At 37.3% G+C, this 139,034-nt stretch overlaps 4 protein-coding genes across 4 annotated transcripts in view; 3 read left to right on the forward strand and 1 right to left on the reverse strand.

Moving 5' to 3' along the window:
• LOC140153705 (uncharacterized) overlaps positions 1–4,586 on the reverse strand; it is an 8,332-nt gene extending 3,746 nt beyond the window's left edge. The window contains exons 1-3 of the mRNA XM_072176531.1: positions 4,389–4,586; positions 4,099–4,244; positions 2,509–2,573 (exon numbers count right to left, since the gene is read on the reverse strand). Of these exons, the coding sequence (XP_072032632.1) occupies positions 2,509–2,573; positions 4,099–4,127 (94 nt within the window). The 5' untranslated portion in view covers positions 4,128–4,244; positions 4,389–4,586. The remainder of the gene's footprint in view (positions 1–2,508; positions 2,574–4,098; positions 4,245–4,388) is intronic.
• Positions 4,587–7,962: 3,376 nt separating this feature from the next.
• Positions 7,963–54,335, forward strand: LOC140163062 (xanthine dehydrogenase/oxidase-like). The gene is made up of 33 exons (XM_072186431.1): positions 7,963–8,064; positions 10,173–10,346; positions 11,540–11,627; positions 14,230–14,287; positions 15,401–15,497; positions 16,372–16,480; positions 17,275–17,463; positions 17,866–17,925; positions 18,256–18,333; positions 18,609–18,753; positions 19,976–20,131; positions 22,693–22,757; positions 36,202–36,298; positions 36,858–36,964; positions 37,279–37,466; positions 38,171–38,336; positions 38,657–38,740; positions 41,446–41,563; positions 42,049–42,100; positions 42,722–42,842; positions 43,798–43,917; positions 44,196–44,417; positions 44,744–44,874; positions 45,396–45,573; positions 46,274–46,465; positions 47,064–47,215; positions 47,881–47,962; positions 48,876–49,100; positions 49,891–49,965; positions 50,609–50,661; positions 51,362–51,542; positions 52,609–52,797; positions 53,154–54,335. Exons 3-33 carry the CDS (start codon positions 11,571–11,573, stop codon positions 53,325–53,327), a joined length of 3,921 nt encoding a protein of 1,306 aa, XP_072042532.1. The 5' UTR covers positions 7,963–8,064; positions 10,173–10,346; positions 11,540–11,570; the 3' UTR covers positions 53,328–54,335.
• A 6,144-nt stretch (positions 54,336–60,479) lies between these two features.
• On the forward strand, positions 60,480–97,515 carry LOC140163068 (xanthine dehydrogenase/oxidase-like). The gene is made up of 31 exons (XM_072186442.1): positions 60,480–60,536; positions 61,569–61,626; positions 67,140–67,236; positions 67,723–67,831; positions 68,483–68,671; positions 69,010–69,069; positions 69,399–69,476; positions 70,463–70,607; positions 71,122–71,277; positions 71,903–71,979; positions 73,199–73,295; positions 75,935–76,041; positions 76,700–76,887; positions 77,162–77,327; positions 78,218–78,301; positions 78,960–79,077; positions 80,638–80,689; positions 81,612–81,732; positions 82,767–82,886; positions 84,475–84,696; positions 85,197–85,327; positions 85,758–85,935; positions 86,991–87,182; positions 91,121–91,272; positions 91,945–92,026; positions 92,324–92,548; positions 93,409–93,483; positions 94,127–94,179; positions 94,656–94,836; positions 96,500–96,688; positions 97,227–97,515. The coding sequence occupies exons 1-31, from the start codon at positions 60,480–60,482 to the stop codon at positions 97,398–97,400; spliced, it is 3,933 nt and encodes a 1,310-aa protein (XP_072042543.1). The 3' UTR covers positions 97,401–97,515.
• Positions 97,516–101,363: 3,848 nt separating this feature from the next.
• LOC140166981 (melanoregulin-like) lies at positions 101,364–107,169 on the forward strand. Its single transcript, XM_072190465.1, has 5 exons — positions 101,364–101,667; positions 103,022–103,163; positions 104,180–104,270; positions 105,263–105,438; positions 106,876–107,169. The coding sequence occupies exons 1-5, from the start codon at positions 101,582–101,584 to the stop codon at positions 107,161–107,163; spliced, it is 783 nt and encodes a 260-aa protein (XP_072046566.1). The 5' UTR covers positions 101,364–101,581; the 3' UTR covers positions 107,164–107,169.
• Positions 107,170–139,034: the final 31,865 nt, after the last annotated feature.

Below are 139,034 nucleotides of genomic sequence, written 5' to 3' on the forward strand. Positions count from 1 at the left end.
GAAAGAGATTTTGTGATGCATTTCACGTGGCTGTTGAATTGCACGTTAATGTTTGGAACGGCAAACGAAATACAAATATTTGACATGGGATGATTTACTCCATTCAGTTTCAGACAGAATAACGGTACCTCATGACAACCTTCACAAAGGTACCCCATGTGTATATTGTAGTCATTCGTTGAATAGCTTTGAATGACAATCATGCATTTAAGAAAGCTTAAGAAGACCCAAGGTGCAGTTGGTTATAAGATGGAAAGCAAGCATTTACTATTCTGAGTTATACGCTATCAGTTCAGGTGGACACGTCATCATTTATTGTTAGTGCTGGGTACATGCATAATTGCGTTAGCAAAGCGATGTAAAGAGGATTAATTATAGCTACACACCGAGACACATAAGCGGGATTTGCGTCTAGATTGGAAAGGTTAAGAAGCGAGCTGGTATTGGAAAAGTTAGGAAGTGATACAAAGTTAGGCGGCAAAGTAATACAGTTTTTACAAGATGAAGATACATATTCAAGGTCCATCAGCGGTGTCCGACTGCTCTTCTAGAATTAGAGAATAAAGGCATTGTTTGTAGCCGCTGGAGTGCATCTATCGTCTCATTTGACACGGGCGACATCATTATTTTAAAAGATGCACGACAGCGACTAAAAACAATACCTTTATTCTCATTCTTAAACACTTTAATTCAAATAAGTAAGTATTACATATTTTAATCAAATTAAATCCTACATTTTACAAGGAATTACCGAGGGCTTAAAATCGATCAGTCCCGTTGTTTCTATGCGCCTCCGATTGGTTCAAATAGCGAGTACGCGTATCGCGTCAATGCATACGCACTGACCCGTGTGATATCGTGTCATATCACACGGGTAAGAACCAATAAGATTGCACGAACGTTATCAAGTGTTTAAGACAATCAGATCCACACTTCCGTTCTGACGCGGTAACAGCGCCAAATCGGCAGACCGCTGAAGAACCTTGCTGAAAACTATAAAAGAACAAACTCGTCTCATCTCCAGTGGCATAGTTCATTAATCTTCATTTAACAACCAGTGCTCAAATATGACCTCAAGTAAGTCATCGTGTATGAGTTTTTATAACATACGCACTAAGCTGATAAGTAAAGGTCATTTTGTGGAGTTAAAAAACTATGCCGTGATATAAAAGTATAAGAAGAGATATTAGTTCTCTAGTTATAGAGATATTATATTCATTACAATCGTGCAAATCATGTTATAGTTGCCGTATTTTGCAAAGTAATAGTACATAATAGAGCTGATTAACCTAGGCTATGGGGCATTTTGAACAGCACCCCCTTCATTAGTGGGAAAAAAGGTAATTGAACTTTGCACGGGGTCAAGTTCAAAGTTATTCAAACTTGCTCAAAACTTATGACGATGGCCATAAGCTATAAAAGAATATTATTTGATCTATAAGTCTATGGCGTACAGTTATTTATTTAATGGGCAAAAGCGTAGCAATTTTAGCTCTGCTGAGGGCGAAAATGAAATTTGCTCTGATTTTATTGAAAATTGTATCAAATTATTCATCTTGTTGCAAAAAAATATTTAAAAAATAAATAAAAAGAATAGTTGTGCGAGTGCTTTCTTATCCAGATAACATAACAATTGTCTAAGTCAAAGTGACAAAATTAGCCCTACATGACGTTAGACCTTATTTGCCCATTACTCCATAACTGTATGAGGTAGATAGGTCAAACTAACAAATGTAACAAACTCCGAACAATCTTAAACTTGACCACTGTGTAAAAATCAATGACCTTTTCCTACCAAATAGGGTGCTGTTGAAATGGCTCCATAGCATATAATAATTTATAGCTCTCTATACTGTATCCCTGCCAAATATGGCACATTTATCACGAGTTGCAAGATGGTTACGGAAATCTATTGGACTATGTTTGAGATTAACAGTCTACGATTTTAGTGTGAGTAACTTTGACTGAGTTGACTGAGTGGTTATAACAAAAAGTAAAGTAACTGAGTTACATTTATGGTCGAATAAAGGATGTTACATAATTATATAGAAGTTTCTGAAAATCAGCGTCTCTATCATACCAAAGTTCTTTGATCAAACTGTCCGTATGCAATATAAAAATTGGAATACGTAGGCTATTAAAATGACATTAATCATTATCGGCAGTGGTGGCACCAGAAATTGTTTCGGGTGGAGAAGGGGTGGGGTGGAATTGAAGGGGGGGTGAATTTCAGGGGAGTCAAAAATCGTGAAATTTTTGCACAAATTGTAAAGTTTCCATTTTGTTTTGTTTTTATTTGGGGAAACAGGGAAAGTTGTCTGGCTGGGGGCATTTGTCCTCCATGCCCCCCCCCCCTGGCGCCGCCACTGATCACTATGATCAATTTATCAGAGAAATGGTAGGTCTAATACTTGGTATGTTATTTCAGTATCTTATTTAACGTTTTCTCATGTTTCAGTTGCACTTCAAACTATGATGATAATAAAACAAATAAAAATATGAACTTACAAATGAAGCAGTAGCCAAAGAGACCAACCAAAATCAGTAGCAATATACTCTTCTTCAAGCAGCGTCTGAAAGGAGAAATGATCATAATTATTATAATTATTATCGCTTAACGTCCCCTCCGAAGGACGGAGTACTGTCATGATTCGTTTATCCAATTCTAAATGAACCATGGGGAGAGCGGAAGTCTGAATTAATCTACAGAGGTTGCCAATTAATTGCAGACATTTTTTCCGCAAGTTAATATCCCAACAAATCTCCACAACCGGGAATTGAACCCGGTACCTCATTATATAGGTCATAATAATAATAATAATAATAATAATAATAATAATAATAATAATAATAATAATAAGTAATAATAAGTAATAATAATAATAACACTAATAATAACACTAATACTAATACTAATAATAATGATAATATATGATAATAAACACATCTTAAGTTTTGTTATCTTCAGTAGATAGCACCAACAATTGCAAATTCCAAGTGACATTGCGATTATGTGTAAATAATAATAAATTAATTAAAAATGAGCAATAATAGTATACATTATGAGTGAACCTTGTACGTGGTAAACGAACTTGCCCTTTTACTATGTCGCCTTTTAGGGGATTGTCATTTTCTTCTAAAGGGGGTCCCAATTAGGCTATGTTAGTGACTAAAGTTGAGGCAAATGTGCAAATTAGAGGGCGGCTACACTATAAATATATACATTAGAACGTATAGGCTATTAGAAACACTTTGACCACGTGTCAAGGCAAAGTCTGCAAAATAAAAGTACCCTGAACATTTAAGTATTGATTTTTAGCAAAACATTGGCAAAAAATTACATATTTAATGAGCCTTTTCAATCATTAATTTTTTAGCTCATTAACTATATTGAATATTGATAAAAACAATAATTAGATACAAAGAAAATATCAATTGGCGTAAAGAGAAAACCATTTGTCCGATTTGCTTCCGACAACAGGCATATTGATCAGTGAACTTTCCCTTACTCAACATGCCCTATCTATTTTAACATGCTCAGAGCATATTCTTCTTAACAAATTATGGTCAAGCAATGTACCAGTGAGCATATAGACATGGAACGCAATTTGCAATTTTAAAATATCTCAAAGCTGAACTTGTTTAAATGTCTATAAATATAGCCTATCTGGTTATTGTTTTTTATGATTGTACATGTATGTATCCATGACCTTGCTGTAAATCAAGTTCGCCTGTGCAATTAATCTTGGTCAAATATGGTGAATATATAAATAGATAAATATAATAAATAAATATAGCAAAACCATCAGGTTTGAAAGAAATTAACCAAATCATATTATAAGATCGTACATTATGGCATTAAGGTTAACTTACCTGCTCCTGCAGTGATACATTCTATAATCATATTCTGACAAATTTGTATGATAATTAATATATAATATATATATAATAAGGCCTACATATATTGCTGTAATTCAGCTGTGATGCATCAGTTTGCACATATATACATGAACTTAACCTGTACTTGACCACTTCCCTGACCTACTGATATATTGCTTGCATTTCATTGTATTGCCTGTGTATTAAGTTCACTCTTACCGCTTAATAAGCATACTGTTGTCAACCATTGAATATATCGTACACAGCTAGCACGATGCTATAATGCCTATGTTGATGTCAGAAATGTGATGATAGTCTCTTATCGGTTTCCTGTTTTGCTCGCTGTCAGCGTATATTTTGAATTCCTGCAACGACGAAAAAACAAAACACATACAATTAGGTATTTAATTTGCTAGGGGTTCCTTGAACACTGTGCCAATACCAAATATACCATGTTTCATACCAGAAAAACAATCACAACAACGACTAAATGATTTTTAAAAGCTTACGCAATATTATAGTAGGCAACATCTAGAAAACTCTGCAAATCTAAACCACAAATATACTGGTAAAAGTAAAATGCGTTCTTTCTTCAAATCCAGAAACACGCAGTTCTAGCTCTCAAGCATAACATTTGATATAACGTCGATCAGGTTCACGTATCAACAATAATAAAATTGTCACTACCCAGGTCAGCAGAGACCTCGATCTGCTATACACGATACATGTACATCTCTATAATAATAGTGTAGCAAATTTATGCAACCTTTTCAATTACCAGTTCCTGAAGCGGGTACGGGTCACCAGAATATGCTGAAATTAAATTCCATAAGTGGCGCGCGATACAAACGGAAGTTTATATATTTTTATATACCGTTGAATGTTCCGCCTCTTCGTGTTATGTTTCCTTATATCTGAGACACAAATTATAATCTCAGAATAAAGTTGTTCTCTTCTGCTTCGATCACATATACCACATCACCTCGCACTGCTCCGATAATCCACATACCTGCGTTCAAAAATCAAAATTCTAAAATAATCAAACCACGGTTTCTATAGGTCCATAACATTGAATAAGATTTGCAAAAGGTATTATACACCTACTATACTAACATGAATATCAGACGATGTGTGTTTTACTATGTTTGCTCACCAATTCAACATTTCAATGCTAAAACCACCAGTACTCAATATATAATACAGAACAATAATTTGTTCACAGAAATATTAAAATATTTATTTAGTCATGTAAATTATCATGCCCGGTTATCATGATTATAGAGCTCACCTGCCTGTCGTCTCAAGAAGGTGAATTATTACGTCATTTCTGAAAAGAAGAGTGTAAGCTAAGTAAATTGCGCAAGTTGACACTCGAAAACATGACCCAATGACTGACTTAAGGTTATAGCAACTATTTTCAACTGTTGCGATTTGGTAGTTCACTGCATCTTGCGAATGGTAGTGCTTTGGCAAAAATATTGCATTAGTCATTTCATAGCGAGTATGTAGAAGAATTCAAATATCACAGATATACTTTTGTAGGTCCTATATGATATGGTATATGAGTTATGTTGTAAAGAGGGCTGAAACAACAATACTTTAGTAAAACGTACATAACTAATTAACAACAATAAATCAAGCAAGTTTTCGAGTTTTTTGGCTGCTTCGACCAACAATACCGAGTCTATACCCTTAATGTATTCATGTATTTTATGCATATGGATATATTCAGGCACGTGATTTATTAAACATGGAAGATGCGGAGAAAATAATATACATATTTAGAATAGCAAACATTTGACGAGTCCATCTGTGACGTCAAATTTTGGTAACACTACTCAGTTTCCAAAAAGAATGGTTTAGGGTATTTTTCTCCCAAACTGAGTATTGTTACCAAAATTTGGAATAATTCTGGTATACCCTGCGCACAAGTATAACCCTAACCCGAATCATGACCCTAACACATACCTTAAAAAATAGGGTGCGCAGGGTAAACCAGAATTGTGACTTATTTTTACCCATTTTTTTTTGGGGGGGGGGGGGGGGGACATAACAAAAAAGGTAAGGTAAGGTAAGGTAAGGTATAGGTAAGGCAAGGCAAGGCAAGGTAAGGTATAAAGGTAAGGTAAGGTAAGGTAAGGTAAGGCAAGGCAAGGCAAGGTAAGGTATAAAGGTAAGGTAAGGTAAGGTAAGGTAGGGTAAGGTAAGGTAGGGTAAGGTAAGGTAAGGTAAGGTAAGGTAAGGTAAGGTAAGGTAAGGTAAGGTAAGGTAAGGTAAGGTAAGGTAAGGTAATGGTAAGGTAAGGTAAGGTAAGGTAAGGTAAGGTAAGGTAAGGTAAGGTAAGGTAAGGTAAGGTAAGGTAAGGTAAGGTAATGTAATGTAAGGTAAGGTAAGGTAAGGTAAGGATAGGTAAGGTAAGGTAATGTAAGGTAAGGTAAGGAAAGGTAAGGTAAGGTAAGGTAAGGTAAGGTAAGGTAAGGTAAGGTAAGGTAAGGTAAGGTAAGGTAAGGTAGGGTAAGGTAAGGTAAGGTAAGGTAAGGTAAGGTAATGTAATGTAAGGTAAGGTAAGGTAAGGTAAGGTAAGGATAGGTAAGGTAAGGTAATGTAAGGTAAGGTAAGGTAAGATAAAGTAAGATAAGGTAAGGTAGATCTGGTAAGGTAGATATGGTAAGGTAAGGTAGGGTAAGGTATGGTAAGGTAAGGTAAGGTAAGGTAAGGTAAGGTAAGGTAAGGTAAGGAAAGGTAAGGTAAGGTAAGTAATGTAAGGTAAGGTAAGGTAAGGTAAGGTAAGGTAAGGAAAGGAAAGGTAAGGTAGGGTAAGATAAGGTAAGGAAAGGTAAGGTAATGTAATGTAAGGTAAGGTAAGGTAAGGTATAAGGTAAGGTAAGGTAAGGTGAGGTAAGGTATGGTAAGGTAAGGTAAGGTAAGGTAAGGTAAGTAAGGTAAGGTAAGGTAAGGTAAGGTAAGGAAAGGTAAGGTAAGGTAAGGTACGGTAAGGTAAGTAAGGTAAGGTAAGGTAAGGTAAGGTAAGGTAAGGTAAGGTAAGGTAAGGTAAGGAAAGGTAAGGAAAGGTAAGGTAAGGTAAGGTAAGGTAAGGTAAGGTAAGGTAAGGTAAGGTAAGGTAAGGTAAGGTAAGGTAAGGTAAGGTAAGGTAAGGTAAGGTAAGGTAAGGTAAGGTAAGGTAAGGTAAGGTCATGTAAGATAAAGTAAGATAAGGAAAGGTAAGGTACGGTAAGGTAGGGTAAGGTAAGGTAAGGTAAGGTAAGGTAATGTAAGGTAAGGTAGGGTAAGGTAGGGTAAGGTAAGGTAATGTAGGGTAAGGTAGGGTAAGGTAGATATGGTAAGGTAGATATGGTAAGATAAGGTAGGGTAAGGTAAGGTAAGGTAAGGTAAGGTAAGGTAAGGTAAGGTAAGGTAAGGTAAGGTAATGTAATGTAAGGTAAGGTAATGTAATGTAAGGTAAGGTAAGGTAAGGTAAGGTGTACAAGGTAAGGTAGGGTAAGGTAAGGTAAGGTAAGGTATAGGTAGGGTAAGGTAGATATGGTAAGGTAGATATGGTAAGGTAAGGTAAGGTAGGGTAAGGTAAGGTAAGGTAAGGTAAGGTAATGTAAGGTAGGGTAAGGCAAGGTAAGGTAAGGTAAGGTAAGGTAAGGTAAAGGTAAGGTAAGGTAAGGTATGGTAAGGTAGAATTAAAAAGACTAGAGTGTGTCTGACGTCACTGTCAATCAAACTCCCTCGGATCGTTAATTGATTAATAGTGCGTAACAGGAAGGTCGATTCCCCGGGGTCAATTCACGGAGAAAGGGAATCGCAGAAAATGGGGAAAATTACGTACAAGGCAAAAAGCAACTTCTCTAGGCATTGTGAGAACTTTTGAGACTGTTTGTATATTTGAAGGTGCAAAATGAACCATAAGGCGCTCTGTTTTATCGCCGCGTTCAGCAAGAAATGTTACAGATCAACAGTTTCATTTTCAACTTTGCCCTGAACTTAACGAAATGACTATCTTTTGTATTTGGTTTCATGGTAGTGTGGTATTCTTTGGAGTGGAAAATCCAATCAATCACATTGTACTATACCATGTATACATAGGGGTGCGTATAGTCAGTGTATATGACATTGACAGTCAAACGGGGAAAAGGAACATTAATTTCTACAAGTTTTTGTGTATCGTATTAAAAGCAGGTAAAAGTTTCATTAATTTATCTTCGATCTACAAAATGAGTGATATTTTAGCCTTTAGAACTGTATAATGAGGCTAATTTGAGGAATATATATTTGGTACATCAATATGTAATTTTTGTTAATATTTTGCTAAAAATCAATGCATTGTGTTCATTGTACCTTTATTTTGCAGACGTTTGCCTTGAAACTTGGTCAAAGTGTTTCTAGTATAATACAGGTTGCAACGAGACAATTAGCAGTAAGTTCACTGTCCAGGGTAATTTCATGCTAACTTAATTTTCCTCGAGAACGTATTAGGCACAGCCAGTGTTCGAACACGCAATCTCTCGCACCATAGTCGAACGCCTTATCGATTGAGCTAACTTGACTGCTTAAAGTGAAGTCCAGTTATAAGTAGGGTCCAATAATTGAACCCTACTAATGATTGTGCCCTACTATACTGGGTCCAAGGACGTACTCCAATTGGCACAATCTATATGAAGAACCTAGTGGGGTTCAATTTTACAGTTTTTACCCTGTCTATCTCTCCCATATTGTTGCGATTGCCAGACGGTGACGTAGCACCACCGTATTAGTACCACACGTTTACAAAATTAATAGAAAGGTTTAAACATTATATTGTTTTTAAATGGGGGCTGGCGATCGGCTAGCGGTTCCCAATTAGACATTTTCAAGGAAAGGGTTGACGAAGTGTTGACCTTTTTTTCAGAAATGGACCATTCGTCCCTATTGAGTTTGTTAAAGTCATAATGTACGATCTTATAATATGAATTTGGTTAATTTTTTTCAAACCTATTTTTTTGGCATATTTGTAATGTTTACACATGTCACAACTTGCACCTAAATGGAATCAGCCAAATTTCTTGTGTTTGTAGGTAAACAGAGCAAAGTTCGACATAGAGTCATAATTCAAAGAATTATGACTTTATGTCCTCCCATAGACCTGCGTGTTAAACGGCCAAAATAACAAGCAGTGTTTCTTTCACTTTACCTCGTTATTTCAGCTCAAAATTAACAGAAACCATTCCCGATAATTATTACAAGTATTATTTCAGCATTTTGAGTATATAATGACAAATTTAAAATTTGAAGGAAATCGTACTTTAAGCCTTTAAATGGCATGGTAATAAAGTTTTAAACATTTTAAACACGAAATTTTAATTCTAACTGCACGGATTTTAAATATCACTGCACAAACGTGACAGGAGTTAAAATAGCCCCTGCTGTGATCTGCTCCTCTGTTGGAGCTCCCTTCATTATGTAGCAACTAACACCTTTCGATGAACAGTGATAAATTAATACTATAGTATTTCAAGTCGGGTTGTGTTTCCTTCTTCATATACTTGTTATGGTTCAATATTTTATCATCACACTGTATAAGATTCAAGTTTTTTTGTAATAAAAATACGTATAATTTATGGTATTCAGTTCCAATCTTCAACTTCATTAACATGATGATAATAGCATGATAGCTATCATGAACAACCTGGTGGATTCTCTGCACCAATGCATATGAACTGATGAAAAGACCCTGATATTTACTTTTTCATCCATTTCACCATAATCCCTTGATCAACATTATCAATCATTATAACAAACAAATTATGTCCGTAATCTAGCTTATGAATTATGCAGCGAGTAAGCAAATAATAATGTGTGGGAACAAATGTGGACGACAAACTGGCAACTCGTTGCAACTTCCGCTAATGATCAAATATGATTACACTAGAGGTCATGAAAATGTCAAAAGTGAAACTAAGCCCGTACGCTGTGTGTTTGTTTTAACAGTCGCTCCGGGCGGAGATAGCCTACGTTTACGTCCTGATGGGATGAGCCCCGCTAAAGATAATTTATGTGTAGGCCTCTAACATGATTTAACAAATAAAATGACTTTTCGTCGCTATGCAAAGTTCACAACTATTTATTGGACTTGACGGACTCTGATTGATATATCAATGTTTGTATTAGTTTAGTTCGTCTCTTTGATTCTGCCTATTTACATACAGACATCAGGCCAGACTTGGTTGTCGCCAGTTTGTTTTGCTTTCATGACATCTGTATCATTATGGTACTCGATTATAATTGTTTCATTTTACGGAATATTTCAGCCGTTTCATCGTTCGTTTGCCGGAACCTCCTGAGAGTAAACGAATATATCACAGATAGTTAAGAAACCAAACATTTATTCTTGGCCTTTTCCTTGGATATGGGGAATGCTTAAGATTTCTTGTTGAAATATTCTCCAAACCGGTTGTCAATCGGTACTGTTCCTCAACTAAAAGGTGAGCTAGGTGTAATAATAATAAATTTTGAATCACATTTAAAGCATTGTGATCTCTATTTTGCGCGCTGATTATTGTACATAGTTGCACACCACAGTTCCGGGATCTATGTGCATGCGAACCGCGGGTGGCGACCTGTTTACCACCTACTCTCTGATTGCACAAGAAACGTGAACCGCCCTCCCGAGAGTCTTATAGGAGTTGTAGTTCATTCATATGAGTTCATATAAAATGAGGCAATACATGGATTGGGTAAACACATGCAATAACAAACTATGACGGATACGTGAGGTTTGGGCCGCAGTGCACAGCGACAACGTCTGGTAAATAATTATATTGTACAGGCAGGGAAACTAAATCAATACCGGTGTATCTGCTATGCACGATTTGATATTTAGACGATACCGGGTAGAAAATGATGAATATCTCCCGTAAATTTTGCTTTCTAAAGACGCCAATTGTAAGGCTTGCACTTGAATATATGTGTTGAAAGAACATGATAGTCGTTAGCGTGCGTATTGACAAACAGCCGTGCGTTTTAAAATCAAAGACTGACAAAAATTCAGATTATATATGTGCAGAACAAATAAAATGACAGCTGCCCTCATTCGTAAACACTCTGGTTATGGAACATAACACCTAGCGCAGCGTAGACCACTGGTGGAGACAGTCTAATGCAGATGACGTACTCTGACATCTACAGAGGTCAGTCACCAGGCTATTGTTAATAGCCTTAGTCGGATATCACTCGGCCCATTATGCGGTCAAAATTATTAAACAGATCGGAACAAAATGGCTCTGCGTGGCTGTTGAAGAACAAGTTGATTCGATCATATTGAACAATAATAATACAATTATGATTAGGGTTCATAGTAGTTTGTATTGCCACATTATACTCTAATAATTCAAACTTGGTGTATATTACATGGTGGACGAACCCAGACATGGTACAGAAGGGTTTCTTTGGTGTTCTTGAGTCATATCCATCTTTTTGACATGACACAGCCACTGAGTCTCTGTTTACAATGGGTGACCCAGACATCTGGTTGAAAGACGGGGAGGGAGGGGAGAGAAGAGTGGAGTAAATGTAATTAGTTTATCATGTCTATTGTTTTTAAGTTCATCATTTGAAGGATATTATTACTGTAACTGACTACTGTTCTTGCTTCTATTCAATTCTCACACGTTTAAAGAAACTTGAGGGCAACTACATGTACAGAGAAGATGGACCTGAATGCACCAGTTTCAGACACGTTGGTATTCTTCTGTAACGGGCAGAAGGTAAGAGTATACGAATGTGGATACATTTCCCCCGATGTGTTGGTTATGTACAGACCTACCAGCCCAAAACCGAAGGGTGAGGAGAAGTATCCTGTAGCCAGTACCGCCGGAGGGTCTACTAGTGACTCTATATCCCTGGAAATACCACGTAGTGTTTCTATATCATTAAACGAAACACACGAGAGTTTATTTACGTGTGGTACATACTCGCAGATTGTCCATTGAGTCCATTATCTCCCCGTATAATAAAAGAGGTTGCGATTTGCATCTTTGACTTCACGCCTAAATGTCCGTTGAATTACTTTGCGGTGCGGTGCATTGCCAAGCTCCATTGAACTGCAAAATACTGCATTGCGGTATCGCAATAAAGTTAAATACATTTTAACTTGGAAATAAGACGAGTTGCGTTGAGTTGGCTTCCCTGGCGGTTTATGCAACGTGACTATTAATTGTTTCCCTCAAACAAAAAAGTATAGTTTGATTTATCTTTAATTATGTTATGATGAATTGGTGTCATTCTCTCATTAATGTATATGAGGTATAATGATATAAAAATCCAAAGAACAGACCTTCCAGAATAGGTAGTCGTTACTCTGAGTTTCATGCCTAAAAGGCAGACGAGTATAATGATATATCCAGGGGTGCAAATTGTGATTTCTTCCTCAGGAGCAAGGGATTTAGGCTCAAGATTTCCTCAATCATACCAGACATAAAATAGCTTTAATTATGCACTTCGAAAGATGAGAATGGTAACATAGCATGTATTTTTAGAGAGACTCTACATGTAACGTCTTTGAGCTCTCAAAAAGGCTCTTTTGAAACAATGTGCGCGGATAGCACACAAAAATCTGGTATTTTACACTAGTTTGGGTGAATTTTGTTGTGACACAGGCTTCTTTCCCCTTTCCTTCCCCCCCCCCCCTTCGTTTTTTGTCAGACGGAGCACATTTATATATCTTTTTTTTCACGTTAAGAAATAAAGGTTCTAGGTAGAACCTTTTTTGTCCTCAGGAGAACCCTCCCTCTTGAACCTCTAAAAAGGTTCATTAATTTTGGAGAACCCTTAAAGGTTCTCTAAAGAATGAAAACGGTTCTGTATCACATTTTTGAGGCTATTTTTCGGTTTTGGAAACTTTTTTTGGTTCTTTTTAAATTAGAGGAACTCTAAGGGTTCTCCTGAGAGAACAACTTTAGAACCTTTTTAGAACCTTTATTTCTAAGAGTGTCGTATCTCAATTTCTGTTACCATGGTTACCTTTGTTATGGTTAAAATGTTGGTCCATTTCCTCAAAATATCCTTATATGTTCAGTGCTTATGGTTCTTTTTAAATTTTGTCAAGATATTCTAGGTCGTCATGCAGACTTTCCTCACTGGCATTAGTACTGAATCAATACACTGAATGTATGTATGACTTTCCCCCATAAAATCCTCATTGCTGCCTCAGTATAAATTTCCTCAGATATGTGCCATGTTTCCACATGCCTTCCCCACTTCTTTTTTTCTTGTTAAAATTACACCTCCTCTGGTGATAAATTGTAAATTTCCTCAAATATGCATTTTTTCCTCTTTTAAGGATTTCTTGAACAATCATGAATTCCTCAACATTTTGGATAACCATTGTCTTGAGATTTCCTCCATTCAGTAGCTTCACTGCCTCACATCCCCAACTATTAACTTGTTGTCTTTTGCTGAGAACCTACGTCATCTTACCTCACTCCAACTCCTCTTCTTTTTCTTTCCTCTTTTTCCTTTTCCCCTCTTCCTCTCCTCTTTTCTTTTTCTTTTCCCTCTCTCTTTTTTTCTCTTTTTTTTTTTTCTTCTCAAGGCATCATTTCCTCAATTTTAACTGTAATTTCCTAGGAGCGGTGCTCCCCGCTCCCACACAATTTGCATCCCTGGATATATCTTAAAGGTCCGTTCATACTACGCCGCAATTACTTTGCGATGCGGTGCGTTGCCGCACTGCATCGTACTGCAAAATACTGCATTGCGGTATTGCAATAAAGTTTAATACAGTTTAACTTGGAAATTAATGCAACGAGTTTCGTTGAGTTACGGCAAAAATTAATCGATATATCGGCACCGCACTGCACCGCAAAGCAGTTGCGGCGTAGTATGAATGGACCTTAAAAGGAATATTGGAATGACCAGTGACATAGCAAGGGGAGGTGAATTTCAGTTGCAATCCTTTTAGTCAAAACAAAGAAATCATTGAATGATCCACTATTTTGTACAAACATTTTCAGAAAGCCCTCCCCGGAGAAATATTTGTGGTATTGATGGTATCTGTCTGGTGTATTTCTGAAAGGGAGAGCTGTTCTACGTGAAAAACCGCCAGATGAAAATAACCAACATTTTGCGATTACTAGCATTTTCAAGTTCGGTTTCATACAAATAGAAAATTCTTATGATAACGTAATTTTGAGGAATTTTGTTTCAATAGGATCGCACACATTTGTTTTGGTATTTAAAGTATTTCTTAGAGTTTGTCAGCAGGATACCTAATACCTTTACAGATCTTGATGGCCATTTGAAAAAAAATATTGCTAGTGTCCTGATGAGAGAGTTAAAATTCTGATACAATTCTTTTTCTTTACCCAGATATCAGAGAAGCATCCAGATCCTTCCTGGAGTCTTGCACGCTACATCCGCTCTAAATGTATCCTTTATGTAGATGCATGATCGATGATTGATGATTGATTCTGTTGTTGAGGACGATGGCGACGACGAGAGCAGCGATGGCAACAATGATTTTGATGATGACTATCATCACATCATTCATATGTTGGGTTGCCTTTGTTTTTGTTGACGATGGTGGTAATAATGCATTAAAAAATCAAATGACTTGATGGCATACATCTGCATACCGTATACAAGGAATTAGAAACAATTGCTGCGAAAGCACAGGGTGCATAATTTTGTACAATGATGGCCCATGACCCCTAAATATTTCCTGTGGTAGGCTAACCCCAGAGGTCAAAGGTTATGAGCTACATGGAGCAATATGTGAAAAACTTAATCAAATCTAGTTCGCGAACTTCAGCGCCCTCAGAATTCGTATTTGGTACAATGATAGCCCATGACCCCAAAATATATGCTATGGTAGCCGCGACTCGAGGTAACGACATATCAACACAGTGTGGACAACGTCTCACTATTTTGGTAGCTACATGTATTTTGTGTAATAATATAGACTTCAAACGTACAATGTTATTGATAAAATGTCCTTAAGAGGGACCGGTCTGGCAAAATCATGACATTCACCTTCAATACACTGAAAAAGGGGTGTTAAGAAAGGATAAGGGCTGTCAGTGTGGGTTAAGAGCGTTTGATTGAGCAATGGGTGTTGGGGTTAAGGGATGTCAGGGTGTGGTGTCCGATTGAATTAAAGGGTGTTATGTGAGTCAAGGATATTACGATTAGTTAAGGTGTGTTATGGTGTGTTAAGAAGTGTCAAGTTGGTTTAAAGGGTGTCCTAGTAGGTTGCAGGGTGTCACGATGGATTAATATAATGGGTGTCATGGTGGGTTACATAAGTGTTAGAGTGGTGAGCGGGCAAACGGATGAATAAGGGTGTGATTCGGGTAGTCAAGAGTGGGCCATATAGTGATTCCATTTTTGTGGAAGAATAGTGAAATCAAAATTTAACAGTTCATTCGTTCATTATGGCTTTAATGGTCAATTTTTGTGTGTGCATCCCATGATGATGCATGCACACCACATCCAAAACCATGAACCAATTTGTTTTAAATTCTTTAACACGTTCTGATAGTACAACTTACAGGATGTAAGATTGGTTGCGGAGTTGGTGCCTGTGGTGCCTGTACAATCATGGTATCTTCAGTGGATCATTCTTCCAGGAATATCAGGTTGGTAATAGTTCAGTGATGTGCCTAGGGTGTGGCTCTGGCATGTCTGGAGCGCTTCAGCCCAGGCTTTTATGCAAACACCCAGCCCCCTTCCCTTTGATTTAGGACATCACATTTCGATACAGTGGCAAAACTGAACAACATGTGGGAATTTCAAAGAGTTATGTACACAATGTGCCAGTGGCGGCACCAGGATATTTCCGGGGGTTGGGGAAAAGTAAAATATGGGGGTCTAAAATTTTGTCATTGTTTTGCCCAAAAGAGTGGGTGAAATGTCCCCGTCGCCAGCACCACTGCAATTCTTTTTTATGTCAAAACAAATCAAAGCATTAATAGCTATTATCATTATGATAAAGCTGACGAGTTGGCGCCTAGATAGATATTAACCTCCTTTTTGAAGCTGGTCCATTTTCACAATTCATGGAATGTGAGGCGGGAGTGCATTCCACGTGCGGGCCGCAGATGGAATGAAGGACCGCTCATGACTAACAAGGTTAGATCTTGGGATATGATTTGGACTGCAAGGTCGTGCGATCTAACTGAGCGGTGAAGACGAGGGTCAGTCTTAAGTTGGTCAGGAAGTAGTTAGCATAGTAACTCAGGAGCATTCCCGTAGAACATTCGATGGAACAGAGTAGTGGCACCAACTGCTCTACGGTGTACACAAAAATCTGCAACTCTCACTATACAAATGCTCTATCGGCCCATAATTAAACTAGTTGCATGATCTTTAATACCCCGTAAGTAAGACGCAGAACTTGACAGAAATTGTTGGTCAATTGTGCAATAGTTTGAGTCTGGGGACGCGTTGACGGCACCAGAAAATGAAAATGATTCCTATCTAATCTGTGTTAAAATTTATTTTATCCACCAGTCACATTGCTGTGAATGCTTGTTTATATCCACTCTGTGCCATCCATGGCAAGGCTGTTACAACGATAGAAGGGATTGGTAGCACAAAGACCAAACTACATGCAGTTCAGGTATAGGCCTGTTACTTTTGTTCAGATTCTTCTATTTGAATATGTAAATAGTGTGTACCATGTACTTGATGAATGCACCTTTGATATATTCATGTCTTATGGTTGCAAGTAAAAAATATCCTTTGTTTTCATTTTAAAAATGGGCCCAATTATAGTTTTAAAAAAAAGTAAGGGCTTTGGGTGACAGTGACACGGTGGACTTGTTTGATGTGATCATTTATTAATGTTTCTAAGAAAACATAACATAATTTTCAATTTTAGAACTTAACAATACCAACAGCTATCATACTAATATACACATTTAAAAAAAGTCTTATTGTCGTAGTTTTTATTCTATAAATTGTATATTTGTGTTCAAATTGAGGGCGCTATTTATTTACATATATTTTTAATTTAATTTAACCCAATACTTTTATTTCGTGATAAAAAGTAGTGAAATTTGTATGATGCTTTAATGCCATTATACAAGAGTCTACCACTTGTAAAGAAGCAAAGAAGAATTTATATAAATACCCAGTGGGCACACGGGTCAGTTTCTGACGTTGTATCAACGTTGATACAACGTCGAAATCCTAACCTGTGCCCACTGGGTAGCGCCATCAGTGTTCAACTTTTCTTAAAAATGGATAAAGTTCTACATGTCATCAAACAACCGTGGGTGTGCACCATACATTTTATAGTCTCTTGATCAAATGAAACTTAATTATAAAACAAATAAAATATTATGACATGCTGTCTGTTCATTCACCATCTTCTTCAATCACTATCTGCATCTGCATTATATTCTGTTATAGGAACGATTAGCAAAAACTCATGGTACCCAGTGTGGTTTCTGTAGTCCAGGTATGGTAATGTCCATGTACACATTACTAAGAAACAACCCGAAACCATCTAGTGAGGAGGTGATGCATGCTATGGAGGGAAACCTGTGCAGATGTACTGGTTATAGACCAATCCTAGATGCTTTCAAGACTTTCACTGAGGTAACCATGGTAACACATCGGGTAAATGTGATAAATCCACAGAGGTCGGTATACACACGAGCCGAACTACTGTACATGTTCACGTAACCGCCTGAACTCATTTGCATAAGTTTGGAGGTGGGCTGATCGTATTCTGATTCGTCGAACACCTAATTTGCATTATTAGGTTTGGAGGTATTATCGCAATTTGATTTTTTCCTACAAAGTCCATACATCCTTTTGAAAAAGTAATAATGGAATATGGGATTCAAAAACGTTCTTCGCCACCCATCAGACTCGTACAAAGGCCCTACTGGCATCTCTGCCAGATGTGTATTGGAATACACAACAAGAATGTCCATGTCATGACCAAATTTCGCATTTAAATTTTGCCATGTCATTTAATTTCTTTATGTATTTCAGGGAGGTTGCTGTAAAGGGAGTACTGGAGAGAAATGCTGCCAAAATGGTGACGCTGAAATGGTAAGATCATACACAAACATTAACAAGAAGGAACATTACCAATCAAACATTTGAAAACCATAATAAGAATCTTGAACCAATTCATAGAGCTCATCAAAAAATCTATGGAGGTTTTGATGTCAGCAGACACGATTATTCTGACCAAATTGTTTTGATGAACTTGCACTTTATATCTAAGAGTGCAATTTGACCAAAACGACTACTATAATCAAAATGAGGTAAAACAAGTGATTCGCCAAGTATGTCAAGAATATGATGAAGGAAATATTGGACTCGACGAGCCCTGTAATTCGAGTTTTTCATTGAAACATTGTTATTCTTTCTTTTCAGAGTGATGAGCTCTATGATATAACTAAATTCACAGAATATGACCCCACACAGGATGTAATATTTCCTCCAGAATTATTGGTAAGTGTTTGTTATTGGTGAGTTACAGAGGTCTTTATATAGTTTTTTTGAACTATAAAGGTGGTTTCATTTAATGAACATTGAAAGATCGATATGTCAAAAGAATATGTGCGCAAAGTGAAACGATTACAAGTATAATTTAACATATCCAAACTTGATTCACGTCAACAGAAGAAAAGTGAATTGTGTGTAATATTTCTAGTGTACATATATTTCTGTTAATGAAAGTAATGGTCTATTATTGAGTCAACTACTGATAATGTTTATCATTTCAGACAAACGATGCGAGTTTCAATCAATCCTCTACCCGATTTACTGGAGACCAACTTACATGGATTAATGCTGGTAATCTTGAAGATGTCCTGAGGGTGAAAGCCAACATCCCAAAGGCAGTAATCATTGCAGGAAACACAGCTTCAGGTATACACTCTTAATATGTTGAAATCTGTTTTTTGTACTTTCCTCACTTAGGTCACAATTAGAAATTAATATAGTAATTTCATTTGTCCCATCTGTCCATGTATTTTACACAGCTAAGACCATGAAGACTGGGTTGACTTTACATTCAAGAAATCGGGCCTAAGAAAAGACTCCAGCATTGAGAGCGGGCTCACGTCTCTTTGACCTCGCAATGAAACCTCATTTGAACCCATATTTATATTAGCCAGTATTATAGATGCCCTATTATAAGCAGTGAAAGGCGTGGCGAACCAAGAATCGACCTCCCAGTCGGCCGCACCAAATGTCCTTGGGTTTAAAAAATGTTACGTTTAGCCAACGGAGGAGCTGGTGCAATTTTATAGCGGCTTTTTGTTTTATTTCTTCTTTAACCTGGGACACTCATTTTTCACTCAATCAGTTGACAACACAATTAATCATCTGTTCTTCCTTGAGGCCCAGGCTTAACCGCGACGTCGCGTTGGTAATATTGTATCTTATTATATAGCTTTTGTTCTTCATCGATCAAGATCCCAGTTGTAAAATTAAATGACAATCCATGTTCATCCATGACATCCACACCAAGCATTCAACACGTGAATGGTATATTTGATAATGGATAGAAAGTTGTACAGAGATCGCATACAGCTTCACAAGGATTTGTTAAATGAAAGGATTTAATAAATAGAAAGGCATTGAAGTTTAAACCGGAGCTTGGCCCGAATTAGAATTAAATAGCAAGTCCTGTTAGGTGAAAAATGAACCATTTTCGAAACTGTCACCATGATTGTCAGCTCTCCACCTTTAAAATCTTTGGTAAAAAGTGACTTGATTTGTTAAAGCAAAAATCAGCCTTAGCTGTAAAGCGCATCCTTTTATTGGCCACCAATAAAACAATTATATCTTATTCTATGTATTTGCAACATTGACCAACCGATGTATTTCATGGGAGACCGATTGATGCATATTATAGGCTGAAGCCAGGGTTAAGAGGCCCTATTGTCTTCTAACAGACGTGGGCTAGTATGCCTCAAGGTCGCTGTAAGCCAAACTTACTAGGCCGCCTGTCGAGAAACCCGTCCTTAAAGACTCTAGAATGGACTCAAGATTTCGGGGCTCCCGCATCAACATCTCAGCGTGCATGAAATATTTTGTCCAATTCATTACAAGCCATATATCATAATATTGTTATTTTCTACCGCAGGTACAGTTCAGAGTCATGAGGGAGTCGTCATATACACAGGCCACGTCTCACAACTCAACAGCATTGAGTTAACAGAGACGGGTTTGAAGGTTGGAGCCACTGCTACAATGTCAATGTTACAGGATGCAGTCAAACTGCATTGCAATACTTTATCAAGTAAGTTGATTTTTAGTATGTGTTTTTAGATTTTATTTTATATGTTACCTCATTGTAGCATGGGAATCCCTGATGAAATCAAGCATTTTACAGCAAGATCTCTATACTTGCTACACATAGGCCTAGGCATACTAGTAAGCTTGCCTGGGCATACATGTACTTCGTCATTCTTTTTGTTTGGAAACGTCAATTTTGTCTAGATTTCTGAAAAGAAAAAATGTGCTAAATTTTCTCAAAAACGACGGGAAACAAACTTTCCGCCTTTTCAACCGTATATGCTTAGTGCATATCTGCATAAAGCTAATATAATGATTTTGTCTGACAGGTGATCAAGCACATTTGAATTTGGATTTGGAAGATACCTTCTCTTAAATAACAGTATTGCGAACCACCAGCATACATAACTCGATGTAGAGAGTCTTTCCTATTCAGAGGAAATATTGCAATTACACACCTTATTGCCTTTTAACAATAACCATTGATACTAGCACATATCAGAGAAGATGTAAGAAAAGGATGGAGAACAGAATTATATCCTTGAGATAATCCCGTAGGTAATCCTGTTGCACCTATCATAGTCCTTTATTCTCAAGTGGTGGGTTAACCAACAGTTAACAATGAGAGGAAATTCCTGAACCTAGTTCAGTTGGGGATGATTTGAAGTGACCGCCAATTATGACCATTTGATATTTAATACCAGCAAATGTGAAAAAAAGAAAGAAATAATGTAGTGCCAAAATAATTTACCCTTTTACGGAAGGAGCAAAGTTTAACAGGTTATAACTCCGCTACTGAAGTACGAATGTCAGCGGCGAATGTCAGGTTATTATTTCCCAGTCTTTAAAAAAAATTGCAGGCAGAGGTGGGAATCGATCTCGGTACCTCCCGGTTAAACAGCACTGTGAAAGACCACTAGACCAACTAAATATCTGTTGTGAGATGTGTGACATTAATCTTTGATATTGCTTAATGGAACAAATGGCGGAATTAAATCAGTAATAAAAGAAATAGATTCTTATATAGCGGTCAAATTAGATAAGAGGGGAAATATTTGTCCCTGCTCGAAAGAAAATATAGGTTAGAAAATTATCAAATAAATTTAAATTACAAATTGAGATTTTATATTTCTTTCTTTCACGAGGCGACATTATCACAGACAAACACTGTATAAGCTAAAAACTCGACGCTCATCACTAGATGCTGTCATTTAGCTCAATGGTAGAGCATCAGACTGCTGATATCAATATCGTTGGTTCGAGTCCTCTTGCCAGCAATGGTTATATTTATGATTTTAATGCTACGCTAAAATTTGTTCATTTTTTTTCGTTTATTTATTTATTTATTTATTTATTTATTTATTTATTTATTTATTTATTTATTTATTTATTTATTTATTTATTTATTTGTTTTTGTTTATTTATGTAAATAATTTGATATATTTGAAAGAGGTATTTGAGCAATTTTATAATCCTATGGGGTCATTTTGAACCCCACCCTCCCAACTTGCCAAACGCACAACACCTATGAGTTTGCATCATACATGTCATCATTATGTCATCATCATAAAATTTGAAATTCAGGTCCCACAAAAATACAGTAATTGTGCAAAAGAGGACATAAATAATTTCTTTCTGCAACCATAATGGGCCGCAATATATCACTAACCGCATAGTCCGAGGCAAGGTTCATTATTGTCAGGGTTAGGGTCTTAGGGTTAGGGTCTTATGGCTAGGGTTAGGGGTTAGGGGTTAGGGTTAGGGGTTAGGGGTAGGGTTAAGGTTAGGGTTAGGGTTAGGGGTTAGGGTTAGGGTTAGGGTAAGGGTTAGGGTTAGGGTTAGGGATTAGGGTTGGGTTAGGATTATATTCGTATTTATTATACTAGTAATAGTATATTGTGTGTATGCAGTTTATTCCGTAATCAATAAGTATCATAAACAAACACCTTTCTGGCACAACGAATCATAGCACAGTCGTGTAGGCATTAGACTATGGATACAAAGGTTGTGGGTTCGAACCCCAGGTAAACCGTTATAGAATTTTAATTCTATCGATTTCTTTTTATTTTATTAAGTAAGAGGAAATAATAATGGTAATAAACTCGTGTTATATCTAGCCTCATAGGCCTATTAATTACATGTATGTACTATGTGTTGTCGCATTGTGGCCCATTATGGTTGCAGAAAGAAATAACGCACGCCGGCAACTAGACTACTATACAAAAAAATAGTATCAAATCTTTCCTGCTCAATCAATATAATACTTGCAAATAGATCATAGTTTACTAATCTAATCCTGTAATATAGACCTGTTATATCACCTGTATTTGCATGTAGAGTCTATACATGGTTTGTTATGGTAGGGATTAGTGTCCGATCTCTGTAATGTAATGTAATGTAAATGAAGCATATTGATATGCAGGAAGAATCGATCAGGGCGCTATCTATTAGAAAGATAAACACTATTCAAAATATCAATAGACAAGAAGAAAGGGATGTAGAGATTTGTAATTGAGTCATGCATGATTTATCAGAAGGTTCTTTCCAATTCCCAAACGTAATGAGTATCTCTTCACATCATTCAGCAGGCTTTGAAGCAGTATTGTTCATGCCAAATACGAAATGTTGCTGTAAGTAGGAATATGCAAAATAGATTATTATACGGTGAGGAAAAGTAAAAGATATGAAAATAATGAGTTCAGCATTACCTTTTACAAATAAAATGTGTTGTTGAGATGCCTAGTTATATGTTTAAAAACATTTTATCACTGATTATTTCCGACCCCGGACGATACAAAATATGAAAACTTGAGCGGTCATTTTGTGACAATTAGAAGTCTCTTCAACAGAGCATTAAATAGAGCTCTATGGTCTCTTCTCATTACACGACACGTAGTAAGACCTGGTTAGCGACGTTTGCCGAGCGGCCATTTTATGACTCCTGCAAATCGATGTCACTCCACAGAGTGTTGTGGGCCTGGTCCCGGGCCTGGTTCTACCCAGCAAACACAGAACGTTTTCTAAAACATTCAAAAAGGTTACCAAACATGCCAAAGGTTGCCATGAAACATTTAAATGCAGGGTTGTCTGAGGCTGTTTCTGTGTGCTTGAAAGGTCCCCTAAGTTACTCTTTAGCCTCTCTTTACAGTCATGTTCTAGACCATGAGACATGAGAAAAAGTGAGGGCAAACTTTCGGTACCCTGGCAGTAACTCCTCTAGAGGTAATTGAACTTTGTACAGGGGTGGGTTAAACTGCAAACTTACTCAAATTGTGTTTAATGATACCAACCCAGTGGGCACAGGTTAGGATTTCGACGTTGTATCAACGTTGATACAACGTCGAAATATAACCTAACCTGATTTCAACCCGATTTCAACCTAGAGATTGGTTGAAATCAGGTTGAAATTTCAACGTCGATACAACGTTGAAATTTCAACCTGATTTCAACCATGTTTCAACAAACTTTCAATGCAAAATTAAGGAGGTTGAAATCAGGTTGAAACTTCAACGTTGATACAACGTTGAAATTTCAACCTGATTTCAACCAATGTTTCAATGCACAACTTAATGACGTTACATAAAATATTATTAGGACGAAATATGCATATGCCTAGTATAATACATGTTTAAAGGTCGATAGCATTGAAATTTTAGCCAAGTTTTTCAATCCGCATGATCTAACGATTTAAACCGAACTTCCGTTCCCTTCTTCAAGTGGCGCGCGCGGTGTGCACTACCTCAAATACTTACGCGAAAACACCGGGTGGTACGGGGTATGCTATACGGCCCCGTCGCCGCTCAATTGGCGGGCTGATGTTGATATGGGAATTCCTACAACATGGTGAAGTTGGTGCAAGAGACGTTCACAAACACTTGTTAGGGGGGCTGATGCAAAAGGGTGGGGAGGGGCTTTAGTTTTGACCCTCCTAGGGGTAGAAGAGGGCCTTGAAAAATGACCAAAAATTTTCCCAGGAAAATTGAGTTTATATGATTTTCTATGGGATTGACCCATAATTTTCATGTCAAAGGGGAGGCTGAATTTTTAGAGATCTGAAAGGGGCGGAAAACTTTCGCGATGATTTTTTTTTTGCATCAGCCCCCCTAACAAGTGTTTGTGAGCGGTCCATAATATGCCTATTCGCATATCTTCAAACTATTTTACTTACCCGATCATATCGCCCCGGGGAATTGCCCGGGTATCGCCACGGCGGCATAGCCGGTGTAGTAGCTACAAGGTCGGCATATCGAGGTCGGCACCCATACGCGGGAGGCAACCGGGTGTGGGGAGTGGGTGGGCCGGCCGATCATAGTCGGAGAAAGCAGGGGAGTGTTAAAGGGGGGGACGCCCTCTCTAATTTTTTTTTCATGGGGGACGGCAAGTGTTTATAGGTAGGCCTATACCGCACGTTTGCAAGATATTGTGGGTGGGTATGTACACGCGTGCACAATTGTGTTAACAAGCGTTCGCAAATGTTTGCGAGTACGCACTCCATGTTTACAAGTGTTCATGGGTACGCTTGCGTACATTGCCGGTACGCACGCACGTTCGCAAGTGTTTGCGAATACGCATGCGCGTGCGCAATTGTTTATGGGTACGCATGCACATGTTCAAGTCTTTATAGGTACGCACATGCGTTTGCAAGTTATTGCGGGTACGCACGCGCGTTCGCAAGTGTTTGCAAGTATACACATAATGCATACACAAGTGTTTGCAAGTAGGGGAAGGTGGGGCATAACGGAACACTTAACTTCGAGGATGCTCTGTGACGTCACCATAAGTAATATGACTGTAAAAAGTATATGTTCAGTTGAAGTTTGTATTTACCTTTAATATACCATTAACCAATATAACTTGAGTTGAATCTTACAATTTTTTATAAAAATGAAGAAATATTTTCAAAAAAATAAATCCGTTTTGCCCCACTATCGGGGCAAAACGGAACCCCCCTATGGGGCAAAACGGCACCCTGGGTGTAAACTTATATCAGTAGTTCCATCGGTAGGCCCTAGGTCTAGTTATATGTAGGCCTATATTCAGTTACAATATTAAGTGGGCCTACCATCTCTGTGGAGTGAGTGGTTAACTTCTTATAGACCTAGTAGGCCTATAATATGTATGACCAATATTTGATTAGAAAGAAATATTAAGTAGGCCTACCCATCTCTGTGGAGTAAGTTAACTTTTAATCATAAATTCTATCTGTAGGCCTAGTTTAATATGCCTATGTTTCAGCGAAGTGTTTACCATGCTCGAGTAGGCCCCTAGATAACGCCTACATTTCCTTGAGTGAATACGTATTATGTCCAATTGGGGCAAAACGGAACCCATCTGTGGGGCAAAACGCCCGGGGCAAAACGGAATCCTGTTCCGTTATGCCCCACACTAGGGGTTCCGTTTTGCCCCATACCTAATTTTTTAGGAATAGGTTGCATGCATAATACATTGTAGCATATAGGCCATGCAGTTCATACAGCTCAAAGCTAGTACCTTAGTGTTTACAATATACACAATTATTTGGGAATCCGATATTAATGAAGTAAAATTTCCGCGCATTAAACATCTACATATCTTACGTCAGACAGGTTTTAATTTTTTGACTCGATCTTGCTCGGATGTCAGTAGATTGTTTCAGATCAAATTTTTGTTGTAAATCTGTGTGGCCATACTTGTGTTCCTCAATATAATTTGCATAGACGGCAGTATTGCCAAGGCCTATTTTTCCGTTGGGTCCGTTTTGCCCCGGGGGTCCGTTATGCCCCACCTTCCCCTACAAACGCACGTTCTCAAGTGTTTGGGAGTATACGCATGCACGTTCGCAAGTGTTTGCGTGAATACACTCGTTCTCAAGTGTTTATGCGTACGCATGCACGTTCGCAAGTGATTGCAAGTACGCAAGCGTATGCGCAAGTGTTTACGGGTACGCACACGCATGCGCAAGTGTTGATGGGTACGCACTTGTGTTCGAAAGTTATTGCGGGTACGCACGCGCGTACGTTACGCAATCGAGTTTGCAAGTGTTTTCGAGTACGCATGCCCGTTCGCAAGTGTTTATGGGTACGCGAAAGTTATTACGGGTACGCATGCGAGTTCGCAAGTGTTTGCAAGTGCACACTCGCGTTCACAAGTGTTTATAGGTACGCACGCACATTTGCAAATTATTGAAGGTATACGTACGCGCGTGCACAAGTGTTTGTGAGTACGCACACAAGTGTTTATGGGTAGGCCTACGCACACACGAGTGCAAAACTGATGCCACTGCCACGAGCGGGACGGCGCATCAATCAATGACATAATGCCTTGAATGTGTCCGTTTGTTTGCTTGATGTAGGATCTGGATTTGGATCTGGATAGGCAAGCAGTGAATTCTGCATCACGCTAGAGTTGTAGGCTAGTCGGCCTAGGCCTATGAAACATGTTGAAAAACAATTTCAAATTTTTGGATATTCGTTAGTTCTGGTCGCATTTTTACCTATAAACATGTTTCTAATCCTAGATCACCATGTTTGGACATTCAAAAGTTTAAAAAATTTTGGATTAAAATTGTAGTAGTATCGCTTTCGCCCAACACTTTTCCAGAACGGATATTGCCCAATGTACATCAGTAAGCAAAAGGAGTTGTACGCGTACGTGTGACGAACATAAACTTGAGGCCTAAATTTGCAAATAAAACAGGTTAGTAAACATTTAAATTTTCTTTAAAGGTCTACTTGACTTTTGGACACATTGCTGGATTTATATTTTAACTTGGTTTTACGTTTTGTATCATCAGGATATGTTAAAATAGTTAAGCTTACTGAGCAGTTAAATTACATGCCTGCTGCACATGCCATGCATGCTGTACAATCATGAATGCACCATTCGAGACACAAAACAGTGCCTTGAAGTTGACATGCTTAATGACTTGTACTTGTACAAGACCCAGTCATGCCAGTTTGGAATATTTGCGGGGGGCAATCAGGCCCGTAGTCTGGATTGATTGGGGGGTATTGATTTTGAAAAAGTGGACTTTTTTCAAAATTTGGAACTTTTTGGACTGGGCGGATTTGGACATTTTTGGACGGACCAAGATTACAGAAGGCATAAAAAACCTCTATTTTTCGCTCGCTGCGCTCGCAAATGGGACTTTTTGGGTTAAAAAAAGGGGAACTTTTTGGGCCTTTGGCATTTGGGGGGGGGTGCTGGCTACGGGCCTGGGGGAAATGCAAATGTTTATTGTATAATTAAGAAACTAGGCCCCTAGAGCCTAGCCCTAGTCATATCATGCAGCAATGCTCATGTGCTAGAAGTCATTACAATCGCAAATTTTCAATTTGCGATTGTACTGTTTTTAGTCAGTTCTTCTTTCTTTCTTTCTTCTGTCAAACCTATAACGAGTCATCGTAGCCATATGCTCTAGGCCAGTGTCCAACTCGGTGGGTCAAAGGTCATAGACATATGTCATTTATGGCAAAAATGTGATTTTCACTAAAAATGCTTCATCTTCCACAAATTACATAATACAATGACGTCACTTGCATACCTGCATCGCCTAATAGCCAATGTCTAAAAGTTGTACAAAGAATTGGGGTCAAAGGTCATTAAGAGGGGGGGATCTCACAATTGCATTATCTCGACATCCGTAATGGGTATGGGGCTCAAACTCGGTGACAACAAATCTCATGACCAGGGCCGGGGGACATTTTACAGGGGTCAGGTCAAAGGTCAAATTTTAGAAATGCATTTTCTGTAAGGGGTAGGCCTACGGGACTCAAACTCTGTGACAACAAACTGACCAGGGGAATATATTGAACACTTTGCAGCGGTCAGGTCAAAGGTTATCTTGGGTCAAATCTTATAATTTCTTCTTCTGGACTCAAACTCAGTGACAGCAAATCTCATGACCAGGGAAACATTTTGCAGGAGTCAGTGAGTTCAAAGGTCATGCAGGGGTCGAATTTTTTGGACATCTGTAAGGGGTACGAGGATCAAACTCGGTGACAACAAAATTAATGACCAGGGGGGATATGTTGGAACACTTTGCAGGGGTCAGGTCAAAGGTTAACTGGGGTCAAATCTTATACCGTAATTTCATTTTCTGTAATGGATATGGGGGCTCAATTTCGGTGACAACAAACTTCGTGGCCCGGGAAACATTAAGGTCAAAGGTCAGGTCAAATGGTCATTAAAGAGTTACATGCCTTGCGATTGTCTGCGCTCTGTAAGGCTAATGGAACTCGATTGTTAGTTTCCTATTGACCTCCCGCATCACCTTTTCAATTTGACCAAAACTTTCATTATTTTTTATAAAAAGTCAATTATTTGAAAATTGAGATGGAACTAATGAAAATTGAAACTCTCAAAATGTCTGATAGTCCAGTCAATCTAAACAAATAAGTGGTGTCAGTCACCACTAATTGCAACAGAATTTTTTTCACTTTTATACATTTTAGTGATGTCCCCTGAACATCATACCAAAAATATACTAAAATATACTTGGTGGAAAGGTAGTTTTTGGCGGGAAAAGGTCATACAGGGGTCAAATTTCAAAATTGCTCTAATCTTTTTAAAAACTATACCAAAGCATTCCTCTAGTCCTAAGGATTCAGAAAAAGTATAGTTTGTCATATCTGTGATGTACCATTCTCAAGTTATAAGCAAAAAGGTCAAAGGTCAAAGTTTGGGCTCCACGTGGGTCAACTTCGAAAAAATGCTCCGATTTCCTTAAAATTGGTCTCAATGTGTTCGTCCTTTAAAAACACTCCAAAATAAGAATAGTTTGCCATATCTCATACCAAAAATATACTAAAATATACTTGGTGGAAAGGTAGTTTTTGGCGGGAAAAGGTCATACAGGGGTCAAATTTCAAAATTGCTCTAATCTTTTTAAAAACTATACCAAAGCATTCCTCTACTAGTCCTAAGGATTCAGAAAAAGTATAGTTTGTCATATCTGTGATGTACCATTCTCAAGTTATAAGCAAAAAGGTCAAAGGTCAAAGTTTGGGCTCCACGTGGGTCAACTTCGAAAAAATGCTCCGATTTCCTTAAAATTGGTCTCAATGTGTTCGTCCTTTAAAAACACTCCAAAATAAGAATAGTTTGCCATATCTTGGATGTTTCGTTACCTAGGTAGCAGGGTAAAAGAGGTCATTGACCATTGAACTCTATTGACCCCGACCTAGTTTTCGATGTTACGCATGTAATAAACAACCTAAACAGTGCAAATATTCTTTTAATGAATTATGTTTGCAAGCCGAACAATTTGACACCATTTTGGTTAAAATAGGACAATTTTTAGTTTTTTGACCTCTGTTGAACCCAACATTTGACCTTTGACCTTTTCGGTTATAACTCAAGAACCGTACATCACAGATATGGCAAACTATATTTTTTCTGAATCCTTATGACTAGAGGAATAATTTGGTATAGTTTTTAAAATGATTGGATCGATTTTGAAATTTGACCCCTGTATGATCTTTTCCCGCCAAAAACTACCTTTCCACCAAGTATATTTTAGTATACTTTTTGTATGCTGTTCAGGGACATCTCTGACATTCATAGCAGTGAAAAAAATTCTGTTGCAATTAGTGGTGAGTCAAAACCCACTTTGACTGGACTATGACATACCCTGCTGATCATAATCAGCAGTTTTTCTTAGTTGTAGGGGTAGAGGATGTGGTAAATAATGGAAATTTACGGATTACCTCATCATGTTTCTGGTGATTACAAAAATTGCAAATTTCTTTTCATGTTAATTTAAAAAAATAAAATCTTTTCTCAATCTGTTGCAAAATGTCTGTAATGATGATCTAAGCATTAATACCTGTTTTGAAATGGTCTTTCATCAACAATATATACTTTGGTACTGGTGGGGTACCTAAATTTGGAGAAAGCTGTTCATAAAATCATTGATTTTGTTGACATAATGGATAATGAAAAGAGACCGAATAATGAATAATGAAATAGCGACCTCGTCCTTTTTTTCAAACATCCAATCGGAAACTAATAATCGAGTTCCATTGGCCTAAGCGCAAATCATTATCTCTAGTGTATTTTTTTTTTTAGACATTAAGTTACTGGTAGGGCAGACTAGATGTGTCTTTGATGATTTGACATGAATTTCAATGTCAAAATGACAATTATTTTTAAAATAATAAACTGAGTGATAGTGATACCAAGTTCGTGGAAGTCCACATCCCACTGACAAAATGATATTTTAATAAGCGCAGAATTATGAAGCATACATGGCCCAGGCCTATAAATATGGCTAGGCGTAAATAGTAGTACCAGTAAATATTTAGTTAGACTAGGCTAGTGGAATTTGTGGAATAAAGTTCTTTTCAAATAGATAGAGCTTAAGAGCTCGGATAGCAACGTTTTCACGTATTTTGTGTGGGACCTGAGAGCATATCAGACATATCTAATTGCATTTTGATTTGAATACGAGGAATGTCCTTCTAGTACGGTATCAAATAATTTTTTGAAATTCGAGATTAAAAATTGATATTTTTGAAACAGTCCTCGAAGTAAATTCTATAAATCTAATGATATACCGGTACTTAAAGTGTATGTAGCTGGGACGAGCGGCCGTCAATCATATGAACATTTTGACCTTTCCTATTGAAGATATAGATTGTTCCCCAACAAAATTTAGGTCTTTTGGGGAAAAATCTATATATATGAAAGGTCAAATTTGTCAATTGATAGTTGGCTTTTCATCCCAGCTACATACACTTCAAGTAGATATCATTCGATTTATTAAGTTTACTTTGAGAACTGTTAAATGTCAAAATTGCCATTTTTAATAATTTGCCCCAAAATTTTTATTGCATCGCGAATTTCAAAAAATTTAAATTATTAAATATATCAGAAGGACATCCCTATTCAAAATTAATCATGTTAATGTTCGTTTGTGCTTCCTTGGTAGGCCTAGTTGCAACCGTTTAGTAAACATAACGGGTAGGCCTATATCTAATCTTTTCTGAGAGACTTAAGGTTAAATTACAAATATACATCATATGACCCTAATATTAATAATCTACTTATCTTCGTTTTAATAGGCTAAATGAATTATGAACTTTATTCAGTATTTGTATTCACGAGATTTAGACCCTTAAAGCTATAGGCCTATACCTTCCAAGTTATTAAAGGTCGTAAAGATCTTCCTCAAATAGATTCAACATTAAGGTGCAATCTGCAGTTCTCTAGAAAGAAAGTGAGGCTATTTTTAATTTTTCATTAAACTTATCACTGCTCTATGTCAAAAATATCATGTTCTCTGAGTATGCCTACTTTAAACATGTGCAAGCATGAGCCAATTAGTGTTGAACACTCTTTAGGCAGATTTTTTAGGCAGAAGATTTCACATCCCCAAATAATTTCTCTAGTCTAAAGCATGTGTCTAAAGGAGCAAAGATAAGTTATACTTTCCCTCTTTTTGGTCCCAAGAATGGCCCTAAGAATTGTTCAGCAGAATTACCCTAAACAGTCAGGAGTAACAGGTCTACCTTCAGTAGGCCTATGCCTATTTTACATTAAGCATATTAATCGTACTGTAAGTCTATGTCAAATATAATGTTTTTGTATGTGTAAATTATGGAAATAATTGTATTTTTAAATCCCTAAATTGTTATTTTTGTCGTTACAGCTGACCTGTTGTTGTGCCACGTGACAATGGAATCAAGACAAGATTGGCCATGCAATAGACAGACTATAGTCCATGACAATGTACAATGTATAAAGCATCAAGAAAATTGACTTAACTTAGAAAGTTTAGATGCAGCCAAAGATTTCGGATGAACTGACAACTTGAGAGAGCCATAATTTTAATACATAAGAGCACGGTCAAATCAAAGATGGAGTAAACTGGCACGGCATGGCATGGACCAACTCCTACACTGAATAAAGTCCATTGTTGAGCAGTTGCTGCCACATACTACTCATCCGTTCCAGATCTAACTTAAGTTGTTAGTCATCATTCATTCCATATAGCCCGCAGATGGAATGAACTCACGCCTCACATTCCAGGAACTGTGAAATGGACCAGCTTCAAAAAGTGTTTTGGTCAAAAATGTGATTTTTGGTCAAAAATGTGCAAACCCATCAGCTTAATGATAACAGCTGTTATTGCCTTGATATGTGTCTTGACATATAGAACTAAGCAAGCAAATACAGATTCTGGTCTAGATTTTCTTAATATTGGTATTGATGACATCATCAATGCGATATAAGCCTACTGATAGGGTTGACGTTTTCGATGCTTATCTCCTTCAGCTTAAACTGAGCACGACAAGGATCCTTTGAATACGTTGAAGGGTGGATTGCAAACGCAGAACACTTCCAAAGCTATTGATCACACTATCTGTATATGATCTGATCATCAGTCTAAGAAAGTTCTGTGAAGTTCTTCGATGAGAAAAATAGAAGTATTCAGTTGTATAATCTGTCAACAATTTCAAGTTTAGTTATACGTGTAAAAGTCAGGACTTAGAAACCTTAATTATGTTAAAGATATCTTACGTGGTATCAGAAGTTTTAAGTAAGTTGTAACGTGAAAAGAAGAAAAACTTGAGATTTTTACTCAAGATTTTTACGCAAGCCAGGGGAAACCCTATATTAACATTAAGTATAATGGGCACATTGCATCCAGTACATTCTTAAAAGGTTCCAAAAGGGTCAAGTTCTAAAGTGTCCTCCTAGTACATATATAGGCCTATGGATAACCCTCGCACTTTAACACAAACAGCTTTCTGAAAATTCACGAGTTCTTTTGAGAACCATAGCTAAATGATCTAAATCTAATGTATTTAGGCTCTAAATGTCCAGCTCTAACACTTTTTAAACAAATACACACGTTTTAAAGGAAGGCTCCGCCTATCACAACATTATGCCCTATTATATGTAAGAAAATAATTATCAAGCACGAATCACGTGGTTTTATCTAAAACAAACTCATGGCGACCATGTGATTCGTGCTTGATTATTATTTTCTAACATAAATTTATAAGGCATGATGTTATGATTGCCGGAGACGAAGTGCTTAGGAATAAAAGAAAATATTGTTTTCCACATTTTCACGAAACGATAGGTATTTTTGGCAACTCCAACTCCTAAACATCACAAATCACAAATAAAAAGCTTACATATCTAATTTCTAAAAGTTTAAAATGACTTTCAGCCCAAAATTCCAAGCAACCTTGAATTTTCGATGTGTGACACACATCTTCATGGTAGGAAGTCCTATGATGTTGTTACTTGTTACATACATGTATCTAAACATGCATGTCACTTAGCCAAACGTTAACAGTGTTGAAGACGGGATATAAGTGTTCAGGATGCGTTTAGATACAAATTGTATCAAAGTATGATACATGTAACCATGGTAACGTAACTTGAAAATCATAAGGACGGAGCTGATTTTATTTTGGATTTGCGATGTGTAGGAGAATATGTTTCAAAATATGAAACCATAACTTACCCTGAATTCAAACTCTATTAAGGGATGGAGTATGCACGTTTGGACAGTATTTATTGTGGGACATTAGAGCACATCAGACATATCGAATTGCATTCTGAATACGAAGAATGTCCTTCTGATATTAACAAATTTTGATTTTTTTAAATTCGCAATGTAATACACATTTGAGCAAATCATTAAAAACTGATATTTTTAATATTTAACAGTACTCGAAGTAAACTTCATAAATCTGATGATTTTTTCCCCAAAACACCAAACAAATTAGGTCTTTTGGGGAAAAAATCTATATCTTCAATATGAAAGGTCAAATTTTTCAATTGATCGTCGGCTTTTCCTCCCAGCTACATACACTTTAAGAATATATCATTAGATTTATAAAATTTACTTCGAGGACTGTTATATATCAAAATGTGAAAATATCAAATTTTAATAATTTGTCATAAAATTTGTATTATATCGTGAATTTAAAAAATGAAAATTATTTGATATCAGAAAGACATTCTCCGTATTCAGAATGCAATTCGATATGTCTGATGTGCTCTCATGTCCCACAAAAAATATTCATTCCAGATCCCATAAAATTGCATATTATGTTCTAAAGACACAAAATAAAATTAGAAACAATTTAACAATTTTCTCAATTTCTTGAATAAGAACCTTAAAATATCCTAAATTTTGGTCAAAATATTTTGACCCATATTTTTGATTAATAAAAAATTATTGAGAGAACTGTTTCTAGTTTTGTGTCTTTAGAACATGCAGGTTTTTTTAAGACACACAAAACTATTTAAGTGTTTTTGGTGTTTTCCAGCTAAGGCGGCAGCCACTATGAACGTGGCTATACCATCTTGAAAAAAATAATGGATTACCTTGTTCTGCAGCTAGAGCACTATAATATTCCTGGTTGATTTTATACCAATAATAGGTGAAAGAAGTGTCCTGTATGTACATGTGTTTGTTGTTGTTTTCAGCTAAGGCAGTTGCCATTTATTACTATTACTTGCATTATAAAGGTACAAAAAATGCTTTGTCAACTCTATAATAACATGTTAATATATCGTGCATCTATTTTTCAAAAGTGTTTTTAGAACGTTATTAAAACGTTTTTATACCCTTTATATAAACCAACAATAAAACGTTATCTGTAAAATGTTTTGTGTTTGCTGGGCAACTCAACTTGCAGGTTCTACGACGACGTTGAAAAATTTATGATGATGATATCAAAATAAATTTCAAAGTTCAAGGTAACTCGACTTATGGCCTAAAACGCGACGCTTACTTTGCACGTAAAATCTTTGGAAAGCTATTTAGGATTAAAAATAGGTCAAATCATCAAATTGAGGCTTTTACGATAAAAAGGTGAGAAATTAGCAAAATCGAATACTAAGAAGATTGCCCAAGTTGCATGTTTACTCAGTGGTGGCCATCTTGAAAAAAAAATGTGATATTTGGTCAAAAATAGGATTTTTGGTCAAAAATAGGATTTTCGGTCAAAAATGTGTTATTTGTTCAAAAATGTTTTTTGGTCAAAATGTGATATTTGTTCAAAAATGTGATTTTCGGTCAAAAATGTGATTTTTGGTCAAAAATAGGATTTTCGGTCAAAAATGTGATATTTGTTCAAAAATGTGATTTTTGGTCAAAAATGCGATTTTTGGTAAAATTGTGATTTTTGGTCAAAAATGTGATTTTTTGGTCAAAAATGTGATTTTTGGTGTGTGTTTTTTGGTCAAAATGTGTTTTTTGGTCAAAAATGTGATTTTTTCAAAAATGTAATTTTGGTCAAAAATGTGATTTTTGGTCAAAATGTGATTTTTGGTCAAAATGTGTTTTTGGTCAAAATGTGTTTTTGGTCAAAATGTGATTTTTGGTCAAAAACATGACCGCCGCGCACGGGCCTGGGCACGGGCCCGCGCACCCGATTGCCTCCCGCGTTGCGGTGCCGACTGCACCGGCCCTCCGACTCCGACGCATGCTCCACTGCACGAGGCCAACCGACACCACACCCGGTAGACTCCCGCGTATGGATGCCGACTGCACCGTCCCTCTGCACCGACCACTGCGCGCGGCTCACCACGACTCCACACCCGGTTGCATCCCGCGTATGGGTGCCGACTGCACCGGCCCTCTGCACCGACAACGACGGCGATACTAGTTACCCAGGGGCGATACCAATCCTAGCCTATAATCATGAATTCATGATAATATTCTCCCAGACGGACCACAGCGGTGAGGTTGGGTAGGGCCCTACGTATAAATTTATTACTATATAATAATTATATTTAAATAAATATCAGGTTAAAATCGGATTAAATTCAGGTTGAAATTTCGGCGTTTAATACAACATGAAATTCAGGTTGAAATTAGGTTGAAATTTCGACGTTGAATCAACGTTGAAATCGGGTTGAAATCAGGTTAGAGTCGATTTGCAAATACAACGTGATTTCAACGTCGACACGTCAACCTGATTTCAACGTGATTTCAACGTCGGGTGTGCCCACTGGGAATGTATTTTTCTTGTCACAAGGATTCAGAAAACATATAGTTTCACCTGAGCTCACCTGTACGGGGATGAAGTAAATGTAGGCTAATATGTTACATTTCATTTATTACAGACAATAGGGGGACACTTAGTGACACCTATGTCAGACTATGACCTCGTTCCTTTACTTATAGCTGTTGGCGCTAAAGTCTCCATAGTTGACACAGATGGTAAGTTATGTGGATGGTTGGTATACACAAAGATATTATACCATTTTCACCCTGATGTGGCATTTCCTTCTGAAATGTGAGGAAGGCACATACTTTTGTAAAAGTGGAGTTAAAGAATTAAAGCCTCGATTGAAGTCATTTGGTGCAGTTTACCCCGTTATTGGTTAATGATTTATTGGTGAGCGCCGCATGTCGCGCTTGTAAACCCCAATTTAGGCACATTTTTACCCCATACTTATTGGATAACCACATACTAGTACCTCATGTGGGTCTGACTATTCTGTCCTCCATCTTTTACACCCGTCATTCTGGGTACTCATTGCGCTCTACTGCTGCCAGTTGCCTTTCCATTCCGAGATCCCACAAGTTGGCTGGTGACAGAGCATTTTCCACCATTGCCCCTGAACCAACGACGGTTCCCGGCCCAGTTTTGTGGTCAAAATCAGAAAAATCACGTCCCCCTTTGACGGCGAATACAATTAGGTCTGGGTGTCTGTGTTTTAATGAGCCTTCAATGTATTACATCATTTTTATCAATATTATCTGAATTTCGATATAGGGAATGTGCGTGAAAGTACGTTCAATGGCAGATCCTACTCAAGTGATGACAGATTGGTTAACTCCAATGAAATACTGCAATACATTGAAATACCCTTTAACAGAATGGTAAGTTGAAGTTATAGTAGGTATAGTAGTTGAGTTGGGACGAATTGGCTAGTCGTCTTCACAGCCGATTCTGACGGTTCTGAGACTCTTCGTTCCTAACAAATCGTAACCACATACAGTCTGGGCTCGAAACTACGAATTCGAATGCGAGGAAAATCCCTTCATTCTTTAAAAAGTAATCAGGCTTCCATAGGCTGTGCACTAAATTAGCGTTATTTTATTACATTCTAACAATTCGTTCGGGAATTTGCCAGTATGGCGTACTGCGGTGTAGTAGAAGTCATTTATCTTTGCTATGTCTATTTCATTTTCAGAACGAACATGTTCAATTCTACAAGATGTCACACAAGCGGAATTACCTTGACAACGCACTTGTAACTGCTGCTTTCTGTGTGGCCTTTGAAGCAGACAGTGATGTTGTCAGAGATGGACGTTTGGTGTTTGGTGGGCTACGTAAGCTGCCAGTATTTGCAGATGCAACAATGAAGAAGCTTGTCGGAAAGTAAGATTTTTAAAAACTTAATTAAGCTATTCTAGTTGAAATCCACATTTTACCCTTTTTTAGAAGACAAGATCTTAATCATATCTAAATGGGTGACTCCATTTTGAAATCTACACCCCTATTTTGGCAAAATTACAAATATTCGGATTTTTGCGCCTCCCCAGCTACACCCACCGCTGATTTCACTCTCCCCGTATTTCCCCTGAAAAAAATCATTGTTTATTTGATTGGATAATTCCTACTTCATTATTACGTATTTGATAACATGCAATTAAACTAAGCCCTCTCAATAATCATGAAACTACAAATGTGAATTTTATGGGAGGTTCATCTTTGAAACTGGGCAACTTAAACATTGTTGTTTGATTGAAAAGATTAATCAGGATCGCTTTGAAAAGGGATATGCACAACCATGAAAGACAATTCCAGCTTTTTTATGTTTTTGATGAGGTGTGGTGTTCACTTCTCATCAAGTGTTGACTAAGGCAACATGTGTTGCCGAAACGTACATGTAAGTATATTTACTTGGATCAGAGAATATGGACATGAACTTGATAAAATGTTTGTTTGTTTGTTTCTTTCTTTGTTTGCTTTGTGCCGCAAACAGGTCAAAAATAATGACACACAGCTCAGCATTGAAATACATTGATATGAACTGTAAAAGCCTGTTTGCTATTATTGTAGAATTTCTATGCATTATTTAGGTCGTGGAACGCTGAATTGTTAGAAACAACTTGCGCTTCTTTGAAAGAAGAACTCCAATCTGACATTAAGGTCAGTGGAAAAGATAGTGATTACTGCAGTAATCTGGTAGCTGGAAGCTTCTTCAAGTTTTTCTTCCATGTGCTTCAAAGACTTCAAAAGGAACAGGTAACATAATCTTGATTTGGGCGTTGTTATGTACAAGTACATTATTAATGAATTACCGAGATAATTAACAGATTATTTACACTGTCCATGATTACCAAGCAAGAAACGCCAATAACTATAACTTACTACTAAAAATTGCAGAGCGTTCGCAAATCACGCTATTCGAACAGCTGGTCCAATTTTATGGAACACCTTTAAAAACGTCTAATTCTGTAAAACATTTCCAAAACGTGTACAAAACACTAAATTTCAAACTATGATTAATTGCAGAGCAATAGTGTTTATGTTTGTGAAAGATATCTATTTATTCACATAAACAGGTGACCAGTTCCACGTCTTTGTCAGCTATTCCAGAGTTTGGTTCTATGTCCAGTAAGGTTCCACATGGATCTGAACTCTTTCAGGTAAGAGCAGTATGCTGTATCAGTCTTGTATCATAGCATATTCTGTCAGTCACGTCAGATATCAAGAGGCAAATCGCTGTAGCAATAATTAACTGTGCAAACTATCACTATGGTGTTAGTGAATATGATTTGTGTCGTTCTCTATAGTAAGCTCAAATTCAACTGGTAGAGATTTGACGCTGGACTGGTGAATGCTTATATTATAATAGGCTAGTCTATGGCAAGCCACATCATTCATAAATGCGAGTTTTGCCCGCTATACTGGTCGAGGAGCCCGCTATACTGGTCGAGGAGCACGCTATACTGGTCGAGCAGCACGCTATACTGGTCGAGCAGCACGCTATACTGGTCGAGCAGCACGCTATACTGGTCGAGCAGCACGCTATACTGGTCGAGTTTCACCACGCCGAACGGCGAGTTTTCACCACGCCGAACGGCGAGTTTTCACCACGCCGAACGGCGAGTTTTCACCACGCCGAACGGCGAGTTTTCACCACGCCGAACGGCGAGTTTTTCTGACGTCGATCTAAAATATTCACGTAGTATAAATCATAATAGGCCTACACGTAGTATAATAATGTTTAAAAACAATTTTGCAATATGAAGGCAATATCGTGTTTTACAACCCACTGTTTTTGGCTCCAAAGTTGGACTCACTAGCTTACTGAAAATTGGTCGCTCTATGAAAAATGACAGGCCCTACATGTATATATCAGGTGTTGTCCTTTGAAAATGTGACTGAAGTTCTGTTTAATGTGTAAATATGGAAAATAAATTGAAAATATCACAAATGAAATTAAAGGAAAATTGTGCTGTGTTTTAATTTAAAGGTTCTTCTTTTCTTTTTCGTATTAGGCCTATAAATTAACGTAAAAATGTTGCCGCTCTTTTCTAGTTACCGGTATTCCTCTTATCATTCTTGACCAGATAGCTCGTGATTTTTATTTATGTGGCCCTTTAAGTATTTCTTTATTTTGGTGTAGGCCTATAATAACATCATATAATATCATCATATACATTTCACTTTTTTATGATTTTTCATTATTTTATTTTTAATTCTTAATTGTGGGCATCCTCTCTGATATGGTCTAAATGTTTATTACACAATAAAAAGTGCTTGTCAGGAATGTGCTTTGAATTATTGAAGGAAAACAAATTTTTTGGGAAAACTGGATTTTTCTTTTTTGAAAAGAAAAATAGACTCTTTTAATTTTTGGATTAAAAGAAACAGGTGTAATAGGCCTACATATAGGCCTATTATGGGTCGGCCCTGCACATTAGGATCGGTCGGTGGAGTAGGCCCTACAAGTAGCCTACAACCAAACATTTTTTGTGGTCTTTGATTGCGGCTTTCCTTGTAATGCTGCAGTACTATCCGGGGAAACAAAGTAGGAAAATATATGAGACTAAAACCCATTGAGACTAAAACCATGGGCGGCACATCCCCGTATACATGTGAGTACCCGAGGGGGGGGGGTGTTTAAAGGGCAAAAGAGTGCGCACGAAAAATGAACAAATTTCAGAGCATACCGGTTGACACTTAACCCGATCTTCAATAAATAACATTAATAAATAACCTGACTGATTGAATTTGCAACTAACATTGAATTAGGGGTTCATGAGGATTTCGGGCATGATCGCTTAAACACTCGTATAAATCAACGATCATGCCCGAAATCCTATGAATGAACCCCGTTCATACAACATTCTGAACATTGTTCAAGTAGCAATACAAATAATACGTGTGCCCCGGGCGCCACCCTTAGGGCCTATCATTTTTCCGTTTACGTACCGGTATAGAGCGACCAATTTTCAGTAAGCTAGGGAGTCCAACTTTGGCGCCAAAAACAGTGGGTTGTTACAATATTGCAGACAAGTTTACCAAAATTGTTATTAAACATTATAATCCTACATGTAGTATTTTTTCGTGAACTATAAGTATTTTAGATCGACGTCAGAAAAACTCGCCGTTCGGCGCTGTGAAACTCGCCGTTCGGCGTGGTGAAAACTCGCCGTTCGGCGTGGTGAAAACTCGCCGTTCGGCGTTGTGAAACTCGCCGTTCGGCGTGGTGAAACTCGACCAGTATAGCGTGCTGCTCGACCAGTATAGCGTGCTGCTCGACCAGTATAGCGTGCTCCTCGACCAGTATAGCGTGCTCCTCGACCAGTATAGCGGGCTCCTCGACCAGTATAGCGGGCAAAACTCGCATTTATGAATGATGTGGCTTGCCATACTAGTCACATTAAAGATAGTAGACTTAACGTAGATCACCAACTATGTTACATTATACACTCGTAATGACTGCTGTTCCAAGGGGACAAGAGCCAGATTATTGCGAAATAGGATAAAAGAAAGTGGTGATTTAACATAAATTTTCAATATTTCCATCCCGATTTCACCCAAAATAGTTTTCTGAGGGAGACAGTCAACTGCCCTTACTACCTTCTAATACCCTATTTAAATTGAATTAATTAAATTGAATCTAATATGATACCTAAAATGAAAACAAACTGTGTCAAACCACCCTCGCATCCAGTGTGGTATTTTATAAATTGGGTATTAGGAGTCACAAAAAAATCAAAGGCAGATAAGCTTCATTTGAGGAATTCGAGCCTTATTTGGGGCGTTGACCCTTCTCCCAAATGGCTGCAATGACCACCCTGAGTACAGGTTTTTGCTTTTGTTGCATATGTTTCGTGGACAGCCTGCACCAAAGGATCAGCCTGACATTGACTCAATTGGACGTCCCATTGTACATCGCTCTGCATTACAACATACTTCTGGTGAAGCTGTATATGCCGATGACTTGCCACCGGTACAAGGTAAGATCAGCCTGACATTGACTCAATTGGACGTCCCATTGTACATCGCTATGTATTTCAACAGACTTCTGATGAAGCTGTATATATGTTTAATTATTTGCAACCAGCAAAAGGTTAAGATCATCCTGATGTCGAATCAACATGATCAATAGAACATCTGCATATCAACTGACTTCTGGTGAAGCTGTAATATGCTTAATGACTTTCCACCAGTACAAGGTAAGATTATCCTGACATTGACTCAATTGGACGTCCCACTGTACATCGCTCTGTATTTCAACAGACTTCTGGTGAAGCTGTAATATGCTTAATGACTTGCCACCATTACAAGGTAAGATCAGCCTGACATTGACTCAAGTGGACTTCCCATTGTACATCGCTATGTATTTCAAAAGACGTCTGCACGTCTATCAATATTTTAAATCTGATTTTATTTTTATTATCCGATTATAATGTTAAAGCATTGATTTGTTCCATTGGTACAGGCGAATTGTACATAGCCTTTGTTCTTCCTTCACGTGGACGAGCCAGAGTTTTGTAAGTTTGATCATTATTATTATTCAAATATAAAAATATGATTAACTTTGAGCATTTTTCACCAACAATTGTTGAAAAATGCTCAATTTTGCCACAAAATCATAAAAACCCAATTTCCGCCAAAATTTTGGGTGAAATTGATCACAGTTCAAAACGTTTTGAAAGAAAACCATTTCCTAGGTATTTATATCTAGATTTTAAATATTAATGAAATAAATGTCGTTATGCTATCTGGATATATTTTGGGTAAAAAACACAGTTCTTCGGGGTTTTCTGTAAAACTTTGCCCAAATTTGACCTCACAGAGATAGATTCGTCAAGTCTTTGCCACTCTATACATTTATATACTTTATACCAACAATTTAGCAATTATGAGGCCCAACATTTTCCATAATTCCAGGATAAAGACCAACCTTTAATAAATAATTTGAATGTTATAGATGGAAAATATAAACCTGCAACAGATAGTTCTGCATTTAGATGATCGAATAAGACCTGTCTATAGCAAAGGAAACAGGAACACCTATATCATTTGCACATCAGCACAAAGCTGCTGTTGTAAATTTGTACAGAAATTCTCAATAAAATAAGGACTGTTACTTTTTTAAAACCATTTTGTAGGTCTACCAATCTAGCATCAGCACAAGAGGTTGAGGGATATGTGACGTATGTCAATGCTGATGACATCTCTGGTGTGAACAAGTCAACATTGGATGATCATGAAGTGTTGGTATCAAAAGAGGTATAACATTCTCTTTGTTTTGAATATGCTGGTGGATTTCGATGAGGAGGAAGAAGATGTGATGATCACGATGATGATGAGGAGAACATATAAATTGGTTTGCCTTTCTGAAAACTATACAAGCAAATATGAGCAAATGTCAGAAATGTTTTGGGAATTTGTTTGTTTGACATTTGCCTAAATAGAGGTGATTTAAGCTTTTCTGGCTACAAAAATAACCATTGGATGCACTGATTGTTGTGCATTAAACCAAACAAAATGACAATAGAGCAATTCTTGCGACATTTGCAATAATTTTGCATGTTATGTTATGGACATCCCAATTCATGATTCTTAAGGAACTCAGTTTGAGAATTCCATTCCATTTGTTCTTGCTCTTTTCTATGCCCCTGGTTAGTCGGAGGGCCATCATTCGCGTTTTCCGTTAAAAGGTAAAAATAATGTACGCGACCTTTGTAAAAATGAGTGTCGCACTTTTGGGTATGCTTACTGCTTTTCTCAAGGAAAACTTTGATGAGAAATTTATCGCATTTCGGTAAAACAGGGTCTCGGTCCCAATCACTGGGTCACGGAGCGGGCCGAGCGGCGATGACGAGGTACGTTTGGGCCAGTGGAAGACCCAAAAGATGGCTAAGGTAAAAGTAATATGAAACTGCAGACAACTACATTTTAACATTAAACATTCACAATGTTATGCACTTTCTTATGCACTTGTCTCTCCAATGCTCACTTCCAATATACATGAAATACAAGAACTGAGTAGTTTGAAAAATAGCTTATCACTGTCAATTGTCCAAAAATCATGCTCCACGATGATCAACTTCTAATGCTGCCAAAAGAGACGAAAAGCTAAGAAAACCCATCGAGATGTGCCGCAACCAAAATTGTTTCATCAATACAATCTCCAATGCAGCGACGACACACAATAACCCTAAAAAAACTTGTTTCTTGATAGGTGTACTCTACTGGAGATATCATCGGTGCTATAGTTGCAACTACTCCAGAGGCAGCACGCAAAGCTGCCAAGCTTGTTCACGTGTCCTATGAAGATCTGCCGGTTATTACAACCATAGAGGTTAGTCACGGTTAAATGTGATATTGTAACATTTATTTAGGAGAATGCCCTCAATTATTGTGATGATGATTATAATATACTTTTTAATGAATTAAAAATACCCAACAAAAATCAACGCCGGGCGCCCTGGGTGCTGTATTTATGACAATTTCTGACTTCTGATCTGAGTTGGATATCAGATACGAGTCGTAGTTTCACATTATTATATTCTATAGGTTATTAGCACTGGGAATTTGTTTCACAAAGTGATAGAATGTTTAATCCTTATCCAAATCTAGGAAGCTATCGAGCAAGAGGCCTTCCATCATCCTATTCGAAGCTTGCAGAAAGGCGATGTTGATGAAGGTTTCAGTCAATCATCAGTAGTTCTAGAAGGGACTGTACGTACGGCAGCGCAGGAGCACTATTACATTGAACCTACTGCGTGTATAGCTATACCATCAGGAGAAGCAGGCGAGATAGAGATGATTACGTGCATTCAAAACGTCAATGGAGTTCAGGTATGTTTAAACAAAAACAACTAGATAAAGGGTTCAGTAATGGATTATTGAGAGACTTTTCGTATGTTTTGTTTAACAAAAGTTAATTTATAGTAAAAAAAAATATGAGGGTATTTAAGCAAATTAGGATTTGAATGGTAAATTGGCTCATGATGTGATGTACCATGAGAAAGTTAATTTTTATTTTTATTCAATTTTTGTTCAATTATACAAAAAGTGTGTTTTGGTGTGCATTCTGAAGCTTTTGGGAAAAAGGTGTTTTTGGCCTTGACTCGTTGCGACTGCTAGCAAGAACCCAAAAGTGGTAACAATTAATATTCTTTCAGTCTAATGTAGCCCTAGCATTAGGAGTGGATGCCAACAAAGTCAATGTGAAATGTAAGCGTGCTGGTGGAAGTTTTGGTGGAAAATCTACCCCTTCTAGCTACATCGTCGTTTGCGCACTAGCTGCACAAAAGTAAGCTATGCTACTAGTAATTATATCAATGTTAATCCTGTTGATCGTTTCAAACAGACACAAATGATTCATTGCGTGATTATTTCGTGTTTTTCAATACATTTCATTAGCATTGCAAAAAAACAGCAATTTTTAGACTGATTATAAACCAGCCAATCGCTGACTCGAATTTTCTGATGTACAATCAGCGACTATTTAAGAGCGTGACATACACATTTCTTTACACGCAACGGAGTTAAAATTTCACCCAGAGCTCAATCCATCAATCTTTATTTTCATTCAACAATATAACAACAACACCAGCAACAACAAATACATATGAATGAGGAGATGTTCAGAAGGCCAAAAAGGCTGAAACAAACACTCTCATGTATGAGCCAGGCAAAGGTATGATATCAATAGTGAGTGAGACTGAAGGAGATTAAAGCTTAATATTGCTCCCAAAAGGATCTAAAAGCTCATGTTTGATTGGTTACTCACATGATTATTATCATGTAATAACCAATCGTTTTCTCTTTTAGAACTGGCAAGGCAGTTAGGATGGTTCTACCACGTGGAATTGACATGCAGATTACTGGCCACAGAGAAGATACCATGGCAAAATACAAAGTGGGTTTTGATGACAAAACGGGCAAAATTAACTCTCTGGATGTCACCGTCTACAATAATTGGGGAATTCCTGCTGGGATTCATGCAGCTGTAAGTTCCAGTATCGGTGGTTTGAATCAATGAGGGGATGTGCGGTTCGCGCTTCATAACCCTTACCCATGACATATGCGACTTCGCTAATTCTATTTATTGATCTTGAATCACTTCATAACATGACAAACGTGAGGTTTTATTATATTTTCTCATGCTTCTTTTGTAATCTTCAAAGGTTATAATTTGCTCCCGGAATTTGCTATCAACCGCAATGGGAGCGTTGCACGGGAATTCCGCGATTTCACCCTCTAGAGGGCACACTAACTTAGTTTGACTAGTGGCAGGCGGCATAGGACACGCAACACGGACGTACGAGGCTGGCGAAGATACAGGGCTGACAGCCCCATTCACAATACACGGTTAGCGATTATAAATGGACAATTAACATACTTGCAGTGGGGTACTTTGCAGAACCCCAACGGTTTTAGAGTAAGATAATTTTGCTTTGACACCACATAACAAATTTAGAATTGTTTGTGAAGATTTCATGATTATGTGTTAATCCAATGGCGACGTCAAAAATAGCGATATCGCATCCACCATCATCTGACTAGTGGAAAATGCCGTTGCAGTTTAAGTTTCACGTTTTAAATTTTTAAAACTCTTAAACTGGTAAACTCTTTATTATTTTCAAAATACACTCATTACTTAATCAAGGCTTTGCATTTTCACACATTATTTCTTGTTATCTTTTAAGCTTCTTGGAAAGACACTCTTTAGCATCGAGGGTGTATACGCAATGGACAGTATACATGTCACGGTCAAGAATTGCTGTACTAACGTTCCATCCACCAAACAAGCGCGTGCATTTGGTATCGTTCAGCCTCTCTTCATTATAGAGTCCGTTATTACTGACATTGCGTTGAAGTGTGGTCTGCCAGTATTGCAGGTGAGACAGTGTTTTTCTAAATCCAAATATTCTGTTTCTAGAATTCTCAATTCCATTTTCTTCAAAATTACTCACTCCTTTTCTTGTCTAATTTACAAAAACAAAATACAAATTCTAGTGAATATTGATAGGCCAGATAATTGCCATCAACCATAAAAGTGCATTGACCCCGTCTGATCTCGATCACCGGCACTGGCACTATATGTCAGTTGTGCTTAGACAGGTCCATCCATGTTGTATGTTACTTGGCATGTATCTTTCATCAGAAGTAACATACATGCCAAGTATGGTTTTGGTAGGGGAAAGCAGTAGTTTTTCCTGGGATGTACCTGGCTATTATTAGCCCCAATGGAAACATGCCGTCGAGACCAGGGCTTGATGTTGATGTTGGTGTCAGTGTTGATGCAGATCAAGCCAGGAAACACCACACTCGGCCATGGCATTTCACTCAAAAATATTGTCAGAAAACTAGTGAAAATAATAATGATTTATGTATTTTATTAACTTCAAACTGAATCAAATGTATCTATTCAAGAGTAAAAAAAAAGCAATGTTGCACAAAATTGTAATGTGTATTGTTTATGACAATGATCCATAGGTCCGTGAAGTAAACATGCACAAGGAGGACATTCCTTCAACCTACTATGGTATTCGTATCGAGGGTTTTGATGTATTTAGGCGATGCTGGAAAGAATGCTTGGACAAGAGTGACTATCACAACAGGCGAGACCAAGTCAATACCTTCAACAGGTATTTAATTTTCTGTTGAGCTAGACACTCAAAACTCGATACACTCGCTGGTTATTGTTACAAGGCCAATGCAGTCATTTATTAAATTAGGCACTTGAATGATCGAATTCGGTGTTGAAATGAACACAAATTGATATACACCTTTTCACTTTAAAATAAAAAACAATAATGTTCTTTTTTTCAAATCCTGGTATTAAACTTAGGCGTGAAACTTAGTCTTCGAGTGTAAGATTTTCGATTTTGACATGCTTCAAGTTGACCAGTGAATTTTTGTTTGTTTTGTGATCAACTCTTTAGCTTTTCAAAGATATATAGTTCACTATTGAAGAATTTTCCAAAACTCTCTAACGCACATCATCGGGGCTATATATATACAAGATATAAGTAGTGTTCTAACAGGATTAATTACCATAGGTGAATACAATTTTTGAATGTATTGCCCTTCACTCATCGCCTGCCATGTCTCTGTATGTGTGCAATCTGTTACTGTTGATCTTCGTCTAACTGCACAAGAACCATGACATTAAGACAATGGAATGAATTACCCCCATCAATAGATAATAACATTTTATAAAATAATGTGTTGTTCAAAATATGTGTGAACATCATGGACATGGTGAAAGGAATTACAGCAAATTAATGTTTTGCTTCTTTTTTTTCTTTAGCAAGAACAAGTGGACTAAGCGTGGTATAGCAATAGTGCCCTTGAGATTCATCGTTGGTAATTTCCCCGAATTTATGCACCAGGTAAATGGTAAAATTTTGAGGCGTAAAATTTCGGGCGTAATTTAATTAAAAATCATTACCAAATTTGGGTTGCAACCCAGCAAACACAAAACGTTTTGGACATCCTTCCCAAAAGGTTATAAAAGGTTGTCAGAAAACGTTTAAATGTCGGGTTGGGTATATTAAGAGCATAAAACGTTTCCATAACCTTAAAAAAACATTTTTTGATAATCTACTGCTCAGCAAACAAACATGTTTTACAGAAAACGTTTAAATGTCGTGTTATATAAAGGATATTAAAATAACATTCCAAAAACATTCTTGAAAACTTGATACAAAACATTCTAAACAGAATGTTATTTTGGGGAGTTAAAAAAATATTTTGCGAAAAATGTTTGCCCAAAATATTTTCAATAACGTTTTAAAAACGTTTTCATGACCTTTATATAACCCGACATTTAAATGTTATTAAAAGGTTTTGAAAAAAAAAACATTTCAAGAATATTTCTGTGTTTGCTGGGTTCAAATATTTTAACATAATGTTATTTAAGTATTGACACAATATTTGGCAAAAATGTTTGCAAAAATAGTTTACAATAACATTTTTTGAAAACATTTAAAAATATTGTTGTGTGTTTTCATACAAAACGTTTTAAAACGTTATCATGACCTTTATATAACCCGACATTGTAATGTTATTACAACGTTTTTACCTAAACCAAAAGCCAAAATATAACTTATTTAAAACGTTTTTAAAACGTTTTTGTGTTTGCTGGGAATCGACCTTCGACAAACAGCGGGTTTAAAATGGTTGTATACGGAAATATTATACGACAATATTCATTGTTTTAATGGATAATCTGGATCATTATAAATACGCTCAAAGGATCACCCGTGAGGATAATGACATTACACCAATTTCTTGTTTCTATAGGCAGGAGCAATGGTCAACCTCTACTTGGATGGATCAGTACTCATCCATCATGGCGGGGTTGAAGTCGGACAAGGAATTCACACCAAGATGATCCAGATTGCGAACCGTGTGTTGGGGATACCCGTGGACAAGATTCACGTAGCAGAGAATAGCACTCACGTTGTACCAAATGCTACCGATACTGCAGCGAGTTACAGTACTGATCTATGGGGCATGGCAGTAAAGGTTATTTTTAGTCCATCAAGATGATTTCAATGTTAAATTCTTAAAAGTATTTAACATTGAAAACATCTTGATGGATTATACACAAAACATAAAAGTGCTTAAAAATAATCATAAGTATGAAAAACTAAATTAAGAAAATATTTACCTAGGGATATTAGAAGTTTTCTTTTATCTCGGAAAAAGAAAACCTACACATTTTGCCCTAAATTGGTTCGCGCTTATCACTTTTCCATTGCACATACAAAGACCACGGTTTGAGTGAAATGCCACTTTCCAGACTTCAGTAATGACAGTATCCAGTGCCGATATCAAACAATTTAACAACCAGGAGATTAATCATGGAGATAATATATTACGTAACGCGTTGTTCCTTTGATGCCGAATTGATTTACCGCCGTCGGACAGGTTAATCACAAAAGTGGTACCATTGTTTCAAACAAGAGAGGTTCCGCTATTAAATTGGTTATTGGAGTATCAATAAGTGACCACAACAAAGTCATGTGCAAGCACCCCACATAAGAAAGTGGTACCATTGTTATTACAGTCCAAAGGTGTTACCTCAATCAATTGAAAAGAGCGGTATTGTATTGCACACGTGCACAGGCATAACAAAGTGATAAGTGCAGCTTTGTTTTCACCCATCGCTATAATGATTAATCCTGTTACATCACTACTTCTACGGCGAATAGGTGTCGATCGCACTACTTCATGAATATTGAACATTTTCCAATATGTCAGTGCTCAAATCTGATACTGATGAATCTCTTCGTGCATGTGATTGTACTTTCAGAATGCATGTGACACGCTGATTGGTAGACTTGCACCATATAAAAGTGCCAAACCTGATGGAAACTTTGCTGACTGGGTAAATACATTTCTTATTTGGACATACATAAACACACTCACGGACATTCATACTTCGCAACACTGCACAATGCAGGGAATTGCAGTGGAATTAGGTGAAACCTTTAAATAATATAATGTACCAGATGCCAGTTGTAATTCATTTCTTACAAAAATGAGTTAGATCCAGCTTTTTATTGCCGGTAGACTGTTCTTCATTGTGTGTGAAAAAAAGGGCCTTACGTAATCATGGTTTTCATTGAAGAAAGGCCCGACCCCAGCAGGTAGGCTTCAACTTGACAGTCACTGCAATTTTCTGCAGCATGCAGTGCATTGAAGTGTTAATGTACCTTACAGGTTATTTACTATGACAAATGTAATGTTAATATGTTATAGGTCCTCGGAATCCATGTTCCATTAATCAAGGAAGCCATCTTACATTGAGGCCTGTGAGCCAACACTCATCAAGAAATAGCCAGGCTCAAACTCTTAGGAAAAAGCAATCTGGTGCAGAAATGGCACTCATGATAATAAAAGACGACATGCCATGCGTAAAAAATATTGATGTTTGATACAATTTTGTATAACTTCATTTAAAATTCTACTAAAATAGGATGCGCATAGTTAATGATTAATTTATGTATTATTTATTAACTGCTCTACAGGTCAGTTCGGCTTACTTCGCTCGAGTGAATCTTTCTGTGGTTGGATATTATCAGTGAGAATTTATATTTATATATTTATATAATTATGCTAAATCTTGGTACTTGTGGAAGCTTGAGCAGTTGCAATTTCTTCTCTCCCGAATCCCTGCTACAGCTTGAACTAGACCGTTGCTACTCATAATACATTCACAAGAAAATGGACAAAATACTTTAAGCTTGAGCCAAAATACTCTGAGCACTGATCACTGTACCGTATACAACACGCAGCACATTTGAGTAAATAATAACGCTCTCTAGTTTGGATTGTTGCTCATCTATTTTGGCTTAGTGCCCGGCGTCATTTAAGCAAAGGCATGTCATGATGTCTTCATAGTTCCAACTGATTGAAAATTGGCTTTAATTTAGCTGCGGTCGCATTTGACTTGTTAATAATTTATTTTGTGCCAAAAGCTTGAGCCAAAATACTCTGAGCACTGATCACTGTACCGTATACAACACGCAGCACATTTGAGTAAATAATAACGCTCTCTAGTTTGGATTGTTGCTCATCTATTTTGGCTTAGTGCCCGGCGTCATTTAATCAAAGGCATGTCATGATGTCTTCATAGTTCCAACTGATTGAAAATTGGCTTTAATTTAGCTGCGGTCGCATTTGACTTGTTAATAATTTATTTTGTAGGGCGGGCAGCTGAATTTTCAGATTGTCCATACTTTGACTTCATGACGTGATTTTAATCCCTTTTTTATTATCAGAGCACCTGTCCACACATGGGACTGGAATACTAAAGCCGGCAATCCGTATCCGTACTCTACATATGGAGCAGCCTGTAGCGAGGTACAGATAGACTGTCTCACAGGCAGTCATGAGTTGCTACGTACAGATATTGTAATGGATGTGGGGAAGAGTCTAAATCCTGCTTTGGATATTGGACAGGTGAATGAGTGATTTCAATTTCATTATTTTTAATCTATAACCTGCACTATTCATTGTTCAAACCCACGCAATGTGATTTGTCTAAACATAAACGCAGTAAAGTGTGATACATTCTATGCATTTTTCTACGATACATGCGCAATTTTGCACGATACGCGTTGTCACTTATACTGTGGATATGTATGCACTCTACCTTGATGTAAACAACATTTAATATAGTCATGATATTGGGCAAACTGCCGTAGACACATTATTTGGGTGTAAAAATAACATTCACAAAATAGTGTATAGAGTTTTCTTATAATTGGGCCCTTCCAGCCGTTGATGGCTCAATCATGACTGCTTGTTTGCGTCCAGGCCCTGTTTGCGTCCTTTGCTATGCAGTGTCGAGCTTTTACTACGCGCACGAAAGCCAGTTGTCTATGTGCTCGTTAACTCGTTTGTGGCAAATTAGGACAGTATTAGCGATGCCAGGCTACACAATCCCCGGACACAATCGTCCTCGCTTTCAGTTTTCAGGCTACATAATCGTCCTCGCTTTCAGTTTTCCGCTTCGTTAATTCCGGCCAGATTGGGGTATCGAGTATGATGGGAAGGGGTGCACAAGTCGTTTTTCGGCGATTTTCCGATGGGATTTCCTATATTTTGCAATCGGTTGGACGCTATAATGCTACGCCACTGCTCCTACTCTACAGTGATTGGTCAATAAGGGCAGGTGAACATCTAAAGTTGATAAAAAGGGCAAAAATATATGGCAAGTTTAAACAAAGACCTTCAAACCGTAAAATTGCTATGTCATCCTAGTGATGTACTACAAGTTCAGTTTTGCTATGTGCACCCGAGAATTTGAAAGTGAATCCATATTCACAGTTAACAGACATGTCGGACCACCAAACTAATGCAAAATACAAGATTCTTATTCAAATATTGGCGTACTTTAAGTATCTAGCGCGTATTTCTGTAAGGTCAGCCCCACCGGCACCAGATGACAATCACTTGATGGCGCAAGCGTACTATGCGTGTCTTTTACTTTTACCAATAATATTATCATAATAATGTTTTACAGATTGAAGGTGCTTTCATGATGGGATATGGCTATTTCATGCTTGAGGAGCTTCTGTGGGACAAAGATGGGACACTTATCACCAACGGACCATACAACTACAAGATTCCATGTGTGCGAGACATACCCGCTGAATTCAACATCACATTACTGCGAAACTGTCCTAATGCTAGAGCCGTTTATTCCTCAAAGGTAGGGGCCTATGTGTATTATATAGGCTATATGAAAGGGCGATGGAGTATCACTTATGGATGACTGTATGTTCAAACTTGGAAAACTATGAGAAACAAAATTTTTCTGTAGTAGTTGATGACAAACCCCAGTGTTGACTGCTGGTATTCATAATGTAGGCCTATTATACCTTCAAATTCAGCAGCCGAACTTCTCTGAGCATAAAAGAACGTACATAAGTTCTTCATGTAACAGAGTTTGTCTTCATTAGCATCATTATGTATACATTACCCACTTGCACCTGTTTCAAGCTCTAGGACAATGATGTTTTCTGCTCAAACCTTGTAACCACACTTCGACTTAACATTGTTTTCCAGGGCATAGGTGAACCTTCTTTATGTCTTGCAAGCTCTGTACATTTTGCCATCCAAGATGCCATTCAATCTGCCAGAGCTGATGGAGGGAAGTCAGACGTGTTCACATTGGAAACCCCAGCAACTGCTGAGAGGATACACAAGGCCTGCGGAGAACTCAATTTTACAAAAGTGTAACTTCAAAATGATGATGTAACCTCAGACATAGTATCTAGCAAGAACTATATATTTAAGAAATAAAGGTTAATGCATTATCCTTTACATCCAAAAAATATGTCCGACGCAGTAAAAATGTAAATAATGGGTGAGGCGCAGTTCATTATTTAAACGTTTTTACTGCCAATGACACATTATTTGGGTGTAAAAGACAATGCTGCATCCTTTATTCTATTCTATTACCACAAAATAGTGCGATTTAAAGAGAAAATATCGCTTTTTGTCCAAATATTGAAGGGAACACTTATATAGCGTATCTGAAATAAAGTGAGTGATGTAAATCTACATAATAATATCCTATATTAGGAACAACCCGGCAAACACAAAACTATAAAAAGGGTACCGATATATGGATATAAAACTTTTTGAAAACTTTTTATGAAAACATTTTTTGAAACTGCAATAACATAATGTTAATTAATTGTTGACAAAATATTTTTTTACACGAACATTTCGACATTTTAAAAATGTTGTTGCAGTGTGTTTTCATACAAAACGTTTGAGTGACCTTTGTTTAATGTTATTTTAAAACGTTTAAAAAACATTTTTACCAAACCAAAACCAGAACCCAAAATATAATATAATTGTTTAAAACATTTTAAAAGCATTTTGTGTTTATTGGGAAGTACCTAGCAATTACTATCTGTTATCAAATATCTTACCTTATAAATAGAGTTAGTGATGCAATATCGTAATTATCAGTACCCAGTAGCTAATAATATCTTATATAGCTTATAATAATATAATATAAATAAAGCGATGTAATATCTACATACATTGTCAGATATCAGCAAGAGGCAGGGGGGCTGTCCCCCTGTTTATCATTGCCGTCGATTCATCTTAGGCCGTCGGTCGACGACGGGCCTTGGCTAAAAAATAAGTTGGGGTCAACATTAGATAACGTTGTGTGTGCAGGGTGAAGAAACAAGGAACTTGTCGCTCAAATACTTTAAATCTTGGACATGACTCTTCCCGGGGGGGCACTCAACTTTAGAAGTGACGGGTATGTGCCTACCGGTGTCGCGAAGTAGGGGCCTATCGGTAACAAAGCGTTATTTTAAAAAAAGGGGGTCATTGGGTACAAACAAAATAAAAAAGGGGTCATTGGGAATAATATTTTGAAAAAAGGGGGTCATTGAGTATAAGATTTCAAAAAAAGGGTCATCGAAATCGGGTAGAAAATTTTGAAAAAATGGAGCAAAATTTGAAAGTTTCGGCATTATTTTGTTGCATTTTGATGATGCTATTCTAGAAAATTTAGAAAAAAGGGGGTCATTTGGTAGCCGCAACCAAAAAAAGGGGGTCATTGGGTAGCCGCAACTAAAAAAAGGGGGTCATCGGGTATGACTTTTAAAAATAAGGGGGTCATCGGGTATAGTCGACTTCAAAAAAGGGGGCCTATTGACAGGCACATACCGTCACTTCAAAGTTGAGTGCCCCCCACGGGGACTCTTCCCTTTTGGCTGTTTACGTTAGCACATTGAAGGATATATATACGACGTATAGCCCTCACCTTTTAGATTTCCGAAGATCACATTGGGTTCAACAATTCACAACTTCCGTCGGTACATTTACAAGTTGTGCTTCCTCCCCGGTTCCGAAAACTGGCTACGCCACTGGCAAGAGGGCTTCTTGCAAGAGGTAGGCCTATCTAGCAGCTAATATCTTCTCAATTATAATTATCATGTAAATAAAGAAAGTGATGTAATATCTAAATTAAGTATCATGATCAACAACAAGTATCTACCAAGACGTATCTTTACTGAATAGCTTGATATCTTGTAAGTAAAAGTATTATTAGGCGAGGAAATAACACTGGTGGCAAATAATAAGAAAAAGAAAAATGTATTGATATTTAGTGACAGCAATCGTGTGTGTGTTAATACATATCTGCCAAAGGACTTTAATTTTTCTGACTTCGTGGGCTGTTACATGTCAAAAATCTCATTTTTTTTTTATAATTTGCCATAAATTTTGTATTATACTGCGAATTTAAATAAATCAAAATTATTTGATATCAGAAGGACATTGCTCGTATTATGAATGCTCTTTGGTGTGCCTGATGTGCTCTGAGCCCCCCCCCCCCCCCCTAAAAAAAAAACAATGTACAAAGATGGGTCTGTGAGCTTTTAAAGCCTTAATATACGGTCTTTTTAAATTTTTAGATTTTTCTTTTTTTCTTCCAAAATGATAATATGCAATCATTATGCAATCACGTGAAAAAAATTTGCAAAGAAACAACATCATAAACTTCACCTCTATCACTCGATATATCTCGCACTTTTTGGATTAGGACGCCGATTGCGGCCTCAGAATTAGTCTCCTACGCAGCCAGTTTGGTTATGCTCCCTCCACATGTTGTCGAGGGGGGGGTGGGGGGGAGGGAATTGTCGAGGGGTGGGGGGCAGCGAGTTTGGGTCAGGCAGATTTTTTTTTTTTTTTCGCTTCCTTGCGAGGCAAATTTTTTTTGGCCGCCTTCGGCAGCGAAGTTGTCTTTTTTAATTTTAATGTATACCTTTATACAGAACTGGGTAGGGGAAAATTAGTTTTTTGTTATTTTGCTCATCAGTGAGGCAAATTATTTTTTTTTTACTCATCAGTGAGGCAATTTTTCCAAAAAACCTCCCTAGCCCCCCCGATAATATATAATGGTGCGTCCTTAAATATTATATACTATGGTAGCCGCGACCCGAGGTCCAAGTTCGTACGCTATAAAAAGCGAAACACGTACGACATATTAACGCAGCAGTGTGGACCACTTAAAAGGGCATTTCGTGATCCACAGCATCATCCCCCACTTTTCTCAAAAAAAGTTGAGATTTTTATATCACTGGAAACCTCTGGCTACATTATGTTTATGTACAAAACATTTCTTGCAGATTAATTCGTTTAGCAAAGTTTTGTGGTGAGTGACAAATTGTAACCAAAGCGTAACCAAACTGGGTTCGTAGGAGATTAAGATTTGCGATCGTTCCGACATATTATCATAATCTGAAATATTATGATAATATATGTCGGACCAACAGAAAATCATCCCGTTTTGCTACAAATAGGCCGAATTTGACAGTTTGCTCATAGATGTAAGTTGGAACATGTGTAAGTATTACAAATATGCCAAAATATCGGTTTGGAAACAGGGCAGAATACCAGAGTATTTAAAAGCCTATTCAGTGATTTGCTGATCCAGAAAATCGTAAAAATCATCAAAGTTCAGATTTTGACACTTTTTTAAAGTATCACAGATGTACTAACCATGCCTACTACTAGTGAGATAGCCGAAAGTCATGTAACCCTAGAACTACTGAGCCATAGCTTGTTATACGGACTACGAAGAGGGGGGGTTGCACCCCCCTAATTTCAATTATACCGTAATATTTGCTACCAACAAACACATTCTCCACATAATATCGCTATGATGTCATAATGTGAGGGCGCCCATGCAAATTTGGGAAATTCTGGTTATGTACAAGAATATAGGCAAAATTGAAAGCAAAAAATTCTAGAAAATGCGATTTTCACCTATTTTTACCTAACTTACAGGTAAAATGTCAGTAGCTCTTGGAGTAATTTCAGCACCTGGGGTAAAAAAAATTATCACTAAAATGAGCGCAAAGGATGCATCTACGATTAGCTCGGGTCGTTTGGGCGTAAACGCATGCGTTTTTTATGACGTATAAACAATCTTGGAGGGGGGGTGGCCCCCTTCGTAGTTCTAGGGTTAGGACAAAATAAGACATTTTATACGAATCTGTAACCTCTTGTTTTATGCAAAATTGTTCATTTCAAAAATACCTAATAACAATTTGAATGACTTATCCTTCACTTTTAGGCATTTTGTTTTTACTTTCTTACACTTTCGCGGGGATCACTAATAAGCCTTTAAGGTTAGCAACTATTTTAAACTGTTGCGATTTGCATTGATCATAACTCATTAACATCAATAAATCAAGCACGTTTCAAGCATATGATTTGTATAATGAACTTTGGAAAACATTGAAGTGTTATTTTTCAATAATATATTGATGTAGATAATGGTACCATACAGTAGAGAGATTGCGATGTTACAAACGCAGCACGTGGACCGTACGTTTTCACGTACGTTTTTGCGTCATTCGTAAGATGCTGTGAACTACCAAATCACAACAGTTTAAAATAATTCATAACCTTAACATAAATTATTGTGAAATGGACAAATTTTATCTCTTTGATTCTGACTATTTGATTTTGATATACTGCATACTATACGGTGTAAAATATTGCTAGTCTCGGTTCCAAACTGGATTGTGCTCATTCGTCACGAAGGAGAACTAGTCGGCTAAAATAAAGACTATCAATCTGATCTAATCTAATCTATGTCGATAGAGGGCATAGTGATTAAAAAATTAACAGCAAGCGCAGGCTACTGAGTCTCTGCCTAATTCAAACAGCCCGCTTTTGATTTTGACTAAAATTTTGACTTAACATGCTGCTTAAACTTGATTGTATTTTTGTGCTCCCCAAATATTATAGTTGCCCTAAAACATATAGTTTGGTAGATTAAAGATCACTACATCCATATATCATAACTTTACTTTCAAAATGAGACTTTTTCGTCCTGAAAATTGGGCACGTTGCATGAACTTCGACATCGAAAATCGATTCGAAAATCAGCATATTTCAACGTATCATCTGCGTTTTATACTACGTTGGAATCCAAAATGGGAAATCGCAATGTCATTTTTTGTACGCAAAGTATCACACACATTTCAATGGGCAATCTCTGCGTATGGACATCGCGTATAAATTTAGTCGATTTTCAACACATCGCTGTACCTGTATTATAATGATTTGTTACAAATAAAAAGGATCATAATAGTAGACTTTCCTTCGTATGTTCATTATCATTGACTGTCTTTAAGGGTAGACGAGGTATTGTTGGTCGAAGCAACCTAAAAATCGATTTTCATTACCTAGATCAATATGTTATTGAAAATTAACACCTTGATGTTTTGCAAAAGTTCATTCTACAAATCGTATACTTTGCAAACTTGCTTAATTGATTGTTGTTAATGAGTTATGTACGTTTTAGAAAAGTGTTGTTGTTTCAGCCCTCTTTACAACGTAACTCAAGAACCGCAGCACCTATAAAAGTATAGCTGTGATATTTTAATTCTTCTACACGCTCGCTATGAATTGAGCAATGCAGTTTTTGCCAAAGCTCACTAAAATAATTCATAACCTTAACATATTGTGAAATGGACAAATTTTGTGCATTTTCAACGATGTATCTACGTTTATTTCGGACGTGGAAAATCTTCAAAACTGGCTAAATACGTGACCTCGCTTCGATACAGGAGAGTGGTTTTTGAATAGATCAACGTACGTCCGATACCTACGTTTGGAAATCGCAATGTCTCTAATGTGTTTGTTTAAACAGTCGTTACATGCGGAGATAACATGATCTATATTTTAATTCATTGGACTCTACTTGACCCTCTGATGGATTATCTCTTTGATTCTGACTGATATACTACATACTATACATGCAAGACCGGACTTGGTGTCGCCCGTTTGTTTGCTTTAACTTGATGATATTAATCATGATAATAGCATGTATATAGATTATAATAAATTGTTTAAATTGATGTATAATAATTGTTTTAATAGATTATATTCGTTCGCTTTTCGGCACGTCCTTGGAGTAAACGAATATATCATAGATAGTTTTTGTTGAAATATTCTCCGAACCTTGTCAATTGGTGCTGTTCCTCAACTGAAATGTAGGATCATTGTTGGCAAGCAGTATACAACCTATGATGAGGCACTTGAGCTTTGTAAGTTGCCAACCATGTATGAGAGACGTGAGCAACAATGTTTGAAGTTTTTCAACTCGCTTTTCAAATCTGAGCGTTTCCATAGTTGGGTACCGCCAAAGAAGAGCACCATTCATGGCAGAGTTTTAAGAAATTCTGACCAATTGTCGGTACCAAGGTGTAGAACATTGCGTTGTCAGAAAAGCCCTCTGGTGTACATGGCCAATATGTGGAATAAAAAGACTCCTAGTTTTTAGCTTTTTTTTTTTTTACAAGGCTATTTGCATTTTCACTCCCATCTCCACCAAATTTTATAAACATTATTATGTGCAATATATTTTCTCTCATTTAATATGATCTTAATATGCTAAGTAATTCATTTTTGAAAGTATTTGTGTGCCGAGAAGGAGTTTGAGTATGTAGTCACTAGTGCATGAGTAGAGATAGAGTTTGAATAAGTGGTGTGTAAGGTCAGTGGGTGTGATCTTGTGGTAGTGATAGTTTAGGAGTGGATATGGGATGCAGGGGTGTGTGTGGGGGTGTAGGTGTGGATGAATGGGTGTAAATGAATGTGTGGATGTTTTACTATGTAATTTGCTCTTTTCTTCATGTTTTTGCTGTATTTATATGTACATTGTATTTTAGCATTTATACTTATGTATTTTAACATTTTATATGCGTGTACTTTTGTAAAATTGTTGCATTTCAGTTTTTATACTGCTATGACAATTGTGTAATAAACCTTTAATGAATGAAATGAATGAAAGGTGAGCTATAGGTGTAATAATAGTTTTTTAATCACAATAAAAGCACTGTGATCCCGGCTTGTGATCTCTATTTTTAAGTGCTGAAAGTTTCATTATTTCTGATCTAGTCTTTTTCAAGATTCTCTCTTCAGTGCTAATGTAGCCTACATGCCCCCCCTTTTTTTTTAAAGTCTCAGGTCCTTTATTTGGCACACCTAGGGCCCTACCCCGAAGTTGTGTATTATGCTCATTTTGGCTACAGTCAGTTACGATGGATCCCAGACATGGTACAGAAGAAAGGATTTCTTTGTGGTTCTTGAGGAGCCTGTATCCATCTTTCTGACAGGACACAGTCACTGAGTCTCTGTTGAAAAGAGTGACCCAGACATCTGGTTGAAAGATGGAAAGGGAGGGGAGAGAAGAGTGGAGTAGAGGAGAGTGGAGTGGAAGTGGAGTTAATCGAGTTATTAGTAGGTTTATCATGTGTTTTGTTTGAAGGACATCATTATTGACTGTGTTCTGCTTCTGCTTCTTCTCAATTCTCACACGTATAAAGAGACTAGGGTACAGAGAAGATGAACCAGAATGCGCCAGTTTCAGACACATTGGTATTCTTCTGTAACGGGCAGAAGGTAAGAGTATACGAATGGTTTCAAGGGAAATAGGGGACACATTTTCCCGGGGTATTGGCTATACAGACTAGACCTACAAGCCCGAAACTGAAGGGTGAGGAGAAGGAGCCTGTATCCATTACCGAGGGACAAATAGTGACTCTATAATTATCACTGAAAATATCTTGTAGTTCTTACATAAAACGAAACACATGAGAGCTTAACACCAATTTATAACATTTTATAGAAGGCGTCAGAGTGGCGTAGCGTAGCGTCATGGAGATACATGGGTATCCTCGTCGATTTGAAATTTTAGACAATCCCATAGGAAAATTGCTGAAAAACGGCTTGACCCCCTTCAGGCCCGGTGCCCCCAATCATACTGGTCTTGGTATATCGTGCCATGAGTTACGTGCGAATTTATAAATACGTATTTATAAATATAGTTGAATAAATATTGTTCATTGGGTTCAAATCTCCCAGTATGATAAATAAGGTTGCGATTTGCATCTTTTGACACAAACTTCTCCGCCGAACGCACACACGACGTTGAAATGATCGTTTTGTACTTCCTTAGGCGGTTTATGCAACGTGACTTTTTCCCCACGAAAAAGTATCATTTTGATAATCTACTTGTTTTCAGAAATATAATTGCTTTTATTGCATTTGCTTATATTCTGTCATGTTTTTGCTATATTTTTCTTGCTATGTTGTATTGAGCGCTGTGATCATTTGAAATGGCGCTATATAAAAGCCTATTGTATGTATGTATGTATGTATGTATGTTATGTTATGTTGTGATTGACCAATGAATTGGTGTCATTCTCTCATGAATAATGTATGAGGTATAATAATGTATCCTAAAGGGAATATTGGAATGGACAGTTGCATAGTAACAACAGGCACGTGAGGGGAGTTTCGCACACATTTGTTTCGTATTTAAAGTAATTCTTGGAGTTTGTTTGCAGGATACCTTTTACAGATCTTGATGGCAATTACTAGGGTCCTGATGAGAGAGCTGTATTTCTGATACTATTCTATTACTTTTACCAGATATCAGAGAAGCATCCAGATCCTTCTTGGAGTCTTGCCAGGTACATCCGCTCCAAATGTATCCTTTATGTAGATGTATGATCGATGATCAATGATTGCTGCTGTTGTTGAGGATGGTGGCGATGACGACAGCAGCGATAGCAACAATGATTTTGATCATGCATCATCACATCAGCAGATTTCATATTTGGGACAATGATAGCTCATGACCTCTAGGGACGCAACATTAGATATTGTCGAGGGGGGGGGGGGCAGGGAGTTTGGGTCAGGCAGATTTTTTTCGCTTCCTTTGGAGGCAAATTATTTTTTTTGCCGCCTTCGGCAGCGAAGTTGTCTTTTTTAATTTTAATGTATACCTTTATACAGAACTGGGTAGGGGAAAATTAGTTTTTTGTTATTTTGCTCATCAGTGAGGCAAATTATTTTTTTTACTCATTAGCCCCCGATAATATCTAATGGTGCGTCCCTAAATATTATATACTATGGTAGCCGCGACCCGAGGTCCAAGTTCGTACGCTATAAAAAGCGAAACACGTACGACATATTAACGCAGCAGTGTGGACCACTTAAAAGGGCATTTCGTGATCCACAGCATCATCCCCCCCACTTTTCTCAAAAAAAGTTTAGATTTTTATATCACTGGAAACCTCTGGCTACATAATGTTTATGTACAAAACATTTCTTGCAGATTAATTCGTTTAGCAAAGTTTTGTGGTGAGTGACAAATTGTCACAGGAGTATAGTGATGCGTCTAGTGCATAATAGTTGTAGTTGTAGAAGTAGTTGTAGTTGCTGTTTCCCTATCCTTCATTCATTCCTTCCCTTCCTTCATTCCTTCCCTTCCTATCCTTCTCCTTGCTACGCTTTGTTTGCTTCACTTCTTTGCTTGCTTGAAACACTCCTATACTTCGGATGAACCCAACTTGCCGCTGGCTAGCCGAAAGGTGAAAAGAGAAGCAGATTGAGTAAGTCTTCTCCTGCCAGTACATAGCCTCTCCTATCTCAAGACTTCTACATAACCTCCACGTTGGTCACTACTGGTAACTGGGATCTTGCGACCCCAGGCTGATATGTAGGGGATCTCGGAGCAACAAGCGGCCCTAGAGGTGCAGTATGCATGACCCACCGGCGTGTGGATACGCTCTGGTGCTCACCAACGCTTGTACCAGCTATGGGTTAAATAGCTAAGGTAGTCCACTACCTTAGGCGGATTTGGGATCTAATCTCAACAACGGCAAGAGGGTGCTTTGAAGGTAATTCATCGTACAGCCAGTGAACAAAATCAGGGAGTCCTGAGACCTGAGCAACAACTTGGCGCTTTTGGTTGGAGACAAAAGTAACAAGTGCAGAGGGCGGATGAAGAAAGAAACACAACTTTCATTCTCAACGGCCACAGGACACCTGTTGATAGGAGTTGCGACCATCAACAGTACCTACAGCAACAGAAAGACTAACAATAATGGCTACAACCAAAAGCACTAGGGTTAAAGCCCCTACCAAAGCATCACCTAGCTCCGAATCTGTATCACCTGCTGATATACATGAAGTGGTCACCTTAAAGCCGAAAGGAGGGGTGAACACGGATAGAGGAGGAGTAAGTGAGTTAAGTAAAGTAAGTAAGTCAAAACTCCTTAAATGTAAGAAGTCGTTGTACATTTCTATTCTCAACACAAGAACAATGAGTAGTATGCATCTTCAAGAGGAAATATGTGGTCTAGCCAAGTTATACAACCAAGACATTGTTGGAATACAGGAACATCGAATTGTGCACCAAGACGAGGAAATCAGGCATCAGGATCTTTATGATGGATATCAACTCGTCTCATCCTCTGCTTGGAGAAATACTGGCGGAGTATCCATTGGAGGAGTCGGACTACTGTTAAGCCTAAAAGCTAAGAGAGCATTTCTATTTTGTAACTCTGTGTCACCTAGAATATTGTGCATGACCTTTGCTGGCAATCCAAGGACTACAGTTATTGTCACCTACTGTCCTACAAACGTGTCTGAGGAAAGAGATGCAGAACAACACTTCCAACTACTAGACAGAACGATACGACAAGTTCCAGCCCATAACTTTCTGATCGTTATGGGCGACTTCAATGGTCGTGTTGGCAAGGAATACTACAACTTTCCATATCATGAAACCACCAACAGAAATGGTGAAATGCTTCACAACCTAGCCCTGGAAAATGATCTTGTTATCACAAATGTTTGTTTTAGGAAGAAGGAACCACGACTCTGGACGTGTAGCTTACCATCTGGATTTAAGGTACAGATAGATTACATCCTGGTACGCAGAAAGTGGAGAAATAGTGTTACCAACTCCTGTGCCTTCAACTCCTTTGCTAGCATAGGTTCAGACCACCGCATAGTGACATCCAAGATACGCCTTAGTCTAAGAGCTAGTGGTAAAACTCCACCAAGGAAAGTTAAGTATGACTGGAGACAAGTAGTACATGATGATGAGCTTCAGGAGCGCTACACTATTAAGGTGCAGAACCAATTCAGTGCACTAAGGAATAACTGTGATGATAATGTTACAGCAGTGTAATGAATGCTTTATCCAGGCCAACAAAGATATTGCGGAGGAGCTAATTCCAAAAGCTAGGAAGCGCCCTAAGGAAGCAATATGGCATGATCCCAGGATTGAAGAAGCGAGGAGAGAGCTACAGCAAGCGCAACTGGTGGACAGCCAAGAAGTTTCAAGCATGTCAAGATCAGAACTGCAGTCTAAGAAGAATCATCTGAGAAAAGTTTATGAAGAGGCAAATGAACAAATCCTTAAAAGAAAGATCAAGGAGGTGGAGAATTGTAACATCAACTGCCAGCATAAGGCAGCCTGGGACCTCATCAATGAAGTTAGTGGGCGTAAATCTGCTAAAAAGGTCAAATAAAAGGGATACGCAAGGTGAAAGACTGAATGCTTGGTTCCAACACTTCCAGCAACTACTTGGAGACCCACCAGATGTAACCGATGAGTATGAAGCCATAGATCAAGTACACGAAGAGTTCTGCATGCGAACTGATGCTTTTGATCAGGTTGAATATGACACTGCCAAAAAAGACATTTCAGAAGGGAAAAGCACCGGTGAGGATGGGATTCCACCTGAAGTCCTAAAACGCTGCAACCTTGATGACATAGTCCTCAACTTCTGCAATGAGGCATTGATGAATGGAACGAAACCTGACCAGTGGTCAATTCTCAACCTCATACCAATCCCCAAAAGTGGAGATTTAAGAGAAGGGAAGAACTACAGGGGAATATGTTTGTCATCCATCGTAGCAAAAACATTCAACAGGCTGCTACTCAATAGGATTCGCCCTTACCTTGACCCGGTCCTCAGATTCAACCAAAATGGTTTTCGACCTGGGAGATCTACGGTGTCACAAATACTTGCTCTAAGGACAACAAGAACAACAATCTCAATGCAGCAGTAATATTCATCGATTTCAAGAAGGCATTTGATACCATCCACCGTGGGAAAATGCTTGACATAATGAGAGCATATGTCCCAGAGAGGCTAGTGGCTGCCATATGATGCATGTACCATCATACTATAGCTCATGTCACATCACCTGATGGTGTCACTAAGGATTTGAGATCCAAGCAGGAGTTCTGCAGGGAGACACTCTGGCACCATTCCTCTTTATTGTAGTCCTTGATTATGTTTTAAGGAAGGCTATGGAAGGCAATGAAGAGCGACTTGGCTTTACTCTGGAGCCCAGGAAAAGTAGGCGAATAGGCCCACGCACAATCACAGACCTGGATTTTGCAGACGATATTGCTCTTCTAGCTGACAGCCTCAAAGACGCGCAAGAACTGTTACATCTTGTTGAAGCTGCTGCACAGAAAGTGGGACTAGGAATGAATGCCAAGAAGACCAAGGCAATGTTGTACAAGGAAACTCCGTCTTCAATAAAAACACTGGACGGAAGCGAATTGGAGATAGTACAAGACTTCAAGTATCTAGGTGCATGGACTGCCAATAGTGAGAAGGACTTCAACATCAGAAAGGCACTTGCTTGGAAAGCATGCAGCAGCATGGACAAGATCTGGAAAAGTAATCTACCAAGAGATCTAAAGATCAAGTTGTTTACCACCACTGTAGAATCGGTACTAACATATGGCGCTGAAACATGGACAATAACAACCAAAATGAGAAAAGCTATGGATGGCTGCTATACCCGTCTCTTGCGGAAGGTACTAGATATCTCATGGCAAACTCACACCACCAACAAAGAACTATATGGGAATCTGTCACCAATCTCTGAGAGGCTCAGGATTAGAAGGTTAAAGTTTGCAGGGCACTGTGCAAGAAGCGAAGAGGAAGCAGCTTCAAGTGTTCTTATGTGGCAGCCCAAACATGGAAAGCGAACAAGAGGTGCACCCAAGAAGGATTATATCAAGATGTTGGCAGATGATACAGGTTTAACAGGCCCAGACATCAAGAATTGTATGCTTGACAGAGCAGTTTGGAGAGCCATTATGGGAGTCCGACTACAAGAGTCGACATAAGCAAGTAAGCAAGCAAAGTTATCGTGAAATTTTAATTTCGTTCTGGTATACCAGAACGAAATTACAACACATTGTCTATGGAGCAGTGTAATTCGCAAACGCAAAATCGGAATCAATTGAAATTTTGGGAATAAGCTTTTTTCATGGATATCTACTGAAAAATGTCATAAAAAGAGGATGCTAGGATCGCAACATATTCCTTTAACTTATCACTATTTTGGAGCTACAACCTCCAATGGCGGAATAACAAACGTATAAACGTATAAAGTTAACAACTCTTTTATCTTTGTTTATACGTTTTGTGTTATTCCCCCATTGGAAATCGATGTTGTGTCATATTTTCCCTGTTTTTAATTGTGAACTTGACTTACTCATTCTTTCATTTCTCTTGACAATTTTTCATTTGCCCGCCCTAATCCTTTTAAAGGAATTTTATTTTGTAATAATATAGGCTTCCAATGTACAATCAGTTATTGATAAAATCTCCTTAAAAGGCAAGGGAACAATCTGGCAAAATCATGCCACGCCATTCACCTTCAATACACTACACTGAAAATGGGATAAAGGTTGTTATCATGGTTATGGGCTGTCAGGGTGGATTACAGTGTGTCGGATTGAGTAATGGGTGCTGGGTTGAAGGGGTGTGGTATCGGGTTTAAGGGGTGTTATGGTGTGTCAAGGATATTGGGGTGGGTTGGGGTGTGTTACGGTGTGTTAAGAAGTGTCAAGTTAGTTTAAGGGTTGTCAGGGTGGGATTAGGATGTCAGATTGGTTTAAGGGGTGTCACAGTGGATTAAGAGGGTGTCATGGTTGGTTACAGAAGTGTTAGGGTTGTGAGTGGGCAAGTGGTGGAGTAAGGGTGTGATTCGGGTAGTCACATACATAAGTTCGTGTTGCTCAAACACAGTTATGCCAAATTTTTATTAATTCAAATTTTGTGGAAGAATATCGAAATCAAAATTTAACAGTTCAATCGTATATCATTGCATAATGCTGCACACCATATCCAAAATCATGAACAAATTTGTTTTAAATTCTTTAACACGTTTTAATAGTACAACTTACAGGATGTAAGATTGGTTGCGGAGTTGGTGCCTGTGGTGCCTGTACAATCATGGTATCTTCTGTGGATCATTCTTCCAGGAAAATCAGGTTGGTAATAGTTCAGTGATGTGGCTAGAGGGTGGCTCTTGAAGTCTTCAGCCCACAGATTTTTATTAATGCAAACACTCAGCCCTCCACCTCTGATTTAGGACATCACGTTTTGATATATAGTGGCAAATTATTGTCAAAGTTGTCTCAAAGGCCATGCTTACCCACTCAAAAAGACCTTTCCATGACTTCTGTACACGATGTGCCAGTGGCGGCACCAGGATATATCCGGGAGAGGGGTAAAGTGAAATTGGTAGGTTAGAAATTTTGGCATTGTTTTGCACAAAATACAGTTGGGAAATTCCCCTTGAAACCACTACAATGCACACAAAATCTGCAACTGCCACACTAATGGTAATTAAGGTGCACGATATTAGAGAACATGACAGTACTTGTTGGTCAATTTCGCAATGTTTTGAATCTGGGGAGCATTGGCGGCACCAGAAAATGGTTCGCATCTAATCTGTTTTTTATTTTATCCACCAGTCACATTGCTGTGAATGCTTGTTTATATCCACTGTGTGCCATCCATGGCAAGGCTGTTACAACGATAGAAGGGATCGGTAGTACTAAGACCAAACTGCATGCAGTTCAGGTATAGGGGATGAATTTTTTACGACCCCCTATCTTGGGTCGAATTTTTTTAAGATCCCTCTCCCCTTCCGCATACACAGACTCGAGAGAAATTATTCATTGCCGGAACAAAGGCGAGGAGCACACCAAAACTTAGAGCAAAGAGCGAGGTAAAATTTCGATCGTAAGTGTAAAGAAGGCGCGCGGAGCCCGCAAAAATTTGCGTTATATGACGAAAGATTGTTCGCATATTTTGATTGTTAAGTTAAAGAATGCAATTTTGAGTTACCAACTCTTAATAATTCTGTAAATTATGACCCCCTATTTTGTGTCTAAAAATTCTATGATACCCCCAGTATTCATGACCCCCTCTACTATTCTAAAGAAAATGACAGCCCTCATGGGCTTATTAATTTTGGCTAGATATTTCTATTTAATGTCTAAATAGTGTGTCGCATGTACTTGATGAAACGAGGTCCTTGGGTGACATGGTGAGAGTGGCACGGTAGACTCAAAATGTGAGTCTTTTTGGTGTGCATCATACATTTTATAGTTTCCATTATGATCGCGGCATTGCACCCATGATCAAATGAAACTTAGTTATAAGATAGAAAATAATGTCTGTTCGTCCATCATCTTGCTCAACCACTACCTGTATTCTATTCTGTTATAGGAACGGTTAGCAAAAACGCATGGTACCCAGTGTGGTTTCTGTAGCCCAGGTATGGTGATGTCCATGTACACATTACTAAGAAACAACCCGAAACCATCCAGTGTTGAGGTGCTGCATGCTATGGAGGGAAACCTGTGCAGATGTACTGGTTATAGACCTATCCTAGATGCATTCAAGACTTTCACTGAGGTAACCATGGTAACATAGGGGTAAATGTGATCACATCAAAAGATAATGTACTTGCAAAGTCCATACAGCCTTTTTCCTAATTTTCTTATCAGTTGAGGGTAACAAAACCTTTTTTTTAACTACATTTCAACAAAAACTAATTTTAAAAGTCATCTAAATCCTAACAATTCGACCCCATCAGACTTGAACGACGTGCTGCCCCTAAATAATTTTTGAATTTTTTTGCACAGGACCATATCGGCAAGATGTGTATTGAAACACACAACCAAAAATGTCCAAATCATGACCAAATTTCGCTTTAAAATTGTCAATGCCACTCATTTGTTTACGTATTCCAGGGAGGTTGTTGCAATGGGGGCAATGGAGAGAAATGCTGCCAAAATGATGACGCTGAAATGGTAAACCATATAGACAAACATTAACAAAGAAGCAAACAAACAAGCAAACAAACAATATGCGAAAGCTAACAGTTAGGATAGTGTGCAACATCAGTTAAATATATTGAGTGAATGAATCACGAGAGTGCTCCATCCTTCGGAGAGAAAGCCGATTTTTCTGGCCAAATTGTTTTTATGAACATGCATTTTGTATCTACTAGAGTAAGGGAGCAAAACGACTACAATAATGAAAATGAGGTAAAACAATATGTTATGGGAGGAAAATATTGTGCTTCACGAACTCCGTAATTCAAGTTTTTCATTGGAACATTGTTATTCTTTCTTTTCAGAGTGATGAGCTCTATGATATTACTAAATTCACAGAATATAACCCCACACAAGATGTAATATTTCCTCCTGAATTATTGGTAAGTTGTTAAAATGTGAGTTATAGAGATCTGTAGAATTATATTTATGTTGAAGTATAAAGGTGGTTTCACTTAATGAACATTGAAAAATTGAAATAGCTTGTAAATATATCTTGCTTTGTTTCAAAAGAATATGAGTTAAAAGTGAAACTTTTCATGTATAATTTAACATACAAGACTATTGTTAGAATGACTCAAGGCCAGATACATTTCCCAATTCTTACACAAATGCACAACAACAACACACTGTTTGATTAAGTTAACAAAATCTGAATCTTGAATGAAAAATATGATATGGTTGACAATGATTCTGCTTATAAACACAAATGTATAAACTTTGTAAATCACACTATATCCGGTAGTCTTCTTCTTGCTGATTACTCAAACTCAAAGTTCTGTTACACTCAATATTCCGGACCACTGATGCATATCCTGATCCAAACTTGTCCTGTTCAGCAAAGTCCACTGTACACTTGAATTTATATAATCCTCGCAGATATGAAAATTTTTCTGCACTGATCCACTTTGTTGACAGATGTGTTGTTTCATAAACCTTCGTTATTGCTGCATTAATAACCCAATATTGGCTATGCAAAATGGCGCTTCACGTAAACCTCTCTTTGAAGGCACGTAGACTAACCAACAAATTAGAGAGTCCACCACTCTCTTTATACAATCTGCTACGAAAACATTTTGTTCTTAGCTTTTATACCAAAGCAGTAACACTGGAAATTCCCCAGCGATAACTAATTGTCACTTTTATCTTACAGTTACAGGGAATTTCCCACATCGTGCAAGACAGTGTTCAATTTCTAAGATATTACTTAATGATAACCAAGGGGCTTCCCCAAATTGTCCTTACGCTCAAACTCTTGGTTTGATCGCTCATATCTCATGAAATAGCGGTATATATAATAAAAAACAAAAGTCAAATGATCAAATATTATTATTATTAAGCCGAAATACTGATAATGTTTATCATTCAGACAAATGCTGCCAGTTTCAATCAATCCTCTACCCGATTTACTGGAGACAAACTTACATGGATTAATGCTGCTAATCTTGAAGATGTCCTAAGTGTGAAAGCCAACATCCCAAAAGCAGTAATCATTGCAGGAAACACAGCTTCAGGTATACACTCTTATATAATATTTTGACATCTATGTTTTGTCACAATTAGAAATGTAATAATTTCATCTATCCATGTATTACTATCTTACTTTCTGGCTTACGCCTAATGGTAGACATTTGGGTGGGTTTCTTGACAGACAGAATTAGAGCCTTCGGTTTTCCTGCGGCGACCAAGGTAATATTTGATTTACATGGTGTAAGAAATGAATGGAAACCTCTACCCAGAATGCATAGAATAATGTTTCATTTGGCTGTCCCTTTCAACACAAAATTCCTTGGCGCAGCCGGAAAAATTAATTATGAGCTTATTTTGGTACCCATACTAGTGTGCCTCAAAACTCCTCAAGGTCGCCGAAAGCCCGGCTTACTAAGCTCCCTGTCGAGAAACTCGCCTTTAAAGACTCCCGAATGGATTCAAGATTTCGGGGCTCGCGTAACCACGAATAAGCGTGCATGAATTTTTTGTCCGATTGCTCTCATCAAGTCATATTATTTGTTTAACTCTCTACCTCAGGTACCGTACAGAATCATGAAGGAGTAGTCATATACACAGGTCAAGTCTCACAACTCAACAACATTGAGCTCACAGAGACGGGTTTGAAGGTTGGAGCCACTGCCACAATGTCAATGTTACAAAATGCAGTTAAACTGCATTGCAATACTTTATCAAGTAAGTTGATTATTAGTATAAAGTTTTGTTTTTTAATTTTATTTTTCATATTACCTCATTGTAGCCTGAGAATCCCCTCTTGAAATCAAAGAGAATCATGAAATCAATAAGATTGCCTGGGCATACATGTATTTACCGCAAGCTTGCCTAGGCATACACGTACTTACAGCAAGCTTGCCTAGGAGGCATATATACAGTTGCATCAAGCTTGCCAAACAGACAGTAGCAAGCATGTAGAATCATTACAAGTACCAAATGATTGCAATTGGTATGAATGATTGCAGAAGACTTGATGTGAACATAATGTGTGCCAGCAAGCGTATAACAATTACATGTAATCACTAAAGGAAACTGGCAAACAATGCTTATATATCAAGTGCAGTTTCAATTTCCCGTAGGTGGTATTTAAAAAAAACATGAAATGCGTTACTTAAATATCTTTTGACAAATCTTGTCATTTTTGTTTGCTTATTTTTTTTTTTTAAATTTCTAAAATAAAAAATGTACTAATTTGCTCAAAAAACGAAATGTGCGCGGGCTACGGGAAACAAATTTTACTTTGTTTTCAACCGTATTTGCTTAGAGCAAATCTGCATAAAGCTAATATAATGATTTTGTCTGACAGGTGATCAAGCAGTATCTCTTCACATCATTCAGCAGGCTTTGAAGCAGTATGGTTCATGCCAAATACGAAATGTTGCTGTAAGTAGGAATATGCAAATAGATTATTATACAGTAAAACATATACAAAAATAAATATTTCTACATTAGCTTTTACAAATTTGTTGTTGGGATGCCTATGCCTATGGTCTATTCTCTACACGCTCACAGTAAGACCTGGCCAGCGAATTGCACCTAGCGCCCATTTTGTGTCTCTTGGAAGTCTCTTCAACAGATCACTAAATAGGGCTGTATGGTCGCTTCTCATTGCACGGCACGTAGTAAGACCTGGTCAGCGACGTTTGCCGAGCGGCCATTTTGTGACTCTTGCAAATCAATGTCACTCCAAATCGGCATATGCAGTTTGTACAGAGAATGCCGTGGGCCTGGTTCTGCTCATCAAACACAAAACCTTTTCCAAAACGTTCACTAAAGGCTACAAAAGGTTGACAGGAAACATTGAAATGCTGGTTTATATAATTAGACCATTGTCTGAAGCTGATCCCGTGTGCACCAAAAGGTCCTTTTAAGGACTTAACTTAAAAGTCCTAGACCATGAGATATGACAAAAAGTGAGGGTACCTCGGCAATGACTCCTCTACAGGTTATCAAACTTTGTACAGGAGTCAAGCTGCAAACTTGCTCAAAATGTGTTTTAAATGATCCAATGTATTCCACAAAAGGATTCAGAAAATATATAGTTTGACCAATCTGGGATGCTGCGTTCTTGAATTATTACCAAATAGGTTAAACAAATAGGTTAAAGGTCATATTTTTGGTTTAACATGGATCAAAAGCGTAAAAATGCTACGATTTCTTAGAGTCAAAATGTTCGTTTTGATAGTACAATTAAAATAAAGAATAACTTGCATTATATCGGATGTTTTCAGACCTATGAAACAGTGCAATAGATCAAGGTCAATGAAATTTGACATTTTACTGCGTAACCTAGGTAACAAGCCATCCTAGATTGTGTAAACTATTCTTTATTTGAATTCTGCTGAAGTGCATGTTTGAGTCACAGTACATGATTACATACTGCTTACTCGTGTTATCTTTGTTTGTGCCAGGGCTTTTATTAAAAGTGATGGAAGCCTAATGTTTACTGGGGTCTTCTTTTGTTATGATTTGATTCTCGATCATGTTGATAGCGTAAACGAGCGAAAAATAATGCATGGGTCAAGTGCTTTAGTAGGAGCTGGAAATTGTAGTTTTCGTGGAAGCAGAAGTAGGATAATACATCACTTTTCATTTATTACAGACTATAGGGGGACACTTAGTGACACCTATGTCACACTATGATCTCGTTCCTTTACTTATGGCTGTTGGCGCTAAAGTGTCCATAGTTGACACCGATGGTATGTTATGTGGATGGTTGGTATACACAAAGATATTATACCAGTGGCAGTGACGTCAACGCGTTGTAGCAGCTGTATCGCTCGCGCATCTACCATTGTCTATACGCGGCATGATGCAGTCATGTCTACAGTAGAATTCATCTCGACCTTTGCAGGACTTAACCCCATTAAAAGCTATTAAACCAAGATAACACTCATTGAAACAGCTCAACTGATTAAATCGGATCTTCTCTGGTTGTGCACAAGTGACTGTTTTCATGTGCGATATCGCAATAAAACTGGTATTCATAGCTTCAGTTGGGTAACCGATTATAAAGGAAACGAAAGGAAACAATGTTATGTGTGGCTTTGTTCACGAAATCAGACAATGTCGTGCTTTTTGTAAACCAGCATTCTTGAAAATGAGCAACATAATGATTTTTGACTTAACACGGTTTAGAAATAATTTCTTCATATTTTTGGTGTTATCTGTCGTTTACATATCCTTCCTAAAACACCAAAGTACGAGTATTTCCAAACATCTAAATTTGCTAAAATTTAGGACATGTTACAAAACTATATTGTCTAGAATTTTAGAAGAGTACTTTTAATATTGGCCGGTTATTTTTCACACAGCGACGTTAACTAGGCAATGTACTATTACCTATAACATTAACTAAAACACCAAAGTACGAATATTTCCAAACATCTAAATTAGCTAAAAATTTAGGACATGTTAAAAACTATATTTTCTAGAACTTTAGAAGAGTACTTTTAATATTGGCCGGTTATTTTTCACACAGCGACGTTAACTAGTCATATCCCCATACTGTTAACGTAGGGCTATTTGTAAAGGTCACGCGTCAATGGGAAAGAGCACTGTGTATTGTGTATAGGAAAACGGACAGTAACTGCAGTATGGTGTCTTTAAACGCGTCCATGTGTACACCAGTGCTTTGAGCTAACTTTAGTGATCTGAGGCTACGCCCAATGAAATGCGCACTGACGTCACTGCTACATCAGGGTGGAAAATGGTATATAGAGATGTCCCATACGCGGTACGCGGTACGTGCGTTCAATACGTGCGTTTATACGTGTGTTCGTGTATTACATGAGGCTGTGCATAATCAATCAACGATTTTGCATACGGTGTTCGGCCCTCTTTTGACACCAAATGCTAGTGACAAAAATATATGTAAAAGGTGGGCGTCTATACTGGTTTCCTTATTCGGCCTGAATTTGGTGTTAAAACAGGACATACATGCCGCTTAAAATTACCCAGCAAACACAAAACGTTTTCGACATCATTCGCAAAAGGTTATAAAAGGTTGTCAGAAAACGTTTAAATGTCGGGTTATATAAAAGGTATATTAAGGGTATAAAACGTTTTCATAACCTTAAAAAACATTTTTGATAATCTACTGCTCAGCAAACAAAAATGTTTTACAGAAAACGTTTAAATGTCGGGTTATATAAAGGGTATAAAAACGTTTTAATAACATTCCAAAAACATTCTTGAAAACTTGATACAAAACATTCTAAACAGAATGTTATTTTGGGGAGTTGAAAAAATATTTTGCGAAAAATGTTTGCCCAAAATATTTTCAATAACGTTTTAAAAACGTTTTCATGACCTTTATATAACCCGACATTTAAATGTTATTAAAAGGTTTTGAAAAAACATTTTAAGAACATTTTGTGTTTGCTGGGTTCAAATATTTTAACATAATGTTATATAAGTATTGACACAATATTTGGCAAAAATGTTTGCAAAAAAAGTTTACAATAACATTTTTTGAAAATATTTAAAAATATTGTTGTAGTGTGTTTTCATATAAAACGTTTTAAAACGTTATCATGACCCTTACATAACCCGACATTTTACTGTTATTAAAACGTTTTTACCTAAACCAAAAGCCAAAATATAACTCATTTAAAACGTTTTTAAAACGTTTTTGTGTTTGCTGGGTAACTGTTTTTCAGTGTTTCAGTGCAAGAAAAATATTTCGGTAGATTAAAGACCACTACATGGCTGCATGCATATCTCATGACTTTATTTTCAAAATGACAATTTTTCGTGATGAAAATTAGTCACGTTGCATGAACCTCGTGACACCGTACGAAACTATCAATTTCAACGCCCACCCTGTGCATTTTGAATAGATAGACCTGCGTACAAAATCTCAACCTCTCTACTGAGTCAAAACTCTGCCATATTTTTGCATGGAGGGAAAGAGTGTACTCATCGGATTATTTGACCATGCGTCTGAAAAGCCTAAACTTTGATTTGAAGTTAATTAAAGCCATTTGGTGCACATATTTAGACTGTAATTGTGTGCTTGTTCTAATCAAATAATACATGCTTGTGATTTTATGATTGATTTAAATTACCAAACAGTGGGAGGGGGAACATTTGATATTGGGCGCGAGCGATTAAAATTACTACCAAAGCGATGATGGCGTAAGGTTACTCTCAATTGGTGACTCCAAAGAGCTTCTAATAAGAACTAGAGGCGTCTTCAAGTCATTTACATAATTTTTGGATACCAGCAGAGTATTATGATTCGTTGATCCCCGTTTGAGTGTGAATACATGTCTGGGTGTCTGTGTTTAATGAGCCTGCAATATATCACATCATTATCATCAATATTTCGATACAGGAAATGTGCGTGAAAGTACTTTGAATGGCAGATCCTACTCCCCCGATGACAGATTGGTCAAAAGCAATGAAATACTACAGTACATTGAGATACCCTTTAACAGTATGGTAAGTTGAAGTTTAGTGGGATTAGTAGTTGAGTTAGGACTAATTGGCTAGTCGTCTTCACAGTCGATGTCTGTCGGTCCTGAGACTCGTCGTTCCTAGCATACCATAACCACATGCAGTCTGGGCCCGAGACTACAAATTGGATTACGAGGAAAAGTCCGAACTCCCATTTTCCCAAGGAGTCTTGTGAAGAGGCGATGGATTTTTACACTTTACACAAAAAATACTGATAGTATAACCCAAAGTTTATTTCAGAAATTAAAAGATTAGATTACCATAAAAAAATGAAACGGTTACCTTTAGTAATCTTTTATATAAATATTTAACAATCTTGTCAGTGCACTCTTCATTTTTACGCAATTGGGTACCACGAATCCGTACATGATGTATAGTTAAAATAATATTCCTTTATACCTCGGATGCTACAGTTTTTATTGATTGAAATCCCTCCTACTCGGCTATTCTCTAAAAGTTAATCAAGCTTCCCCAGACTGTGCACTAAATTAGCATTATTTGATTTCATTCTAACAATTCTAAAAACTTTTCTAAACAATTCTAAAAACTGTCGCCACCTGATATTCGTGGCTCTTGAGCCGCAGTAGCTCTAGTTTATCTTTGCTATACCTCATGCCAGCTTGCCTGTCTATTTCATTTTCAGAATGAACATGTTCAATTCTACAAGATGACACACAGACGGAATTACCATGACAACGCAGTTGTAACTGCTGCTTTCTGTGTCGCTTTTGAAGCAGACAGTGATGTTGTCAGAGATGGACGTTTGGTTTTCGGTGGGCTACGTAAGCTGCCAATATTTGCAGATGTAACAATGAAGAAGCTTATTGGAAGGTAAAATTAGTAAAAACTTAATTGTGCTATACTAGTTGAAATCCATTTCCCCTTTTGGAAGACAATACCTTAATCTTACCTGAATGGGTGACTCCATTTTGAAATCTACATTTACTTGGATCATGTAATATGAACTTATTTACTGAACATGTTTATTCGTTTGTTTTGTTACGCAAGCAGATCACAATAATGACACACAGTTCAGTGTTGAATTACATTTGTATAAAGTTGTAAAAAGCTTGTTGTTATTGTAGAATTTCTATGCATTATTTAGGTCGTGGAAAACTGAATTATTAGAAACAACCTGTGCTTCTTTGAAAGCAGAACTCCAATCTGACATTAATACCAGTGGAAAAGATAGTGATTACTGCAGTAATCTGGTAGCTGGAAGCTTCTTCAAGTTTTTCTTCCATGTGCTTCAAAGACTTCAAAAGGAACAGGTAATATGATCGTGTACATTATTAATGAATTACTGAGAATATAGATATGTCTTGTTAAATAATTGATAGTGCTGCCAGCTAGCTTGATCATCTCAAAAATGTCTATTACTAGTCAGTATTACCATATACGATTCCTACGATTCCTGACAGTTAATCAGGCGCGTAGCAAGCGGGGGACAGGGTGGACGAAGTCCATGGGCCCCGAGGGTTCAGGGCCCCGAGCACAAAAGCGAGAATTAAATAAGGACTGATAATAGAGAGCAGGGCCGGATTTTTATACCATTGCGCCAGATGGGCCCGGGTCCAGGGCCCCAAAATTTTGGGGGCCCAAAAATTGCCCTATGCATCTTTCTTTTAACCCCAATAACAACATGTTTTGGTCAAAATAGGGCAAACTTGTAAAATTTTCCGCGCTTCGCCCAAATTCAAATAGCTAAATTCATATTGATCTGGAGCCAAAATAGTCTAAAATTGAATTGAACAAAATATGTTAGTCTCCCTTAGTCCCCCTTTAGTTAAACCAAAACTTGGCCATGAGTGACTCACCTGACATGATACCTTCCACGGCACGTGAGTTCAGGGCCTCCAAATTTTGGCCTGGCCCAGGGCCCCCATAAGGTAGGCTAAATCCCGCCCTGGTTAAAAGGGCCCGTACTGCTCCTTGTCCTTGGGCCCCTGCTGCTCTTGCTACGCCCCTGCAGTTAATATCACAATCTTTCATTATTACGATCATGACGGTTCTTGAAAGCTAATATTATCATCTCATACATGAGCTGTTTGTCCATTGAATAAACAGTTACTGTATAGATCCATAAAAAGAACTTTTCTTATGATGCTGCTGTCTATACCTGTGAAAGATCTCTATTTTATGCACATTGTGTTATTAACAGGTGACCAGTCTCACGTCTTTGTCAGCTATTCCAGAGTTTGGTTCCATGTCCAGTAAGGTTCCACATGGGTCTGCATTGTTTCAGGTAAGAGGCTAGAGCAGTATGCTGTATGCACATTCTATTCGTCACGTCAGAGATCTAGAGACATATCGCTGTAGCAAAGGCTACTGTACTCTACGATTTGCGTTGCTCCCTACAGCATGTACAATAAGCTCAAATTCAACTGGTAGTGATTTGACGCTGGGCATGCTAATGAATTTTGATATATTGGCTAGTCACTTTTCAGATAGTATAGACTTGACGTATGTCACCAAATATGCTACATTATAAGCTATTAAAGGGACTGCTGTTCCGAGGGCTTGGCAAGAGTCAGGTTATTGTGAAATGGAAAAAAAAATAGTGTGATTTAACATTAATTTTCAATATAAATATTTTTCTAAGGGAGACGGTCAGCTCCCCTAAGTAGCCCCTACACCCTCAATTAAATTTAAAAAAATATGATGCCTAACATGAAAACCAACTGTGTCAAACCACCATTACAGTTAGTGTGGTCTGAAGTAAATTTAGTTTGGGGGTGAGGTTACTATTAGGATTCACAAATTTAAAAACAAACAAAAGCAAGGGGGAAGTGAGGGGATGTGGAGCCTTATTTGGGGTCTTGAACCCTTCTCCGAAGTGCTACAAAGACCAACCTGATTACAGTGTTTACAATGTGGATTTGTTGCATACTTTTTGTTGTCAGCCTGCACCAAAAGATCAGCCTGACATTGACTCAATTGGACGTCCCATTGTACACCGCTCTGCATTGCAACATACTTCTGGTGAGGCTGTATATGCTGATGACTTTCCACCAGTACAAGGTAAGATCACCCTGACCATTGACTCAATTGGACGTACCATTGTACATCGCTCTGCATTTAAACAAACTTCTGGTGAAGCTGGATTATGTTTAATTACTTGCAACCAGTAAAAGGGTAAGATCATCCTGATGTTGAATCAATAGGACATATCATTGTACACCCTCTGCATTGCAACATACATCTGAAGCTGTATATGCTGATGACTTTCCACCAGTACAAGGTAAGGTCATCCTGACATTGACTCAATTGGACGTACCATTGTACATCGCTCTGCATTGAAACATACAACTGGTGAAGCTGTATATGCTGATGACTTGCCACTAGTACAAGGTAAGATCGTCCTGACATTGACTCAATTGGACGTCCCATTGTACATCGCTCTGTATATCAACAAACCTCTGATGAAGCTATATATAATTATGTTTAATTACTAAGAGGGTAAGATCATCTTGCAACCAGTAAGAGGGTAAGATCATCTTGATGTTGAATCAACATTATCAATAGGACATATCATTGTACCTCCCTCTGCATATCGACAGACGTCTGGTGAAGCTGTAATATGCTTAATGACTTGCCAGCAGTACAAGGTAAGATTATCCTGACATTGACTCAATTGAACGTCCCATTGTACACCGCTCTGCATATCAACAGACTTCTGGTGAAGCTGTATTTCTTCAATGACTTGCCACCAGTGCAAGGCAAGATTATCCTGACATTGGACGTACCAATGTACATCGCTCTGCATATCAACAGACTTCTAGTGAAGCTGTAATATGCTTAATGACTTGCCACCGCACCAGTACCTGCCACCAGACATTGACTCAATTGGACGTCCCATTGTACAGTGTACACCGCTCTGCGTATCAACAGACTTCTGGCTGAGCTGTGTATTTTGATGACTCTCCACCAGTACAATGTAAGATCATAATGACTTTGACTTAAACGGATGTACCCATTGTACATATCATGGCTGGGCATATTAAAAGACTGCTTGTGAAGCTGTATTTCTTCAATGACTTGCCACCAGTACAAGTTAAGATTATCCTGGCATTGACTCAATTGGACGTCCCATTGTACATCGCTCTGCATATCAACAGACTTCTAGCGGAGCTGTGTATTTTGATGGCTTGCCACCAGTACAATGTAAGATCATAATGACATTGGACGTACCATTGTACTTCGCTCTGTATATCAACATACTTCTGGTGAAGCTGTATATGCTGATGACTTTCCACGAGTATAAGGTAAGATCAGCCTGACATTGATTCAATTGGACGTCCCATTGTACACCGATCTGCAAATCAACAGACTTCTAGTGAAGCTGTATTATGCTGATGACTTGCCACAAGTACAAGGCAAGATTATCCTGCCATTGACTCAATTGGACGTAGTAATGTACACTGAAGCTGTATGTTTAATGACTTGCACCAGTTTAAGGTATAAGATCGTCCTGACAATCCTTGGAATATACACCAAGCACGTCTATCAATATTGTAAATCTGGTTTTATTTTTATTATCCAATTATAATGTTAAAGCATTGATTTATTCCATTGGTACAGGTGAATTGTACATGGCCTTTGTTCTTCCTTCACGTGGACGAGCCAGAGTTTTGTAAGTTTGATCATTATTATTATTCAAATATGAAAAATATGACCAACTTTGAGCAATTTTTTTTTACCAACAATGGTTATAAAAATGCTAAATTTTCACCAAACAATGGTTGCAAAATGTTCAATTTTGCCCAAAAATCATAAAAACCATGAATTCCGCCCAAATTTCAACAATTTTGGGTGAAGTTGATCATAGTTCTTTTTTTTTTTAAAGAAAACCATTTCTTAGGTATTTATATACAGTTTTTATACAATTTATGAAATAAATGTCGTTATGATGCCTGGAAATATTTGGGTAAAAAACCAGTTCTTTTGGATTTTCTGTAAAACATTGCCCAAATTTGACCTCACCGAGATGGATTCGTCAAGTCTTTGCCACTATAAATATGAAGAGCTTTGTTGCAAAAACTTCTTACATCCACTTGAGCAATTTTGAGAAAACATCAAAAAGAAAGTACTGATATTGGGGGGTTTGCATCATAAACAATTTTTGGCGGAATGCTTGGGTACGATGAGCATCCCGCAAAAAACTGCTTTTGTTGAAAACCCCTTTATAAATATCAGTGATTTTTTGATGATTTTTTGATGTGTTTTCAAAATTGCTCAAGTGGATGTAAGGGGTTTGCAACAAAGCTCATCATATACGTTTATATACCTTATACCAACAATTTAGCAGTTATGAGGCCCAAAAGTTTCCATAATTCCAGGGTTAAGACCAACCTTTAATAAATAATTTGAATGTTATATTTTGAAAATATAAACCGTCAACAGATATTTCTGCATTTGGACGATCGACTAAGGCCTGTATATAGCGGCAAAGGAAATAGGAATATCATTTGCACATCAGCACAAAGCTGCTGTTGTAAATTCGTCCAGAAATGATCAATTAAATAAGAACTGTTACTTTTCAAACAATTTTGTAGGTCTACCAATCTAGCAGCAGCACAAGAGGTTAAGGGATATGTAACGTATGTCAATGCTAATGACATCTCTGGTGTTAACAAGTCAACATGGTATGATGAGGAAGTGTTGGTATCAAAAGAGGTATTCTTTGTTTTCAATATGCTGGTGGATTTCGATGAGGAGGGGAATGCGATGATCACGATGACGATGAATCATGAGGAGGAGGAGAACATATAAATTAGTTTGCCTTTCTGGAAACTATACAAGCAAATATGAGCAAATGTTGGAAATGTTTTGCGAATTTGTTTGATATTAGCCTAAATAGAGGTGATTTAAGCTTTTCTGTCTATAAAAATAGCCATTTGATGCTCTGATTGTCATGATTTTAGTGCATTAAACCAAACAAAATGACAATAAAATAAATGCGATAATGTTGCATGTTATGGTCATCCCAATTCATGATTCGTAAGGTACTCAGTTTGGGAACTCCATTCCATTTGTTCATGCTCTTTTCTATGCCCTGGGTCATTACTCGCGTTTTCCGTTAAAAGGTAAAAATAACGTACGCGACCTTTGTAAAAATGAGTGTCGCACTTTTGGGTATGCTTACTACTTTTCTCGGGGAAAACTTTGATGAGAAAGTTGTCGCATTTCGGTAAAACGGAGTCTCGGTCCCAATCACTGGGTCACCGAGCGGGCCGAGCGGCGATGACGGGGGAGGTTTGAGGCCATGTGGAAGAACCAAAAGGTGGCTAATGAAAAAGTAATATGAGACTGCACACAAGTTCTATTTTTAAATTGACAGACATTCAACATTAAAACATTCAACATTCACAATATTATGCACTTTCTTATGCACTTGTCTCTCCAATGCTCACCTCCTCCAATATTATACAAGAACTGAATGGCTTATCACTGTCAATTGTCCAACAATCATGCTCCACAATGTCACGAATTATCCCTTATTGGTTTTCTCTCCCCTTGATTAGCTAATAAAACCGTCCTCCAAATATAACGCTCGTACTGTGATCAATGATCAAATTCCTCAATGCTGCCAAAAGAAAAGAAAAACCCATCGAGATGTGCCGCAACCAAAGCTATTTCATCAATACAATACCCAATGCAGCAGTTCAGCGACGACACACAACAACGCTAAAAAACTTGTTTCTTGATAGGTGCACTCTACTAGTGATATTATCGGTGCTATTGTTGCAACCACTCCAGAGGCAGCACACAAAGCTGCCAAGCTTGTTCATGTGTCCTATGAAGATCTGCCAGTTATTACTACCATAGAGGTTAGTATGGGGTAAATGTGATATTGTAACATTTATTGAGGAGAATACCCTCAATTTTGTTGATGATGATTATAATATACTTTATAATAAATTAAATTAAAAATACCCTACAAAAATCAAGGCCTTTGGTGCAGTATATATGACAAAATATGAGAGTTTTAATAAAATAACGGGATTGAACTCGAGATTTAATCGGAATATTAGTCAAAGTAGCGATAGTCGAAATGTTTCGTTGCGCACGTCAATCTAAGTGATATTCATAACACATTGAGCCGATCAACCTCATTTACGATCATCTATCTGATACATGCATTGACGATCTAGATGCTGGTATACAAATATTAACTGTCTATGAGTGTGATGGTCGAAATATAATCACGAGGTGAAAGATGGATAGTTCCATTCCACGAGCCGGAACGGCGAGTGGAATGGAACAATACATCTTTCACCTAGTGATTATATTTCGACCATTACACGAATTTAAGACAGTTAATATTTGTTTTATCACTCATGCATAAATTCTATTACTAAAATACTATTTAAGGTAGGAAATACATTTTTTCATCAACATAACACCATGTTTTGCCGTGATATACTTCATATTTTGGGGTCCACCCCATAACTAAATCGGCGAGTCCAAGAGTCAGCGCACGGCTTGGCGCAGGCGCACTACGGCATAGCACATGATGGACTATCACAGGGAGAGGGTGGTAGTTAGAGAATAAAAGTATTACAAATTTTAATCAAATTAAATTCTACATTTTGCAAGGAATTACCTTGGGCTTAAAATCGGTCAGTCTCATTGTTGCTATGCGCCTCTGATTGGTTCAAATAGCGAGTCCGCGTATCGCGTCGATGCACACGCGCTGACCCGTGTGATATCGTGTCATATCACACGGGTAACAAGCCAATAGGATTGCAGGAACGTTCTCAAGTGTTTAAGAATAAAAATGATAAATGGTAATCAACCAATGAACTGTCTAGAATTTATGAAATGAAATATACTATGATCAGCTGGTAATAGGCGGGAATTATTTGGTTTTTGTTACTGCGCCCGTCAATCAAGTCCCAACTTACATCTGCGTAAATTCACAAAAGCGCGAGTCAGTCAATCAATACATAAAGCGCGGTTCGCGTAGGTGGTGTGCCAAGCTGTTTGTACGCTATTCTATATCAATCCGCGATTCAATGAGTCCCGCCGATTACGAGCTGATCAGAGTATAATGAATTTTGGTTTCATTTTTGTCATTAGTTCGGCTCAAAATTAAAATGGTGACAATTACACAAAATCAGAGATCTTACAATATTGCTCTAAATGCGACTCGATCAAGAAAAATGAGGACAATACATTTAGAAAAGTGACTTAAGAAATACTTTTCAATTGGTAACATAGGGCATCTTTCCAAAACTTCCAGAAAGGGCCTTTTTATTTCATACAAAGTATGGAATTTATTTGCAAGTTTAAATTTCAAACTGATTTCTGACTTTGATCTGAGTTGGATATCAGAGATTAGAGTGTCACATGTATTATTATATTCTATAGGTTATTAGCACTGTGATAGAATGTTTAATCCTTATCTAAATCTAGGAAGCTATCGAGCAAGAGGCCTTCCATCAGCCTATTCGAAGCTTGCAGAAAGGCGATGTTGATAAAGGTTTCGATCAGTCATCAGTAGTTCTAGAAGGGACCGTACGTACGGCAGCGCAGGAGCACTATTACATGGAACCTACTGCATGTATAGCTATACCATCAGGAGAAGCAGGCGAGATGGAGATGATTACGTGCATTCAAAACGTCAATGGAGTTCAGGTATGTTTAAACAAAAAACAACTAAATTAAGGGTTCATTAAGGGGGTACTACACACCTGCCCAATATTGTGCCTGTTTTTGCATTTTTCTCAAAAATTATAGCGCATTGGTGACAAGTAAGATATCATTTAGATATGTATAGGGGCAAGGACTATGAAGTACAACTGAACACATGCTAATCCATGAGAAATCCATGGACCATTCCAAGCTCATACAATAAAAATGCACAAACCTGCTAATCCATGAGAAATCCATGGACCATTCCAAGCTCATACAATAAAAATGCACAAACCTGGATGTAAACGGTTGCACTTCATTGATTGTATGCATTCATGTTTATATACAAGAACCTTGCCCAATCATACTATACTTTGCATTAAAGATTCAAATTTTGTTAACTTATACCAGAGAAGATGAGAATAGAAAAAGGCGTTTTTGGCCTTGGCTCATTGCGACTCCTAACAATAACCCAAAAGTAGTAACAAGTAATTTTCTTTCAGTCTAATGTAGCCCTAGCATTGGGAGTGGATGCCAACAAAGTCAATGTGAAATGTAAGCGTGCTGGTGGAAGTTTTGGTGGAAAATCTACCCCTTCTAACTACATCGTCGTTTGCGCACTAGCTGCACAAAAGTAAGCTATGATACTAGTAATTATATCAATGTTAATCGTGTTGATCGTTTCAAACAGACACAAATGATTCATTGCGTGATTATTTCGTATTTTTCAATACATTTCATTAGCATTGCAAAGAAACCAGCAATTTTAGACTGATTATAAACCAGCCAATCGCTGACTCGAATATTTTCATTTCTCAGATGTACAATCTTTATTGCTACACTATAGTCCACACTATTTAAGAGCTTGACATACACATTTCATTCAACAATACAACAACAACAACAACAACAACAACAACAACAACAATAAATTGTGAGCCAGGCAAAGGTATCAGTATTGAGTGGGACTGAAGGAGATTAAGCTTAAAATTGCTCAGAGATCTAAAAGCACTATTTTGATCAGATTATTATATCATGTAATTAACAATCGGTTTATCTTTTAGAACTGGCAAGGCGGTTAGGATGGTCCTACCGCGTGGAATTGACATGCAGATTACTGGACACAGAGAAGGTACCATGGCAAAATACAAAGTGGGTTTTGATGACAAAACGGGCAAAATTAACTCTCTGGATGTCACCGTCTACAATAACTGGGGAATTCCTGCTGGGATTCATGCAGCTGTAAGTTTGAATCAATGAGGGGATGTGCGGTTCGCGCTTCCTAACCCTTATCCATGACATATGCGACTTCGCTTATTCTATTTATTGATATTGAATCGCTTCATAACATGACAAACGTGAGATTTTATTATATTTCCCATTGCTTCTTTTGTAATCTTGGAAGGCCATAATTTGCTATCAACCGCAATGGGAGCGTTGCACGTGAATTCCGCGATTTACCTATTTAGAATAGATTTCACTCTCTAGAGAACACACTAACTTAGTTTGACTAGTACAAAATGCCGTTGCAGTTTAAGTTTCACGTTTTACGTAAAAAGCTGTATTATTTTTTAAAATACACTCATTAATAATGTATGATCTTATAATAATGAAATTGGTTAATTTTTACACATGTCCCAACTTGCACCTAAATGTAATCGGCCGAATTGGTTGTCTTTGTAGGTCAATAGAGCAAAGTTCGACATATTATCATAATTTAAAAATTATGATAATATGTCCTCCCATAGAACTGCGTGTTAAATGACCAAAATAACCAGTCCGGTTTCTTTCACTTTACCTTGTTATTTCAACCTAAAATGGACAGCAACCGTTCCCGTCAGTTATTACTAATCATGCGCGTATTTTTTTTGGGGGCTTTGGGGGCGCCAGCCCCCCGGGGTAAAAGCAGGGGGCGGCCAAAATGAAGGGGCGGCGGAAGAAGAAGGAGCGGCAAAAACGAAGGGGCGACAAAAAAATTAGTAAATAAAAAGGGCGAAAAAATTGCCACTATACATCAAAACGTGCTACTTTTAGGGCGCTAGCGCCTGAAACCCTTTTTTTTTTTGCTCTTCACTTTCAAACGACCGAGAAAAAAATTGGGTCAACCTTTTCGGGCTTTTGAGGAAGGGGCGGCAAAATTGAATTTTCTTCAGCCCCCGGGGTTGGGGCGGCCACGGTACGCCACTGCTAATATTATTTCAACAAGAATAACAAAATCAAAATTTGACCGAAATCGTACATTAAGGCTTTAATCAAGGCTTTGCATCTTCACACATTATTTCTTGTTATCTTTTAAGCTTCTTGGAAAGACACTCTTTAGCATCGAGGGTGTATACGCAATGGACAATATACATGTTACGGTCAAGAATTGTGCGACTAACATTCCAGCCACCAAACAAGCGCGTGCATTTGGTATCGTTCAGCCTCTCTTCATTATAGAGTCCGTTATTACTGACATTGCGTTGAAGTGTGGTCTGCCAGTATTGCAGGTGAGACAGGTGTTTTTCTAAATCCAAATATTCTGTTTTCTAGAATTCCCAATTCCATTTTGTTCGAAATTACTCAGCCTTTCCTTTTCTTGTTAAATTAAAAAAATAAAGTTGCTAGCAACAAAAAAAGTGCAATGACCCGCCTGATCTCGATCACCGGCACTGGCACTATATGTCAGTTGTGATCACTGGTAGGAACAAGAAGAGTCCTTAAAAAGGACAAGCTCACGTGTAGGAAGGGAGGTAAAGCAATTTTATTGTCAATAATAATGATGTAGGAGGTGAATGTTGGGAATAACTACTTAATTTTAACTTTGAATTAAGAATGGAGTAGGGGCGAAGCCAGCACTTTTTCAGAGGGTGGACAAAGGGAAAGGCAACTTGCAAGGGGACAAACTTTGACGAAAATGGACACGAACAACAAAAAACATATCAGGCGGCCAACATCCCACAAGAGGGCAAGGGGGATTAAGAATTCTCACAGGGGGTATTTAGACGCACATAATATGTATATTTTTAATGGATTGTTTATTGTTTTAATACATGTATGTGGTCATATAATATACTTCAAAGGTGTAAATGGTAAAAATCACATGATGGCTGTAGTACAAGTACAATTATAAAATAATATTAAATATTAAATAATAGGAAAGACTTACAAGATTTAGTTACATAATAGCATTGCGGCGAATTTTAAGAAGACTTTCCTAATTTGATATTTCCATGGACAATTGCTGAGTGTTGGTAAACTCAGGCAAGTACAGGCTTGATAGTTCCGCCGGTGTGAGATTTGTAAATGTACGGGGAGTGTTGCAAAAGATAATAAGCAGAAACTTAGCTATCTTATGCGTAATGGAACCGCATTCATTGAGAGATTTCTTAACTTCCTGCACTAGTCTTTCAGCTCAAGTAAGGCTGAACACGAATTATGACCTTTGTGGAGCACATTGGTGTCTTTGGATAGTTGGATGTTTCTTCGGATACCACGGCAATGTTTATTGCTTTTTGCAGTCAGACATTTCACGAAGACCACAAACTAGACGACCACAAAGAGCTTGATTGAGAAAATCTCGAAAATCACACAAGTTGTTGAGAGTATTCTCAGTTCAGCGACATACTCCTTTCTATAGCAACTGTTGATCCCTTTTATAGAATTTTAATCTTTCCGGAATTCTTGTTTGCAACTACGTTAATTAAAAGATCATTCTTGAAACGTTCCACATGTCAAGTCTTCCACAGAACTATCATATCCTATGTACCCAGCTATCAGCTACATACTACCGGTACACTGCTAAATCACAAGTCTTTAAAGATGAAAAATTCTTGGCATCAAACAAATTGGTTATCAAGTCTATATGTTGCAGTTAGAGATTGAAACATCCCCGATGCCACTGTATATTTAGTTGGGTTCATGAAGAAATACACAAGCTATTATACAGTATTCAGCTAGAAAGAGTTACAAAGTTGACTTATACCTATTTTGGCCTAAAGGTCAATGTCAGAATTGGGCCAAGTTCGTTCTCATATCAACTAATGGATTTATCACACTTGTTTTTAAGGTTTTACACTATTATTCACAACATGCTCATCTATCAGGGCACAGTTCTTTAACCCCATACATCTGTACATTCATTGAACGACCTTTGAAAATTTGAATACAAAAACTCATACTCCGCAACTTGAGGTCAAATTTTTCACTATGATTGTTTAATTGAAGTTATTGAACTATGCCATTGTGGTCCATGGTGTTAGCATGCCAGTAAGTTACTAATATTACGCGAGTGCAGCGGTCAGTCAAGACAGTTTACTACTGCATTGTTATGTTCCTACACCCCAAGTAGTTCGATTAATTCAGCTAAATTATATCAATGTTAATCGTTTCAAACAAACACAAATTATTCATAGCGTGCTTATTTAGTGTTTTTCAATACATTTATACCTTTTTTCAAAAACATTACAAAGAAACCAGCAAATTTTAAAGTACCTAAAAAACTGACCCAATCACTGGCTCCAATAGTTTCATTTCTTGGATACACAACCAGCAACTCTTCACAACTATACTGCACACACACAGTACACATTTTTTAAAGAGCTAACATGTACATTTCTGTGCAAGGGACGGAGTCATCCCATAGCAAAAAGAAAAGTTTCCCGGTGACCACCCGAAGACCATTCGGTGGTCATCAGAAACCTTTCGGGTACCTTTTCCAGAGTTATCCGAAAGTGCCCGCTAGCGGATACCTTGCGGATACCTAATTAAGTTATCCAAAAGTTTTCGGGTAGACATCCGGAAGTCTCCCCAAAACTCAAATATTTCAAATGAGTTACCCAGAAGGTTCCCAGAAACATAGATTCTTTGCAGGAGTTACCATGGTTACCCGGTGGTTATCCGCTTTTAATTTGACCTTGAAAATAGCATAAAGCATCTTAAGAATGCATTGTGGGTGGGTATAATGGTCAAAGGTCACTGAATGAATTCAAAATGGAGCAGCTAGCTGTTGGCAGTTGGAATATATTTGTGCAGAATATTCAAGTTATTTGTGGTCCAAATGTATGGATTTACATGTAGGACATTACAAGATGTTTACTAATTAATCTGGAACATGCTGTAGGAATTATAAAGCATTGAATGCTTGATTTCATATGATAATGCAGGTAGGAAAATGTGTATGAAATGATTTGTATATAATTGATGCAGTCTTTATACATGTACCTAATATATGACACATTTGAATGTTTTAGTTTATATCTTTTCTAGTATTAAACTCATACATGATTTTGACAGTAAATTAATGTCAATTAAATTAATACCATCAGCTAATGTGTCAATTAACTGATATAAGCTTTATGTTTATAAAGCTATTTGTTGTAAATAAATTATAATATTTGATATAAAAATTATAGTTGTGTCATCACATTTAGGTACTGTAATACATATGCTATATCATAACAATTTGGTTGTACATTAATTAAGGTATGCACCTTTAAAGGTGTGAACCAAATTACATCAGAAGAATATTTTTGTACAATAACTACAATTACATTTTACACTTTCAAGTTTCTTATTGCAAGATAGCACTTTATAAGCTCAACTGCCATGCCTACAGAGTTGTATTTCTCCAAAAACTACAATTCAAATAATAAGCTTACTAACTGTCTAATAAATTTGTGCATACTCATGAATTTGTATTTCTGCATTCCCCAAAAGGTCAACAGGAAGTCTCCAAAGAGGTCACCAGGTATATTGTCACCAAAAGTTATCCGCTAGGTCCCCGAAAAGTTATCGGGTAGTTATTCGCTAGTTCCCAAAAAAAGGCACCGGGTAGTTACCCGCTAGTTTCCCGAAAAAGTCATCGTGTAGTCATCCGGTACCTATTACCTGAAAGGTATCCACTATGGTTTCCCAAAAATTTACCGCTACCTATCTAATTTGCATGTGAAATTTGCCGGTGTCTACCCGGTGACTATCGGGAAGTTATCCGGAAAGGTCTCATTATTTGATATGAGATATTTCAACCAGTCTCTTCACTGAACTAGAGTGTCACGCTTCCTATCTTTTCAAATGCTAGCCAGAATGTAAGGTACTGTTATGTAGGGTCGGGTCAAAGTCAGCAAATAGCTCACTCCGTGAGCAAAAAGCAGTAGTTTTTCCTGGGATGAACCTGCCTATTATTAGCCTCAATAGAAACATGACGTCGAGACTAGGGCTTAGAAACTAAGACGGCGGATTTAACTCATTTGATGTCAGTGTTAAAGCCAGGAATCGCCACATACGGCCATGGCATTTCACTCAAAAAATTTGTTTGAAAACTGGCGAAAATAATAATGATACATGTATTTTATTAACTTCAAACTGAATCAAATGTATCTATTCAAGAGTATAAAAAGTAATGTTGCACACAAATGTAACGTGTATTGTGTATGACTATGATCCATAGGTCCGTGAAGTAAACATGCACAAGGAGGACATTCCTACAACCTACTATGGTGTTCTTATCGAGGGTTTTGATGTATTTAGGCGTTGCTGGAAAGAATGCTTGGACAAGAGCGACTATCACAACAAGCGAGACCAAGTCAATACCTTCAACAGGTATTTAATTTTCTGTTGAGCTAGACACTCAAAACTCTATACACTCGCTGGCTATTGTTACAAGGCACATGCAGTCATTTAATTAGGCACTGGAATGATCGATTGATCTACACCTTTTCACTTTAAAATAAAAAACAATAATGTTAATAATAATTTCAGTAAATGTCAGAAAAAATCAATAATTCTTGATACTGACTATTTTTTTTCAAATCTTGGTATTAAATTTAGGCGTGAAACTTCGAGAGTTCAGATTTTCGATTTTGACATGCTTCAAGTTGACCCGTGAGTTTTTGTTTGTTTTCAGATCAACTCTTTAGCTTTTCAAAGATAGTTCACTATTGAAGTATTTTCCAAAACTCTGTAACTCACATCATCGGGGCTATATACAAGATATAAGTAGTGTTGTAACAGGATTAATTACCATAGGTGAATACAATTTTTGAATGTATTGCCTTCCACTCATCGCCTGCCATGTCTCATGTGTGCAATCTGTTACTGTTGGTCTTTTTCTAACTGCACAAGAACCATGACATTAAGACAATGGAATGAATTACCCCCATCAATAGATAATAAAATTGTATAAAATAATGTGTTGTTCAAAATATGTGTGAACATCATGAACATGGTGAAAGGAATGACAGCAAATGAATGCTTTGCTTCTTTTTTCTTTAGCAAGAACAAGTGGACTAAGCGTGGTATAGCAATAGTGCCCTTGCGATTCATCGTTGGACATTTCTCCGAATTTCTGCACCAGGTAAATGGTAAAATCTTTTGAGACGGGGATTAGTGCAATAAGTCGTAACTAACATTTTGGGCGTAATTTAATTATCGATGATTATAAAAACATTACCGCATTTAGGTTGCAATCAACCTTCATTCGACAAACAGCGGGATTAAAATGGTTGTATACGGAAATATTATACGACAATATACATTGTTTTTGCAGTACTTATGCGCTAAATAATGATGGATTACATCTGGCTCACTATAAACACGCTCAAAGGTTCACCCGTGAGGATAATGACATTACGCCAATTTCTTGTTTCTATAGGCAGGAGCAATGGTCAACCTCTACTTGGATGGGTCAGTACTCATCCATCATGGCGGGGTTGAAGTCGGACAAGGAATTCACACCAAGATGATCCAGATTGTGAACCGTGTGTTGGGAATACCCGTGGACAAGATTCACGTAGCAGAGAATAGCACTTACGTTATACCAAATGCTACCGATACTTCGGCGAGTTACAGTACTGATCTATGGGGCATGGCAGTGAAGGTTATTTTTTAGTCCATCAAGATGATTTCAATGTTAAATTCTTAAAGTATTTAACATTGAAAACATCTTGATGGACTATACACAAAACATAAGAATAGTACTTAGCAATTCCATGGATGTTATACTTAAAACCTAACTAGCTAGCTTACCTAAAGTGCTTGAAAATTAATCATAAGTATGAAAAACTAAATTAAGAAAATATTTACCTACGGATATAAGAAGTTTTCTTTTATCTCGGAAAAAGAAAACCTACAAATTTTGCCCTAATTTGGTTCGCGCTTATCACTTTTCCATAGCCCACACAACCATCTCCAGTGCCGATATCAAGAAATTTAAAATTTATATTAGTGAATGAAACTGAAACAATCGATGTGGGTACAACTAAGGAGGTTAATAATCATGGGGGTAATATATTACGTAACGCGTTGTTCCCTTGATGCCGAATTGATTGGCCGACAGGCTATTTACAAAAGTGGTACCATTGTTTCAAACAAAAGAGATTCCGTTATTAAATTGAAGTATGATAAGTGACCACAACAAAGTCATGTGAAAGCACATCACATGAGAAAGTGGTACCGTTGTTATTACATTCCAAGGGTGTTACCTCAATCAATTAAAAAGAGCGGCATTGTATTGCACACGTACACACATAATGTGATGAGTGCAGCCAACTTATAGTGCAGGGTAATACATTAAAAAAAAATGTCCACATATCGCTATGGTAATTTATAATCACTACTTCTACGGCGAATAGGTGTCGATCGCACTACTTCATGAATATTGGACATTTTCCAATATGTCAGTGCTCAAATCGGATACTGATGAATCTCTTCGTGCATGTGATTGTTTCTTACTTTCAGAATGCGTGTGACACTCTGGTTGGTAGACTTGCACCATATAAAAGTGCCAACCCTGATGGAAACTTTGCTGACTGGGTAAATACATTTCTTATTTGGACATACATAAACAAACTCACGGACATTCATACTTCGCAACACTGCACACTGCAGGGAATTGCAGTGGAATTAGGTGAAACTTAATATAATGTACCAGATGCCAGTTGTAATTCCATTTCTTACAAAAATGAGTTAGATCCAGCTTTTTATTGCCGGTAGACTGTTCTTCCTTGTGTGTGAAAAAAAGGCCTTAAGTAATCATGGTTTTCATTGAAGAAAGGCCCGACTCCAGCAGGTAGGCTTCAACTTGACAGTCACTGCAATTTTCTGCAGCATGCAGTGCATTGAAGTATGAATGTACCTTACAGGTTATTTACTATGACAAATGAAATGTTAATATGTTATAGGTCCCCGGCATCCATGTTCCATGAATCAAGGAAGCCATCTTACATTGAGGCCTGTGAGCTTACATTCATCAAGAAATAGCCAGGCTCAAACTCTTAGGAAAAAGTAATCTGATGCAGAAATTGCACTCATCATAATAAAAGACGACATGCCTTGCATAAAAAAGTTGATGTTTGATATAATTTTGTGTAACTTCATTAACTTCATTTAAAACACTAATAAAACAGGATGCGTACAGTTAATAATTAATTTATATATTTTATTACCTGCTCTATAGGTCAGTGCGGCTTACTTCGCTCGAGTCAATCTTTCAGTGGTTGGATATTATCAGTGAGAATTTATATTTATATATTTATATATGCTAAATATCTGAATATGGTAATAACCGTACTTGTGGAAGCTTGAGCAGTTGCAATTTCTTCTCTCCCGAATCTCTGCTACAGCATGAACTAGACCGTTGCTATTCATAATACATTTACAAGAAAATGGACAATATACTAAAGCATGCATGAGCCAAAATACTCTGTGCACTGATCACTGTACCATAGACAACACGCAGCACATACTCGTAATTTGTGTAAATAATAAGGCCCTCTAGTTTGGATTGTTGCTCATCTATTTTGGCTTAGTTAGTTTTGGCTAAGCAATGGCATGTCATGCTGTCTTCATAGTTCCAACTGATTCAAAATTGGCTTTAATTTGTCTACGGTCGCATTTGACTTGTAGCAAATTAAGTTATTAAAGGGACACTCATATAGTTTATTTTGTGAGGCGGACAGCTGAATTTTTACCTTTTTTTTTATCAGAGCACCTGTCCACACATGGGACTGGAATACTAAAGCCGGCAATCCGTATCCGTACTCCACATATGGAGCAGCCTGTAGCGAGGTACAGATAGACTGTCTCACAGGCAGTCATGAGTTGCTACGTACAGATATTGTAATGGATGTGGGGAAGAGTCTAAATCCTGCTTTGGATGTTGGACAGGTGAATAAGTGATTGCAATTTCATGATTTTTAATCGAAATTTCTATAACCTCCACTATCTATTATTCAAAACCGCGCAATGTGATTTGTCTAAACCGGTCACGTGATGGTACATTATTCTGCGATTTGCGCATAAACGCAGTAAAGTGTGATACATTCTATGCATTTTTTCTACGATACATGCGCAATTTTGCACGATACGCTTTGTCACTTATACTGTGGATACGTATAATGTAAACAACATTTAATATATTCATGATATTTGGGTGTAAAAAATAACATTCACAAAATAGTGTATATAGTTTTCTTATAATTGGGCCCTTCCAGCCCTTGATGGCTCAATCATAGCTGCTTGTTTGCGTCCTTGCCAAAATTATTGCTATGCAGTGTCGAGCTTTTACTACGCGCACGAAAGCCAGTTGTCTAGGAGCTGCTCGTTAACTCGTTTGTCTGTGACAAATTAGGACAGTATTAGCGATGCCAGGCTACACAATCGTCCTCGCTTTCAGTTTTCAGGCTACATAATCGTCCTCGCTTTCAGTTTTCCACTTCGCTAATTCCGGCCAGATTCCCGCCATCAACGGTTGGAACTTGAAGGGGCTAATTATAAGAACTCTCTATAGGGTAAAGTGTTCATGTTTTGGGCGAGATTGCTCCTTTTCAATGGCGTAGCGAGGGTCATCATATGGTATGATGGGGAGGGGTACACAAGCCGTTTTTCGGCGATTTTCCTATGGGATTTCCTAAATTTTACAATCGGTTGGACGCTATAATGCTACGCCACTGCTCCTTTTTAAAGTGTGATGTCCGTTTTAGCGGTGCACGATTTCTTTTTACAGCTAAGGGTAACCAATTACACTAAATAGGGAGGGCGAGTTAGCGCAGCGGTAATTCCCTCGCTTTGCACCACTGAGGTCCCGGGTTCAAGCCCCGGCGCGGCCCAAGGACTCATGTGCACTTGGTTTATCCCGATTCCATGCTCGCTCTCGCAGGTTTTCTCCGGGATCTCCGGTTTCCTCCTGTATCGCAAAAATCGGTGATTAGTTGTTTGGTTATCAAAAACTTCCTTCACCCAATGGAATTTGGGGAGCTGCACAGATAATTGGTGGATGTTACAATCTAAATGCGGATAGGTGTGCGCCGTTCGGCAGCAACCTAGTTGATGCGATCTGATTGTGATGATTCACCATTGCAGCGAAATTACAGCGCTTTGAGTCCTCTAAGATCTGGAGAAAGGCGCTTTATAAATCCAAAATTTATTTATTTATTTATAAAATACTCTACAGTGATTGGTCAATAAGGGCAGGTGAACACCTAAAGTTGATAAAAAGGGCAAAAATATATGGTTAAGTTTAAACAAAGACCTTCAAACCGTAAAATTGCTATGTCATCCTAGTGATGTACTACAAGTTCAGTTTTGGTATGTGCACCCGAGAATTTGAAAGTGAATCCATATTCACAGTTAACAGACATGTCGAACCACCAAACTTATGCAAAATACAAGATTCTTATTCAAATATTGGCGTACTTTAAGTATCTAGCGCGTATTTCTGTAAGGTCAGCCCACCAGATGGCAATCGCTTGATGGCGCAAGCGTACTATGCGTGTCTTTTACCAGGGATATGAGACATTACCAATAATATTATCATAATATTGTTTTACAGATTGAAGGTGCATTCATGATGGGATATGGTTATTTTATGCTGGAGGAGCTTCTGTGGGACAAAGATGGGTCACTAATCACCAACGGACCATATAACTACAAGATTCCATGTGTGCGAGACATACCCGCTGAATTCAACATCACATTACTGCGAAACTGTCCCAATGTTAGAGCTGTTTATTCCTCAAAGGTAAGGGTGTAAGAAAGGGTGATGGAGTATCACGTATGGATGAATGCGTGTCCGATGTTGGAAAATTATCAGAACAAAAAATTATTTTTATGTTCTACCGTTCCAGCTATATGGTAGTAGTAATTTACCCACGCCCACCTCATTAATAGGCAAACCGGAAGTGACATCTGACCTCATTAATATTCATGAGCTCATGAATATTCATAACGTCGAAAAAGACCCTGTTACTACTTATGGTACATTATTCATCCATACAGGATCGTTCTGAACCTTTAACACAACTTTCTTCCACAACTTCTTTATACTGACCTCTTTTATACGGATCCCTCTGTTATCCGAATGTGTAATCTTTACGAACAATATTTTTTACTGCTTTGACACCATGCTCACTGAGAATTAAAGAACGTACATAAACTCTTCATGTAACAGATTTTGTCTTCATTGGCATCATATGTACACATTACTCATTTGCACCTGTTTCAATGATGTCATCTGCTCAAACCTGGTCAATACATTCAGATTAAATCTTGTTTTCTAGGGCATAGGTGAACCTACTTTATGTCTTGCAAGCTCTGTACATTTTGCCATCCAAGATGCCATTCAATCTGCTAGAGCTGATGGAGGGAAATCAGACGTGTTCACATTGGAAACCCCAGCAACTGCCGAGAGGATACGCAAGGCCTGCGGGGAACTCAATTTTACAAAAGTGTAACTTCAAAATAATGATGTAACCTCAGACATAGTAGCTATAGCAATAACTATATAATTAGCTAATATCATATAGCTTATATCTTATAAATAAAGTAAGTGTTAATATTTACATTATAAGATATCAGCAATAAGTTTCCAGCAAGAATGATCTAGTAGCAAATAATATCTTGTGTAGCTTAATATATCATTATATCGTATAAATAAAGTCATTGATGTAATAGGTACATTATCAGTTATCAGCAACAGGCATCTAGCAAGGAGTATCTATTAGCTATAACTTGTATAGCTTATATCTGAAATAAAACAAGTGATGTAAATCGACATTATCAGATATTAGCAAATGTAGTAAATGAACTCACTTTTACAAAAGTGTAACCTTAATGATGATGTAACCTCAGACATACCCTCATTTCAAATTCTCTTTTGTTCAGAAACCAAAAATCAAGGGATTAAAAAGTGGAGCAGATCTGGTCTGCAATACAGTATTATGGTATATAACCATAAGTGTATATAATGGCCTATTGTGCTAACATAATTATTATCGGATATCTATCACCGCTGGCGGTAGTTGATGCTCATCAAATCTGATTAGTCTTACTTCTGTCGTAGGTGGCATACTTTCATATCACCGTATAATTACACCCCGAGGCCTAGGAATTTAGGGGTATGAAACATAAACGATGCATGATGATGGAGATGGTATGATTATGAAATAGTTTATTGTCCCCCGGTAAGCACATCCCCTAGGCCTACCTCTTACCTAGGCTCCCCTCACCTATTCACCTATAAACCTCCTCTTCCCTGTCCCAAGTGTTTCTCTCTCCCCTCCTCGCCTCCCCCTACATTCGAACACTATTCCACTCCACTCTCAAGCTCTCCCCCGTCCCTTTCCACTGTCAATGCTCTCTCCCATCTCTTTCTCTCTCCCCTTACCTCCCCCACACACACGCACTCACTCCCCCACCCCTCTCTCTCTCTCTCTATCTCTTTTCTCACTTTTATTCGAGTAAAAATTACTAACCTCAATATTTCGCCGTGTGAGAGTGTCATCAGGAGAACTCCAAAGATGTTGTGGATTGACCTGAGATAACCTTAGGTCTAATCAATGAAGTGTAAAGTGTCGGGATCTCGAGGCCCTGGTCACGGTTGAGTTGCGGCGTGTGTCTCCTGATTTGTATGGCTTCTATCACTAAGCATGGGTACTCTCTGTCAAGCACGTGATTATGTTCTTCACACGTTTATACAACAAACTGAAATGAAAACCGAATCTCCTTGCAACAAATTTTAAGTTTTAACAAAGGGTAGAAACAAAGATATCGATATATCTTCTTGATTGTATCATATAAATAAAGTAAGTCATGTCATATCTAAATTATCAGATATTAACATAGCAACGACTAGCTTAAGATCTATCTATTACTCGCAAATATCTTATAGCTTATCTTATAAATAAAGTAAGTGACAATACCTACATTATAAGATATTAGCAACACGTATCTAGCAAATAAGGCAAGATAATATCTCTTGTCTGTATTACCTTCCTCGAGTCAGTAATTTAGATTTTGCGCATCTCTTAATGTAATAATGAGAAGTAATATGAAAGTGTACATTTTCAGAAAGGAAATGATGCAAGAATCCAACTAGCATATTAAACATAACAGATTCCTGCAAAAATGAATAGTTTTTGAGAAAATCTCAAAATTTGGTTTTACTTTACTGACTCGATACGGACTGTATATTGTCAGATATCAGCAGCAGCAGCTAGTAGTATCTTCTTCATTATATCATGTAAATAAAGTTAGTGATGTAATATCTAAAATACTTAAGTACTTTCCGAATAGCTCATAGCTTATATCTTGTAAATAAAGTAAGTGGTGTAATATTCTACATTACCGGATATCAGTAAAATTAAGTATTAGGCAAGAAGTATCTATTAATTATTTCATAACTTGGAACATTATGGTTTCAGAAGAATTGTACCTAGAATGGTTTAGAATCTATTTGTCTAATAGGAAACAATCTGTTACTTACAACTGTCATAGCTCGGAACTTAAAGAAATAAGATGTGGCGTTCTTCAAGGATCAATATTTGGGCCGTTGTTATTTATCTTGTATATCGACGATATCCATAGATTTCGTACTTTTTGCGGACTGTACTAATCTCTTTTTTTCACATTAAAATATTAACTCAAAAATGAATCTAATCAATTTCGAACTAAAATAAGTTACTAATTGGTTTATATGTACTCGGTAAACGCAAGTAAAACTAACTTTATGATTCTTACAACTGAACACCAAACAAATAAACAGTTTGAAGGACTAAATATTGAAAATTAGACAGAACAAGCTGAAGAAGAGTAAATAAAACAAATTTTCCTGTACCGGTAGTTCAAATTGATGAAAACTAAGGGAATTAAGGACCACATTTGGGGAGTTTTAATAATGTTACCAGATCCTTGACTAAGGGGATATATGGAGGGCAAAGATTTGTTGGCAGGCCAAAGGGGGGGAGGGGGAAGCGTTTTGGCATGTCGAAAGAGGACAATCAGACTTTCGAATATGCAAATTTCCTCATCGATGCGCTCGCATTATAATTATGATAAGACAATTTAGGTTTTTAATGTGTGTACCCCCAAAATCTTACATGTGTATGGGGGGGGGGGGGCAAAATATTTTGTTGGCATGTCAAAAGGGGGGTCAAATGTTTTTGGGCACGTAAAAGGGAGGGGGGGCAAGCTATTTTGACAGATCATTTTGAGAATTCACCACCCCGGTACACAGCCCCTGCTATTAAAGACCCCTATGAAAATCAGATTATGGACTATTATGTGTCATATTTAAATATTAAAATAATTACATTAAATTTACTTCATACTTCTCCTTCTTTAATTGTGTTGTAAAATATTTCTCCTTTCCATTTCATCATTCGTCCGTTCTTTGTTCGGAGCTCCAAATTGTCTTCCTCCCTTTGAGCCATTCCCAAAGTTGAAAGTTCAAGTTCAAATAAACATTGCTTAAAGGAGTATTTCGTGATCCTATCATCCTCTTTTTTTGATATTTTTCAGTAGATATCCACCAAAAGCTTATTCCCAAAATTTTAGTTGATTCCAATTTTATCCATGTTATCCATGTTTATCCTATGTGTATTACACTACTCCATAGACAATGTGTTGTAATTTCGTTCTGGTGTACAAGAACGTAATTCAAATTTCACGATATTTTTGCTAAAAGAATTAATCTGCAAGAAATTTTTTGTACATAAACATTGTGTAGCTAGAGGTTTCCATTGGTACAAAAATCTCACGGTTTTTTTTGTGGAGAAAAGTGGGGATGATGCTGTGGATCACGAAATGCCCCTTTAATTGGGCCAATACTGGGTCCCGAGTGATTGGGCCAATACATGTTTGCACACCGGCGTCGGACTGGCCCAGTACTGGTGCTAAACTGGACAAGTAAATTTTTAAGCTTGCTCTCTCTTTACCACCTCTCTCTCTCTCTCTTACTCTATGACTCTCACGCTCCTACCCACATACTGGCAAGTTCAACCAGAAAATATATACTTTTCAGCTTAGCATTGGTACTGGCCCAGTTCGACGCCGGTGCACATTTATTGGCCCAATCCCAGATCTCGGATGCCAGGATTGAACTTTATTGGCCCAATACTGAAATGTTTGCTGGGTATAACAGTATTATGAACCTTGATGTGGATTATTGTGTCATGTGATAGCATGATGAAACGTCGAAGGTTAAGTTCGCTGTTGATTTCACTCGTGTAAATATTGATATCACGAGTTTCAAGTCCAAAGTCTTTATATAAATCTGCTATGGTAAATGCATGTATGGATTTGCAATCACTGATGGCGTATCTGACACGGAACTCGTACCCAAGATCTAGAGACTAATGATCCGGGACTGATTGTAATACCCATGGTGGACATGTTGGACATGTCGCGACACTTTTAAAGAATTACATTACATGTGTATAATTAAAGAATTACATGTATATTGTATATTACAAGTACAAATGTCTTGAACATGTTAAAGTAAGAAGTTGATCTGGGAGTATTAGGTAAGGCAAAAGGCCGCAACTATTTTGTATGTAACTTTGAATGAAAGCACAATATCACGGTGAATCTTCGACCAGACTTCGTTGTACGCTACGATAGCCCTGCACCGTCTACCATGACGTCATTTTGTTGCAGAAGGAAGAAGACCACTGAGTACGAAAACATAGGGGAATCATATTCAGTGGAATCTTCACTTGTAAGGTTAGTTAACACAAATAATGCTGTTTTGTGCATTTCTTATAATAATGGATGAATGAAACCATATTATAAGCATGTGCATTTTTTGTTTGCATAATGTCTGCATCTGGGGTTGAATTAATGCCATCAACATATTTATTCTAGATCTGAACGTCGTGATACTTTATACGAGGATCACTTTGCGAACTGCATTATGTACTCGTGAGAAGAGTCAATAAACAATCTAGAGTGTTACACTGTACTATATAATATAGGTATAAAAGGCAAATGCAAATTTGTCATCAAACCATATTATTTTATATATCAAATTAAAGCCCCATATATTTTTCCTGCCTCCCAGTTTGCCCCCCCCCACACACGTACACACACACATCACTTTTGAGCCAAAAAACCCAAAATTACGTAAATGTCCACTTTTTGCGGCAATTTTGCGCACAATTTGTCAATTTTGCCCACCCCCTGAAGTTCACTTTGCCCCCCGAAAAAAAATCCCCGGTGCCGCCACTGCCACTCAGTATCATCCTCGCTCGACGAATCGTCAGCTAAAGAAAACTGTTATATTTGTTTCTCTGTCAAATTCATAACGACGTGTCCTGCACACCATTTGCATTCTTCATTATCACGTGTCCTGAACACCATATTAACAAATGCATGTGTCCTACATGTCCTACACACAATTCTATACATTAAAGCATATGTCCTACAAGCCTTTCATTATGCGTCCTACACCATTAACATTCTATATCCTCACTTCACGTGTGTCCTGCAAGCCATTTGGCTCATTATGTGTCTATCGCGTTATTCTTCATTATCATGTGTCCTGTATACCATCCTACACCATCATCATATTATGTGTCCTGCAAGCCATTTTGCATCATTATGTGTGCTACATGCTATTCTACATTATCATGTGTCTTGCATATCATTCCGAGTCATACTGCGTATACTACACACCGTTTTTTATATTACATCATCCTGCGTCCTGCATACAATTCTTACTCATCCTGTATCCAACCAGAGAAGATTCTCATCCGGTCAAACACACGTAGGCCTACACACCATTTTACATTATCATGTGTCCTACACACCATTCTACATCATTCTGCGTCCTACTGTCCTATACGTCATTCTGAATCATTCTGCGTCCTGCAAACCATTAAGCAACATTCTGAAAGCCATCCGCTATACCATTCCTCACCACTCTGCGTCCTGCAACCTATACTTTTCCGGTTCTTTTTCCTTTCACATCTTCTTTGAAATTAGGCCACTTAATAGGTCGTATTAACAATATTTTTTTTATATTAGCCGTGTTTGAATCATTGATGCACCCTTCCGATCTATTCTTATTAAATTCTAGTAATCGTTTGGCTGGTCATAAGGGAGTCACAGATGACTTGAATATATGGAGTAACCCGCACGATATGACACACACAGAAGCTGAAGACGACGCACAACTTGTCACTTTACTTGAGCAAAGGGACAATGCTACAACAGCAACGGTATGTTCATACACAAAGCCTGAAGTCGACTTTAGACGACTTCGAACTCGACTTCATTTGTGTGTAAACAGGGTTGTCATGATTTGAACTCGACTTCAGAAGTCTACTTCAAATGACGACTTGGAGCAACATTTGTCGAATTCAAAGTCGACTTCAAACTCGCTCGACTTTTACAGTGTAAACGAACACGTAATTACATTTAGAAAAAAAATTACGATTAAATCGTACAGATTATGTCCAGACAGAATGAAGTCAAGCAAATTGGCAAATTGTACATATTCATTAGGCGTTACTTTCGAAGTATGGTGATTATTATTTTGCAATGGTAAAGATTGTGATAGAAAATTTAGGGAAATGAAAGACAAGACGTAACACTCAACTTTTAGTAGTAGCGCCCTCAGTCATCAATTGAAGTAATAGTGAAGAAAATAGTAAAGATTTTTATTGAGGGCGCGAATGCTTGTACATGGTTCACGGGGCTTATGTGAGATTTTGGCCCGAAATGCACTCTGCTCCAGAAGCATATTTGTTATATGCTCCTGGAGCATTGTGTATTCAAAACATGCTCCTGGAGCATGTTGGACTTAGAATATTACTCCAGATTATTCATGCTCCAGGAGCATATGCTCCAGGAGCAGCTGTTCCTGGAGCATAATTTCGGGCCAAAATCTCACCGAAGCGTTCACGGGGGTAGGATGCGATATCCCCATTTTTGACATCCCCATCGCGTTTAACCGTACCCAATCATGAAATCTTACAAACAAATCTGTACTGGTTATGTGATAGCCTATGTGTTGTCAAAGTAAAGTCATGTTATTCTAAAACCGTTACACTGTAAGTATGTTGATTTCCAATTGTAATTGATAGCCGTTTATTTTAATCGGGCTTCAAGTTCAGCCTTATACACTGAGTTTAAGTAAGTGAAATTAACCGTAAGGCCGCAAAGGAGCCCATGTGCGCCATTAGGTAAATCTTACAATCTTTACGGTATGCATAATGATCTTGTCCAATTGCAGGGTTATCAGATGGCGAGTGATCATGTAGAGAGAATACGAACAAATAGACGAAAGATTCGGGACAGGTGGAAATCGGTGCTCAGAGAGCTAGGTTTGTGATTAATTGGCGCCATTTTCTTTTTCTGATTTCACTTATCCCCTCTTCATATTGCACACGTGCCGCCGAGAGCAATAACAGGCCCGGGGTAAAATGAACGTACGAGTCCCCCCCCCCTCCCTTTACCGGCCCCTCTGAGGTGTCTTTTCTTTGCTTTTATGGGCCCATATGTTTTCTTTATTTTTGTGGGCCCCTAGGACCCCGGGCCTATAACGCCCTTACCCCCCCCCCCCCCTTGATTGCACAGGCAAAATTATATTGTTCCGTGTTTGCGGCTAATGTTGTTACCGTACTTAAAATCAAGTTAGAAATAATTGTCACACGAGACTACTGCGACTCCCTGAAAAGATTTGCTATGCCAAAACAGATAGCCTACACTGTCGAAACACATCAAATGTTTCTGTCGAAATACCGGCAATTCCCAAGTAGGACCGTGCCAAAATACAGGCATTTCCACATTAACATTGCCGAACTGATCTAATAAATGCCGGCAGTTAACAGTTTGGTAGACATATCTTCTACATCTGCAGAAACCCTTCTCGATGCCAATAATAATGTTCTTCTATATGCATATGGTGATCTGTAGAATTGCTGGCAAGTTACCATTAACGTTAAGATCAAGATGGCGCAGCGGTGCGGGCTCTGCCTTGTAATCGGTGGATTGCAGGTTCGAGCCCGGTGGTACCATCGAGCCGAAATGGAGAGCTGTTATGAATATTGTCCATTGAGCGCCGCCCAAAGGTATGAACATGCATTTGGGCATTATATGTCAGCTGACATATTCTAACGACAGGGGAAACCAATGTAAAGCGCTTTGATACACGCACGTTAAACATGTATAAATGCAAACATGTTGTTTTTTGGTCAACATCATCTACCCCGGCATCCACCAAATTTACTTATCATTTTTGGTCTATTATAGGCATATAACCCCCCTCCCATGAGAATTTTTTATCTCAATGAATGTTTGTTTTGACGTGTTCTAGGTTTTGAAAATGAAGATGAACTCACGAAGTTAGTGACCGTAACACCACTGAGCCACGAGGCTGATGGAACCTCTCATTTTTCAATGCAGGCTGATAGCTTACATAGCGCCCTCGCTCGAGATACGATGATATTTGGAAATGGTCCGACACAAAGAAACAGATATGCCACTGTTTTGGTTAGTATAGTAAGCTTTCTTTTCCCCAAATAATACAAAACATTTGGTTTATTATTAAGATATTGGTAAACAGGTAAACAAAGAGCTAATTCTGAAAGTTAGACATTTATCAAGAAGTGCAGGTAGCCCGAGCAGGTAGCGTGCGGGCAAAAAATTCCAGGGGGGGGACAGGCAAACTTGTCAAATCGTGCCACTGCAATATGCTCTCGAAGTGGGCGAAAATATGCACCCTTAATACTAAAGTGTATCAAAATGAGGTTCATTTTGGTCTGAAATAGGCTTAAAGGAAGGTGCACAGAGGAGTCCCCCGATCGGTATTCCACCGATTAAGTGTGATTCGAACTGGACACTTCTAGATTTCGATCGCGTGGAGTGTGCACTGGTGGGTTCAGATTGGATTAAGGGATCTAGAATGAGCGTTTATGGCGTTTCGACAGTATTTTTTGTGGGGACATGAGAGCACCTCAGACGTATCGAATTGCATTCTGAATACGAAGCATGTCTTTCTGATATCAAATAATTTTCATTTTTTGAAATTCACGATATAATACAAATTTTATGACAAATTATTAAAATTTGATATTTTTCAAATTTTTGATATAATACAGTCCTCGAAATAAATTTTATAAATCTAATGATATATACTTAAAGTGTATTTAAGTGAATTTTTATACGCTCTCCCTTTTGGGATTGAGCACTTTATTCAAAAGATAGTCTAACTTGAGTAAAATATTGTACTTAAAGTGTATGTAGCTGGGAGGAAAAGCCGACGATCAATTGAAAATTTTGACCTTTTATATTGAAGATATGGATTTTTTTCCCAAAAGACCTTTTTTTTTTGTTGGTGTTTTGGGAAAAAATCCATATCTTCAATACGAAAGGTCAAAATTTTCAATTGATCGTCGGCTTTTCATCCCACCTACATACACTTTAAGTACATATTATCAGATTTATAAAGTTTACTTCGAGTACTGTTAAATATCAAAAATATCAATTTTTAATCATTTGTCATAAAATGTGTGCGAATTTCAAAAAATTATTTCATATCAGAAGGACATTCTTCATATTCAGAATGCAATTCGATATGTCTGATGTGCTCTAATGTCCCGCAATAAATACTGTCCAAAGGTTCATACCCCACCCCTTAAGTGAATGTAACTGCTATGTGATGGAAGGCGAGAAATGTCGAATCCCTTATGTGACTGACAGTAGAAGGTGCTATTTTCGCATATACTTTCGTCAGTCGGTAAATGCCGTACCAATTAAATCCAAGTTTTCGCTAAAAAGATGAAAAGTAATCAGTATAGTAAAATGATTATATATTGTCTAATGTTGGGGCAGCAGTTCTTGTTAAACAGCTCCGTGAAATTGTTTGTCAGTTGCTAAATTGCTTAGAAATACTTCGAACCAATTTTGTGTTTATTTTTCCTTTTCCAGAGTCGTCTTATTGACTTAGACACAGCAGACGATTTTGTGGGAAAAGCCCGGGAATTATATCCACGATTAGACCCCGATGTCATGTCCGATTTAGAATGGGATCACCATCCTGCAGACTTGAAACATTCAAAGCAAGATCCAAATCAAAATAAGGATGAAATTCCGGACCAGAATTATCAGGACCAGCAAGTTGTGGACTTAAATCATCAAGTGCTTCATTATGATAACAAAACAGACCAACTGGAAATAGTATTTGAATCAAGCAATAGCGACATTGAAAGAGAATAGCATCAGTACCGTCGATTTGATATTTCTAAATTTTAATTACTTCTATGACGTCATGTCATGGACATGCATTACAATTCGATATGTCTGATGTGCTCTAATGTCCCACAATAAATACTGTCCAAACGTTCATATACCCCAGCCCTTAAACGTCGTCCACATCTCTTCACTTCCTTTCCCTACTCAGTCTCTTGAGTTATTGAATTGCTTATAGGTCTAGTATAAAGAGCATTGCTCAGGGTTATTACCGCACGTGCCCAAGAAACATTGGACACCAAAGAGTCACTTGGGGTTAGGAACTTGCGGAGTTGAAAAACAATGGGTCTTAAAAACTTTGTTCTTTTGTTTAATGTCATTTTGTAGTGAATTGTTGTGAATAATTACCCCAAATTACCCACCTTATTAAGGTCTTATATTAATCACATTAACATTCGGTATGCTCAATATTAATAATAGCCTGTATCCCATACCTAAACATGACTTAACTTGCACAATTTTTTGTTAATTATTTTCCTGTTTTAATTGATTCTATTCAACCCATGTCCACACGCCTACTTGAATAATTGGTAACATTTTGATTAGAGTATTTGGGGTTTCTTAATTTCCATAATTACAGCCCGTTCCCATAGGTGTTGATATTATCGTCCCTTAATATATTGACCACATCAATTCGGACCTTCCCTACCCTGCCTGTGGCGAGTTGGCCGGGACCTAGTCCGCCTGAGGACGAGGGGAGGATTTCGTGTCCAATTAGTTAACCGGCATCCATATGGCGTAATGGATATATTTTTAGATGAGGATAATCTTGGCTGTAGCTTAAGTTTCCTGTTTCAAAACTGAGATGTTTTGAAAAATGAGACTAAACTGGGAAGGCCTAGTGTTGAATAAATTCCACGCAAATTTGAAATATTTCGGTAAGATATGACAATCGGTAACATAATGACAATTCCAATAAGCATTCATTCCAAGATATGACAAGTTTGTTATCAGATCAGTTCATATCTTGCTGTAGAGATACGATTGCGTATCACTGAGTTCAGCAGCATTGAAATTTTTTCAATACAATAGATATTGAACATTCATGATGATGACGATGATAACGATAATGATGATGATGTCGATGATGATTACCGCCATGTTAAACACCCGGTGGTCTCTCCCTGGTTGAAGGTGTACGGGGATGTGCCACGGTTTGGGGGGTGTACCTTTTCAGCGATTTTGATATATCGATAGGTGGGTTTTCAGTGAAAGCGCCCAATTAGGGCAATTTTGGGTGATATTTGGGTGCTTTTTGTTGAAAATTGGTATATAGTGATGGGTAGCAAAAACACCAAAAAGTAGGTATATTGAGTCAGCATCCAAAAGTCTGCGTGGCACGTCCCCGTACAATTCAAATATTTTTGAAGAGACCACCCCAGGGTTAGGCCTAAACATTTCTGACCTGATCTTCAGCTTGTCTTGTTGCTACAAAATCATATTGTTGTACGTGCAGGTATTATGATATTTATAAAATTTGGACTTTTTAAAAAGATATAGCACCTCACTTGAATCATGAAGACTTTCTACAAGTTGAATGCCTGTATGCAAGATGTTGTATCATATTAGCAATCACAATGTATATGGTATATGAAATTTAATCAGCCTTAGGCACATAAAACAAAAATCATCGCGATATTTAAAGGGATTGTTTCTGGTCATTAATCAAGTCCTTCTTAAATAGGGTTATTGAGGTTTCCAAAGTGCTTCAATTCCCATCAAATCAAGTGGCAAAATGGTAAACCTGAAAAGCCGTCCCTTCAGGGGTAAACATTGACTTCTTATCCTTGCTTTATACTTGCGACCAGCGATTGACTATTTACGATTAACTTGCTTGTTTCTTATCGTGCAAAGATAGAACGATGGATCTCATTGGCCACAAGTCAACCGCTCGTCACCAGAACCTGAGGAAGACTAAGGAATTGTTGTGAGTATGAAGTTATAAATCGGTCATTGGAGACTGAGTTGAGAATAGAGATGATAGTGTCCAGAACAAGCCCATACATGCTCATATCGCACTGGTCCTTTGCTGGTCACCCTCCGGGTTGATTTAGTTGCGGTTCCATATCTTATTTTTACGCGGGAAAGTTGATGTGTAAAAGACAAAGTTGTCACGAGTACAGTCATTGACAAAGTCTAAAATAGGGGCCAGTATTTTTCGTCTTGAACTGAACGTGTACGTGTGATCTAAGAATATGTGCGACCAATCAGGTCGCTTGATCATTTTGAATAACACCTGCAATCTTTTAATTGAATAATAATGGTATCGTCATCTGGGACGGTTATCTGCACTGAAAATAGCGAACACTGCTGTCTACTGAAGATAACATGATGCATCGATGCATTATTGTACCAATGCATCAATACTTCGATTCGTACCGGGGACCTGGACCGGGGATTCGTATTGTGCCAACTGAAAATGGTTCGTTTCCTGCTGTATGCTGAAGATAGCATGAACATGAGATAGCAATGCCAATTACGACTCTGCATGGACACAAAGAAGTTATCAAAAAACGTTTTTGAATGTTATGAAAACGTTTTATACCCTTTATATACACTTTATATAACCCGACATTTAAACGTTTTCTGCCAACATTTTCTATAACCTTTTACGAATGACGTCGAATGTTTTGTGTTTGCTGGGACGTTTTCAATAGATTAATTGAGTAGGGCAAAGTACACTGATCAATATACCTTTTGTTTGAAGCAAATTGGATATTTAACGGTTTTCATAATACATCGATTTATAATATGTTCTTTGTATCCTATTGTTTTTATCAATAATCACTGTAATTAACTAAAATGACTGTAAAGGCTTGCGCTCATTAATATGTATTTTTTTGCCAATATTTTACTACAAATCCATGTTCAGGATATACTCTAATTTTGCATATTTAATACAATAAGATACAAAGACAATATAAATTGATATGTTTTGAAAACCGTATGTCCGATATTGATAAGTGCTCTACTCAATTACCTGTTTAAAACATGCTTATAGAGCACTTCCATAATGCCTCCAATACCACCTTAATCTGCAGTTGTAGATCTGGTATAAGCCTTGTATCAAGGCTAGCATGTTATATAATATGATATAGGAATATAGGAACATTGCATTACTGAAGTGCATGTAGCCCTACAAAATAATAGAGCTCCAGGTTTCTTATCACTAACTCTTTGGAAAAAAGAAGATATCAGTAAGAATTATCCTCATTATCTTGTCAAGAATTAGGTGTTATCAGGTGATTAGACCCATTAATAACGGTAATCAGTAGATATGAAATAGACATGTTAAAATAACGCCTACTGATTTGGTTGTAATTGTTTTCTAACAGGAGTTTAAAGCTCGTTTACTCAGGTGGCTATGTAACCTTGTATTTCATTAATCACAACTGTACACAGGTATATCTATGTTTGGATTGCATCTTAATGTCCAGAGGTCCACCAGACAAAACCAATGGGTATTTTAAATTTATATGTCCAATACTCAAATACATTTTGTTCCATGTATGTTTAATTTACGTTAATGATATGCTTGGGTTTTAGGTGATGTTGACACATTTAAAAAACTAAAATTATGATTCTCGGCTTTAAAAAAAATATTAATTACTATAATAATCAAAATGGATCAACCCAGTATTTTCCCCAGCAAATACATTGGGACCTACTATGGTTTTTTTCTTCGTTAAAGCCATAAATTATGTACGATCTTATAACATGAAATTAGGTGTTTTTCCAACCCGGATTTTTGCTAAAGGCCATTTATTGTAATGTTTACACATGTCCAAAATCTAATGGAATCAGCCAAATTCGTTGTGTTAAGTTGTAGGTCAACAGAGCAATTTTGACATAAAGTCGTATTGCGACATTTCAGTCTCCCATAGAACTCCATTTGGGTTTCTTTTACTATACCTCGTTATTTCGGTTTAAATTAGACAGAAACCCTTCCTGACAGTTAATACCATTAAATATTATTTCAACATTTGGGTAAAGAATAACAAAATTAAAATTTTACGGAAATCGAAATTACGGCTTTAAAGCAATACCGGCACCATTCATTTCAAATTGTCGATTCCACAGTTAAGGGATCTAAAATGAGCGTTTATTGCGTTTCGACAGTATTTTTTGTGGGACAGAAGAGCACCTCAGACCTATCGAATTGCATTCTGAATACGAAGCATGTCTTTCTGATATCAAATAATTTTCATTTTTGAAAATCACAATATAATACAAATTTTATGACAAATTATTTTTCAAATTTTTGATATATAACAGTCCTCGAAGTAATTATATAAATCTAATGATATATTCTTAAAGTGTATGTAGCAGGGAGGAAAAGCCGACAGTCAATTGAAAATTTTGACCTTTCATATTGAAGATATGGATTTTTTCCCAAAAAGACCTAATTTTTTTTTTGGTGTTTTGGGAAAAAAATCCATATCTTCAATACGAAAGGTCAAAATTTTCAATTGATCGTCGGCTTTTCATCCCACCTACATACACTTTAAGTATAAATCATCAGATTTATAAAGTTTACTTCAAGTACTGTTAAATATCAAAAATATCAATTTTAATGATTTGCCATAAAATGTGTATTAAATTGCGAATTTCAAAAATCAAAATTATTTGATATCAGAATGACATTCTTCGTATTCAGAATGCAATTCGATATGTCTGATGTGCTCTAATGTCCCAAAATAAATACTGTCCAAACGTTCATACCCCAGCCCTTAAGTCCGTGAATTCATATAGTAGTATGATTTGAATTTGATTAGTATGTATTATGTGTGATCCACTGACGTTATTTTATTGTTAACAAATTATAAATATTTGAGATTTTAAAACACAAATACTGCGCTTTTAAGTCTATTTATATTAACACCAGGCACAATGGAAGGCTGCGAAGAACAAATTTGTGGAGTAATATGACTCAAATGAACACCGGTATAATTAAGTAATCCATTTTGCTCTTTTAATCGATTCTTGATGTATATATAAAATAAAAGTGTGTAAAGGAACTATAGGTAATTCTTGTTAGATTGTTAGATATTCATTATGGTTTTGTCTTTTGTCGGACATTTAATTATTACACCTGCACCTGTATTTGCACATCCCACAACGAACAATGACGAATTATTCTCAGGCCAGACTGGGATATCCTTAAGTAAGGAGTCGGTCACCCAACTTTGCACAGTATTATTTGTTGGGCCTGAGAGCACATCAGACATACCAAATTGCATTCTGGATCCAAGGAATGTCCTTCTGATATCAAATAATTTTCTTCTTTTTTTTTCAAATTCGCGATATAATACAAATTTTATGGCAAATTATATAAAAAATTGACATTTTGACGTGAACATTTTGACCTTTCATATTGAAGAACATTTTTTCTCAAAAACACCTAATTTTTTTAAATGATAGACGGCTTACCTTCCTGCATCTACATTAAGTATATATCAATAGAATTGTAAAGCTTACCTCGAGGACTGTTTTTAATAATTTGTCATAAAATTTGCATTAGGCCTATATCGCGAATTTAAAAAAAAATCAATTATTTGGCATCAGAAGGATATTCCTCGTATTTAGAATGCAATTTGGTGTGTTTGATGCGCTCTCAGGTCCACAAAATTTTGTGCAAACATCGCTATCCGAGCCCTTAAACAAGTTAAGCATATTAAACTCGGGTATTAATTAGAACAAAATACTTAATCATTAAAATTGAATGTGATTTCAAAAAACAGGTAAGGACCGAAGACTCCATTATGTGTAAAATTTAAGAATTGAAAATCAAGAATGACTACATGCGTCCAGGCACTTAATTTCAAGAGTATTTTTCATATACCGCTAGATAAAAGCAACTTTACACTATCAATCTGCGAGTCATTTATCTTATCAAGAGCCCAAATATTACGGTATTGTATACTTTGTATATTATTAAGCCAATAAAATGAGCTAGTTGTCTACTAAACGACACAAATATGAATCAATCCTTGCCAATTACCACACGAGAGTTTCTTTCCGTCCGGTCACGCCAAACCAATAAAAATTTAATACATAATAAATGACATATTCAACAACTTGATTTACCTAATATTTAATCTGGAAGTCAAGCAGATACCGGATACTGAATATCGTTTCTATAATAGGCGTATGGGATGATAAGAAAATTTCCTTGAAGTACAGAGCTAAAGTCCGTCTTGAACAGTGCCAGAATTTGGCCTGAATTGCCTAAAAGTGGCTGATAAGAACAAAAGATGGCTTTTAAGAAAGAAAGAACAATTTTCCAACCCAAAGTGTTACAATTAAACAAGACAACAAATGAACACAAACCCCGACTGGCACACAACCCAACTTGAAAAAAAAAAGGCAATGGAATGTGCCGGCGCGGGATTCGAACCCACGACTTTCCGATCACTAGACGATGCCCTCACCATAAGCTTCGTTTTGCCAAAAAGTGTGAGAAGATGCATATCCTCCCAAGGATTAACGCCCTTCACCATTCGGACCGATATCAGATATACTAAGCTCAATATTTAGTTTTATGCATTTTTTCTTCAACATGTCATTTCATATGGCTTACTGATGATGATAATGATGGTGATGAATGATGTTGATGATCAGGGTTGTAGCTAGGAGAATTTTAGTGCTGGGTGGCATTTGATGAAAATCTTGCAATATGTTGTCAAAATTTACCAAAAATATTATTTTTGACCAATTCAACCAAACTGTACAATTTTTGAACTCTGTGTTGGCTCAAGTCCTAAAATTGCAGCCGAGTGGTGGGCCCCAAAACTGAGTGATGGGCTCTGCCACCCAGCACCACCCACTGTAGCTACAACCCTGTTGATGATGACACCAAACATCAAAGTTATACACGACTAAACTTAATTAGAGATCAAAAACAAGTGTATTCATATAACGAGAAACCATAATAAATGCTGTCTTCAGTAGATAGCAATAAATCTGGGCACACACTCACGCGGTTGAATGTGAAGAGTGTAGCATCAGTATATAGCACACCGTACGCTCTACGCAAACATTAGCCAATTATAAGATAGAAATCTACAAAACCATACTTAGCCTGTATAATAATTAGGACAATGACAACTAAAAAGTGACCATTAGCTTGGCCGAAATCAAACATAACTGACCGCTACCATTCAATCGGTCATGGTGGACATCGGTAGCATAAATCCGTTGCTATTTGTTTTCCCATCGTTGTTACTTCATCTAATAACTACATCATTGATTCAATGCATAAGAGTTGAGATAATGACATTTAAAGAAGGAAATTCAAACGTGAACGGTTCTTAGAACTGTCCCATTTAAATGAGCTAATTTTAGGGAAAAAATATGGGAACTTTTTTATCAACATAGTGTAACTCTTTTATATGTGCCCACACCGCATATCTATAATAATTTTTGACATTTCATTTTAAATTGACATTTTTATCGATCATTTATAATACATATCTGTGTTGTTGAAACTAGGTAAACAAAAGCAAAGATAGTGTTCAGCTTCATGTAATAAGGTGCAACATTGGGAAAATTATATTGATTTCAAACAAAACAATTATATTACTGAGCGCAAAAGGATGGACACCGACTTTCCGACTTCAGTTTATTTAGATCAAAATCAGCAAGTGTATGGGCCCTGGCAGATATATGGCGTTATCGAAGTTATTGGACAAAACAAGACAGCATTGTTATCTTCATCAAACATCTCTCTTCCTCTTCCACTCATCCATGCTCTATCCCTGCATTTCAAATTGTTCTTTATTTCTTCTTTATTGAACATCTCTTCTCCTACTCTTTCTTGCTATACCGTATTTCTTCATTTTCACACTTTTCTTTATTTGCCCTCAACTTTGTAGTTTCCTCAAAATGTTTTGATCTTTTCATGAAATCAAGATATGTGTATGTGATGGCTGCGCCTTCGATTGGATAAACTTGACCAAGCTTTCGATCTTGCGACAAGTCTTTATCAATGATAAAATGCAAAGTACATCGAATAACGAGTTGATTTGTACTTGAACACATCTAAACACCAGTTAACCTACAAAATCTTTATATCTTTAACTTGTATTTATTTTATCCCATGGGTGTTTTCAACTTTTAAGAAGTCCCACCCAGTCGTGTGTGTGAAAGAAAAGGTAATCGTGTCACGACTAATCAAGTCGCGTGTACAACTAGGGACTTTGTAGTGGTTAAGAAACCTGAGGTTGACACGGGGGCTTATGTCATCGCCTGGAGGGCCAGTGATACCGATATAAGCCCCTTAAAGTCAGTGCTATTATAGTGATTAAGAAAAAAGTTATAAAGGGAACAAATTTAAATACAATGCTAATTTTCAATAGAAAAGGTTTTGTTTTTTCCTGTTGTTGTTTTTATTGAAAAATGTGAATGCTTTTAGGAAATTAATTACCATTCAAAATAGGTAATAAACTTGTTTTTGGGATTAATTTGACCTGTAGGATTAACCGGGGCTTTGGTAAACGTGGTAATTAGGGTCCTTTCGTATCATTGAAAAGTAAAGAAAAACTGGTATTTTGCTTGAAGTTCTAGATGGTGTTCGTAAAACAGGTTCGACATAAGAAATAAGTTATAAATGACAAGGGATGGTTAAGCTTTTTCCACTTGTTTTCTGTTGTCAAAAGAGTAATTTTAGACGGAGGCCATGAACATTTGCTAAATGCTCAAATATTTTTATGATAGCGTAACCGAGAGATTGGGGAGGCTTGTACTTGTTTGTTATGATTCTTTGTTCGTTTGCTTATTTTTTTTGTTTTCCTCGAAGGAGGGAGCCTCATCTGAAGCATGGAAGTACTAGTACTTACATGTCTGAAGGTAGCATTCATGGGGGAGGGGTCCTTTCCCTTTGTTACACCATTGGTTCATACTACGAGTTTTGTGGTAAAGTCATCATTTACAAATCAGAGTCAATTTTATTCTGCACCCAAACAGATCATGCTCACAAAATATGGATCATATTATAATCCAAGTTTGAACCATAGGTTTGCAAACCCTCGGATCAATCCCTCAGATTTTTCTCTCCTGATATAATCACAACAGCAACCCTTCCAGCAAAACGTTAGCAAGTGTTGGTTCTCAGCCTCACACTCACGTTCCTCCCATCCAGTAACCATCTGTGTATCTATTTATGACGCATAGGGCCTACACTCAAAGAAATCCCGTGATGCACCACAAAATCATTCTAAAAAGGGACGATTTTGGGCACGCCGAAATATGAGATACATAATTTTTAGCATTCCGTTTGAAAATTCGCCCTCTATGCAGATGATCAAATCAAAACCATCAAAACCATATTATAAAATTGATTAAAAACGGGATTTTTGAACGTAATATTATTCAAAAGGTTATATTAGCGTAAAGCATCATGGGATAGTTTAAATTCTTCCTGTGGCCCAAAACCAACCCGATTGGTTCCCGCCGCATCCATGTTGCCTGAAGGATACCCCTAAGTAAAAAGTAAGATTTACCCAAAGATTTGACAGAATTTTCTTTCCTCATTTCATGTCAATTATAATGCCCATGGCTGTGGTATAACTACACAAGTTGATGAAGGAATAATATTTATAACTGAGATTAACTTCATATGTAATTGATATTGAAATTATAATGACGTGAGAATAAAGGAAAATGCAGAAAAATCTTGAACAAATTAGGTAAAAAGCAGCTCCGTTTCAATTATGTTTGGTGTACTGACTAAGGCCTAATTACATTAAGGCTGAATTTTAATCACCCTTTAAGAAGTCGATCTGTGGTTATGCTGAATTTCAAATAGGCCGCTATAACGAACTGTTCCGACTCCCGAGTTCCCACTAGAAGGATTTTGGTTTTAGATACATATTTATTTTTTTGATATTTTAGAATAAAATGAATCTAATTTGCACAAGAATATGTGCGCTTGTCGACACACGAAATACGACTGACTTTATTGGATTGTAAATGATACCTAAAATAGCTATAAATGTAGAAATGTTTAATAAACATTATTAATAAGGATAACACTTTTACGAACTTTATTTTAATATAATGATTGCATGTTTTTTATAGATTTATTTCAGATTCCTGTACTGGTGATTCTTTAAAGTGCTTTCAATACCCGTGTTTTTCTAATTTAATACCTGGAAAATACCCATATTCTGTTCTCTTTACATTTTTACAATTGAATGAGGAAGGGGTGACATTAAATATAGCACTATGTCTATTCAATAGATCTAGCGATTCTTGATTTTTACAATGCTTACGGTATATATGGGTCAAATAATATGAAACACATTTTTTTGGCTCGTTTTTTCCTTCAACCATAAAATCTATAGGACCCTTGATGTTATAAGATTACAATCACAACGTTTCAATATAAAGTACATATAGTTTCACTCTCCATTTGTTGGAAAGTTTTTATATCAGATAATATTGCCCTGTGTAATACTTTCAGTTCTTTGCAACGTCTTAGCTGACCATATTGTATTGTTTGGCCCGCCTCGGGCCGGGCGGTCAAGTTCAGATTCGCGTGCCACCTGTCCAGGGTACTTTCAAAGTTCTTAGGTAAATTCCCACGGTTGAAAAAAGTGATTGTTTTACTGTGTTTATAGTTTCTAATACTTATCCGGTGATTATCAATATTATACTCAGCCTGATCACCTGATCCAATAATGCGGTTATTGAGACTTCATATAGTCATATGCAACATTACAAATTAAAACAGAATTTAACAACAATTGTATGATGCAAACAAAGATAATGGTGACTTGAATATAGCTGTTTGAAATTTAGGTGAACCCACCGATGTTCAATATTGTTACATATTTCACGGAGTCATTTAGAATTGTTAAATGTTAGCAACTTGAACATTGAGATACAGTCATGATAATCACCGATGTTCAATATTGCTACATATCTAATTTAGTCATTTGGACCTTGTTAGATGGTATGCTATCTACTGAATATGCTATCTACTGAAGATAGCAACTTGAACATTTAGATACAGTCATGATAATTACCGATGTTCAATATTGTTACATATCTCATGTAGTCACTGGATCTTGTTAGATGTTATGCTATCTACTGAATATGCTTTCTACTGAAGATAGCAACTTGAACATTTAGATACAGTCATGATAATCACCGATGTTCAATTTTGTTACATATTTCATTTAGTCATTAGATCTTGTTAGATGTTATGCTATCTACTGAAGATAGCAACTTGAACATTGAGATGCATTCATGATATTCATCGATGTTCAACATTGTTACATATTTCATTTTGTCATTTGGACCTTGTTTAATGTTATGCTATCTACTGAAGATAGCAACTTGAACATTGAGATACAGTCATGATAATAACCGATGTTCAATATTGTTACATATCTCATGTAGTCATTTTGGACCTTGTTTTAATGAATAGGTTCTTGCCAAATTGAATAGGTTCTTATCAAAAATGACCAAAAAAAGAAAAGAAAAGAAATTTGAATAACTTGTCTTCTCCTAGGGGGCTATAACAGAACCTATTCAAATTGAAATGGATACCGTAATCTTGTCAAATCATGAGTTGGAGATATTTTCAATTTAAATATATAGTTACGTATTAAAATAAAACAGAAACTATTCATTTTAATAAGATCGTCGGTTCAAAGTGATAATATACCTAATCAAAATGAACAATAAATCTCATCAAAACGAAATAGTTACGGGATCAACAATAAATGAGTATGGATTCTATTCAGCAAAATGAATGGTGTGAAATTTAGAGTGTATCTACTGAAGATAGCAACTTGAACATTGAGATGCAGTCATGATAATCACCGATGTTCAACATTAATACTGTGCATTGTTACATATCTCATGGAGTCAGCGGACCTTGTTTAATTTTATGCTAGCTATCTACTGAAGATAGCAACTTAAAAATTGAGATACATCAATGATATCAATTATTGACATTCAATACTTTTATATATATCGCGATGTCACCTAGAAGATGTCAATTGTTATTGCAACTTCAAAAACTGAAAATGCATTCATTTTAAAAAAATGCTCTCACGGAGTCACTTATAGCGTGTATGCTATCTAGTGAAGCCTGTAACTTGAAATTCAAATGCATCCATGATATTCACCAATGTTTAATATTGATAGATATCTCATGGAATGACTTAGACCTTGTTAAGGTTGGTCTGAACCCTGGAATTATGGAAACTTTCGGGCCTCATAACTGCTAAATTGTTGGTCTAAAGTACATAAAAGTATACATATTTAGAATGGCAAAGACTTGATAAGTTCATCTGTGAGGTCAAATTTGGGCCAAAATGCTCACTTTTGGCCCCAAATCTAAAAAACTGTTTTTGGCCCACTTTTTTCGTGCAACGTAAAAAAAAGAATTCTTGGGCCAAAATTTTTTTTTTTATTAATTTTTTAATTTAGGTCCTGGGACACTCCAAAGCCGAAAAAATAAATAACTTAAAAAAAAAGTTGCACGAAAAAAAAAAAGTGGGCCAAAAAACCGTTTTGGGGGATTTTGGGCCAAAAAATGAGCATTTTGGCCCAAATTTGACATCACAGATGAACTTATCAAGTATTTGCCATTCTAAATATGTATACTTTTATATACTTTACACCAACACTTTAGCAGTTATGAGGCCCGAAAGTTTCCATAATTCCAGGGTTCAGACCAACCTTAAATTGTGTGCTATCTACTGAAGATAGCAACTTGAAAAATGCAAATGAAGGTGCATTCGTTAGAGTATATAGATATATATGTTCTCAGAGAGTCATGTAGATTTTGTGCTGTCTACTGAAGATAACAACTTAAAAGTTGAGATTCATCCATGATATCATCGATGTTCACTATTGATACATGTCTCACGGAGTCACTTGGACGTTGGTATCCTTTTTGTATGGATGGCGGAAACCTTCAAAATACGCCTAAGAATACGCCTAACCTTAGACGTCTAAGATGCATTCTTAGGCGTCTAAGATGCAATCTTAGGCGTCTAAGAATATCGCGGTAGACTTAAATCAACGAATCACAGGACCAGAAATCCCAAACAACCAATCATCTTAGGCGTATTCAATTATTGACCAATGAAATCTTAGACGCCTAAGATTTTACACGCCTAAGAATTCTTACACGTCTAAGATTGACATTTTAGTGATGGACGGTATCACCAATGTGATACAAAATACGCCTAAGAATACGCCTAAGAATACGCCTAACCTTAGACGTCTAAGATGCAATCTTAGACGTCTAAGATGCATTCTTAGGCGTCTAAGATGCAATCTTAGTCAAATTTGCGCCAGGGACATTTTTTTTTATAAAACAGGGTGGGTGCAAACAATTTTGGCAGGTCGAAAAGGGACACAAGCAATTTCTTTACAGGGCACCTTTTAAATAACCATAACATGCTCTAAATTCAGTGGCAATGCCGGGGGAGCCGGGAGCGTCTTGGGGGAAAATTATAACCCTCCATTGCTATGGACATTGGCGCCAATCCAGCTTGAAATGTGTGGTAGAGAATCCGCAACAACATTTTCAAAATAGCTCAATTCAGCTTAATGCAGCAGTTGGCATGGTTGTGTTTAAATTACAATTAGATACGTTTAAATAAAACACGAATTTAAATATCTGTATATTAATTTTCTTTGAACTTGCAGCAAAATTGATTAATTGTTTTGATTTTATTTTCGGTGTGCTGTTTTGGTGTGGCTACGACGACGACGACGACGATGATGATGATAAATGATGATGATAACGATGATGATGATGATGATTATGATGATGATGATGATGAAAATTAATACACAAACAACAAAGTGGAACAAACATGCCAAGCATATATTTATATACCTCCATGATTCTATTTTTAACATAGACAAATTTGACCTCTTGTCTTCTTGCAGACTGAAATTATGCATATCTGATCTCTTCAATTATAAAAGACGATTTGGCCTTGGCCCGGGGCCTTGGCGAAAATATGTCACACGCTGTTCGAATTATAAAGACATAGTTGGTTGACCTTATAATGTGTGTGCACTCATAACTTGACCTCTGAACGTATTGGATGTAAACACATCATACCCTACACCGTCCGGTTAACTTTCTTGTTGAATGGAGGCATCGAGGTCTCTTAACTGTGTATTTGGAGATGGTGTCCTTTTGGCTCAGTCATAGCACACGAGTTACGAAAAAACATATACATGAAAAATGAGCAGGGTACATGTATAGTTGACACCATAGACACGTGCTCTTTGTTTAAACATTACAAGTAACATGAGTGGCAAACATTAATGTTTCATATTGCTTTGCAACCCCTCCTCCCCCAATCAATGTTGGAGCCAATACTAGTCCGTTCCTATCTCAGTATCAAAACAGCATTGACTAGGTAGGTGCGGGGGGGGGGCGGGGTGAAGATTTCATACTAAATAAAATTAAATCCCTCATCACTGCCATCATCATCACCACCACGACTCTAATAATCATCTGACATCATTTGTATTATCAATCATCATCATCAACAACAACAACAACAACAACAACAACAACAACAACAACAACATCATCATCGTCATCATCATCATTTACACTATAGCCACACAAATAGAAATCTTACAAGTCATCAGAAAAACAAAATATTTAAAACAAATTATTGTTTTATGACTGCGCGCTCAGTTTGCAACAACAACATCAACTGCTAGATTATGTTCAAATGAAAAAAGTCTATTATGTAAAAAATACCCTGTTCCGCCTGAATTGTCAAAAAGTGGCTGAAAAGAACAAAACAATGGGCCATTGTGCCGACAGATGGGAGAACATGTACCCTACCCCATCACCCCTTTCTCTCTGGGATTAACGCCCATGGCTATGGAGAGAAACGGAGTTGACTAAAACACACCACCCAGCCGAAGTATTCTCTAACGCACAGCGTCCGTCGTACGTTTTGATCGAATTTGCGATACCGTCCATCACTAGTCACGGTCAAATGGTCAATCTTAGACGTGTAAGAATTCTTAGGCGTGTAAAATCTTAGGCGTCTAAGATTTCATTGGTCAATAATTGAATACGCCTAAGATGATTGGTTGTTTGGGATTTCTGGTCCTGTGATTCGTTGATTTAAGTCTACCGCGAAATTCTTAGACGCCTAAGATTGCATCTTAGACGCCTAAGAATGCATCTTAGACGTCTAAGATTGCATCTTAGACGTCTAAGGTTAAACGTATTCTTAGGCGTATTCTTAGGCGTATTTTGAAGGTTTCCGCCATCCATATTTTTGTGCTATCTGCTGAAGATAGCAGCTCGGCAACTTAAATATTAAAATGCATTCATCATATCAATTGATTTTCAATCATTTTTACATAATGTCATTTACACCTTTTCAATGTTTGTGCTATCTACTGAAGATAACAATTTGAACAACATGCATTCATCATTATTATAGAAAATGATATCACAGAGTCACTTAGACCTTGTTAAATGTGATATCTACTGAAGATAGCAACTTGAAAATTGAGATACATCCATATTGTCAATTGATGTTAAACATTGTTTACATATCATATCGCGACATCAATTAAACTTTATTAATGTTTGTGCTATCTACTGAAGATAGCAGCTTGAACAAAATACATTCATTAGTATCATAGATAATGTTACTTACACCGTGTCAATGTTAGTCTACCTTGTAAAAGTGAAGATGCATTAATTATGGGATATGTTCTCACGGAGTCACTTAGACTTTGTTAGATTTTGTGCTCTCTACTGAAGATAGCAACTTGAAAATTGAGATACATCCATGATAATCACCAATGTTTACTATTGATATAATCTCACAGAGTTACTTGGACCTTGTTAATTAAATTTTTTAACATTGTTATCTTCAATAGATCTATATTTCAAAAACTATAGATCTATTGAAGATGACAAACTGAGTGAGATACAACCATCATATCAACTGATGTTCAATATTTGGTACATATGTTGTGATGTCTCTAGACCTTATACTGTTTATACTATCTACTGAAGATAGCAACTTGGGTAAACTATTAAGATTCATACTTATTGTTGATATTTTTATTATTTTTATAATTATTTTTATCATTATTATGTCAAATCAAGAAAAACCATAATACTGCATACGAATAAAACTATATGAAAATATGATTAGCATATACGATAAATGAGGGCACATACGTGCGTAAATCGAATTTGGTACAATTATGACAATCAACTCTGATAATAATCTTTAATCAACGAAATCAAAATGACTAACCCAGATTAGACGTTTATACACCCTGGATGTTGTTTTAGCGTCCGGGTTATGCCGTCTGTTTCCTTGTATCTATCAATTTCACTAATGATCATTGCCTTCTTTGTTTCTTCAAACGTGATAAAATAAACATTTCCTCAAAACGATATTTATTCATGCGTGAATTATTTCAAATATTATCCCAAATAAGGATCAATTATGAAATAAAATCATTTGTATTAAAAAAGCAAAATTATCCGTTTAATTCCAATGTTGTATTCATGATTAATCATGCAACACATTATCACTCAAATTTTACAAAAAGAAATTCAATGTAAGAAACATGAAGCAAAACCAGTGGCGTACTTAGAGAAATTTCAAAGGGGGAATTGCCCGGACTCGCAAGCCCGCAAAATATCAATTTGAAACATGCCCTATAGCGGTGTTTGCACTCAAATATTAAGACAAATAAAGCTGACACACAAGAGGAATATATGGCTCCTGCCATCCCACTTGGCTTAAAATTACCCAATTGTGTTTGATTTTTATTATAAAGCAAGGCTAAAGGAAGATTCAAACCGTACCAGTTTTGTCCTGGTAGGGGAAACTTGCCGCTCTCAGCTCCTCGTTGGTACACCACTGAACAAAAGTCGAATGCAAAGACTTTCTTATCTCAGAAATTAATCCTTTCAAATATTCAACATATTAACACATATTCAAACATGAATTGACTTGTTTGACTATCTTCTAACAAAAGATTTATAACATCAATTAATTATCTCAAATTATAAGATATAGTCAGCATCCTGATATGCTTAACAAGCTATAAATGTTACTTTTAAGACATTTGGATAAGAAATTCGAGTAAACAATGAGTGAATTATTGCTTCGCACGAATCTCTAATTGACAAAATCTACCGACAGGTTAGAAAAACAACTACGAAGCAGAAATAACATACATTTTTTTCCACTACGATAGAAACAGCGATGTTCATATACCTATCAGTTTCTCATGAAAACACGCAAAATATCAGCAAACTAGAGAGAAATTAAATGGGGGAAATGTTTAAATCGAAACTTTGATATGATTTTGGAAGCGTAATAATGTTCTGTGCCCTCGAGGTTGTTCTCTTTCTATATGGTCGTTTTAATGCGCGGTTGTTGAACAATATATTAGTTTCTTACACGTATGGGAAAAGAAAGAAACTAAATATATCATGATTATTTTCTATAGAGTAATCACTTTTGAAATACTTTCCCGAAAATCAAATTTATTTGATATTTGCAATAGAGTCTTCCCTTTATTTGACGTACATAAGAACATTCTCTAATCCCTAAACATTCCAACATTAAAATCCACTTTTACTGACATTTGTATTCCCATCGAGACTAAGAAAAAATCAATGACGTCACCAGAAAGTCATAATGAAGATTCATAACTCGCCCTCGGGTAGCCCCACGAGAAATAGCGAGAATTGCAGTGCACAGTTTTCCCGCTCAAAATCTCATAAACTGCGATCAGTCGGGAGAGTTGCACTGCGCGGGAATTTATTGTTTTTTCTAGCCCGCGTCGCAACCGAGCAAATTAAAGACTAGTAGTCTCTCTAAGGGCTAGTTTAGGAGGGATTGAAGAGGCGATAATATTTTTCGGAGGCTGGTTGACTCTTTTGCAATTTTCTAAATCGGATTGGAATTGACTGTCATTTTTATCTTGTCATCATCCAATTTGGGAGCGATTGGTTTATTTCAATACAAAATGAGTATTCACGGGTGTGTTGGTGAGTTGTGACCAAACATAGCTACGCATCATTAACTAATTATGATTATACAATGAATGATATAATATACCCTCTTATTACTTCCATATTAAGCTAATTGAGGGTAATATCAACACAGTCAAAGGCAATGACAATAAAGATAGTTTCGGATAGAATACAATGAGTCAAATTAAATCTTCAAAATCGCCTCTAACGATTTTTAAAAAAGTGCTTGCGAGCTCGAACCAATGAAAATAGTGCATTATAAATCTAATGTACCATTTAATTTGATCACCGCTGAGTGGCAATACGCATTAGTTTGAAACAAATCAAGAGAAAAGTGACCTCGTAAATTGTATTATTATAGCCTGTTAACCTTTTCCTTATGAACCTAAAAGGGAGATCTTAAGGAGATTTTGTTGCACAAGATTATGGATTGATGGTGCCCATGAACGCTCATGTAAACATCTCCTCTGTACTCGTGTTTGGCAACGTGGGGCCTACACGTTTCAAATTTTAATCGAAGTTTTATCAGTGCTTCAGAATAGAAGAAATGCGTAGAGAAAATGTGTATTCAATTGAAGAATTTAAAAGACAGCACAAGAAGCGTGTTTTTTTTTCAATGCAAGTTTTACCCTTGAATCTTAAGCAAATGAACGGATAATGTGACCTTTTTGTTTCCACTTCATCTTATTTACGACGAAACATCTTTTAACCAAAACATCTGTCGAAGGTAAACATTGAACCTTGCTTACAGATTTTGAATTTTCTTTCAGATTCAAGTATTTTGTGTTTTAAATCACGCACGGCAAAATCTCACGCGTTATGAAGAAAATCTGTGAAAAATTCTTGTAACACCTTATAATTCAATCAGATATATATGGATGGTCGCAATGTAAAAGTACTTTAACATTAACACTCTAAACTTAAATGGTGTGATCCCGGGGGTGTGATATGTTTTGGTAGTAAATTTGCTGGTCGGCTTGGGCAAATTTATTTATGTAGCACCCATGTCTGATTTTAGCCTGGGATTGCCAGACATTTGATGCTGAAATAATTTTCATCAATTTTGAATCAACGAAATATTGTTCTGGTATTAAATGATGGTGTATCTTAAAATATTGCATGCAGCGTCTGATTTGGTCCACAATTTCAAGAATACTATCAATAAAAATCTTGTAGTCCGCAATGAAGTCGGATTGTCTTCGTTACAAAAGGATCAAGCGGTAACAATAATTGTAACGATTTATTTCTTAAAGACATTACCAAGAACGTACAGAAGAAGAACAGATTTGATATCTTAGTAGACATCATGCTATTTGATATATCATCTATCATGTAGAAGTGTTTCTATATATTTGTATCATTTGCATTCTAGTGATGAGCGCATACAAAATGAGAGTAACCTCAACCCGCTATTTTTAAGACATATCTAATGAAATAATGAAAATGAAGTAACAGACTGGCAATGAAAGACGGCAGCTATTATGTGGACTGCTGTGTGAGCTTGCATATCGGTAACAGACATAAACGGAGTACATGGTTCAAACTTGACAGAAAAGGAAGACGAAGTCACGCAGAGAGTGGTATTACTTAGCGCAGAGGAAGAAGACACAAGAAGCATCATTTAAGAATCAACCTTAGCACTTCTTTTTAGGTTATGCATACTTTCATTGTATCTTTCATTAACTCATCAGTGGATAGTAAATAATGTCAAGGTATGTTTCCTTATAGCAACTACCGAAATATGCGAAATATGCTTGCTATCTTCAGTAAATAACAAATACCGAAATACGCTTTGCTGTCATTAGGAGATAGCAAAAACCGAAATACACTTTGTAGTCCTCAAAAGATATCAAATATCAACATACACTTTGTTATCTTCAGTAGATAACAAATACCAAAATAAGCTTTGTTATCTTCAGTAGATAGCAAATACCAAAATGTGATTTGCTATCTTCAGTAGATAACAAATACCAAAATATAATTTGTAATCTTTAAAAGATATCAAATATCTACATATACTTTGTTAGCTTCAGTAGATATTAAATATCAAAATACGCTTTGCTGTCTTCAGTAGATAACAAATATCAACATACACTTTGTAATCTTCAAATATAAATATACATTTTGTTACTTTTAGTAGATAGCAAATGCCAAAATACGCTTTGTTATCTTCAGTAGATAGTAAATGCTAAAATACGCTTTGTTATCTTCAGTAGATAGTAAATGCCAAAATACGCTTTGCTATCTTCAGAAGATAACAAATACCAAAATACGCTTGGCTATCTTCACACAATACTAACACGGTATCTCACACAATACAAAAATTCGCTTTGTTATCTTCAGTAGATGACAAATACCAAAATAGTCTGTGATATATTTTCAGAATATATTTCAAATATTAACATACATTTAGTAATCTTCAGTAGATAGCTAATACAAAAAGACGTTTTGCTATCTTCAGAAAGTATAAACTGTCAAAATACACCTTGTTAACAAAATAAGCTTTGCTATCTTCAGTAGATAACAAATCTGTGAAAAATTCTTCTAACACCTTATAATTCAATCAGACATATATGGATGGTCGTAATGTAAAAGTACATTAACATTAACACTCTAAACTGAAATGGTGTGATCCTGGGGGTGTGATATGTTTTGGTAATAAATTTACTGGTCGGCTTGGGCAAATTTATTTATGTAGCACCCAAAAGACGTTTTGCTATCTTCGGAAAGTATAAACTGTCAAAATACACCTTGTTAACAAAATAAGCTTTGTTATCTTCAATAGATAGCAAATACCAAAATACACTTTGCTATCTTCAGTAGATAGCAAATACCAAAATACACTTTGTAATCTTCAGATGATATCAAATATCAATATACACTTTGTTATCTTCAGTAGATAGCAAATAACCAAATAAACATTGTTATCTTCAGTACACTGCAAATGTTCCCGAACACGTGACGCCTCTCAGACGCGTCCGAGGTGTTCATAATTGTCTCTTTAGAACACTAGTGTATTTGAAAATATGATAAGCCTTGCATATTAGTGTTCTTTTTAGTATAATGTAGAACACATAGTATTGATCAGACGTGTCACAAGTGTTCTGAATGATTATATTGAATACTGGTGTTCAAAAATGGAACGCATGAGCAGATAGAGGCGTTGGAGAGCTGCGACGTGTCAGCGAGAAATACACGGTGCTCCTTTGAAGGAGGGATATAAGTAACAACAACAACAACAATGGCGTGGCGATGCAACGTGGAAACGCTTCCGGGAAACGCTATAACAAACTGTCTTTTCCAAGACAAATGGGATGATAGTGAGAGTAAATTCAAAGGATTTAGAGAAGAATGAAATTCAGGGCAACTTTGGGAGCGACTCGGAGCCCGTATATCTGTTGACAGAGATGAACAAGCATAGGAGAGACACAAGCGGGTGACTATGGCCGAGCGATTTTAATCGCATTCAAATGCGTTGCGCTGTCAGCCGGGAGATACGATCGGCGAGGGTTCGAGCCTTGGGCTTGCCTTTTAGGTGAAAACTCTCTGATTTCATCGGAATTCTTCGGAACACCGCCATTATCTTGTTTATACTACTATGCATTTGTTTATTGTCGAGTAATGAGATTTTGAAAATGTCTGAGAACACCAGCATTCTGAAAATCAATGTTTGAACACGTGTCATGTGTTAAAAAACCGTTACATTTCTTTCATGTGTCCGAGGTGTTCATAGATAGTAATTTTGAACACCAGAGTTTAAAGGATTAGAACATGTTACACTAGTGTTCTAAGGTAATAACACCTGTGTTCTCTACATTAACACTAGTGTTCTCTAAATAAGTTGAACACGTGTCATGTGTTAAAAAACCGTTACATTAATGAACGCGTTCCATGTGTTCTGGCCAATTTACAGTGTAGATAGCAAATACCTAAATGCGATTTGCAATCTTCAGAAAATATCACCATACACTTTGTTATCTTCAGTAGATAGCAAATGCCAAAATACGTTTTGCTATCTTCAGTAGATAACAAATACCAAAACACATTTTGTAATCTTTAGAAGATATCAAATATCAACATACACTTTGTTATCTTTAGCAAATGCCAAAATACGATTTGCTATTCAGTAGATAACAATGGCTAAAATACGCTTCGTTTATCTTCAGAAGATAGCAAATACCGAAATATACTTTCCTATCTTCAGTAGATAGTAAATACAAAATTACACTTGGCTATCTTCAGTAGATAGCAAATACAAAAATACTCTTTGCTCTCTCTTCAGAAGGTATCAGAGGAGGCTTAAAGGCATTCCTACAATGCACTATGATTGGGAAATTTGATCAATATAACCTAATCTTAAAGGCGAAGTCCCCATTGCCACACACACAAAATGGTAATTTTAAAACTGCAGCCAACAAGCTAATAGTTGAGAACTTATATTTGAATTTCTTACAGGAAACATTCATATTGTCCCGCTGTATTAATTTTATTCATAAGTCTCAATGTTTGAATGTTAAATAAAAGGATGAAAACACCAGATATTTGCACACAATAATAATAATAATAATACACAGATTTATAGAGCGCTTTTTAAATTAAGAAACAAGGCGCTATGGAAAAGGAAAAATGCAAGAGGGAGGAAACATTAGGTGAAAAGGTGAGTTTTTAGGTTCTTTTTGAAAGTTTGGACATTGGGAGAGTCACGAATGTGGGAAGGCAAGCCATTCCATAGAACAGGGGCAATGATGGAAAATGCTCTGTCACCAGCCAACTTGTGGGATCTAGGAATGGAAAGACAAGTGGCAGCAGTAGAGCGCAAAGAGTACCCAGAATGACGGGTGTGAAGGATGGAGGACAGGTATTCAGGTGTAGATGAAGCAAGAACCTTATAAACATGGACGAGAGTGCGGAACTGGACACGTTTAGCAACTGGAAGCCAGTGCAGACTATGAAGCAAAGGAGAAGTATGCGTATATTTTGGTTCTCTGAAAATGAGTCTGGCGCACTTGTTCTGGAGAAGCTGTAGGCGGGTGAGGTTTTTCTGGGAGATGCCATTAAGCAAGGAGGAGCAGTAATCAATCTTGGACAGGACAAGAGTCCTAACCGCATTGGTACACGCATCAAAACTTAGGAATCGCCTAATCCTCCAAATATTGCCAATCTGCCAGTTCAAAGTTTTGGACAAATGTGCAACATAACTGGACATCTTCATGTCATGGTCAAAAATGACCCCTAAATTCTTTATGGATGAAGATACAGAGATCTCCAACCCATCCAAATAAAGGGTGAGATGCTTGAGATTAATGTAGTGATAATCAGAAGAGGCAGTAAAAAACTCAGTCTTCGCCATATTGAGCTTGAGCTTGTTACTGGTGAGCCAAGTTTGTAGCTCATGGATGCAGTTGGAAAGTTTGAACAAGGCACAAGCTGCATCACCCGGGATGGCAGGATTAAAGGTGATAATCAGCTGAACATCATCAGCATAGAGGTGATATTGGAGGCCATGATTACGAATAATGTTCCCGATGGCATGAGTGTAATAGGTGAACAATATCGGGCCAATGACCGATCCCTGGGGGACACCATAAGGCAGATGAACCTTATCAGAATAGCATCCCTTCACAAAGACCTGACTACTGCGATTTTCAAGGTAGGATTGGAACACTCTATGGGCATCACCAATGATGCCAAATTCTTGGCTCAACCGCTGCAACAGAATACGGTGATCCACCGTATCAAATGCGGCAGTCAAGTCCAGTAACACCACAAAGACAGCCCTGTTGTCATCAATAGCTCTGAGGATGGTATTATGAACAGCCAAGAGTGCTGTCTCGGTGCTGTGAGCAGCCCGATACGCTGACTGCAAAGGCTCAGCCAGTTTATTGCACTCGACATACTCGGTGAGCTGAACACTGACAACCTTCTCAATCAGTTTACCAACAAAGGCCAGATTGGAGACAGGCCGGTAGTTCGAGAGCTGCTGTTTGTCAAGGGACACCTTTTTAGCACAGGCGTGATGGTAGCCCTACGTAGTTCAGCAGGAAAGCAGCCAGAAAGGAGGGAGTTATTGACGATCTTAGTAAGAATAGGGAGAAAGATATGGATATGTTTCTTTAACAACCAGGTCGGGAGGGGGTCTAGGTCACATGACTTGGAGGTCCATGGCGTTATTATTTTAGATAACTCTTCTTCAGACACAACTTCAAATTTGTCAAACGAGCATTTCCCAATGCAAGGTATAGTCAACTATGCCACATGTGTACAAAAGCCAGACATACCAAGGTCAGAAACCCCATTGGGTTATGGGAATGCCTTTAAACATCCTCTGAGAAGGTGTCAAAAATCAACATGTACTTTATAATCTTCAACAGATAAGCTAATACCAAAATACGATTTGATATAGATATCAAATATTAAAAGACGTTTTGCTATCTTCAGTAGATAGCAAATACCAAAATGCTATCTTCAGAAAATATAAAATATCAACGTCAACATACACATATCCATCTTCAGTCAATAGTAGATAGCTATCTTCATTAGATAGCAAATACCAAATTATACCCTTTGCTCTTTTCAGTAAATAGCAATTACCAAAATATGCTTTGCTATACCAAGAACCAAAATACTCTTCGGTTGTCTTCGGTAGATAGCAAATATACGATTTGCTATCCTCAGAAGATAACAAATACCAAATTCCGTTGATGTATGATGCTATTATATATCTACTATACTATTCACATCCATTTGGTAATCTTCAACACATATAGCAAACATACCAAAAACCACTAAGCTAATTCGATGAATGCAAATTCCAACATCTGCTATCGTATCTAAACAGATACATTTGGGCAGTTTCTAAATTCCATAAATATAATAACGACTATCATTAGCAGAAAATAAAAAACAAAACCCAATTCAATAGTTAATGCCGATGAGGCCAATTGGGATGCCGTCAAAGAAATCATCTGGAAAGATTTCGAAGTATATGATCAAATAATTGAGTTTTTCAATTTTCAATGCAAATTGAAGGCTTTTTAAATAACATAATAACGTATCAGCTGTGCTATCTTCAGTAGATAGCAAATGCAAATATCAAATGGATGGAAATTTATCTTATATATATTAACCCATCAGTGAAATGACAATTAAACAGGCTATACAACAGTTTAAAATAATATGCCCCGTGCTGAGATGGGCTTCTATCGCCAAATCAAATCCATCCGACTTTGTTCATATACCCGAATGGAGCTCAAGCAGCGAACAAAACATTAACATCCCAATTGGACTGTTTTGAAATGAAAATAAACAAGTTAGAGTGGGAATGAATTGAAATCCAATCGATTATCATATTGTTTTACATCAACTGTCTGTTATTGTTTATACAAATGCACATGGAAAGGAAGAAACCGAATCTTATAATTGATTAAGATTGTCCCTATGCAAAATGCTATGTTTAATTTACTATGATTGTTTGTTTTACCAACCGTCATGATCGCTGAACTGAAATCAATTAAGAATCTTATAAATAAACACTTGGTAATTAGCAATTGTATGTAACAGAAAAGAAGTGACGTGCTAGGTGATTTATGAGTTGCTGTCTATTGCTACATGTAGTATTACATGAGATGCCTTACTTCAAGAGTCCCTTAATAGGTCTTCTATCTATCTCATCAATCAAATCCCTAAACGTCTAAGGTGCTCACGGAAAGGAAATTATTTCTTATTAGTGTTTAGGAGACGATCATTTATGATCGCCTGCCTGGTTTATTCTCTAGGCAGGCATTGTCAAACCTTGTCAATGCGCTCTGTTCAAGCCATAGAGAACGGGGGTCCTGTATAGTCAAGTTCCGCTTCTCAGATATACCCAGGAAGTTAAGAGGAAATTAGCGAACGATTGTGCCTAGCTTCAATTGGCAATTCTATTCCCAATACGTCGCCGTATAGCACTCATATTTACTCCATAACAATTTACATTACCTATATTACAATGCGAAAATTACGGTTCAGTTTGCCTGTGGAGCTACGGCCTGGACAAACATCTCACCGTGCACCGTACGTGACCGAAAAGTAATACATTTATACATTTAATAATATATTGGACCATTACCTACTTTTGAGTCAAATTGACTCCTAAATCTGCCTCCAGATTTCTTTTTCTTAGACCAGATGCTTTAATTAATTTTATGAGCACTAAGGTCATCTATCATTACAGAAGCAATTTTATTAGAGAGACTCGTCTTGGTGACAGATATGTGTATCTGATGGCATGGTTCACTACAAAGAAGTCACGTGTAATCGTAGTCAGCATTTCAAGCCATGTTGGTTTATGTAGTCAAATGGAAAACAAAGACAAAGTGTGTTGAAGGGTTTATGGATCACTGGGTAATTAAGTTCCATGACAGGTGGATGGATAAATTGATATATAGGGTAATGGTAATTAGTTACAATGAAATCATTTGTTAAGTCAATAATTTGAGTGTGGAAAGTTTGATCAGAATAGGCGTGTATTGTTGTACAGAAGTGGATATGATTTATTCAGTACATAAGATACAGAACACTTAAGCAGGGGCGTAGCAAGAGCATCAGGGGCCCATGGACAAGGAGCAGTACGGGCCCTTTTAACCATGCAGGGCAGGATTTAGCCTACCTTATTGGGGCCCTGGGCCAGGCCAAAATTTGGAGGCCCCGAAATCACGTGCCGAGGAAGGTATGTGCAATCAAGTCAGTGGCCAAGGTTTTGGTTTAACTAATGGGGGACCAAGGGGGACTAACATATTTTGTTCAATTCAATTTCAGCCTCAGATCAACATAAATTTAGATATTTGAATGCGCGCGAAGCGCGGAAAAATTTACAATTTTGCCCTATTTTGACCAAAAAACATGCTGTTATTGGGGTTTAAAGAAAGATGCATAGGGCAATTTTGGGGCCCCAAAAATATGGGGGCCCAAAATTGCCCTGGACCCGGGCCCATCTGGCCCAATGGTATAAAATTCCGGTCCTGTTCTCCATTATCAGTCCTTATTTAATTTTCGCTTTTGTGCTCGGGGCCCCTGAACCCTCGGGGCCCATGGACTTCGTCCACCCTGTCCCCCCGCTTGCTACGCGCCTGCACTTAAGTAGGAGGAATTATTATTTTAGGTACTGTAGATAATTATATATACCGTATACGCGTAGTTCATCTTGTTGAAGGGGTGTGTATGTGTGTAACAATCAGTTGGTGTCTATCGTGGATACAGTTTGTGCGTTTGTAATCAGCCCTTAGACTATTATAGCTCTGGGTCCTATCATCAGTACAGTAAATGTATCAAACAACAACTTGTTATCTATACGGTAGATAGACTGGCCCCAGTCTCGGTTCGGTTCCATCTCTGGATAATGTAACAATAAATAATTACGTAATGCCCTATGAAAAAAAAATGCCAACTCCCCCCCTTATTTTCTTCAATGCCAAAACCCATTCCTCTTCATCCACAAATCGACGCCACTAATTACACCCACCACAGTCAACCATGCAGCAATATAGAAATATACTCGTATTATATAAGTGAACGCGAAAGTCCATTGTATTGGGTTGATTTTTAATGCTATGTAATCTACATTACCAGTCGTTCTCCACGGACCCGAGGGAGGGTCTATACGGTAGATAGCGTTTTACTGCAGTGGCGATCAGTTGCTGCTATTTACAGCACTATATGAAATATATCGCCACAACAATGTTGTTTTTTGCATGAGTTGATTACGTAATCGTATACGGTAGATACTAATGCAGTATCTTAACGGCCGGTTGTCTGCGTTTTATTGTGTGGTGGGTGTGGGATGGGGCGAGGGTGTGGTAATGTGTTCGTGTTTGCCTATCTGCTATCTGTCTGTGTGTAATAACACCTTACTGACTGAATCGATATGAATGAAATGTAGGTTCGAAAGCTATTTTTGTGTGGATCCCCAGTTCCTGGTAAACGCACTATAGCAACAACGTTGTACCAAACTACACCCCACGTAAAACAGTTATCGTGCGAGCAGAAGTATCATGTAAAACATTGCATCGAGAAAATTATTATGTTTCTTATCTTGAATTATGTTCTATAAATGTATTTTGTTACGAGAATGTCCTGCATACAATAAATACTTTTAAACTTTTAAAATGTTTGTTTGTTTATTTGTTTGAATGTGTTTCTTTTTCCCTCTCTCGATGTATGTGTGTCATCACGTTGGTGTTTGCTGCCAAACGAGGTGACACACTATTCTCAGTTGACAAATATAAATTATACGACCTCCCAGCAATGGGCACTATGTACTTCGGGGTGTGTGTGGGGGGGGGAGGGATAATAATAATGTTCAGAATTTGCCGCGGCCAAAAGAAAGTTTAGTCCTCGTTTGGTTGGTGTATACCAAACGTACACGATGTGAGCAAATACGTGCATAGTTCTTGTTTGTATAGGGCTGGTGGGTTTGGAATGGGATGGTGGTAGAGTGTGGGGGTGTACATGTGGTGTGTATTGGGTGGGGTGTGTGGGTTTAGGGGGTGATTGTGATGGTGCCAGTTTATTAAAAATGTGATTGTGTAATTAAATAACTGTGCGTTCGTGTCCCCTGTCACAGCACATTTCCTCATTGTTGTCTCCTTAGATTAAAGCTTTGTGTTAACAAAGCTACGTTCGGTAAGGAACCACCGTTTACTGGTAAGAGTACTGTACTAACAATATTGTCCTTGGTGAATTAAAATTTTTAAAATCCTGAATTAGCTTCTATAAGTATTACACAGGCCTAAAAACAATTTACAATGCTGGATTTGATTGGATCGTCTGCTATGCGTGCGTCTGCCCGCTCGCTCTTTCGTGCGCGTGTTTGGTGTGCTGGGGGCATGTGTATATCAGTTTATTGAAATACATACGAGTATGTCTCCTGTAACTGGAATTATAAGCGCACTCTATAGCAACAATCGTTTTTATGATTTGTGACCCAAATTCCAAATTTAACAAACCGCATGTGTTTAGCAACAGGATGCACAATTCAGAAGACGCTGTTTGCTTAATGTTACCACTTAGTGTTAACGAAAGTTAGTTTTGTAAGTGTACCCTGTTACCGGTAAGCGTACTTTACTAACGATGTTGTATTAACTTGCATTAACATTCATGACAGTTATGCAATGCATCTGTATAAATCATGTGCGGTTTGCGATAAATGGCATTTTGATCAGCTAAGTAAGTGGGGATGGGTAAGTGGGGATGGGTACGTGGGGATGGGTACGTGGGGATGGGTACGTGGGGATGGGTAACACCCCGCTTACCCATCCACACTTACGGTAAGTGTGGATGGGTAAGTCGGGGTGGGTTTGTGCGATTGGTGGGTGTGGGGGTAGGGGTGATGCACAGAGATAGTTAAATATGTATTTTTGTGTGGGGTGTGTATGGGGTGTGTGTGTGGGGGTGTGCATGTCTAAAAACATGTGATTCACTGTGGGGTGCATGTATAAGGTATAAGGGGGTGATGTTATCGGGTGTATGGGTGGCGCAGGGTGTTAGTGTATGTAGGTGTGTTATCTGTGTATGTTGACATAGTGAACCGATATGAATGTAATCGACTCAAAAGAGTCATTTTGTGTGGCTCTCCTGTGACGAAAAGCGCACTTTGGTAGCAATATTGTTCTGAATAACCCAACCTGAAACAGCGCATGCTTGGGCGTGTACGCCGCAATACAAAATGTGCAACACTACATTTTGGAAACACGTCATTTCGTACTTTGAATTCTGTTCAATTTAGTCAGTCCTATATTTTTCATTTACATTTTATCTATTTCTGATAGTTGCAATGATCCAGCTTTAGCACAATGCAAAACCCAGCAAGTTCTAGTTGATTATTTTTCGCCAGCGGGTTCTAACTATATCTTATAATACTGATACTTTTAATAATCATGAATAATTTCATCTAATCTAACCCTCTCTAACGGCGGAGAAAAAGATTAAAGAGCTTAGGATTTAAACGTTCATTTTGTAATATCGAGTTTGGATTGCCAGATGATTGCTCCATTTTACCAGGATGAGATAAGAATCTCTTCTATACTATAATCCCAACTACCTCATAACCCAATGCAAGCGAATGTGGTCTGCTCGGGTCGTCTGCAACATTTTTTTGGTCAAAATTTTGATTTTGTTTTTGTCTACGCTGCATTATTTAATTTATAGTGAGCAAAGACATGCCCAATATTAGTCCAGTGATTCTTAAGATATCTGTTGCCATATAATAATAAGATAATTTCAAAATCATACGTAGAGTTGCTTCAATTTGTGACCAATATTGAATTACGAAGCAGCGTACAAAGTAATATAAGAACCTCCAATCCGAACGAATCTTGGACTATATAGTGACGTACAAATCTACGTGATATATGTAACGAGCGCTTTGCTAGCGATAAAGTATCGTTAATCACTGTGTTACGGATATGGGGATGGATTAATCAATTTGGTTAATTAACACCAAACGATTTGACGACCGGTATCTTTGATACAGACTGATGGGTAATCCAATCATGGGATAGAGACTAGGCAAGGCTGCCGCGCGCTCCTAACATGGCTAGCTCCATCCCATAGGGAGGACGTCATGGTATCCCAGAAATCTAGTAGGGGGAAGGGGACGAACTCTTGCCTCCCGTGATGGCCTCAAATGATATGGCAGATCATATGAAGGTGAGACGGACAATGCAGTGGCGTAGCGTCAGGGGGCACTGAAGGGGGAGCACATGCCCCCAATCGATTGCACCCCCAATCATGGTCGGTGCCCCCCCCACCCACCACGTTACGGCACTGGGACAATGTGTCTTTGAAACAATTTGTTGCATGCATGTGATGATATGATGTATGTATTCCGATTACACAAGACATTGTTCCATTGCCGCATTAGTCCAAAACAATTGTAAGCAGATTTTGCTATGCAGATTTGAGTTATTTTCATGCTGGTTAACTGGGGGGGGTGAGGACATGGGGCAAAGTGAATTTCAGGGGGTCAACCAATTTTGCGCAAGATTGCCGCAAAAAGTGGAAATTTTTAGTAATTTGGGGTTTTTACTTGGGGAACTAAGAGGTGGATTTTGCCCCCCCATGCCCCCTTGACGCCGCCACTGGTTTACAGGAACCAAAAAAATCCAGTTCAAGTACGTTGAATGTTGTTGTTTCTTTGCCTGTGTTCCATACAAAGTTCCAAATTAATGACCATGATGACTTTGCAGTGTCATGAAGATGACGATATTGTTATCATTATTGTTGTTGTTGATTATTGACAACGATAATGATGTCGATGTTTATAATGATGACTATGATGACGGCGATAATGATGATGATTATGATTTATTGCCTATGTTGCATACTAATCAGTTCGCAATGCATCCTGGGACCATATTGAATCAAACCCTGGTTTTCCTTCTTGGCTGTCTCGATCCCCCTCCAGTGCTCTAACTCTGTTGCCCTTGGCAGGTGGCGAATCGTTAGAAATTTCAATGCAGAATGTAAAAAAGTACGTTTACAACGAAAAGGTGAGATTAAAATGAGGGGCACGTCTTTGTTATATGTTTAGGCCGTGTACTTCTTATGAATAAACTTGAACATTTTAAAACATGTGAACTGTTGTTAAAACAAGTATAGGTATAAAAATAGAACGCGAAGTGTTTAAACTCACCAAAGTTGCATTTATGCCTTATAACTGCTGAATATCCAAGTAAGTATTATATCTTTAAAGCCTCATATTTGCTTTCAAACCAAAAGTTTCATGTTTGAGTCGTATATATTTACCTTGAGAATTTATTTCATCTTATTAAGATATGAT

This window comes from Amphiura filiformis, chromosome 1 (assembly GCF_039555335.1).
Source record: "Amphiura filiformis chromosome 1, Afil_fr2py, whole genome shotgun sequence".
NCBI lineage: Eukaryota > Metazoa > Echinodermata > Ophiuroidea > Amphilepidida > Amphiuridae > Amphiura > Amphiura filiformis.

Bases quoted from the DNA above. Each gene is read 5' to 3' on its own strand.
- LOC140163062 (XM_072186431.1), top strand. From the start codon at position 11,571: ATGGACCTGAATGCACCAGTTTCAGACACGTTGGTATTCTTCTGTAAC. The intron at 41,564-42,048 runs GTAAGATCAGCC...CCATTGGTACAG, and splicing joins TGACTTGCCACCGGTACAAG to GCGAATTGTACATAGCCTTT. The intron at 42,101-42,721 runs GTAAGTTTGATC...ACCATTTTGTAG, and splicing joins CGTGGACGAGCCAGAGTTTT to GTCTACCAATCTAGCATCAG.
- LOC140163068 (XM_072186442.1), top strand. From the start codon at position 60,480: ATGAACCAGAATGCGCCAGTTTCAGACACATTGGTATTCTTCTGTAAC. The intron at 60,537-61,568 runs GTAAGAGTATAC...TACTTTTACCAG, and splicing joins TCTTCTGTAACGGGCAGAAG to ATATCAGAGAAGCATCCAGA. The intron at 82,887-84,474 runs GTTAGTATGGGG...ATCTAAATCTAG, and splicing joins CAGTTATTACTACCATAGAG to GAAGCTATCGAGCAAGAGGC.
- LOC140166981 (XM_072190465.1), top strand. From the start codon at position 101,582: ATGACGTCATTTTGTTGCAGAAGGAAGAAGACCACTGAGTACGAAAAC. The intron at 101,668-103,021 runs GTTAGTTAACAC...ATTAAATTCTAG, and splicing joins GTGGAATCTTCACTTGTAAG to TAATCGTTTGGCTGGTCATA. The intron at 104,271-105,262 runs GTTTGTGATTAA...GACGTGTTCTAG, and splicing joins ATCGGTGCTCAGAGAGCTAG to GTTTTGAAAATGAAGATGAA.